This window comes from Diachasma alloeum, unplaced genomic scaffold (assembly GCF_001412515.2).
Source record: "Diachasma alloeum isolate Michigan unplaced genomic scaffold, Dall2.0 Dall_scaffold_00760, whole genome shotgun sequence".
Classification (NCBI taxonomy): Eukaryota; Metazoa; Arthropoda; class Insecta; order Hymenoptera; family Braconidae; genus Diachasma; species Diachasma alloeum.
The window spans coordinates 554,257-672,913 of record NW_021680890.1 but is presented as its reverse complement, the minus strand read 5'-3'; the positions used below and the strand labels follow the sequence as shown (position 1 = coordinate 672,913).

Below are 118,657 nucleotides of genomic sequence, written 5' to 3'. Positions count from 1 at the left end.
GGACGGCTCAGAATCGCGTTTTTTCACTCCCTACAGCCTCTATACAAGCTAAATTAAATTATTTTTTTATGCGATTTCCGTTTTTCGCGATTATCTCGGAAACTATTAGAGATAGAGCCTTAAAACCAACGCCATTCCATTCCTGAGAAAATTTTGGTTCCTTGTAGGGAGGTGGACGGCTCAGAATCGCGTTTTTCCTTCTCCTACAGGCTATAAAGTATGAATTACATTAATTTTTTTTTGGCCATTTCGTTTTTCGTGATTATCTCGTTAACTATTACAGATAGAGCCTTAAAACCAATTCCATTCTATTCAAAATCGAATTTTTCCGCCAAGTGAGGGTTGATTTTGCAGCTACTCGCGATTCTGATGCCAATGGAACCCTTGGAGGTGGGGAAAAGGTTGAAATTAATTTTTTTTTTTTCACCCGGAACCAAAGTGTCAGATTTTGGATTTTTGCCGGGGAAAGTCGACTTTTGCAAAAATTATGTCCAGAGTTCGCGTTCCGGGCAGTCCAAATTTATTTTTTTTACAAACAAAAAGTAGAAAAATACAGGTAGACAATTTAATATATTTTCATATTCTCCAATCGGGTATTTATTTAATTATAGAGTATTTTTTATAATTATTGTGGGCGGGATATAAGAAAAAAGGAACGCTTTTCATAGGCCCATAGAATTAATGGGACCGGCAAGGATTTGGAAGGTCTGAGTACAAATCGTGGTTACACCTAACGAGTGCTAAAATAAACATCACCAGAGATAGAGAGCTTTCGGGCGCACTTGGTAAAAGCCTTCCCAAGACTTATCCAGTTCTGAACGGAAAGACTTGAGTAGAACTTTTCAGTTCCAATTATTGGACTCGGGAATCGGCTGAGTTTTTCATGGAATCGTGGGCTTCCATCACCATATTTCTTAACATCGATCCTTTCAATTCTTCATACGCATGCAACATTTCATCTCTTTCCGTTGAAAACACGAGTGTTTCGTTTGACAAACAGACTAACAAAACTTTACCATAGAATTTACCTAAAACTCCCGAGGCTGTTGTGAAATTTATTCTCCTCGCGTTTTCAGCGGCTTTGCAATGCCTTTTTTTTTACATGTTGTCCCAAAGTTCACGCTTTATTTTTACCATTTATTTATACGCCTTTTATTTTCACACTCCCATTTCCCATCTTTTGTTGATACTAACGTTTTAGCTGTGGAGTGCCTCATGTTTTTCGCTTTTTCGCCTCAAGTTGTGTCATTACATTGTAACGTGGTTTATAGTTTTATGGTGCTATTCCCTCCGGCCAATTTTCGTTCGTCAAAACTTTTTTTTGTTTCCGCTTGATCATTCTTTTATTTATTTCTATGAAACGTTTATCGCAATAATAAAACTGAAACTCTTTCAGCCATGGTCTCATCCAATTTCTTCCACTGTCACTTCCTTCTCGATTTATTTCACATTGTTCTCAGAGTACTGTGAACAGGGTGAAGAGCTTAATTGCGAAAATATTCGCAAGCCAGTGGAAAATACAGAGGGGTGCATAATGAAACACTGCGGAGTAAGTGAAGAGTACCTACTCCAGCGTGGTCCATTAGAATGATTTTTTTAATTGGTGTAGAACCATTAAAAATAGCTTTTCACTTTTTCAAATACTTGAAATCCTTTTTGTCGAGATCGCTGAGATTAGGGTATTGCTGAATTCTGGATTCATGAGTAATTTAATTTACTGACGAATAGTACAAATCTATTGGCCGAAATTTGGATGAAATAATTTTCTTCCGAGTGCCACTCGAGCTTCAAAATTAATTAGGAATTTTCCTCAAGATTCCCCACATACAAACGAACTCGTTAAATTTTTCAGGAAAAATCACTCGTGATTTTTTAATTTGAGAAACTTGACTCCTTCTTTTCTTTGCAACGGCCCTATTAGAAAATACCCGACAGTTTTGAAGCTCTTGTGGTATTACACAAAAATTACTGTACCATCCTTAACGAGAAATCCTTAGCAGAAAGCACAAATTCACTGCCACATTTTCCATTTCCCAAATCCGGTGCATTAAAAACCGAATTCATTGAAATTCCCGGAACTTTGGAAATGTACCTCCCTGACAGCGTCACCTCCATTACGCACAGATAGAGCGGCTATGGTTGCTATTTTTCCGTATCTCCCCTGTACTCCATTAATATTCATCGACAGGACTATTCTATTTTGTAAGCTATGTTTATGGAAAAATGCGAGGTAGAGGTGTAAGATATTATAAAATTGATTTTGCAAAATATGTATAACGATGGTAATTGAGGAATGCTTTTTTTTCTGTAGATTTCCACGAGGCTGTGAACGATATGGATTTTGACCATGGTGAGTGTTGATGCCCAGCTCTTTTCAATTTTTTCCAACATTATGATAAACGGAGAGAAATGTCCTTTAATAAAAAATCCAGTGTAACGGTTTTTGAAGCCAATCTATTCGGCGTATTGTGTCATTAGGTTTTTTATAAATGATGATAATATACATTAACGATTTTACGATAATACTATATTATACTATATTTTATACTATACTATATTATAACGAATTAGGTATATATAATGGTATATGCAATAGAACACAATATCGTATACTCAATGTATGTTATTATGGTTATCAGTTTATTATTCCATTTTTCTTTATTATCTACATTATATTTTATAATACATATAGTACTCTATTATGTATTGTATATTACACATAGTTTATATAGTATAGTATAGAATATAATAAAACACTATTTACTACAATTGACATACATTGACCCTCATGGAGTAGGACATATGCGCGCGGAACGCGCAGACTAATCTAGTCCAATAAAAATTACGTATCTTTTCCGTAATTCCGGAGCGAAATGTGGTTGTTGGAAATTTTACAGAACTGTCACGGAATTTTTCCAGAGCGTTCTGTAATTTTTATCTGAATCTCCTGTGAAAAATTACGATATGATCGCTCAAATTTTCTGAGTCGATTCCGTGATCGGTTTTTACTGAACATTGCTGTCCGTGTGACTGTCCACGTCGCGCCACTAAATCGTTACTTACGATGCTGTCAACTGATGCATCTCAGCTCTGAAAAGTTGTCACTCGCCTTCGTCGATCTGAGATCAGTTTGACAGCCTCACCCTTTGAGGGAGAGCGTAACTCAATTATCGGAAAATTTGGAAATCAACCAAATTATGTAGATCCCCATCTAATCTAAGTTTTGTTGTTTCTGGATCAATGGCCTGATGTGCTCAATATCTGCGATACTACGGTGAGTTTTCCTGCCTCCATCCACACGTATTTCCAATTATTTTTCACTCGCAATAGTTTCAACTTACCATTCGAACGGAAAAAACTCTCATTACGTATGAAATGGATTCCTCCAAATGGAACGTGAAACGGTTGTTAATGTTCGAAATCCGATCTTTGATCATTACAAGCGAGAGAAATCTATATCATTGACTCAACATCAGGATTTAATTTTTCATGAGGGCCGCATCCATCTGCGCATTAATTGGCCCACCTTTGTTACAATTTCATTCGCAAACGGCTCCGGAATTCGTTTTTGTCAAATGCAAACTTGGGTCGCGTTGATGAGACTCCACATTGCTAAGAAAATTGTACAGCAGTGAGCGCGTGCTACTCATGTATCGAAATGACAAAGTTTGAGTGGCACTTAAACAACTCTAAAACTAGAATCAGCCCTTTACCTGGAAAAAGAGCTACTAAAACATTTTACGTCTTTCAACAAGCTGCCGGGCGGATAAATTACAGGGTTGAATTTCCAACTTGGACTGTCATCTTCCATAATCATTGGAGAAATCAATGATGAAAATTCTAGAGCCCAGGGATTTGAAGGACTTTTTATTTTTATTGCATTTGAACACGTTGAAGTCATACTGGATAGATTGTAGCCTTCGGTTCCTATACCCCCACCAGTATGTTGTGTGGAGCCCAAAGACTAGAATCTCGCTAGTACGCCTGCAAGTGTTTTGGAAAAGCAAACTTTGTCAGAGATACAGAAAACGCCAGTATCACTACAACACCAGTAGTGAACAACTAAGTTTCTCACCTACGCTTCGAATTGGTGCGATATATTCATCAATAAAGACCTAAAATGCTGTTGAAATTACAGTGTCTGCTTATCATTATCGTACCAGTGCTAGCAAATATCGGCAAACGTGCGGAATTCCATAGGTCTTATATCACTTCAGCAGCCATGGTATGATTCATTATCATGAGTATCGTTTGCTTCAGAATCAAAAATATTTGCAAACTTATCATTACAGAAAAGTATTATTCAATCATGCTATAAAGATTACGTTCGCTCGAATCCAATGGTCATTGTTGGTGATTTCGATGGACGCATCTTGATGTCACTGATTGAATCAATCCCCATCCCAATTGTAACAATTGACAGTCACTCTGAGTTCATCTTTGGCGATGCGAGTGATGGGCTATATGTTTTTCAACCCGATATTATAATAATGGCGATGGAAGATTCACCAAAGCAGCTGGGCAACGATCTCCAACTGCTGCAGGAGATGAATCAATGGAATCACATGGCTGCGCATTTCATTTTGGAAATTTCAGCGAGATTCTGTAAAGATGCTTTGGAGAGTTTACTGATAACTTGGAGAATGCATATTCCACAGTCGTCCTACGTTTGTTTGAATGCAGAGCAGGCAATTGTGCTGTATACACTCAATCCAATAACGAATTATGCACCCAAGCCCTGGCAAGCTATCACCAGCGCAGATAGATTCAATTCCAGTGACCGTTGGACACTCTACAGTCAATTACTCAATCCAAGTAAGAAGTGGCATATGAATGCATTAACGAGAGCATTGATTCCATACCTATGAGTAATCTTTTGATGTACGATACTCAATAACCTTTCAGACGACATCGCTTGTGACAGCCTGACCTTCGACCGAATGAAGCACTTGAACGGCTACGAAATAAAGGCCTTAACAGCACCGAAAAATAACGTATCATTCATTCCTGGTAAGAATTACAAACAGGCAGGCTATAAAATGCTGGAGTTTTTCGGTAAAACTGTCTTCGACACCATAATAACACGATTAAATGCAACTCTGGTGCTCCAAATTGATGACATCCATATTATACCTCAATATCTTGCCAATCAAAGTATGGACATTGACATTCGATTTACATTGTCCTTCTCCAAGACCAATGCAAGCTATCTCTATCCATACTTTCAGCCTGAAGTGATTGCTATCACAAGAATTAAAGATTATCTGTCAACGTTTGAGAAAATTGCACAGTTGTGGAGCAGATCTGTTCTAGTCTTGTCGTTTCTCACGATTTTAATAACATTTGGAGTGATGGCAGTGTATAAGCGGCAGGGATTTTCATTGGCATTATTGGAGATCATCCGACTTTTGTCATATGCTTCCATTCAGAATAACTTTCAGTCGACAGCTATGAGAATTTTCTTCAGCAAAATTCTTATATTCATCGTCATCACCAACGGAGTTTTCCAGGGACGATTGGCGGCTTTTTTGACGAAACCCGAGGAGGGGTACAGTCCCGAAAATTCTGAAGATTTGAAGAATTTAAATTATACTTTATATGGCATTCAACAGAATGTAAAATATCTACGTACAATGTTTCCGGACAATCGTGTGGTGCTTGTTACCCAGAAAGATTGCGTTGAGATGGCACTTGCGTCACTTTCTGCAGCTTGCGTTGGGACGAAAGCAAAGTATTTGAACAAGTATTGGATGAAACCAATTCATACCACGAGAGAGCCGTTGTTTGTAGATTATTGGAATCACCAGTGCCGTAAAGATTGGCCTCTGAAGCATCGGGTTGAAGCGGTCCTGACACAGATAATGGAGTCCGGATTATTGGCCCGCTGGGCATTCCATAGTATATCAACCGTACTGGATAAAAAACGTGCTGAGGACGTGGAACGTGCTGCTACCAAGTATCGTCCTGTTGAGCTGAAAGCATTGGATTTTTCATTTGCATTATTGGCTTTTGGATTAGTATTAGCAACCATCGTATTGATCATTGAATTCTTGATGAAGAGAGAATCAAATACTAAAATACGAGAAGAAATTAAATTTAGGAATTTTTTTATAGCACGTAGAACTACCATTTAATTGGATTGCATAGACTGCTGGAAATTTTTTGAAATTGCATGGAAGATATTATAGTAAATCTGATGGGAGTCACAGTGAACATGAATATTCAGAAACAAAATGACATGAATTTTCAATTTTTCTGAATTTTCACAGAATAATTGAACTGAAAAATCAAGTATTTTATTGTCTTCCAAATCATTTGAACAGAAAATCAAAGGAATATTTGATTATTCAATGACAAAATTTCCTGAAATTTCAGTGCAACTTGAAGACGAGAAAAATTTCCGGAATTTGGTACGGAAAATTCAGACGAAAATTTTGAACAGTGTAAAGTCACGGAAAAAAAACTTGATTTAAGTATATTTTATACTCAAAACAGGTATATTTTTTTCCGTGATGGAGTGAATTTTATGGAGTAATACAAATTAATTATCTGAGTACTTTTCTACGTAACTTGTGAAATTGATATGAAACAACATCGATCGTTCATCAACATATTAAGAGTCGTAGTAAAAGGTCACATCGGCCAAACATTATAAATTAATGAAATGACAATGGCTCAATTACGTGATTAAATTTTAAATCAATAATTGATAAAAGAATATAGCTGACGTAGAAATTTACACACTATATTAGTAGCACTGTGACAGTTAATACGGAATGAGCTCACTCAGTACACCGTTGTTGTTATTCAATCATCGAATCATGGTGATCGTTTGCTTGTTATTCTTTACAATTACAAGTGTAGCCATAGCCCATATTCAAAATAAATCTGTGTTCGGAAATTCTACAGATGTGAAAACCACGATGGTTTGAAATTTAATTGGAATCCACGTATGAAAAAATTCAATAGAAAACCAAGCGAAATCACGATTTCGCTAGGTTTTCTATTGATTTTTTTTTATGCGTGTCACAATGAATTGATTCATTATTACATAGATTACTTATTTTGCAGAGAAACATACTCGGATCATGTTACAGTAATTACACCGCGTCAAATCCCGTTTTTTTCCTTTTCCACGGAAATATTTCCGATTTAATCGATGAATATTTATTCGACACACGTCCAGTCTCAATTATCTTCGCGAATAACATGCTGGGTTTTGGCGATGATAGCGGAAAGAATGCATCATTCAATTTCAAACCAAAAATAATTATCTTGGAGGGAGATTCCCCGGAGCAATTGGAATCAGATCTTTCATCATTCAAGGAAACGCAGTGGTGGAATTACATGGCACATTATTTCATTCTCGGGATAAATCAGAACCAGTGCGAAAATATTGTTGCGATTCTCACGACAGCCTGGAAAATGAACATTATCAAGTCGATATACATCTGCTTGAACACGGAAAATATGCCCGAATTGTATACTCTGAATCCAATAACAAACTATGCACTTACGCCCTGGGAGAGGATAGAAATTCCATTAGTTAAGGGAGCCATCTATCGCCAATTATTTGATGCGAGTAAATATCCAATAGTTTTATTTTATTCATCCATATGTATACCCTCTCGGGTCTTTATATTTTGTTCCCATCCTCTTTTTATCTGCGTTACCATGGCCGACTTGAAATGCCACTTACTTTTCCGCCGACTGAAAATGGAACGACTGGAAATGTCCAGCATATATTGGACTATTAAAAAATTCAATGTTTTTCAATACCATTTTCAGATGTTTCCTGCCAGAATTTGCACTACGACAAAACAAAAGTCTTGAACGGATTCAAAATTACAGGTGTTATTGCTAAATTTTCCAATAAGAAGGCGAAAGATATGAATGTTGTGAATCAGATGGCGCTAAATTTTAAGAAAATATTGAACGTAAGCATTGCTTTGAAGCTAAAACCACCTGGCGATTTAGTGATACAGACCATTGCTGATGGTACCGCAGACATGGTCCTCAATTATGGATTTATGTATTGGAATCCTGAGAGGCAGTTTCTGTTTCCATATTTGTGGACTCAAGTAATGGCAGTTAGAAAATTTAATGGTTACTTATCAACATTGGAGAAAATTGATAATTTGTGGAGTGTCCCTATTCGAGTTTTGGCACTCTTGATTTTTTCCATCTTCTTCCTGGTAATGGTGTACGAAAATAGAGATATTTCGTCAGCAATGTTAGAACTGATACGGCTGCTGACTTACGTATCAATCAAGACAACGCGTGAAAAATTGTCATTCAGGATTTTCTTCTCAATGATGATGATGTTCATGGTGATAAGCAATGGCGTCTTTCAGGGAGCCATTTCTTCATTTTTGACGAAGCCTCAGCATGCCAAGGGAGTTGATACGGTTGACGAGTTGAGAGATTTGAATTATACACTTTATACGATACCAGGAACGGTCGAACGAGCCAAAGAAGAGTGTCCGGATAATGAAGTCATTGAAGTTCCGCTGGAAGTTTGTCCTGAATTGCTATTGAAGTCGTCGCGGGCTGTCTGCGTGACATTCCGAGAATTCTTCTATGAATTTTATGGCAATTCCTCACTGACACTCATGAAGCAACCATTGAAGTCGACATATTTCAACCACAAGTGCAGAGATGACTGGCCACTCCATCAACGTGTCAACGATTATTTTGTGCAGACCTTTGAAGCGGGGTTGATTAATTATTGGTTGACGGAGAAGATTCGTCTCACCATGCAGAAACATCGCGCAAATGAAATGGGACTTCTGTCGCCAAACTATAAACCAGTCCAGCTGAAAGCTCTAGATTTTGTATTTAAGTTATTAGCAATTGGACTGTGTCTTGCTACAGTCGTTTTTCTTCTAGAAGTTCTTGCAAAAGAGTGTAAAATTGATCTGTGGTTGTTGCGATAGTTGACTCATCAAATATTCAAATTTTCTCCATAATTTGGACGCACTTAAAAAAACCAAAATGAAGTTTATTCCAGTGTGAGAGGAGAAGCAATTTTTTTTGCTTCCGCATTGTGATCGTTCAAATTTAGGATTTGGATTTTTCGTGCACACAAATTTTTCCTCGATTGTTCGCTAATGATTCAATGAAATTGAATTTTTTTTCCTCAAATGTAGATACTATTGAGCCCTATCAATCGCCATTAATTAAAATTTAATTCATTTATTAATTTTTTTAATTTTTTTAGTTTGTCAAAAATTGTGTTTTTCACGATAACTGAAAAAATGTTCTGAATTGATTGAACGGTGGCTTAAAAAATTTGTTTAGATGTCCTTTTGACCGAGTTCAAAGATGAAGACGATGGCAATAATCGTTATTTTGATTTATTTGAAAATTTGCAAAAATTTTGTATTTTTCATGAATTTCTCTGAAAGTGAGCTGATGGTTTCTTCAAATGTGCTATTTCAAATTCATTCAATTATGTATAAATAACATTTTTCTATTAACATTTTATCGAAGGGCTGAGGGGAGAGATAGATCTGTAAAAAAGACAATTGGTTTGTGTGTAGAAGAAAGGGATAATAAGAATAATGATGATGATAACATTCAATCAATAATTAGTTTCAAATCTTATTCAATTTAATACAACGAAATAAGCAATGAATTATGCATGATAGAAGGAAATTATGTTCAAAGTAACCATTTGGAAGCGCATTGCGAATTTACTAGCAAAAATAGTTATACTATATTCAATACAAGAACAATTTCCCATTTGTTTTGTTAGAACATATGTAATACACCGGATTACTCTTGAGAGCTATTGAAGGCATGGAGCTTACAAACGAGTTTATTGGAAGATATCGATTTTCCACTCAACTTTAGATGTTCCATTCCAATCTGAAAGATTTTTATGGTATTCGAGAGGACGTTCCTGAATCCCGTAGAATGTGATAAAACATGGTTATACTCTTGACAAAATCAATATTTGCTTTACCGTTCCAATTTCAAAGTGACCAACGTGAAGATTCACGTTGTTTGAAGCCAAATTAGAGTACATAGGAAAATTACATACACTTTTTTACTGTTTTCCCCCCCAGTGCTTTGAGTCATTCAGACTGGAGTGACAGTTGGACGGCTGGAAAAGTTCGTCTGATGGAATTGAATTACAACTTTATGATACGTTTCCTCGTATGCTTGGAAAATTCACTCGTTTTTCTCTTTGTTTACGGAGTTGAAATGGTTTTCTCGAGTTTTGTAAATCTCTACCATTACTTTTTCGTTGTTTTTTCTTTGAAAAAAATCAGGTTGACGCTAGATTACTCAGCGGGATTTGAAGTTTCATGTCATATCTATATAACTGCCACAAAACTTACGCCACATGATAGAATATTATAAAGAATACGATTACTGGTACTCTGATAAATACAATTGCACCTACAGGAATAATATCAATATCCTGAGGATGTACAAGTTCGGCTCAAAACATGAAAGTTGAAGAGTTACCGTAAAAATTCGTGGAATATTTTCCCTCGAGTGTTTCAAGTTCGCATTAACATGAGCTGACAGACGCGTATTAAATTATGCTCCACTGAATAAGAGCTCTTAATATCGAACATGCTCCGGAATTCTCCTCTCCATGGGAATCCTTCACTTCCACAAACAATTACGAACGTGAATATGTAGAATAAACAGCACTAATGGAATGAGAAAATATAGAGATATTTGTTTTCCAATTTTATTTTTCTGTGCGGAGAAAATAAAATAGTAAAGATTAGTATGTCGGAATCCGCACAGTAAAAATTATCAAAGTTACTGTGGAAAAATTACCATGGAACATCCTAATGGTTACTATGGGGCATAGTAAGCTCCTCAATGGTAATAGGTACTACGTTCCAGAGTAGAGATCCCTATGTTACGTAAAATGTCCTATAACACATAATGAAATTATTCTAAATAATTAAATACCATTAAGGAATGAGACAGAAGTAGATCAATGTTAGCCACAGAAATATCATCGATTCAAGAACAAGAATTTTCTTGTTATAAGAACCATTGAAAAGAGAAATTATATTTTTGAATGAAATAATGGATTTATTCAGAGAGCTCCTAACAAAGCCCATTAAAACCTAAATTAAATTTCCAGTTGCATTTTCATTCATATCAAATGAATAGTTTTATTAATTTAAGCAAATGCTTTCCTCATACAAGTAAAGACTTTATTTGTTATAAATGGAATCATTGTTTGGATGGCGAAGGAAAAAAACTTTGTTGTGTAATAATTCTCCGTTTGGATCGAAAAATTGTTTATTTATTTCTAATTGATTATCTACTTCTAATGAATGCACTATTTATTCCATATAATTGAAGCTTTGTTATTTAAATAAATATTTAAATTTCGAGCAAAAATATTGTAGAATTTAATAGGAAAATTTCAAATAAAGAGTTCAATGTGTTTAATTTTTTTAAAGAGTTTAAGTCTTAAGCGTCTTGAGTTAATGAATGCATCAAGAGGCAATCGCGAATTTTAACCGTTTATTTTAGAAATACTTCCATGTGCATAGGACTATTTTCCATTCACATGGTAACCATTTCCATGGACATGGAGTCATTCCTATGTAACATAGTAATCTTTCCTATGGCCATGGTAATGTTTACTATTTAATTCTCTCCGTGTGGAACTCGAATTATTATTGTCAAATGAATGCTGGCTATAGATTCATTCAATATCATTAATTGAATTTGAAGCAGTTGTGAGTGAATTTAATAGATAAGAAGAAGAATCTGATTGGAGTTTGTGATCTCTCTCCGGGGAAATACGAGTCTGGAACTCTCGATGAATCAGTTGATTGTCTTCGTCGAGTGTATGACAAACATTGAGAAATCTATAATTGATTTGCGAATAGTCTGCGCCAGATTCGCTTCCAATTCTCACGGCATTCCCAATTTCACTTCATTCATTAAAAATATTCATTCTCATAAATACGTACATTTTGTTAATGACGAGGCCAATCGTTTAAGTTTAACTGAGGCGATTTATCCACTGACGAGTGGCAATTACGTTAATCTCAAAATTGCAAATGGAATGCGTCCAAGCTCCTCGAATCAGGTAATTGACTGATGAGTTTGCAAATCTACTCAGTGGGCAAAATAGTCGACTACCATTCTGGCGATGGATAGAATAATTATATGATCATTCTGATTTTCAACTAAATCGGCAATTGCAAACTTCAAATAATTCTGGTTCATCAGAAGAAAATCTCGGGTATTTGATTTTCCTCTTGATGAAAAAAACGAAAGAAAAAAACGAACAAAAAATGACCACGATGAATAAAAGGATCGTATTCCATCCTGAGAAATTTGGTATCCTTCAACCAACACACTCTTCACTTTTTCTATGCCGCAGTACGTGATGAGCGTAATATATAGACTAGCCAACCAGAACTTATAACACAGTGCGATCACGTATGGAAGCGGTGGTGTGGTCCGTTAACGTTTACGTAGAAATGTAATTACGTGGCGTTCAACGCAGGATTGTCGGCAATGGCTGAAATGTCATCTGTCCTGTCAAAACCCTTATCACTTGAGCCCTCAATAGAGTCTCAATAAAATGAAAATTGGAGGTACACTGTTTGCAAATTACTGCTGAAATTCAAGTAAAAAATCTTGAAATCTTTAACCCTCGATCACTCGCTCAATGAGCGCGGCGCCGCCGGTTTTCGTTTTTTTGTTTTAGCGTGTTTCTCGACGCTTAAAAATTCTGAAATAATTAGAGTTCCTAGTTCAATCCTTTTATTAACCGTTCGCGTTATCCGTTTTCGTCTCGGGACATTTGTTTAGCTAAAAAAGGCAAGAAACGTCGAACGAACAGAGAAGCGGCGCCGCGCCGCCCGATGCGGTGAGTCCCTGTCGACCTCTCGAGCAACAGTGTTGCTACATTCACTGCCACACTTGGAAGGCGCGCGTAGCGGTAAGCGCCACGGTGGCAACAGCGCGGCAACGCAGCGGCGCTGCGCTAACTGTGTGACGGATGAAGGCTGGCGGTCGAGCGCGAGTGATCGAGGCTTAACAATCACTCACACGAAATACCATGAACGATTTCAGTAGCGAAGCGGTCAACCGGGTTAAGTCGATTTTGACTATTTTCCAGTTTTTGACGAATATCTCGGAATCTAAAAGGGATAGAAAATTTTTTCTCATGACATTTTTTGTAGAGCCAATTAAGGGTTATAAAAAAGGTCGTGAGAAAAATTTTGCTATCTCTTTTAGATTCCGAGATATTCAAATTCACAACATTGAGAAGTCAAGTGCACCCATTGCTTAATTTCCTATTACAAATTTCCGGTCGACGTTTGGTGACAATAATCCGTCATCAAATATTTACCGTGGCGAAAATCCAATGTTAAATGATGAATTGAACGTCAGTCTCTTTAATGAAAATTTTTTGATAAACTACATCGTAATTTTATCTTTGAAACTTGGAAGATTCGCAAAAGTTCAGGATATCCGTGTGACGCCGTTTGGCCTAGTGATTTCTCTGGTCATAGGAACTTGAGAAAAAAAATGAGGTTGAAGGGAGTTATAAAGATGAAGAAGAGCCGAAATGGATTTATGGATAAAAGTTTGAGGGATAAAAATGTTGTAAAAATAAAAATCCAGACTAATACACGGAAAAGATGACAAAGTTCCGCTGACCGTTTGACTTTACTTCATTCAAAAGTTCTTCAACATTGTACAAAGTAACACGTACATTATTTACCAATGCGAATGTCAATTTAGAGCGAAATACACTGCATCATTTTGTTGCTATTAATGGCAAGATTGCATTAAACTAGGGGAAATGTTTCAATTTCGTACTGAGTTGGATTTGTCCCGATATATCGAGATAACAGTCTCCATTGGAGGTAGTTTCAAAGTTCACACGTTTCTCGATTTCTGTTGGGGTGAAAGGAGGAAGAGGAAATGGAGGAGGAGGTGCTCCTATATATCCATTCCTCGCTGGTCCTTCACCCAATCTATCTATACAGAGCTCCACCAGAAACAGGCTCAATCCTGGCAAATGCCGCATGACGGCTGGGTCAACCCTTGCCACTGGATTTCTTGCCACCTTGTAGCCACCTCCTTTTTCTGCTGCTCCTTGCCCCCTTTTCGGAAGGGAGAATTGCATTCAAAATCCAGACACGTTTCTAATATCACCGACCAGGGAGAGTCAACAATAGTACCAAAACATACCACTTTCTTCCGATTTTGAAGCAGTGGAAATGAAGAGTAAAAATAATTCAAGAGGTCTGGAATATTTGAAGAAAATTGACGCGGTCATACTCACAATTAATTTCTTCAATTTTTCTATCAATTAAATCTCTGATTCAACTCCATCAAACTGTGAAGAAAGTGTTTTCTATTCAATTTTTTAGCTATTTGACGTTTTAAATTTTTCCCGTATTTCCGAGTTGTTCGTCATGTATGAGAAGATTATCTTGCATATAGTTTTTACACTCTAAAAGCGAAATGTTCTTCCATGCACTCTCGTATAAAGCCGCTTTAAAGAAAGCATAGCCTTCCACAATTTTTATATTTTCAAATTCACAAATCCCAGATTTCTTGCAAATTAAGGTCGAGCATATCCTTTTCTTATTAATCCCTTCCACAACGTTATATGCAAACGCCAGAATGAAGTGTTCTTGAAAAATTAATTTCATCATCATAATTAAATTTGAATATGAAAAATTTCTTTTTTGATGAGGTTTTTTATAATAGAAATGAGAGGTATCAGAGAGCTGTGAAACAATAAATGTACTCGTTTGAACACAACAGAACGGCAACAAAGAGGATTTGGAGCATTTCGGGATATGAGAGAAACGGAAAAATAATGATCACAACAAAGAATATTTTTTTACTCTTTCCTCTGGATGTTGTTTTTTCCCTTTTCTCCATGGCTTTTGTCATATTTCTGTTGGTATTTCGTTGAAAGTATATTTTACCTTGACGTACTAAAGCATGAGTGGAAAACCAGGACTTTTTGTGGTACAACAGAAATTTTCTTTGAGACGCTGACTTGACACAAGCGCACGTAGAGTACAAAACCTTCTCTACCCGGCGATTTTTTTTTCCACCTATTTTGCTGACTTTCCTCTTATAGTTGTTGGCAGAGTTAATGGAGAAACCACCTGCACCACAGAGAGAATTCCCATAATTTTTTTTTCTATTAATTCAACAACAAAACGAGGAATGCAGTAGTTAAAAGGAATGTTGGAGCGATTTTTCGCGCCAAATTTATGCAAAATAACTACAATTTTTTCTTCCACCAATAAAATTGTAATCTCAATGCTGCCACATCTCTCACAGATACCCACTGAAATTTTTATATTTAACCCACGATCGTAATAATAACAATAACAATCAAAACTCGGAAAATCGATGGTAGCTATGAAAGTTTAGTACTCCATTAATTCTAATCCTCGCCTCCCACAGACCTTCGCTTATATCTGACCTCTCACATCTCTCTTTTCTCGCTCCAAAATCCATACAAACTTTTTCACAATGGTTGGGGGAGGTGCTCTCCGCTGGAAATATTGAACAGTACCGCAAATTATATGAATATGAGAGTGGGATTTTCATTTCAATAATGATGGAAAATCATTTATTATGAAAGCTGGCTAAATTCAATCCAATTCTATTCAATTTTCCTGTTCAGCAAACTTTTGACATTTTCAATTCCATCTACGTTAATGAATTTTTAATTAATTATAGATTCCATATGAATAATTCATAATTAATTAATTTCATACTCAAAGAAAAGAAAAATAATTTTTTAATCAAATAAAAAGTTTTATTTGAAATCTTTTACTTATTTCAAAAATATTTTTATTACAAACGAATAAACTTACTCACTTTTTTCAAGATAAAGGATCCACTTATATTAAACAAACAATTTATTTAGTTCAAAGAAAAAAATTTATTCGATTCAAATGAAGTTTTATTGATAGTCAAAAAATATTTACTTAATATACACAAAACCTTGAGTAAATTTTTTTATTTAATTTGAAAAAAAAATTTTATGTGAATCAAATAAATCAATTGTCTAGCTGGACTCGAATACTATCCTTCGGTTTCTCATTCCGTCCGAAAAGGTGAATGAGAAAAATTTCATTCTAAAGAAAATATATATATAAACAAAAGGACCATTTATCCAGCGGTTTTATAAAAAAAATAAAAAAATAGAATATTAAATTTATGAGACACCGAGTGTAGTATCTCTCGGGGAGCCGAGGGAGTTGCGGATTATGAGGCAAGGAATCGTAAAAAAAAATGAGAGGTGGATTTACTCGTTACAAATGAAGACATAGGCGACCGACCATATAAGCTTTCATACTACCCGTCATGGTTTTCACTCTTCCATGTCGCCCCTTGATGTTACATTTATCGGGCATGCGGGTATCATATAGTCGGCAACAATATGCCCATCAAATGTGGATCGATGTTACTCAATTTCGTTTGCAGCTGGATGTAAAAATATGCATGCGGTCAAAAATTCTTGGGTTAACCGCGAGAATTTTATGGGAATTCACTGAATATCGATTACTTCTTCTCGCTGTTAATTTCGTGCTCCTTTTTTTTTGTCAGATTCCGAAGAAAAAAAAAATCAATATATTTTACTGAAAAGAAGTATTATTATTTGAAATAATTGACTTTTCAGTTTTATAATTATTACATTTCATTATTATTATTATTATTATTATTATTATTATTATTATTACAGGTATATATGTATACTACTGTATATCGCCACCGTCCTTTTAACGGTAAATAATATTAAAAATTATCATGATATTTTACTGAAAAGAATTATTATTATTTCAAATAATAAATTTTTCAGTTTTTTTAGAACTGAAAAATTAATAACACCCGCCAAAAAACTACTATCCCTTGTTTCACATAAACAAACATTTTTCATTCCAGCGCACTCTCTGGATGTTTGGCACATAAAAATTATTTTTTGATAATTTTCAAAAAACTATTTTCTTGGCACAAGTAAGACTTGTTTGAGAACTTTGTCGTTTTCTCTCTCAGTGTACTGTGACAGACACAAATGTGTAGAGGGTCGAATTTTGTAACGATCAGGGATTTTTACAGTTCAGGAGCTTCAAGGGTCAGAGAACGTTCTGAGAGTGAATATTTCTTTTCATAATCCCCAATTATGCTTGCGCTATCCACCATCCAGGTTTCCTTCTTCAGCAAGACGAAATATACGGGTTTTCCCAGTACTGGGTGGGTCTGCGGAAAATATGTTGATAAATCAACTTTACGTTTCACATTTTAGGAGTTGAATGTGTTTAGGATCATCCACTTGAGAGAATTGCTAGGAATCCATTCGGAAGCTTTATTTTTTTTTATATTTTTCACCAAAAGATTATTCATGTCCAGTATTGCTAGATCATATAAAAGGGAAATAAATTCATTTGTAAATTTGCTCAGGTGTAAAGTACAAAATATTGTTGCCTTCTGTCTCATCCATTCGTTCCAATTAGCTCTGCGCACAAAGCACATGCCCATGTAACGTTTGTTACACAGTGCACCACTGACATCGTTAGTAGACACAGTATTTTGCGCCTACAAAACTTTCAGGCTGATACTCGGTCAAAATTTTCCTTTACCCACCATTTTTTCATCCTATTCTTTTTCGTTAACGATCGTGTACGGCATTTCTCTAATGTTCGCCTCATTTTTGCTCTATTCTTCCCGCTCAGATATTTATTTTCCTGCAATTTCTCTCTCATTGCTTCCACTCTGATAATCTTCATAATAACCAGATTCAATTAAATGGAGAAAAATGTGGAAGGGGAAATAACAAAAAAACAGAGCCTGCAACAATTAAATATTTCTTTCCATCTCATAATGAGAACTCCGTTCATTCCATTCAGTCGCAATTTGTGATGAATTGACATCGACTGAAGAGTCGTAATTCACGAAAGATAATTCAACAAATTTGCACATCATTCATTTGTGAAATGAAGAAGAATAAGGCCACTTTACCAAGAATGTTTAAGAAAATGGCGTCGAGTTGGAGAGAATGCGATGAAAAGTTTATTATCGGCAGAGAGATAAGTTTCAAAGAGAAATGAAGTTGAAATTCATCCTGGAATCATCACTCATTTTACATTCTTCAATTTGATCCTTCAGCGGGCCAATTCTCTACACCACCTGAGGAAAACCTTTCTCCTTTCCAGTTTCTTCCCTCATTCTCCTCGATATTCCAAGAGAAAACTTTTTCCTCAACAGAGAACTTTTCCATTTCGCCCTATCGAAACTATTTCGTCGGAAAGTCCTCGTTAACGGTGAACCTACTTTGAAAGAAGTACATACTGGCCAAGAATAAGCAAAAGATGATGAAAGAAGAATGATTGAATTTGAGGTTTAGTTATTGAGAAGTTGAGGTGATTAAACACTGACAAACTTTGCCAGTTTTTCTTAAAATTTCGCTTGAAAAGTCCGTTCCTATCGAATTCCGATGAGTTTTTTTACCACTAAAACTTGGAAAAGTGATATCAAACTCTTCAAATGAAATTGAAAGCCGGATTGGAAGGGGAAGCAGGCGGAGGGCTAAGTGTGCCCCATATTGTATACTGTGATTTTTTTTCTCATTATTAACGTCCCGAGCCGAAGGGAGGAAGTTATTGTAATGACCCCGAACATCAATTGTGGAAATTTCATGATTTCTCCACGTTTCATGACCCCTAGAAACTCGCCCGACACGTTTCAGGGACCGGTCTTTATGTGTGAATGTGTGTGTGTGTGCGTGACCAAAATTTTGTGCTACGATTTCTCTCGAACAAACGATGCGATTGAATTTTTTTTCACGCAATCGATGTGTTTTCATGTAACTTAGAACTGATTAGATTCTGAATAACATCGCCTCAGCAGTTCTTTAGATTTTGCAATAAAACTTGTGAAAAAAAGTCGAAAAATTACATTTTTTTTACAAATTTGATGATTCCTCTCAGAGATACGATGAGCTTGATTTCTTGTCATCATATTCAGACGAAAATTTTTAATAGTGTACATAGGGCATGTGTTGATTAAAAAAATTAAATGTTGAAAGGTTTGACCGAAATAAATAATTATATAGTGGCCGGGAATATCGCACCACCAATGAGTCTCAACATTCATTACCGCAGAACGTTCACTAATTGGAATACGCATGCACAAGGAAGCGAAGAAACCATGAAAAAGCCCATTGGCAATGTCATTTTTGTGATCAACCTGGTTCCATTGAATGCACACTCATCGTCTCATATCTTTCTACCAATTGCCAGTGCTGTGATAATTAATAATTATAACACATTCTACAATATTGCCACGGAGGATGCACAGCATAATTCCCGTGAATAGTAAACTAAGGCGCTAATTAATGCCTCAGAAGCGGTAATTAAGTACTCAGTGAACCAACTGTACCTGTGAATCTTTGTAACTCAGTTTGTGTCGAGCAGTCTATCAATTTACAGTAATAAAAAATTCTGTTTGAGTACGCCTTGCTGTTTAATGCATAACAAATTGCTCTTGTAAAATTTTCTTAATTACATTTTCAATTTAACTAAATGTTGATTTTCAACCCGACTTGAAGCAAGTTGCTGAATATTTTTAATTAAAACTTTTCCAAGTGAGGACGTCAGGTAATTCCTTCAGAATTTTCAGGTGAAAAATAATAAGAAAATGAAAATAAAAGCTTTGCAAAGATTTGCAAATAATATTCTCGAATTATTGCAATGTGCATTTGGATTAATTGGAAGCGTAAAATATTCGTGGCAGAGACTGACTCGACAAAATTAGTTTGTTGAGGTCAGCAACAGCGACACCCATTCAACTAATCTTATTACCCGTAACACAGTTCCTTGACTGCAATATCCTCATAACTGGGGGGGAGGGGGGAGCGTATGAAACGCATACAGCAATTTATGAATTGACTCAATAAATTAATTAAGCGTAAATGTAGCCAACAACGCCAAAACTGCTCGTGAACATGTCGAGAATGCTCGAGGCATAGCGGCACGGTTGTTATCCATGGAATCCAACGATTAATTGGAAAGGTATTAACCTGGGGAGACACGCCCGTGTTTGTATAGAGATTCTCCTCCAATCAGTTCTAGTCCTATTTGTTTCAGTTTATTTACATTTCAGAGCGGAAGGTGAAAAATAAATTTAAACATTGCAGGCGGCTGTATCTTTGATAAAGCTGTAACTGTACGTGGATGCGTCCATGGTCTTTTCTATTTTCTTGAATTTTTTTGAAATTTCAAGAAACTTCTCGAATTAAGATCCGATCAATTAGCCCCTCATGTATAGATATTCCAAATTTTTATTTTTTTCCTCATTGGAGTAGTTTTGAAGAAAATTGCGAGCTAATAAGAAACATTTGCTAGTTAGTACTTTTTTCAAAATAAATTTTTGAAAAATCACCCCTGCAAAAAAAGGCGTTATCTTCCCCATTTCATTATTTCCAAAAAATTTTATCACCAATCGCCTGGTTCAAAACCATCTTTAGAGGTCCTAGCACGCCATTTCTCGACCCGCTCTTTCGTTTGAGCTCAAAAAAACATTCATATCTTGTCTGACATCTTTGCTACAAACTCGGGTCTTCAACTCGGGCTTTCAATTGAAGGCCCCAGTTGAAGACCCAATTCTCTCCGTGTGATAAAAAAAAGGAGTGGAAAAATTCATCAGGTCCCTTGGACTTAGACAGTTTATTCCAATTTCTGGGTGGCCAATAATCCCTTAACTATTGTATATACAGATGCAATCAACAGTGTATTTTCAATGATTATGCAAAAACAACTGGTAAACAAGTGTTTACCCATTAGGGGATGAAAACGGAAAGCTGCGCTCCAGTTTGAAAATAACTCCCTCGTCGAAGAGGATTCATGATTAATTCATATCAAGGAAACTCGTAGGAATAGGAGCAGGAAAATACAGTGTAGAGAGGGGTTGCAGATTAATTGACGTCAGAAACTCAACTCAGTGACAAAGTTTTCTTCGAGGCCTGCATGCACAATATGGATGAAGTGTAAACTCCATTAATCACACCCTGAGGGCATTTGTAATTTTTCTCGACAGATAACTCATATACCCTCTATTCCCTTTGCTCATATTTTTCCGAGGATTTGACATTTCATTCCATTCATTTGGAAATATTTAACTATCATGGAAAAAAATATATTTGAATATACATCAACCGGTTTTTAGAATAAAATATACTTGAATCAAGTATATTTTATACTCGAATGGGGTGTTTCAATTCGAGGATGATTATTTCAGTAGCGAAGTAAACCGGCTCAAGTCGATTTTGACTATAGGCCAGTTTTTGACGAATATCTCGGAATCTAAAAGAGATGGAGACATTTTTGTCATGACCTTTTTTGTAGAGCCAATTGAGGGTTATAAAAAAAGTTATGAGCAAAATTTTACTATCTCTCTTAGATTCCGAGATATTAATCAAAAACTGGCCAAAAGTTAAAATCGACTTGACCCGCTTTACAGCTTCGCTCTCAAGTGTAATATAAAGGTCAGACACTGTCTCACTTCATCACTTCTTTTTATTTCTCTCCATGTAGAAGATTATAGTGATTGCTCGATTTCTGTCTTGTTGTTTATTCGCAGGGAGAGAAATATTCACAAAAATTACGTACCTTTTCCGTAATTCCGGGCGAAATGTGGTTGTAGGAATTTTTACGGAATTGTCCGTAATTTTTACCTCAAGTCACAGAATTTTTAAAACACCCGAGCGTTCCGTAATTTTTTCCTGAATCTCGTGTGAAAAATTGCGATACCGTCACTTAAATTTTCTGAGTCGATTCCGTAATCGGTGAGCGAACTGTGAGTTCCGTAATTTTTACTGAACATTTCTCTCCGTGCGGAGAAGAGTAATGCATGAAAAAAGTAACTCGGAAATTGGATAAGCGAATACAAAAACGGAAGCATGAGGAAATTAAACTTCCGGCCTTGTTTACTCTCGTTTAGTTTTCTGTATTCTTAATATCCTCAGAATTTTGTTTTCCCTCAGTTTTCTAAGGAGCATTCATTCATCAGCAGATGGAGATTGAGAGTCGTTGAACCACCTACCAACTCCAGCTAAATAAAAGGCGACAGTTTTTTTAAATCAACTTTTCTCGAAATACTTTTGTCTCTGGCTTTACCAAAAACAGTTAGCCACATACAATAGATAAACAAAGAATTGCTGGACATATTTTCACATCTTCGAAAAACTCATCATTAATTCAGTAGCGAAGTGGTAAAGCGGTTTAAGTCGACTTATCCCCCAGTTGAGTTTCCGGGTAATACTTCCGAATCTAAGGGAGATAGCAAAATTTTTACCATTACATTTGTTGTAGCTCTCAATCGGCTCTACAAAACAGGTTATAACAAAAATTTTGCTACCTCCCTTAGATTTCGCGATATTCATTGAAAACTGGTCAATAGTCAAAATTGACTTGTACCGTTTTACCACTTCGCTACTGAATTCTTATTGAGTATTTCCATTCTCGCATACCTCAATGATTAAAAATGTACATTACCATGGGCACATCATCGTCAATGTTTTTTTACGGCAATTTATATCTCAGGGAATCCGACAGATCAATTCGTCGCCTCCGATATAGCATTCTGTCAACCGAGAAAAATATTCAATTCTACGATGGCTTTGCTGCATTCTGGCAGCGTGTCAAATGCGAATAGACTATAATAAAAATGAAAAAAAAAGAAATAGGTTCCGAACCCGTAGAAATGAAATTTAATATAGCTACAGATTGTTTTAGTTTAAATGAATTTCTGACAATATAGAAAATGTATCAGACGGTCATTTACTCTTTTTTGATTATAATTCTCGAACGAATGTCGATACCGCATTCAATCGACGAGTCAATTTTCGAAAATTCAACGATAACTGCAGCAAAGTTGTCGAAAGCCTTCGGCTACTGCTCCTCTCATCCCTCTTATTCAGCGCAAGCAGAAACTCCCAGAAGATAAAACAATGCTAAAAACGTCTCCATAGCACTACTCCGAAAGAGTACTATCGTAAACATCGATCTGGCCTCGGCTTTCGTCGTTGTGTTGACTACGAACGGAAGGTGAAGACAATGGAATGGTGGAATGGATAGACAGTAATAATGTAGAATCGTGTTGGCGAGCAAGGAAAAAGGAAAGTGCGAGCTGTAAGACAAGAGTAGGAGTTGGTTTGTGATGTGTGAAAGTAGACGCCGAATGCAGATAGTGGAGAATTGAGATAAGATTGCAACAATTTTATGATACCATGGTAATAGATTTTTCCATATGGCAATCGCGAGTGCTTCAACTTTTTTTTCATTTAAGCATTTCTGAACAATTCAGTAGTGCAGTGGTAAAACGGTTTAAGTCGACTTATCTCTTAGTTGAATTTTTGAAAAATATCTCCGAATCTAAAGGAGATAACGAAATTTTCGTAATAACCTTTTTTCTAGAGCAAATTGAGTGCTACAAAAAAGGTCTTGACAAAAATTTAGCTATCTCCCTTAGATTCCGAGATATTCACTGAAAAATGACCAATATTCAAAATCGACTTGAACCGCTTTACCACTTCGCTACTGAATTACAGTTCAATTTGCAAGACAGTTTTTATCTAGTCTAATTAGGATTTCTCGTGCATGATGTGGTGGGAAAAACTGTTGGTCCATAAGCTTTTGAAACATGATTTGTCTGGAGTCATCGTACAGTGGACACTACCACAGGACGTAATCGCGAGAGTGTTTCAAATGTTCTATTTCACAACAGAGGAAATTGCAATGATGAAATCATCGCGATAATATCATAAACATCTGCTCATAAATTGTCCAAAATGATGGAAATTTTGTTTAAACCTTTTTGCCGCAGTGAAAATACACATTGGTCACTGGAGAGCTGTAGGGGTTGATAATCCCAACGGCGGCGGGCGAATGTTTTCAGAGCAAGCGGAAATTTTAGTGCAGTCGTGGCATTGAGCTCTCAGCTAATATATACATACGACAGCAGTAGCACATGGCAAGCTGAAAGCCAAAGTCAGACAAATTTACAGGCAATTGCGTGTATATTTTACTCAATATTGCCACACAAATGGCTTTTGACAGTCCATTTGATTGTGTTGTTTTAACTCCAGCGTTAGAGAGCTTTCCTCCATTTCAAATGTTTCATGAAGGACTGTTTCAATGACATTTACTAAGATGACTTTATGCACGGAGAAAATAAAATAGTACAGATTACTATGTCGAAATTCGCACATAGTAAGCGTTATCAGCAATTTGCATGTATTACTGTGGACATGGTAATGGTTACTATGGGGCATTGTAAGCTTTGCTATGAAAAAACGTTTTATGTTCTATTATGTGTTCGCTGATGAATCTTTCATTAAACCTCAGCATGATTATATTTTTGATGGTTCAAGAGATTGAAGGAAAAGAGTGTAATTTTTTTGGGAAAAAGTTCAACATATTCCCCTGATTTGAGGTTTCACAACAACGATGGGAGGAAAATTGGGGGATGAGGTATAAAACGAACGAAATGTAGCAATAATCCGTGAATTTATGAGGTTACCAGTCGTAAAACCGTCGGTGGTCGGTTAGTAACTACATGGCAGTCACTACATAAACCAGTAGCTGTACGTGTGGATATTCGGGCGGGAGTTCACCTTGGGGCCGATTTGCATGGGATTTGAATCACTGAAAACCCATGGGACATCCGTGTGTTAAAGGACACAAGCTGTATATATTTTTTTCATTTCGGTATTCGGCGTTGAAACCATTTAGGAATACAAAACATTCCAGGGAGAGATTGAAAAATCAATTTTTCAATTTATCATTTGTAGAGTGTTTTTTTTTCCTCCTCTTTCAATTTTATAAATGAAAAAATATATAACGATATCTTTTTCCTTTTATGTCACAGGTAAAATGAACTAGCAGCCCTGGAAAAAGTAAAACAGAGAAATTGGAAAGCAGAATGACTTTTTTACCGAGTCGAACGCCCCGCAAGGGCACTGTGCTGTGTTTTATCGCACTGCTCTTCCTGTTTGCGCTTTATCAGCTGGGAGTCATATGCGGGAGTGGAAAGGATCAAGGGACAACAATGATGGTCGCCAGAGAAGTGAGTTATCCTCCATGAAAATATTTTCTTTTATATTCTGTTCTATATCACTCACTTCTTTTCTTATTCCGTCCATTTATCTCCCGCGCTCAGTTTATTCATCTGTATAAAAGAGTGAAATACAAAAATATTTAATTCTACATTCATTAAGGATGTTTAGCCGAAACCCACATTATTCACCATTATTTTGATACTGTCTCATATGCCAAGTTCATATTTGAGCCACGCGTTAGTAATAATCTTAATCCTTCCATCGGGGCATCCGAGTGAGAAATTAATTTCTGAAAATCACTTCTTGTAACATTACGCTCAGGGAAGAAACGTGACCGTGTGAACTTTGATCGAGATGTTGCATGGGTTAGACACTCAAGATATTGAAAAAAAACCACAAGCCATTTACTTTAGACTATGGGGAATCTATCGCCGGCGAGAACAAGTAGGGGATCGGGCCATATAGGCGTGATATCTTCAATTGATCTTCGAATTCCTCTAAAAAAAAATTGACCGCCATTACGAGTTGAGCAACGCGACAACACCGCACAACAGCTGATCGAGATCGGTAAAGTCGGTGATGATAATTCAGTGCTGGAAGCATATGGACACGCATAACACACACAAACATTCATCTCACTGTTACAACCCCACTACTAGCCGAAGCGTGCGATGTTGCCCGATCAAAATTCGACTGTTACCACTGCAGTCACAAGCCCTCCATTATCTATGAACATTTTCTTTAATTATTGTTTTTGAGACCGGAAAAGTACGCCATAGCACTTCTAATTTGATGAGAAAAATAATTTGTAAAGTGAATGATTTATGTAGTAAATTTTATTTTAATTTCCAACTGAGTTGTCCACTTGCTAGGTTGAACATCCTTAAGTACTCAATGAAACAAAATTATACGTACCTTCATGGGATAACACCAGGAAACATGAATGAATATTTTTGGCAAAGAAATTTTAGGTCCGCAGTAATAGAAACGAATGTCTAGCTGTATTTCCCACTCTTGAAGGACTTGACACTTTAAAAAAGGGTCCTTTCATTGCCCATAAATGTCTGGATATCCGAAAATCCCGGAGAATTCCCAGACATACGATGTTTACCTGTTCCCCATTCGTAGAATCATTCCAAGAATGAGATACTTGCACTTTATTTCCCCCTCGAATAAAAAAATCAGGTACTTTATTCAGAATCGATTACAGGGGCAAGAATCGGAATATTTCCGTATATATCCTCTTTCCACCGTACAATCGTCAATGGAATCCCCTTTTTATACCTATACTCAACCGAGTCTGACCTAAAATCTTTTCTTACTACTAGCAAAATGTCGCCTGACTAAAGCCAGATTGATTTCACTCGATTTCATGGTTCTTTTCACTCCTCTGCTTAGGGCGATTCTCTTTACCCATTCCTAGTTCCTTCAACATCTACAAATTGGCGCAATAAAATTTCTTAAGGTTAACATTGAAGTAAAAATTATTCCGCTTTCACAGCCATCAAATTCAGATTTAACCGTATTACTACACACAGACGATATATTTGTTTGTCTACACTGAGAGAAAAACAAACACGTTGTCAAACAAGTCTTGTTTGGGCCAACAAAATCGTTAGGTGAAAATTGCCAAAAAAGAATTTGTTTGGTTCGAATTTGAAAGTCTCGAACATGAATAATTTTTCCGCTTTCGACAGCAACGAAATATTTGGCTCAAGAGGCGGATAATTCACACCAGACGGTGCCTTTTCATGATGAAAATATCTCAGTACAGAGAATGCAGTTTTTTTTTAACTACTAAATCTATTTTTGCGACCAAAATTTTTCATTCCGGCGCACTCTCTGCATGTTTGGCACAAAAAAATCCTTTTTTGATAATTTTCAAAAAACTATTTACTTGGCACAAGTAAGACTTGTTTGAGAACTTTGTCGTTTTTCTCTCAGTGTATATATTTATACTTCTCTCTCTTGTTGAGAAAGTCATTAAAACTACAAAATGCAATAAAAAAAAACTCATTGCCGTCAACTTTTGCAAAAGGTTTCAACACCCTTTTTCGCATCCATTTGAAGTCACGTTCTCTTTGCGGCCTTTTGGAGCCTCTGTCGTTCCGAAAAGCGTGAAAATTGTGGCGAAGGAGTGGAAAGGGGGAGGAAGGAAGAGAGAAGAAGGGTTGAAAGTTTCAGAGGAGACCGCGAGGCTGAACCTCTTGACGTCATAAAAGCGAGAAAACGACGGTGACAGTAAACTTAATTAGCGCCTTTTACGGCAAAAATTTTGCGCGTATGAACCTTTTTAAGATGAGAAAATAAAGTATGAAGATTAAATGGTAACCGAGAGGAAATGTTTGAAATTCTTATCCTCTGATGATCGGGCATTCATTAGCCTCACGGAGATTTTCTAATTGGGATTAATTTCCAGTGAAATTTCAAACTTTTCCCAATTTCGATCTAATGAGAGACCCACACCGGAGTCTTCATTATTCAACTAATCACTTTGATCACTAAAACACGTACCAAAAAGACTCGATAATCCAAATTGTCGCGTAATGAGGCGTTTTCTTTGTACCTTGGTGTCATGAAAATCGAACCTAGGTGAGGCACGTCTCGTTTTAGACGTCTCTCATTACTCCACCGCTCCTCGTTCCTTTTTTGCTCTTTTCTGTGGTCGAAAATAATACAATGGTGTGATCGATGAAACTTCTACCCCTATACTGAACAGTCAAAACTTCGGGGAATTGATGGTTGAATAAAAATGTCATTTGTTCATTTTCAATTCTCTGAATTCTCTTTTCCATTAATTAGGTGGCGTGAATTCAATACATTAAAAATTATGTAAATATGGTGAAACACAATTGGACAAATTACTTGGCCAGAATAAAAACAAACAGAGGGCAACGAGCGAATGACAGTGAGGGTTTATATGACTGTGAGCATGTCACTGAGTGATGTTTTAATGCTTTCTTCGTCATCAGTAAATTAACGGTATGTTTTCGAACGGAAGCATTATAATCGCTCGAATTTAAGTTTCGAATTTTTCGTGTTATATCGACCCATCGCGATCCAAAAAGTCCGAAAATGCAATTTTTAGACCGGGGCCGTAATAAATTTTTCTTCGATTGTTCGCTAATGCACCGACTGAATTGAATCTTTTTCCTCAAATGTCGGTATTATTGAGCCCTATCAATCGCCACTAATTAAAATTTAATTTATTTATCAATTTTTCAAATTTTTTAAATTTTCCAAAAATTGTTTTTTTCACAATAACTAAAAATGTTTTGAACTCATTGAATGATAGCTTAAAAAATTTGTGTCCACCACACACACACGGGGTGGTCAAACTTCGTATGTTTTCGTTTCAGACCATTCTACATAACTTCCAAGCAAAATTAGAGAATCTAAAAATAGAAGGCTTGAATACTTCCATTCGAAAACAAAATGATTTATTTTTCCGTAAAGAAAGAAATACCTCTAGGCAAGTGGGAAACCATGACCATGTCGATGCGTCAAAGGAAAATTCTCACTGATGACATCCCAACCCTTTTGGAGTCGCTTCACCACAACACTCTCTTGGCAATACTTTTCATCACCCTCTGTATGTTTTTTTATCACCTCTTTTGTTCTCAACGGACGATATATACTCATTAATATCCTACGGGTTAAAATGGCCCATAGAACGTGCCACTATCCCACTTTGAAACAAAGGATCAGAAAAGGAATAGAAATGAAATGAACAAAAAGTATACATCATACCGCAGAATGAATATAGTATACGTGTTGGTGAGCAAGATAGAGGGGCCTGGGGGGTAGATATAAAGGTAGGACTTAGGAAAAAAATGTGACAAGAGGTAAAAATGGAAAATAATGTGAAACATGAAAAATAGTTGGGAAAAAATTGCAGAATAATTTCAACTTTTTCATTATCTTGAAAACAATGAATAAATTTGTCAGCATTTCGCTGTGTGGAATAGCTCAAACATGTTCGAGGAGAATATTTCGTGCGACAAAAAAATGCTAAATGGTAATTACCTTATTTAAATTTCTATGATATATTAATGAAAAATGAAAAATGTTGCGGCTCAAGCTTGTATTTTACTTGATCTAAAGTTTCCATATGAATATCGAGTGACGGAAACTTGGATCGTGACTTATAAGCAACGATTTAATATCCCACGTCATGTAGCCAACATTTCTCTTCTCTCCAGACTCTCAAAACTCCGCTTCCCCTTATTTCGTTGCTCTTCATACCTTTCGTTATATTATTATGCCAGAATCGATTCTCCACTATTGAATGATTAACGAGGCGAACACCCGTGGTTATATCACGTGAGAGCATGTACAGAGTCTCGTGAACCAAATATGCAATGAATCATCTTCTCATTACACGGAGAAAATAAAATAGTGAAGATTACTATGTCGGAATCCACACATAGTAAACGTTAACAAAGTTTTCTAAGGATTACTATGGGGCATAGTAAGCTCCTTAAATGGTAATGTTAACATAGTAGAGCTCCCTGTTACGTAAAATGTCCTATAACACATAATGAAATTATTCTAAATAATTAAAAACATCAAGGCCAGAGTGCTATGAGTTTTAAAAGTCGTGGGTTATTGGAGTGAGACTTCATCCGCTGAAGATCGATTATATAGATCTGAAAACGAATAATTAGTGCAAAAAAAATTTTTTTTTTATTGTTCGTTTGCCCGAATTCCGAATCTAATCGAGTTTTCTGCAATGTTTTTGCAGTTTTCAATAATCTTTAAGTGTAAGCATTACTATGGAACATTGTAAACAGAGCCTTTTACTATGTTACCGTAGTAATCTCTCTTATGGCCGTGGTAATGTTTACTATTTAATTCTCTCCGTGTACACACGAGGAAAAATTAAATAACATCATTTTTTCGCTTGACAGCTTTGTAAACTTCAGTTAACAAATTGAATATATGAAAAGTGATATTTATTGACCACTTACTTCCGGTGAGCGTTTTGCAGATATATTTCCGAGAGAAGTGTGATGTATGGAGAGGACTTGAACGAAAATTGCGTTCCACATTTACTCGCTACACTAAGATTTGTCATGCGCCGTCACCCCTTTTCTCTTGTTTTTGTTCGTTGGAATTGCTTCAAAATCTGGATAGGACTAGTTTCATTCTCCCTCATTATCGATTATTTATTAACAATTGTGGGGGAAAGTTATTCACAAAAGAAATTCCACGAACATTCTCTTCATTTCATGAGCAATGGCGATAGCGCTGCGGTAGATCTGAAATACAAGAGTTTTCTTATTAAACATGATGATGAAAGGAAATGAGTTTTCCCAAGAAGTTTATTCTGGGTGGATTGAGCGGCACTAAGGTCGACAGAGTAAATCATACGAAAGACATAATAATGTTGAGTTTCGAAACAAGGAAGAAGTAGCAATAAGCCAGGATATTACTCGGAAGTTGTAAATTATACCCTAGAAATACAAAGTTGATAATCCCTGTTTTCTTAATCTGTAGTTTTATTCATTTCGTTGAATGCCTCCGTTTTCTCCTAAAAAGTATTTCTTCCAAAACGTTGGATTTGTCAATGATATGAGTTTTTCATCGCAGAAATATATCATTGGGGCTACTGACAAGAAGAACTATCCGTATGATAGGAATATGCCATTGATTTTCATTGGTGGTGTACCAAGGTCAGGAACTACCCTGATGCGAGCTATGTTGGACGCTCATCCCGAAGTCAGGTAATACCAGTTCATCTTATTTTTCCTTCATTTAAGGGGAGACTACTATGAGTTTTAAAAGTCGTGGGTTACTGGAGTGAGACTTTTCATACGTTCAAGATCGATTATGTAGAGCTCAAAACGAATAATTAGTGCAAAAAAAAATTTTTTTTATTGTTCGTTTACCCGAAAACGCTTAAAATGCTAAAAACAGTCCAGGGCCTTCAATTGTTGAGCTACAAAAGATTTTTTTTTTCCAAATTTTCGGAAAAATTTGTGGAACAACAATTACGAGCCAGTTTCTTGGAATTCGACTCCTACACAGCTGATTTCGGTTTTTTTCATATAAAAAAAATTACTATTTCTGTAAAAAAATACAAAAAAAGGAAATTTAGTCATGTAAGAGGCGAATTAAAAAAAAACTAGCTTGTAATTGTTATTCCACATATTTTTCCGAAAATTTTGAAAAAAAAAAATCCTTCGCAGCTCAAAAATTGGTGGCCCTGGACTGTTTCTGGCATTTTAAACGTTTTCGGGCAAACGAACAATAGAAAAAATTTTTGTTTGCACTAATTATTCGTTTTCAGATCTACATAATCGATCTTCAACGTATGAAAAGTCTCACTCCAATAACCCACGACTTTTAAAACTCATAGTAGTCTCCCCTTAATGAGAATTGATGAAATTCTTATCTTACAATTGATTAAATTCTCAATATCTACTTTTTCTTCGCCCAGATGCGGCCAAGAAACGAGAATAATACCTAGAATTCTTCAGATGCGCCAGCATTGGTTGAAATCAGAGCGAGAGAATATACGCCTCACGGAAGCAGGAATTTCCAAAGATGTGAGAAAATGAAAATACCAATCGTCGGTGAAAAATAAATAAATAAGTAAACATTTCTACGTTTTATTAGGTAATGGATAGTGCAGTGGCAGCATTTTGTTTGGAAGTTATTGCGAGACACGGCGAGCCAGCCCCCCGATTGTGCAATAAAGATCCCTTGACACTCAAAATGGGCTCTTATATGCTGGATTTATTTCCTAATGCGAAATTTCTTTTTATGGTGAGGGACGGCCGAGCTACCGTGCACTCGATAATATCCAGAAAGGTGATAATTTTTTTTTGTTTTTCACAGAGAAAAAAAGTGGATTAGCTTTAAAAAAAAATCGTTTAAAATTAATGATCAAAAGTGGGATTAATTTTAAGCCAAAATATACTCAATTGTCGAATAAATATTTTCTAAAATCTAGAGAATTTTCTCAATTTTCGAGGGGAGATTTTGCAAAGAGGGGGCTTCATATATGGGGGAATTTTATTGAACGGTGGTTTTATCAATGGGGAGAGGGTTTTACATACGGGGGTCTAGGTGTGGATTCCAAATTTTCAGATTCAAAATTTTAAAATTTTTAAAAAGACAATCGGTTGTATAGAAGAATGGGATGATAGGAATAGTGACGATGATAACATTCAACTAAGTTGAAAATCTGACAAAATTAGTTAAAAAGAAATCTCATTCAATTTAATAAAATGAAATGAACAATCAGTTGCACAAAATAACCAATTTATTAGCAAAAATAACTATACTATATGCAATACAAGAGCAATTTCCCACTTGTTCCAATTAGTATGACTTTTAATTAGTATTTTTGCAATATTGAATTGTAAAAATGTCTTCCACACACAGGTGACAATAACGGGCTTCGATTTGACATCCTACCGACAGTGTCTAACAAAATGGAATCATGCAATTGCCCAGATGCACTCACAATGCAAGGAAGTTGGCTCTGATAGATGCCTTATGGTACCATACGAGCAGCTAGTATTACATCCACGTGTCTGGCTCAAGAAAATTCTCAATTTCCTGGATTTGTCGTGGAGCGAGTCGGTCCTCCATCACGAGGAATACATAAATAAGCCTGGAGGTGTCCCGCTCAGCAAGTGAGTTGCCAATTTATTAATCAAATGGGGGGTTACGCCTCCTGCTCGCTCCACCAACTCCCATATGACCCACATATGACCCCCTTCATCCTTATTCTGCCCCTCGTGACCCTTAATTTGACCCTCATTATACCCCTGTCACCCTTAATCTGATCCTCGTGACCCCTGTTCTAAGCCTCACGACCCTTATTCTGGCCCTCACGACCCTTATTGTGATCCTCACGACCCTTGTTCTGACCCTTACGACTCTTATTCTAACCCTCGCGGTCTTTATTCTGACCCTCACGACCCTTACTCTGACCCTCACAACCCTTATTCCAACCCTCACGACCCTTATTCTAACCCTCGCGGCCTTTATTCTGACCCTCACAACCCTTATTCTAACCCTCACGACCCTTATTCCAACCCTCACGACCCTTATTCTGACCCTCACGACTCTTATTCTAACCCTCACCACCCTTATTCTGACCCTCACGACTCTTATTCTAACCCTCGCGGCCTTTATTCTGACCCTCACGACCCTTACTCTGACCCTCACAACCCTTATTCTAACCCTTAAAACCCTTATTCCAACCCTCACGACCCTTATTCTAACCCTCGCGGTCTTTATTCTGACCCTCACAACCCTTATTCTAACCCTCACGACCCTTATTCTGACCCTCACGACTCTTATTCTAACCCTCACGACCCTTATTCCAACCCTCATGAACCTTATTCTGACCCTCACTACCCTTAATCTGACTCCTGTGGTCTTTAATCACACCCTCGTGACCCCTATTCTGACCGTTGTTACCCTCATGACCCTTATTCTGCCACTCATGACCCTTATCTGCCCCCCGTAACCTCTATTTTTACAGTCATCATCCTCGCGACCCTTATTCTGCTCCTCATGACCCTCATTCTGACCTTCGGGACCCTTATTCTCACCCTCATGACCCTTAATTTGATCCTGGTGATTAGATTGATCCGTATGCGCCTTATTCCGACCCACATGAAGATTTTGACCTTCGTAACCCTTAATTGTGGAGTCTTAATTTCGATTTGGATTTTTATAATATAGAGAGATAGAGAGATTATCACTCTCTCTGAATTTAATCAAGTGATGAATGAATGTTTTGTTCCAGAGTCGAAAGATCTTCGGATCAAGTAATAAAACCAATAAATTTAGAAGCTCTGACCAAGTGGGTCGGCAATATTCCCGAGGACGTTGTTAGGGACATGGCGGAAATAGCGCCGATGCTGTCAGTATTGGGATATGATCCCTATGCAAACCCACCGGAATACGGAACACCTGACAGTGTAGTTAGTGATAATACAAGGAGGTGAATTGAATTCAATCGTTTCATCAATATTTCATTTGACACGAGGATTTCACTGTCGAAGACCACTTCGTTCTATTTTCGTACAAATTCATTTTTTTATTTCCGTTTTTTAGTTATCAAAATCAAAGCCATTGATGAGGAGTGAAATTTCGTATCTGAGTCGGTAATATTTTTTCTCGCTTTCTTATTATTGTGTTGACTCATTTTCCTTCTTATTTTTTAATGTCATTATTCTTCAATTTTATCATCTCAGAAGTTTGTATTACAAACCTATTTTACATCTTGTTACTGTACACATAAAGTATTCTCACGTATGATTAAATTCAGTAGAAAAACTTGGCGAATTTGCTAGAAATTTCTAGGAAATTCTCGTTAAAATACTATTTGTTTTTTGTGCTGATTCTGTGGGATATTTGATAGGAAAAAGTCAATAGTTTTCAATTTTTCTATATGAATATTCTCTTGGAATTTTTTCTGTAAGAATATTTGGGCATGAATTTTCCAAGTTTTTTTTACGCGGATCCTGTCATGCAAAACGAAATATAGTGGAAAAAACTTGGAAAATCCGTGTCCAATAATTTTAATTCCCTAGAATTTGAGTGGAATCTCCATCGAATTTGGAGAGAATTCCAATAGAATTTTCTAGCGAATTCGCTAAATTTTTTAATTATTTTTTTTCATACGTGCTCATTTGAAGAAATGATTAATTTTCCAGAGTATTAGCCGATGGCCACAAATGGACTGAAAAAGCCCGTGAATTAGCGTTACAATACAACCATCCACATGCTGCCATTGAGGATGAAACGCCAACTCCTGGTGATGCGTGACCCCAAATAAATCGCCCCCTAGGAATAAAAAAATTTAATCTCTAAATGAACTTAAAAATGGAAATAAAATTACCTCGAGGAGGAAACTTGTTCGAGTGGACATTTCAGAGATAATGACAATTTTTAACTTGCATAATTTTTCTATTGATGTTATGTCATATTTAATCGTTTACGAAATGATGATCTGATAAAAAATATTATTTTATTTATTATAAATTTAATAAATAGATGCCAAGGCCAGTTTGTGAGATGGAAAATGATCTGATTCATCAAAGGCGCACAAATTTACTTTCAATGTACTTAGTCACCAATTTTTTCGTTGTTTTATTTTGAAAATAACAAATCAAATTGTAGAAAAAAAAATGTTTGTTGCCATATTTTTAAGTGTGTACTTTTCTTCTTCTCATGAGCTTTTTTTTAGGCCTGAGAGGAAAAAAATACGAATTTTTTGTACAGATAATTGAGAATGATAATTCAGTAGAAATACATTTGATGGAATAATGTAAGCTAATGTGTAACAGAGTTTATCTTGAATATTATTTCCATTTTTGCTTGATGAGAGAATCATTCAGCCGAGTTTGATGTGACATTCAAGTGTTAAACGTGTATATCAATTGTATGAAAGTAAATAAATTATTTTAATATGAACATTGGTTGAATTTTTGCTTCCGATTGGAAGATCTTATGTGCATACGTAAACAAATTTTTCTTCGATTATTCGCTAATGAATTCATGAAATTGGATCTTTTTTTTCCTCAAATGTAGGTATTGTTGAGCCTTATCAAACGCCGTTAATTAAAATTAAATTCATTCATTAATTTATCAATTTTTTTAAATTATTCAAAAATTGTTTCTTTCACAAAAACTAAAAAAATGTTCTGAATTCATTGAATGATAGCTTAAAAAAATTGTTTGTCGATTATTGTTGAAAATTTCGAATTGTTCACGAATTTCCCTGAAAGTGAGTTTTCCAATGGTTTCTTCAAATGAATCCAATTATGCATAAATAATATTTTTCTATTAACATTTTATCGAAGGGCTGAGGGGAGAGATAAAACTGTAAAAAAGACAATTGGGTGTGTAGAAGAAAGGATAATAAGAATAATGCCGATGATAACATTCAATCAATAATTTGTTAAAAAGAAATTTTATTCAATTTAATAAAATGAAATGAACAATGAATTATACGTGATGAAAGGAAATGAAGTGCAAAATAATCATTCGGAAGTATATTGCTAATTTTTTATTTAGTAAAAGTAACTATACTATATTCAATACAAGAGCAATTGGCCACTTGTTTAGCAATAACCAATTGAAATTCAAATAAGAGCGGAGAAGTGTCCAATTCCACATATTCCCCATTTCCATTGGATCAAACACAAAGTCCAGTGTTTCGCAATTCACGTGGGTGCAGTGGAGTGATCCAGTGGCCGCTGGTCGGTTGAATTCACCAGTCCAGCTCCCCTAAACACGAGAAAACATGGTAGATGAAGCTGGTGACAGGTTTGTAACAAAAATCATTAATAGTAAACCCAATTACCCCAAAAAATCGGCTATTGAGAGGGCCATAAAACCGTGAAAACAAAAAACTGAAAGGAAAACCGTTGAGGATTCGCCAAAACATACAAAGATACCCGGCCTAACCTAAAATTTTTAAAAAATTAAATCTTCATCATGAAATAACTTTTTCACATCTCTCGGCTTCAACAACGTTCTCGGGTATTTAAAGGAGAATGACAATCTGTCCACAATTAATTGCCAAATCTTGAAATATTCAAATTTTCAATCCTTTTGGGTGTTTATCTGTACTCCTGGATATCACTCGAGCACCAGTGACGCTATCGATTTATCCTGAAAACGAATTTTGGGAATAAAAATACCCCCAGTTGATGAGAAAATTGTTGTCTCACGATTTCTTCTGAGTCACAGAAATTGTCGTGTTTCTCTAGTTAATCCGAAAATAGTTGCGAGACCGAGCGTCTCATTGTTGTCACTTTATTGGAATATATATTTTTTCCCCTCTGTATATCAACAGCTTATGTAACTGGTTTCACTTGAAATAATTAATGCAAAGCTCAGGAATGAGATTTTCGTCATTTTATAGTTCATTCGATGATAAATTTTTCACGTCATTTGTGAATTTATGAGAGGAAGAAATGTTGCTAATTTTATGATGTTTTCACATTCAAATTAACTCAGAGATGAATCAGCGACTGTGGCAATCATCAGAGAAGTCTACGACAGTGCGAATGCACATGAGGCTTTCGAATATGAATTGGAGAGAGCACTCGAGGCTGAATACAATCTGATTGTCATTGAGCCATCGAAACTTGGAGATGAGACCTCCAGGTGGATTACTGTGGGGAATTGCCTTCATAAGACAGCATCGCTGTCTGGAATAGCCGCTATCATCACTGGTACCACGCCAAAATCATCACTCTAGGGGAGGGTGTGGGGTAAAATGGACGCTCAAAAAATTTCCAATAATCGAATTTTAAATAATTGTTTCCCGTCAAAGGCCACAACCGAAAAATTATTCAAGAGTTGGGTAAAATGGACAGCCGAAAAAGTTGGTCCTATTCAACTTTTAATCAAGAAAATTTTCAACAGAGAATTTCCAACAGAATCGTGTCGGTATCTTTTAATGGAGAGAAATGAGATTTGGAAGAGATATTAACAAGTCAACTTCAACTCTATTAAATTTTGCATTGAAGTTTGAAATATAGAGTAGCTTTGAATTTCCTGTTTTACTATTGAAATAACTTTGAAATTATTTATTTTTTTCAATGAACAATTGCACGCCCAACACAACTGACCTTTTGTCCATTTGCCAAATTTGTAAGACGGCTACTTTTTTACTTACAAAGGAAATCACCATAAAACAATGGGATGAGTGGAGGATAAATGAGCAAAGAAAAATTTGGTTTACCACCCCCCCACGACAAAAGTAAAAAATGAGTTTTTTTTTCAATTTGAAAATCGCAGTCATGACTAGTGTTTCGGAAATTGAATAACATTGTTGATTGAAACATAAAAAATTGAGGAAGAAATCGAAGTGTCCATTTTACCCCGTTTTTGCTTTACCTTACAACTCCTAGGACGCAGTCTTACGACAACGTGTTCGTTTTTATAAACTGGTGTCCATATTGTCCCACCCTCCCCTATATTAGCCATCGAACTAATCTTCATATGTGAATGGAAACAATTCATTAACTATGGCACTTTTTTCTTTCATAAATGTAAATTATAAGTGGGTATTTTCAGGTGTTGTTTGGGGCGACAAACCATACATTTGCGGTACATTTGGAATAACAGCTGTGGTAACTTGTGGACTTTACACAGTATCATGGCAATTTGATCCATGCTGCCAATATCAAGTAGAAACTGACACGAGTAAATTACCTCATGTTGAACTTCTAGCTGTTCTGGGACCTTCATCCCCAACATTTCTCGTAAGAAAAGATGACAAAAGACGTAGAATACTCCATACAACAATTACCCTCACTGCATTCAGTATCTGTGCATGGAGGCTCTATCAAGCATTGAAATGAAACAACAAACTCCACGAAAAACTTAAGAGGGGATAAATAATACAAAATAGTTGTTAAACGACAAATGACTTTCCGCTCCCTTCCCACATACACATAGGATATTTTTCAGCATTTTCCTTCCTCATTAGTTGAAGGATTTTTTTGGGGCATGATTTTGTCGCTATGTCAAACGACTGTAAAACACTCTGGAGGAATTTGAGAATGAGGAGTTTTGGTTTATCAATTGTTCGTTTAGAAAGAAAATAAAAAACAAAATATTTTATTTTTACCGGTGAGAGAGCAATAAATATTAGAGTTCACTGTATTTTTTAATCTGTAAATAAAATAGGTAGAATACACAGTATAAAATGAAAATGAAACAAATTTGTTGCTACTGTTGGGACATTGGAGGATACGCGTCAACTTGACTCTCATACGATTCAGTTGCTATTATTTGTTAAAGTCAATTTTCCCCCAATTTTCATGTAAAACAAGTGTCACACAGTTTGCCAGAGACGTCCCATTTTGTCTCATGTTTCCTTGTGTTTGGGGACAGTGAAACCAGAACAATGATTTTTTATCGATTGATTTTTTCGTTTCAAAATAAAGAAAAAATGATGCAAAATTGCTTTTTTTCCTTTCTTGACTCAATTTTTTTTTTCTACAAAAGATATTTGAGTACTGCTTTTTGTTCAATTCCATATTTTATTTCAAGAAATGGTATGTGCCATTCCAGAATGTTATGAACAAATAAATGAGTAACTAAGCACAATCCCATTGACCAGAAAACAAAACTTGGTGTATAAAGAGAACATTTCAAGAATTGATAAAAATATGTAAGTAGTTGAAAATAAAATGCAATTTCGTCTAGTATATTAAAAATACTTTCGCCAATTTCTTTACAATTAATATTTGTATTTTACAAACTTCAACGAATATCTTCTATTGACAAAAACATACTCTTAAATTAAAGATCATGCAAGACAAAGTTGCGTTCAACGACAATCAACTTGTCAAAGTAAAGAAAAGAGAATAATCAAGTTTTTTTCACTCTCCTTTCGCCAATTTTTTCGCTCTCCTCTCCATGATGAAGAAATAAAGCGCTGGACTGACATAGCGAATGAATTGTGCTAATCTGGGGAGAAGTGGGGCCACTGTCACTTCGCTAGAGTCCCTCAGAAGAGCAGATAAAACTTGTTTAGCCACGTACTCAGGTGAATAGCCTTCCTGGATTGTCTTATCCATCACTGAAAAAACAAAAATCAACAATCGAATCGTAGTCGAGTGGAATTGCCATCTGTTAAAGACGATCATTGTATCGAAATTGACGAGATGATAATTACAGATAAAATGCTCACCTCCGTATTTATCACCCGAGCCGGTCAATGCATTCAATGACAAATCTGTTTTTATGTATCCGGGATTAATGACCATAATTTTAATATTACTCCCAGCTAATTCAGCCCTCGCTGAGTCACACCAAGCTCCGAGAGCGTGCTTGGAAGCTCCGTAGGCCGATCTATCCCAGACAATTGTTGTAATGAGGTTTTTTTAAAATCGTTTTTTAGTTAATTAAAAAATATATTTAAATAAAAAAATATATAAACGATATATTTGATAATCATGATATATAACGATATTAATGATATATTTAAACAAAAATATATTTAAAAATATATTTAATTTTTCATAAATTTCAAAAATTTTAAAAATTAATAAATGAATTGAATTTTAATTAATGGCGATTGATAGGGCTCAACAATACGGTCTAAAAATTGCATTTTCGGACTTTTTGGATCATAATGGGTCGATATAACACGAAAAATGCAAAAATTAAATTTGACCGATTACAATACTTCTGTTCGGAAGTAATAAAAAAACATTATATGCCTGACATACCTGTAGGGAATAGCAATCTTTCCCTGTACACTACTAATACAGACGATATGTCCAGATCGTCGTTTTATCATCGATGGTAGAATTGCTGTGAAAATGTAGTGATAAAATTAGACAATCTTTCTCCACTCGAGTGATAAAAATATACCTTTGGCCAATGCAATTTGTGCAAAGTAGTTGATCAACATGACTTTAATATCCACATCCATTTCCGTACTGGAAGCCTCTCCCCGATAAGATATACCAGCATTATTAATTAGCACATCAATTTTGCCATGAATCTGGATTAGTTTGTCAATTTCTTTTGGTAAATTATTGACCTCTGTCAAGTCCACTGAGAGAACTACCGGTGGGTGCGTTGGTACAGTCTACGAATTCAATTAAATTCAAAAATTTTAACAACTACTTTGCTGATCAACTTTCGTTTATTAATTTTTCAGTAGAATGGAAAATTATTGAGAAGCTGTGACGTGAGAAGATTTTGTCAATGGATTAATTGAATAAAAAATGAAACAGCAAAATCTAAAGTCCAGAGGAAGCCCCAGGGGGATACCCAGAAGGGGAAAAAGAAAAATGTGATGCTGAATTTCAATCAAATGAAAAAAGAAAAAAGTAATCGCCCTAATCTAATCAATTGAATTATAGATGAAATATTTCATACTATTTGAAAAGAGAACTGCGGATAAAATTAGTGAAAATTATGAATATTGTCGTCTCGATATAAAAAAATATATGAAAAATCTTCGGGGGTTTCGAATGAGGAGAGAACATAGACTCAGTGATGACGAGGTCTTATAAAAGAAAAAGTTGATAAAAAAAAAGTCGACAAAAAAAATTTTTTTTGCTTGCACTCTCCCGTAGCATTTAGAGAGAAAAAAGTTGAAAATATAATTTGACTTACATGATGAGTATGCATGAGAGTATTCTTGACCCTCTCCAACTCATTTTTTCGTCTTGCTACGAGAATAAGACGACATCCAGAGGAATAAAATACATGCGCCAGAGCCTCTCCAAGTCCAGAACTAGCTCCAGTGATCATGACAACCTTGAAAAGTCCCCAATGAATCTCAAAAAAAAATTTCGTGAAAAGCCAAATTACCTTTCCACGAAGTGTCGACAGCCTTCGTCTTCTCTTCAGGATGTCATAGATGTGGTAAAGTAGCCATGGGAACGTCACTGGTATCCCGAACAGCGTGAATAACCACCAAATCAACGACCAGCCTCTCATTGACTCGTGTGACTTCATTTTCTCCCTGAGACATCATTTCGATTTATCCATAAATTTCTTCTTTACAACCGATCACTTACCAATACTTACGGTCTATCTTGAATATTTTCTGATCTGATGCTTCAATGTTTCAACATTGAACTTTGACACTTCTCTAGCCACCACAGAGCTGAGTTTCAAGTCCACAACCGCTCGAAAATTCAACGAAAAATTGGGTTTACATTGACAATCGAGAGGAATTACTGAAAATCGTTGTCACTACAATTGATAATACATTTTAACCATCGGAAAGACTTCGAAAATGATTAAGAAAATTCGGATTTTCTTTTTCAAAACTGCACCAATTGTTTATCGAACGAAACGGCGATATTTTCTCATAATTTCCTCTAGTCGCAACTAAAGACTTTTGTCAATCCTCTGATAAAGGCCTCAATCCAAGCCTGACACGAATAATTTACAAACTTATTTTATTTTTAATTTGTAACACTACTAATTGTATCATTCGAAGCTACCGCGAACCGCCATTTTGATTCTCACCATTCCTCCGAAGTCGTCTGAGAGAGGAGAGAGAGCGAGACGGAAGCCCTTCGATTTTCACCCAACTTCACAGCAAACCCAACAACCCCCAAAGTGGAGAGGGGCAAAATAATTTTAGCAAAGTTAACCTCGTCAATTCTCATTGTCAGTGATGAAGGGAACCCCATCAACTCCCCAATAATGTCGAAAACTACAATTGAAGCCCAGCGAATAATCTCCGAGTGATCCAGGTCCTTCATAAAGAAAAAAAAACTCAATTATCACCTCTTCACTACTGGGAAAGTGCAGTAAGTAAAATAGCCAACCCTCATTTACCGAGCGAAAATAGCAAAAAATTCCTGCTAAAATGAGCTTTATTCACCAGCAGGTTCCAAAAATCCCCGATAATTCCCCCCAGACCGCCACCCAATCGACCGTAAAACAAGTGAAGAGAAAAAGCAGCAAAATTACATAATGGAAACATCGGACAATGAGCAGTACATAACGTACTCCCTGTCCTCAGTCCACGACCTTCAGCAAACAATAATTTCCCACGAGGAGGTGTGCGAGCCGACGGTATCAGTTCTCTCCGAGACACACGCGGAGATTCTCGGTGATAAAACCTCCTCCGAGGACGACGAGAACTCCATCGTCTACCCAATCTACATAAAACAAGAGGAAATCCCCCAGTACACATCTGGCGATGACGAGTCAATGGCAGTCGAGGCGCTCCGTCAATTGGGGGGAATGTACCCCACTTTCGACGAAAAGTCAAAAATACCAAATTCATCGATGAACGACCCCACTACACCCCCCTCTGACAAACCCCCGATGAGTAAAAGTTGTTCGACAAAGAGAGAGCCATTATCAGGAAGCAAGAATTTTGGCAAATACTCTTGTCAAACGTGTGGCGAGAAATTCGAGAGAAAACTAGACCTGAATAACCACATGGTTTGCCACCAGGTGGATCGTCCCCACGCCTGCAGAACCTGTGGCAACCTCTTCCGCTCGAAATCCAGCCTCCAAACTCACATAACCCAAGTCCACAATCAGGAGAAGTCCCACAAGTGTACAATATGCGGAGCAGATTTCCAGAGGCCATCGTCCCTCTCCAATCACATGAAAATCCACACGTACGTGGCAGGAAGGGCTTTGATTTCCCAATCAGACAACTTGTCGCAGTCTCCAACATGTTCAGGTCAAACAGTTGAGAATTACCAAGTGACCCAGGTGAATTGGCAGAGCTACACATTCCAGACTGACCAGAACGAACTGGACCAGGAGAAACTCGAGCTTCAGGAGTTCACGGTATTGCCAAATGGCGAGGTTGCCCAGTTCGAGTATCCTCAGACGTACAACCTCAACCTGGAGGGTCTGCCATTTGAGCAGCGAAAGGGCCAATTCGTGACAGTTGAGGTGGAGCAAAAGCCAGGGCAGTTCACCTGCACCCACTGTGGCATTGGCTTCACAAGAGCCACCGCCCTGGCGTCCCACGAGAAGATTCACAAAGCCTGGACGATGCCGATAGAGTGTGAATTCTGCGACAAGCAATTTCAGGACAGCAATCACTTGGCCTCACACCAGACAACGTGCGCCAAAAAATTGATGCTCAGCAATGGTGACAATGCCAATGGCAAGTGGTCCAAGCACGCCTGCTCTGAGTGCGGCAAAAAATTCACCACCAAGCAGAAGATGTTCCGCCATCAATGGATCCATCGGAAGAAGACACATTCCTGTGAAGTTTGTGGTGCCCAATTTGAGAAGCAAAATCAGCTGGACGAGCACAGATTATCAGCACACCCTGGGATCTCTCCGTTCACATGTCCAGAGTGTGGCAAGTGTTTTGTGTCGAGACAGGGCTTGTGGGAGCACACTAGAACACACGCCGAGGGGCCAGCGCATTTTCAATGTGACACATGTTCCAAGACATTCTCCTCGAGACAGGGCTATCTGATACACCACAGAACTCACACTGGGGAGCGGCCCTATGGCTGCAAATTCTGCTGGAAGGCTTTCAGGGACGGTGGCACACTGAGAAAACACGAGAGAATTCACACTGGGGAGAGACCACACGTGTGCCCTCTGTGCTCGAGGGCGTTCAATCAGAAGGTGGTGTTGAGAGAGCATGTGAGATGGGTTCATGCTGCTGGCAAGAACGAGACTGAAGTTGTTGGCCCACCCTTTCCCTGCCCTCTCTGTGGGGCCTTGAATCAGGACAGGGATGAGCTGTGTGCTCACATTGTCAAGCACTCGGATCAGATGATTGCGGAGGCCAAGGCCAAGAGTGTCATTGATCCGCTGAGTACAAAGAGCAGTAAGAAGAAGGGCAAAGGAAAGGGCAAGCCAAAGCTCGCCAAGATCCAGGACGGCGAGACGCTTCTGCTCGTGGCCACTGAGGAAGCTGGAGAGGATCTGCAAGGGGACCAGCAAGAGGAGGTCAAGGAAGTTGTGAAAGAGGAGGTCAGTCATGTGCTGAGGGTGCAGTTCGTTGATGATAAAGAGAGCACACTGCAGATCATTAGTAAGGAGAATGAAGCCCTGCCTGTTCTTGCTATTCCCAATGAAGGTGAGGAGTTTGGGGGAGAAATTGAGACCATTGAGGAGGGGGTTTATCAGGAGAGTGACGATGAGAGGGAGATGGAAATCATCTGCGGGATATGTGGGGACGAATTTGGGGATAAGAATAATCTTATGGAGCATGTTAAAATTCATATTTAAAGGGGGCTTGGCTGTTGTGATGTTACACGGTTTCACAGAAGTCGGATGTCGTCGACCGCAGAAACGAGACTGACCTCATTTTACATTTTACGTGAAAAACCACGTCCATTCCTTTTTTCTAAATTTTTCAAATTGTTCATTTTAGCAGTTTTTTAACATTTCATATTTTTTTTCTCGAAAACTAGACGTGCTAGAAAGATTTCTCAAACGAAATTTGAAATCAGCATTAAAATATCTATCAGACGGGGTCTGTTTTGTTTTCGAGGTCAAATACGTCCGAATTTTGTTAAACAGTGTTATCAACATGTGTTTTGTACACTTTTGTCAATGTGATAAATTTCTTGTTGGATCCAATGGATTTGTTGTTTGGAAGAAATGCGTTTGTTTTTTTCTAATTGCAAAATTATCTTAAAAAACGACATGATAGAGTCACTATAAATGAAGAGAACATTGTATTTGTAATTAACGTAATGAATAGTTCATGGTTCAACTATTCATTATGATGTATAAAATTGATCTAGGAGTAACCTGAAAATAACTTTCTATGTTGTGGGATGAAGAACAAAAAAAGTAATTTTTATTGATAAAAATATATACTTATATGGATTAAATGAAAAGTGATGATCATTTGATGAGGCCCCCACTGGTGTATCTTATTCTTATTGGTTAGGTTTGCCTTCGTGGTTTGTAAACAGAATAATAACAGTGCACACGTGTGTTCAGTGTTAAAAATCCACTCATAGATTTCATTTTCTCGGAGAATAAAGTTATTTATTGGATAAAGCGTGAGTTTATGTAATTTCTGGTAAGCTATTGAGAGAAAATCCGTGTTTTAAGGGTGAGTGGACGATAAATTCATCTTCGGTGAGCAATTCTAGGTTAAACAGGGAGATTAATTTTCCAATTGAAGACAAATCAACAGTTACAAGTATAAAAGACAATTTATTGAGAAATTTGATATTGTGTACAAGATTTGTTTTTACATTTGCCCACATTGCGAGATGGTAACTGGAATTTTGGGTTTATTATTTGGCCCAGTCGGCACATTTTCTACCTTTCTCATGACCAAGAGTCCATCGATAACACGCCCAAACACAACATGTTTGCCGTCCAAAAAATTGCATTTAGCACAAGTAATAAAGAATTGACATCCATTTGTGTCTTTTCCACTGTTGGCCATGGACAGCAGTCCCGGTGAGTCATGTTTTAGGGTAAAATTTTCATCAGGAAATGTACTCCCGCCGTATATGCTGAGTACTCCAGTGCCATCTCCATTGACAAAGTCACCACCTTGAATCATAAAATCCTTGATGACCCGGTGAAAGATAGCCCCTTTGAAACCCAATGGCACTCCATCCTTTCGGTACTCTCCGGTGCAAAATTGTCTGAAGTTCTCTGAAGTCTTGGGGCAGACATCTTCGAAAAGTTCGAATATCATTCGACCAATTTCGGTATTTCCCACGGAAACATCGAAAAACACCACCGGGTTATTCGGGTTTCGAAGTTGGGCCTGAATTTGATTCCACGTCGGCATCTCCTGCTCTTGTTATTTATTTGATTGTTTAGTTCGTTGGCAAGTCTCGCGGGTTAGCAATTGGTTGTTTACAGAAATTGTAAACATAACCTTGTTCCTGGATTCGGGCGACAGTAGCGCTGTCTTGGGAAGAATTAAAAATGTGTCTGGTAAAAATTTGAAGCATTGTAATCGCTCAAATTTAAGTTTTGAATTTTTCGTGTTATATCGACCCATTGTCATCCAAAAATTTCGGAAATGCAATTTTTAGTCCGTGTCCGTAAGTAAACAAGTTTTCTTCGATTGTTCAGTAATGAATCGATGGAATTGAATCTTCTTTCTCCTCGGATGTAGGTATTGTTGAGCCGTATCAATCGCCATTAATTAAAATTTAATTCATTTATAATTTTTTAAATTTTTTAAATTTTTCGAAAATTGTTTTCTTCGCGATAACTAAAAAGAAATGTTCTGAATTGATTGAATGATGGCATGAAAAAATTGTTTGGATGTTCTTTTGAGCGAATTCGAAGATGAAGGCGATAGCAATAATTGTTATTTTGATTTATTTGAAAATTTGCAAAAATTCTGTATTTTTTAAAAATCAGAATTCCCGGGATGTCTTTGGATGTCATGCTTCAAATGAATTCAATTTTATCTTAAAATGTGTGTTTTAATGCCATTAAGTTGAAGTTAAACGATGATTACGATAGCTATATTGGTTGATTTTACTTTTACGATGATCGTTGGAAATTTCGAATTTTTCATGTATTCCCCTGAAATTGAGCTTCAAATGTGATGTTTCAAATTCATTTAATTGTGTATAAATAACATTTTTCTATTAACATTTTATTGAAAGGGCTGAGCGGTGAGATAGAACTATAAAAAAGACAATTGGTTGTACAGTATAAGGGGATAATAAGAATAATGATCATGATAAAATTCATCCTAGTTGAAAATCTGACAAAATTAGTTGAAAAGAAATTTTATTCAATTTAATAAAATGACATAAATAATGAATTTTACATGATAGAAATGATGTGCATATTGCTAATTTATTAGCAAAAATAACTACACTATATTCAATACAAGGGCAATTTCCCACTTGTTTCAAATAAATGTCAAGGCTCATTGATTGCTGTATTATTTATTATTTATTCCAAATAGTTAATAACAGTAATGCTATCTACACTGGATTGATGAGATTGAACTCATTTTTAATAATTGAGTTCTTCAATCGGCTAATTGAGTGATTCAATTATTGATCGATGTTCTACCCAAAAAGGCAATTCTTCAATATAGCTCATTGGGGAACATTATTCATAATACAACTAAAATCTCCTCATTTATAAATACTACTACAACTGTTAATATTTTTATTCTTTCTATTATCATATCATCAATATATACTATGATGGCAGCTCAAGTTATGGTTATCAATGATAATATAAATTTATTTATTTATTTATTTATATTTTCCAAGTACAATTTTTCATTGTTGCCATTGAAAAAATCATAGGGATTCTCTCGAAATTGACTTTGTTCAAATATTCTCGAGAAAGTGGTATACAGATAATGACTCGATAATACGGTTACAAATTTCTATTATTAAACGAAATAAATGCTTTGGTATTTTACTTGTTATTCTGGGTCGCCGCATTGATGCCATTTGGCGCAATTCAAGCAAAACAATTTTTTTTATTATTGGGAGTACTGATGAGAATAATAATTTTCTATTCCGTAAATCACTGATTTGTGATGAATGTGATGAATTACGCTTTGCCTATTAACGAGTTCCTCAAATGATAAGTCCTGATGAGATTAAACACGGTAGGGTTGCCCTACACTGGCAATTTTTTTCTCAATTAATTTTTTTGTCGAGCGCGGCTAGCGAGAATGTGCGCAGCGCTCACCGTGCGACCACTCTCGTAGCGGAAATTTGACGAGTGGTGTTGCCGAGCCTCGTGATAGTCCTAAGCAGCGTGTGCGGAGTGAGGGGTCGCTGGCGGGTGATATGTTTATAGTGTCGTATGGCTCTGGCAACGCTGCGCTCGAGAATGTACGGACGGCGCAGCGCTGACCACGCGGCCAACGACATTCGACGAAGATGTGCGTCTACAGGAGAGTTAACAAGAAAAATTTGTTTGCTTGAATTGCGTCAAACAGTCGTTCCTCGACTGTTCTCCTTTGCCCCACTCACCCCTACGCGATTAACTTCCCTCAACCATGATGAATCTGCAATTACTCAATTATCTACAGATCGCCATGACTCGCGGCATATCAAATGAGCACCTCTTTGGTGCTCGATAATTCTTCGAGATCAGTGCGATAATTGAAAAGCCTATCTACAGCCCTGGCTCACGTTACCCCTAAATACTGCTCACTACTCGGTACCGTAAGCCTTATCGCGTTCTACCGACTGCTGCACCGTATAGCTTCATCCTCAACATTATCAATCTGCGAATTGCCATCCTCAACAACCATTATGGGTGTTGCACCATCATGCAGAGCAGATTTGGATTTGGTTCTTTTGTAAACATCTCTGGTGACACTTCTGGTGAAGCTGAACTTTCTGACGAGCTTCTTGTCGAGGGGCGCCGGACTCTTGGGGCTCTTGGCCATAAGTTCGCCGTCACCGCCGTCATTGTGAGTGAGCAACACCTCGGTCGCGTGCTCCTCGATTATCTCCAGGGCAAAGTCAATATCGTCCTCATTAGCGTTCTCCTTGGTAACGCAGAACCTAATTATGTACTTGCCCCTCATCCTCGAGGGAATCATGTGAAGCTTGCCCGAGGCATTGATATTAGCCAAGAGCTCTTGATTCAATTCATCACTCTCTCTCAGCCTGAAGCACACCAGTCCGACCTTCACTTCATTCATAACTTCAAATTTTTTTTTCTTCCTCATAATTCTCTCGAATCTGCACGCCAATCTTATGTGGTTTCTGATGTACTTCTGCAAGCCACTGATGCCGTAAGTCCGCATGACAAACCACAGTTTGAGGGCTCGGAATCTTCGGCTCAGTGGAATGCCCCAGTGACGATAGTCAATCGACTCGGATGCATTGGCATGCTGGAGATAAAGAGGATCAACAACAAGTGCTGACGTTAATTTCACTCTGTCACGTACCCACAGACAAGAGCAATCGAAATTGACGAGCAGCCATTTGTTTGGATTTGTATTGAATGAGTCAGCGTATTCTATTCCATTCATGAGATAACGAAGCTCAGGACAGATGAAAGAGTTGCCAGCGTAGGCACCGTCGACGTGGAGCCAGATCCGTTTCCGTCGAGCGATGGGGCCGATCTCCTCGAGATTGTCGAAGGAGCAGCAGCCGGTGGAGCCCAATGTCGTGGAGACGAAGAATGGCACAAGACCGTGACTGAGATCTTCATCAACGGCGGCCTCCAGTGCGGCTCCTCTCAGCGAGCACTTGTCGTCTGGCACCAGGACTCGTAGCTTCACCAGGCATATCATCGCTGCCTTTTCGACGCACGAATGCGCCTCCATCGAGCAGTAGGCTACCAATCTTGGGAGAAATGCCGAGTCCTCTGTCAACGGCTCTTTGGCCTTCAAAAGCTTTATTGCGTGGGCTCTGGCTGCCAGCATTGTCACCAAAATGCATTCCGATGCTGAGCCCTGAATCACTCCTCCCCCCTTTGAATTGTGGGGCTCCGACAGAAATATTGAAGGCAGATTGAGAGCTTTTGCGTACCAATCTAGAACGATTGTCTCCAGTTCTGTGCACGCTGGACTTGCTGCCCAAGAAAAGCCTATACAGCCAATGGCGTCTGACAGCATGTCCCCCAGGATCGAGGGGAATGAGTTTCCTGATGGGAAATATGCGTGAAAGCGCGGGTGCTGCCAGTGGGTTATCTGAAAATAGAGATATCGGGTTATTTGGAGCGTTCGTCGGTTAATTGATGCCGGAATGGGGAGAGAAAAATCAATTATCGACGTGAAGCCAATTATCAACTTTTCCTGAGTTATATTGGTTTCATTAATGGAACAAGTTTGATCACTCATGCTGAATTTTTCATCAATTTATATTTTTAATTAATAAATTAGTGGTAATTAAATCGAGAGGTGAAGCATCGGCGGTGCATTGTATGTAGGTTTTTTTATCAGAATATTCTGTAGAGGAAAGGTATAACGGGTTGAGGGGAGACTACTGTGAGGTTTAGAAGTCGCGGGCTATTGGAGTGAGATTTCAAAGGTTTGAAGATCAGTTGTATATGTCTAAAATCGAATAATTAGTGGAATAAAAATTAATTGTTTATTGTTCGTTTGCACCGCAGACGCTTAAAATGTTAAAAATTGTCCAGGGCCTCCAATTTTTGAGCTACAGAGGTTTTTTTTCAAAATTTGAGACAAAATGTGTACAATAACAATTAGGAATTCGTTTTTTTTTAATTCGACTTCTACTGACAACAACAAAATTTTTTTTTCTTATATAAAGAAACTTCTGACTTGAAAATTTTCAAGTGTAAAATATCTTGCGCTAAGATAATAAAAACTTTCGTCACGTAATTTTATACTTGTCTTAAAGACGAGGACAATTTCTCAAACCAAGTAAAATTGAATTAATGCGTTCAACACTTTTTTAGCCTCAATTCTAAAATATTTAAATGCAAAAACCACTTTAATTGATTTGAGAACTCGTTTTCTTGATATGAAGAAATTGTCCTCATCGTTCGGACAAGTATAAAATTTTTTTGGCGTAAGATTTTTCTTCTTAGTGTGAGATATTGCGCCATTCATGTATAGTGGACAAAAAAAATCCTTATATTTAAAATATTTTTTCGATTCTTTCAGACATATTTTTTGGGCTATTTTACATGAATGGGCTATTTTACGTTTTCAAAATTTTTGAAAAAAAAAATTTCGTTTTTAACATTTTAGTCGTCTGCTTCGCTGCTGAATTCACACTGATATTCCAATTAATCAATTTAATAGCGAAGTGGTAAATCGGGTTGAGTCGATTTTGACTATTGCCCAGTTTTTGACGAATATCTCGGAATCTAAAAGAGATAGAGAAATTTTCGTCACGACCTTTTTTGTAGAGCCAATTGAGGGCTATAAAAAAGCTGATGAAAAAAATTTTGCTGTCTCTTAGATTCCGAGATATTCATCAAAAATTGGCCAGAAGTCAAAATCGACTTGACCCGGTTTACGCTTCGCTACTGAATTTGATGACAAGTGTTCCCGCGAGATTATAAACAATTTAAAGATAACAGAGGCAGTTTCGTGCAATTGCTCCTTATCCTTACCCCCGGCATAATCTTGCTCTCTACGTCTCTCATGATGTCATCCCAGGATTCCGGCTTGCTCGGAGCTTCCTTAGGAAGTAGAGGTCTCAAATAGCCCGGATCCACATTGGCAGTGACTCTCTTTCCCTCCAGTGTTCTCAGATAATCACAAATATACTCGATCATCTCTTTCCCTCTAACTCGAAATTCCTCGACATTCATCCTTCACTTGTTGATCAATTCAATAAATTTTCCACACAAAAAACTGGGATGAATTTCTTCAAGACGATGTTTCTATTCATTGGCACTATACGGCGACTGTTTCCACTTGAGCCGAGCTGACTCGACTTTTATAAGCAACTACGTTCCCCACCTCTCCATTGAACAATAGTGTTATTTATTCCCCCAGTAAAAAATTGTTATTCTTTTGCAGAAAGAGATGAAAGAAATTCGTTCATCAACAGTTTATTATCGATAGTAATAAGTGATTTTGCGTTGGAGGAATTTTTGTTGGATAGATCTTTAGTGGACGAAGGTTTTAACTCGAATAAAAGTGACACGAGGGTGGTTGACTGTGATCATCGGCTATTGAAGGGGTGGTTAACGGGTATGGCAATTCTCCCCTCCCCTGGTCCATACGTTTATAAATAGAGTGGTTTACCTCTTCACCTACATTGAACAACCACAATAAAAAACATTGGAAAAACGTTCGTGTGTATATATAGTTAGTTCAATCAGGGTAATAATAAGAGATTTCTTTTTTTTTTTCACTTGGTGGCAGACACAGGGGAGAACAGTCTCGGTCCACTGCAGATGGAGTTTCAATGGTGTATATTCTTTTTTATCGATTTATATGTTCAATGGACATGAAGGGGTCTGTGTGAAAAACAGTTCAACTTTTTTATTTATGAAATGCACAGCTAAGAAGGAAAAAACATTGGTGGTTAATGCTGTGGAAGTATTCGCTAAACTCACCGATTCCAGCGGATAATGTCATTGAACTAAACTCGTTAACACTCCGTTGGCCGCGCAAAAGTTACGAACGCCGTGAGCGCCCCATCGCACCAGCATAAATCGACAGAATGGTAAATCTGAAAGATCTAGGAAAAATCGAAAAAAATCAAGAGTGATAGAGATCGTATACTTGAAGAAGTCCCGTGAAATTTTTTATGCTCGGTGTTGCCCTTAATTATGTATTCAAGCTCAAAGTTGCCATGTTTTTTGGAAAATTTGCCTTACACACGGTACACGCACGGACAGAAATATTCAGTAAAAATTACGGAACCATTCACGTAATCCGCAATGGGGGAACGTTTTCCGGCAATTTTTATAGGAATGGAAGAGAAGATTCATCACCGAATAAAGTACGAAATTGTCACGTAATTTTTACCGAAGAAGTCAAATCTTACAGAAACTTGCCGACTTATTATCCTAGCGGACCAAGTTAAGAGTTCAACTCTTGCATATTTCCACTACTTTAAAGAGTTCGTTCAGAATTGGGGTAATGTCGGATGATCCTATGGGGTTCTCTGAACTCTTAACTGTCTTCAAAGTTGAGAGATGAGTTTTGGCGGGTGCTGGACGGCGAGGAGGGGGAATTTTTGAGCCCAAAAAAACATTCATATCTTGTCTGACATCTCTGCTACGAACTAGACTCCCATCCCATTCATATCTTGTCTCTCATCTCGGCTAAACTGACTCTCTCAGTTTATAACAGAAATGTCAGACAAGATATGAATGTTTTTTTGGGCTCAAATAAAAGAGCGGGTTGAAAAATGGTGTGCGGATGTGATATTATGTCGACTTTTCTCTTAATGTAGACACTTTAAAATGAGAGGTCAAATTTTTTCAAATTTTTCTGAGGCTTTACTGCATTGCAATTTGAAAAATCGCAAAAAGTGCGACGCGGCGCTCATAGCGTGACCGACAGACTGGCGGGGATTCCCTCACGATGCGACCACTTAAGGGTTTAAGTATAAAATGGATGTCACACATGTCCCCAAAAGTGAAAGGGAAAATCATAGTTTTTGGAGCCATTTGATAATCTTTTTTAATACTTTCAACTTTGATGGGGAAACGAATTACTTTCATTTGTTAGTCAAGCAAAATACATTTTTTTCTATGTTCTTCCATTGGGTGATCTTGCGCGCGAGGGTGATACTGATGGTGATGGCTCGGGACTGCATCCGTTGCTACTCCCACGACGGCTTCCTGTGCCGGTTTTCAAGCGCACCATCGTATCCAAATGACGAAACCTTAAAAAATCCAGTAAGCTTCAAACAAGCTCTGATCAATATATTTAGTGAATGAATGCCAATTGTGGAGAGTGGAGTGAGCGAGAAGAGATGTGAACATAAAATTTGCCAAGGGAAATGGGGTGAACAGGCCAATTCCTGGACGGTTCAGGAAATTCGAATTTCGTGATATGATCTAAAATAGAAGAATCACCTAAATGGGGATATGATGGCTTCCATACCTTCAAGAATATTTTAATTATCAGAAAAAAATTATTTGAAGTGAAAATAACAAAACAAAGAATAATTAAATTAGGAAATAGTTGAATGCAGCCGAAATCCCTAATTTCTGGACGACTGGGCCATATTTTATTTATTTATTGAATGTCGATCGATAGAAAAAATAATCGATCACACGATTATGCACGGGTAATATTATTGAAAGGTGAAATAATCAGTACAATTTTCATGTTATTCACGGAATATTCAATGCAAGGAGAAATCGTCCAGAAAATGACCTGTTTACCCTATGATGATTGGAGGAGAAAAAAAAACAATGAAATACCTGAGGGATAATTCACTGGTGTCTGTAGACTCTTTGGACATGAGATAAGCCAATGGCCAAGAGATCCAGGAACGCCTGAAAAGAAAAACAAAAAAATTTTACTCGCGGTTATTCATGTCGTCGCTAGTCTCTGCGGCATTGTTAATTAATAGCAATCATAACATACGTTGGCGGGGGATTTGAGCCGATTCCTCCAATTGTCGCTTGGGTTTCCAATTTGGCGGGTTGATTGGGAGTTTTAGTGAATCCGGGCTGGATGGCGGGATCGGAAACCATGCGAACAAAGAATGATCTCCTTTGTTCGAGTGTTGCCTTTCGCTTCTTTTCCCGGATATCAGCCAGTTCGTCCATAACATCTTTAGACTCCAACATTTCGGAGAGAATATCCGTGATGACAGTCCATGCAATTTCTGATTAAAATCAAAGAGAGTATTTTGCAATAATTTGTGAAAACTAATTAAAAGGAGAAAAAACTTTATTTTTCCTTCTTTTTAATACTTACCGACATCTTCGACGTTAGCATTCGGCGCTGCAAGAGCAAATCTGATAGTGTACCGATGATTAACATTAGCAGGGACCATGTGAATTCTGCCAGAATCGTTTATTGCACTCAGTAGTTTCTGATTGAGTTTATCAGTGCCTTTAGCTCGAAAGCAAACCAATCCCAACTGTAACAGATGAGTCTTTCTCCTGTTTTGTGTTGACGCAAAATTCAAACTACTATAAATGTGGAAAAAATCGTCATAATTACCACAACTTGATTGCAAATTTCAAATCTCGAGTCCTTCTTGACTAAAGATTCAAAGTGTTTGGCTAGTTTACAGTGGTTTCTTATGTACGCCTGTAGACCGGAAATTCCGTAGCTCCTCATTACGAACCAAAGTTTTAAGGATCTAAATCTTCGACTCAGTGGAATACTCCAGTGTCTTGAAATGAAACGAATTATAAGGAAATGGAATTTCATATTTTTCTCCCTTGTTAATGCAGACATTACCTATAATCAATGGCAGTATCCGCATGAGTATGCTGTAGATACAAAGGATCAACTACGAGTGCACTTGTCAACTTGAATCGATCCCTGACCCACAAACAAGAGCAGTCGAAGTTGGTTAGGAGAAACTTGTTCGTATTCGTATTAAACGAATCTGCATATTCAATGCCTGACATGAGGTACTTCAACTCTGGACAAATGAATGAGTTTCCGGCGTAAGCCGCGTCAATGTGGAGCCAAATCTATTGGAGGAAGAGGAGGAGGAGCCAAAATTTTTCTTTATTTAAAAAAATACTGTTGTAAGGTCACGCGCGAAAAAATCCTATAGGATTTTCGATAGGATTTCATATGAGATTTTCAACAGAATTTGAAATGTCGAAAGCAGAGCAATTATTCATGTTTGAGACTTTCGAACCAAACAAATTCTTTTTTTGGCAATTTTCAACTAGCGATTTTGTTGGCCCAAACAAGTCTTGTTTGACAACGTGTTTGTTTTTCTCTCAGTGTAATGAGGGTCTATAGGGGTCATGTGGAGGTCATATTTTGTGAGGGTCATATGAAGGTCATTTGATCCTCATCTGACCCCTATATATGACCTCCATATGACCCTTATATGATCCCCATATGACTTTTGGCCCTCACTCTGACCCTTATGACCCTAAATTTCATAGGAAATCCTACAAGACATTCTGTAGGAAATCCAATAGGAGAAAACTGATTGGAAATCCTGGAAGAAATCCTATAAGAAATGTTTTTTTTCCATCACTTACCCCAGGATATTTCTTGCAAACAAGGCCAATCTCGTTGAGATTATCGAATGAGCAGCAGGCAGTTGTACCGAAAGTTGTGGAAACAAAGAAGGGCACCCTTCCCTCAGCAACATCCGCCTCAATGGCCTGTCTGAGTGTTTCGCCCCTGAGAACACTCTTTTCATCAGGCTCGAGGATCCTCAGTTTAACGAAACAAATCATGGCATCTTTTTCAACACAACTGTGCGACTCTCGGCTGCAATAGGCCATAAGCTTGCCCAGCAGGGCTGTTTCATCCAGATGTGCATTTGCCGGTGATTCCTTTAATCTGGCAATGGCCTGTGCTCTCGCTGCCAACATACAGACAAGAACACTCTCCGAGGCTGAGCCCTGTATAACGCCTCCACCTTTGCTACCATTGCTGAAGTACAGAAAGTCATTTGGAAGACCTATTGCCTTGCCTGGAGGCGGAGAGGAGAGGACAAATGATGGATTAATTGATTAATGGAATCAGTCTTTTATTGAGCTTATTCTTGTTTTTGCCTCCGAATGGAAGCATTGTAATCGTTCAAATTTGAATTTTGGCTTTTTCGTTGTATCGAATAATGAATCGATGGAATTGAATCTTTTTTCCCTCAAATGGAGGTACTGTTGAGCCCCATCCATCGCTGTTAATTGATATTTAATTCATTCATTAACTTTTAACATTTTTGAGTTAAAAAAAATGATTTTTTCACGATAACTAATAAAATGTTCTTAATTGATTGAATGATGGCTTAAAAAAATTGTTTGGAGGTCCTTTCGACCGAGTGTGAAGATGAAGGCGATTGCAATAATCGCTATTTTGAGTTATGTAAGAATTTGCAAAAATTCTGTATTTTTTGAAAATCAGAATTCCCGATTTTTTGAAAATTTCGAATTTTTCATGAATTTTCCTGAAGGTGAGATTTCTGATGGTTTTAAATGCGATGGTTCAAATTCATTCAAGTACGTATAAATCAAACTTTTCTGTTAACATTTTATCGAAGAGCTGAGGGGAGAGATAGAGCTGTAATAAAGACAATCGGTTGTATAGAAGAAAGAGATAAGAGTAATGATTCAATCAATAATGAGTTGAAAAGAAATCCTATTCAACTTAATAAAACGAAATAAGCAATGAATTAGCAATGATAGAAGGAAATGATGCGCAAAATAACCATTCGGAAGCGCATTACTAATTTATTAGCAAAAATAACTGTACTATATTCAATACAAGAGCAATTTCCCACTTGTTTTATTTACCGAACCAATCGCAGACTATTGTCTCCAACTCTGTGCACGCTGGGCTCGCCGCCTGGAATTGCGTAATTTGTCATTTCATCATAATGTCAAATGAAGAAAATGAGAGAGCCAATTTTTAATCGACAAACCCATGAGAATCCGATGCATCCAATAGCATCCGACAACATATCCCCCAAAATCGAAGGAAATGAATTGCCTGCCGGAAAGTATGCGTGGAAACGAGGATGTTGCCAGTGCGTTATCTAAAGAAATGAAACAAAAACAAGCAAATGATTGCAACAATGATAGGATGCGTCACATAATTCAGTAGCGAAGTGGTAAAGTCAAGTCAATTTTAACTATTGGCCAGTTTCCAAAGCCGATTGACACGCACGGAAAAATTTAATAGAAAAACCTATCGATTTCGTTAGAAAATTCTATTGAATTTCTATTAAACTTTCTGTTAGTTTTTGGCTGATTTTATTGACATGTTCAATAGAAAAAATTCAATAGAAAAAGCCAACAGAATTCGATTTTTCTATATAACTTATTCTTTTCATATATTTTCTATAGAATTTGCGCGACTCAAATTTTCCAAGTTTTTTTCATTCTATTTTTCTTTTTTTTCTCATCAAGGAAATCAAACGAAAAAACTTGGAAAATTTGAGTCGAATTCTATTGATTTTTTCTACTGAATATTTTCTATTGAACATTTCAATAGAATCGGCCAAAAACCAATCGAACAGTTCAATAGAAATTCAATAGAATTTTCTAATGAATTCGATAGGTTTTTCTATTAAATTTTTTCGTCCGTGGAGAGCTACAAAAAACGTAAATATAATGACGAAAATTTCGCTATCTCCCTTGGATTCAGAAATATTCCTCAAAAACTCAACTGCCAGATGACTCGACTTGAACCGTTTTACCACTTCGCTACTGAATTGATTCACTCACTCCAGGCATTATCTTGGATTCAACGTCACTCATTATGTTTTCCCATGATTCGCCCTCTTGGGGTGCTTCCGCGGGTAACATTGGCCTTAAGTAACCCGGCCCGACGTCCGGTGTCACTCTACGATTATGTATATTGCTCATAAAGTCACATATATACTCAACCATCTCCTTTCCACGGACACGAAACTCGTCAACGTCCATCTCTGCGAATTAATATTATCTCTTCAGACAACACTGAAAATTTCCGTGAATTTTCCAATTCGATTGATTGTGGTAATTTTTCTAATAATTTTCCAATTGCTCGCTTTTCTCGGTGGTTTTTCAATTATTGGACAGACGTTTTGTCTCTTGTGAAAAAGAAAAAAAATTTTTATTTTAATTAAATGGCTTTGCCACGCGGCGAAAACACCAATGCATTTAATGCGAGTTTAATGAAGCCCTACCTGTTGTTAAGTGATCCAGTGACGATTAAGGGGAGTTTTAGACGGACTGAAACTGGAGGAAAATTGATTTGAAAGATGATGTTAGCTTCAGGAAAGCCAGATGGTGACTCCGGGAATTGAATGGGGGTTGAATTGGTCTGTTAGTCTTCGGTGTTCTCCTTCGTCCCGATTCCCATGGCGCAGGCGTTCCCCAAGAAGAATTTCAAGACAATGCCGGGGGGTTCCTTGGGAGATGAACCGTCCGATTAATGCCTGATAATTTGCTCGTTATTATTTACGGGAGAAAATTATCCCATCCCCTTGAGTTATTTACCCCAATTTCATCAATTAAAAATCATCTCCGAACGCGCTGGTCTTGGAGAGATATTAGAAAATTGATGTTTCTTCTCAACATAAATGTCCCTCGAGTTGTAGAAAAAATTTCATGTGTGAGGCCACGAAATTCTATCAATTGAGGGAGTATGGAAATTTTTATTCAACGAAATACGATTTTTAATGGTTCACTCCAGCCAATGCCGCAACCCTGGATGTCCTCAAGGACACTCTGAGTAAATTGGATGTTTAACTCGATTTAAATGCCGCGAACCACGAGTGTTATTAAAGAAGTTGTCATCAGCACGCCTCCGCCCTCTCTTTCAGGAGTCTCCTTCTCCTCATCCACCTTTTTTCATTCAATTGGAATATTGAATCAACGCACCGATCTAATATGAATATTCAGTGTCAAATTACGTTGAATTTTCAGTGAAATCTAAAATTTCATAATTTTTCCCCCTAAATCGAATTTAGTGCCGCTGTCCTGAAAATTCAACAATATATTTACCGGAATTTTATGGTTTTCTATTCATTCTCAGGGAAAAATGGAACGGAAATTTATAGCTCTGTTTGATCTTTCCACGAAATTCTGAATTTTCAGTGACAAGATTTCCTGAAATTTCAGTGGAACTTGAACACGATAAAAATTTCCGGAATTTGGTACGGAAAATTCAGACGAAATTTGTTAACAGTGTGAGCATGTCACTGAATGATGTTTCAAGACTTTCTTCGCCGTCAATAACTTGATGGTATGCTTCTGACTGGTTTTTGCATAATAAATTTTTTTCACTCTCGGGTATGTCTCCCCCATTTTTTAAATTTTTCTCTTTCTCGCCCACGCGCCCTCCCTCCACCAAATTCTTTCCATCCCCCTGTATCGCGTTTGCTAAAGGTTTGAGGAAAACCTAAGTTAGGGAAAAACTCGACCAGATAAAGTCGTCACTTCTGAGACTTCTAAATCATTTTCCGAAATTACATTAAATTAAAGAAAACCCGAAAAATGGAAATATCTCGGAAACTTTGTACGAACGGTTAGACATATTTTGATTGATTGAGAAAAAAAACGTCGAGACGAATATTTTGAAAAAAAAAAATGAAATCGGTTGAGTAGTTTTTCAGATATTTGCGAAAAACTATTTGGAAACAAATGGCGATTTTTCAAAAACGGCCTGGTCGATCGGGTTTAAAATTTAACACAGAGTTAGTTCTCATTAATACCTATAATCGTAGAAAATTTCCGATTTTTTGAAATTATTTTAGTCCCTTAATTCTTCAATTTTCTCCAGCGAATAAAAACCAGTCCATCAGTGCGAGAGCACTGACGACCTGAAAGAAAAAATAAAAAAAATAAAATAAAGAGGAAGCCCAAAGTCCTTGAATGGTAACAGCCCGCTTGTGAATGACCAGACTTTTCAGTACTTCAGTGGGTGCGTTGGGGGTCACCCCAACCTTTAGGGATAAAAACCTTCATAATGCTGGAATGCGAGAGGAAGGAGGACTGGGGATGGCTCGAATGGGGTGAATTCGAACGTGGAGTAAACGCTTAATAATGCAATATGGCGTTCGAGGCTTCGCAATGCTATTCGTGCTATGCCGGTATACAACTACCATATACACCCACACCATGAAATTCACACATTTCGCCCATAAGCCGATCTACAAGACATTTCTTTTTATTTCTTATTTCATACTCACTGAAGTATCCTTAAATATTCTTTGAATAAAAATAATCGGTAGAAAATGGGATAAAATATTTTATTTTTATTTAAAAATCTCTCGATTGTCTAGATTTATCAAAAGGAACATATGCATCCTCTTTAATATATTTATTCAACAAATGTTGAGCTTGAAAAATGGTATATTTCATTACGCTTTTAATTTCGTTTGAAGCGGCCGAGGAATCAACGCTGGTAATTTCAATGATATAAAGACCACGAGAGATATCTCTGCGTACCGAGAATGGTTTTCCTCCAGAGAAAATTGAATTGAAAGGTGAACTCGTGACCCAGTGTTCCCATCTCCATTTTCCAATATCTTCGATTCGTCTCTCACACCGATAGACCGTCGCGGCGGCTGCTTTTTTACCCTCTTCCATTTCTCACGTCTGTTGTAGTTTTTCTTTCCTTTCGGAATTAATGAAAAATGTCTATTGGAGAATGTGGATTCTTCATTGTCATTATTACTTCGGTTATTAGGGCCGGGTGGGGCAATGTGAACACCAGATTTTAATAATGAGTTGAATTGGATCAAATCTACTGTTCCGACTTCACTTGAAGTTTATAAAAACGAACACATTATCGTCAGATTGAGTCGTAGGCGTTGTAAGGTAAAACAAGAACTGGGTAAAATGGACACTTCGATTTCTTTCTCAATTTTTTATGTTTCAATCAACAATGTTATTCAATTTCTGAAACAGTAGTCATGACTGCGATTTTCAAATTGAAAAAAAAAAACTCATTTTTGACTTTTGTCGTGGGCCCAATTTTTCTTTGCTCATTTATCCTCCCCTCCTCCTATTGTTTTATGGTGATTTCCTTTGTAAGTAGAAAAGTAGCCATCTTACAAACTTGGCAAATGGACAAAAGGTCAGTTGTGTTGGGCGTGCAATTGTCCATCGAAAAAAATTAATAATTTCGAAGTTATTTCAATAGTAAAACAGGAAATCCAAAGCTACGCTATACTTCAAACTGCAGTGCAAAATTTAATAGAGTTGAAGTTTATTTGCTAATGTCTCGTCCAACTCTAATTTCTCTCGATAAAAAGATACCAATACGATTCTGTTGGAAAATGTCTGGCGAAAATTTTCTTCATTAAAAGTTGAATAGGACCAAATCTTGAATAATTTTTCGGTTGTGGACTTTGACAAGAGCAATTTTTAAAAATTCAATTATTAAAAATTTTCTGATAATTGTTTGCGCGTCCGTTTTAGTCCATCTTATACGGATTTATCAGGTCTCCATACGCCCAATGAAGCAATTTGCTAAAATGTGAATTTTGAGAACAATTTTTTTTCGCAAATTTTTCGAGTGTCCATTTTACCCCAGATGTCCATATTGCCCCACCCTCCCCTATTACTTTTTTTTTAATTCCAGATGGGAAGATCTAAATCGAAGAAGTGTCGGAAAGTTGTCATTGCAGATGAAATAAAGGAAGAGACTGATGAAAACTTGATGAGAAATTTACCAGACAAACTACTACTGATGCGAGTGAAGAGTGGAACGAAAATTAGAAATGTTTTTAATCACGCAATCAAAGAATTTTCAAAGTATGAGGGTGTTTTATGGTCCGGTGCTGGGCAGGCAGTAGGAAAAGTCATCTCCTGTGCGGAGATGTTCAAAAGAGAATTTAAAGGGCTCCACCAAGTAACGAAACTTCATTACATCAAGTAAGTTTCAACGATAAAAATATTGATAATGGAATTTTAAAGCAATATTATCTTTCAATCCCCATTTTTTTTCCTTTCTAATGAATTTTAGATCGAAAAATAATTCTAAAGATGAAGGGAATGACAGACAAGTGCCAGAAATTCATATCTGCCTTACTAAAAATCAATTCAACTCCACGGAACTTGGGTAAGCCGAAATTCAGTGGCAATGGGAATAGCAGAAATCTCAATGTTGTGCCTATTGATCGATTAGATTGTTCCATTTATTCAGATACCAAGGGCCAGATGACAACATGTTCCAGAACTCATCCGAGAATGTGTCTGATCAGGGTCAAGGTAGTAGGAGCAAAATTTCTGGCATTGCTGCTGAGGAATTTGCTAAAATGGGTTTGAGAACGGGACAAAAGAGGCCAAGGGAAAATTTCAAGGATAAAACATCAACGAAAAAGTCGAAGCGAATTCCTTAAAATTAATTATTCGAATGTCAGTGATGAAAATGGCTATAAAAGTGTCTAGACATCTAGTCGATTTAGTCTCATTGATCAATTTTTCGTTTTTTCTTCCGCCCTTCGATTATACTTGATTGATAAAATTGTTCATCCCATCATCTGTCTGGCATCCAACATCTAGGTTTCATGTGATTTTATTAATATAGTAAGATTATCTTTTTATATCTTGTTTATTTACAATTCCTATTTACAGTTGAAATTATGATGGAATTATGTTCATTTTGTTGGCTGTCATTTCTCCAAGAAAAAATAAATTTTGGTGCACGTCAAAATGGCAGTGATGATTGAATTTGTCATTTTATTATGATGAATAGAATGGTCTTTCTAGTATTGTACAAAAAATTGTGAAAAAACGATTCTCTTTCTTCATTTCAGGTTCATTTTCATCATTTTTAGGATTTCTATCCACTAATTTTTGTCAATAAGAATTTCATTTGACATTTATGAAAATGAGATTTGAAATTATAAAATATCTTTTTCTCCTATCCAGATTGAATGAAAGGTGGTACACTTAGACTTTTCATATATTTCAATATCAGGGTAATTATCATATTTTTTGGGTAGTAAGGTTATTTGAAATTTCTCCATTTGTCTTAAAAAACTGTATCTGGCAATCGGCAACTTCTAAATTGTCAAAAGGTGGGGGACGGGAACGGGGGAGAGAATGCCTAGGTTTTTTTAGTCTAACACTTTTTCGTTCTCCAAGATTTCATAAATACTGTATAAATATTAGTGTATTACAACATTTATTCCTAATGGGCTAAATAATTATACTTGAAAAATTTTATTTCATTTTTCATGGAAATTTTATCATAATGGCAATAATTAATCGTCCAATCTTTAATCAAAAAGAATCATCTTGTATGAATCCCAATCATCTTAGCTCAAAATAAGAAATAATTCATTGTTTTTGCAATTACAGCATAGAAAAAATACAAAAGAGAAGCTAATCAATATTTTCTCACGTGTGGTGAATCTCTCAACTGAAAATTGTAAGAAATTGCGATTTTTCTAAGTTGAAAAACTCGTTGACAACAATGTTGTTCAAATCATTTTTTAATCTTCTGTGATCGTTAGTCTTTTTTTGTTTTTTCTCCACCAGATGAAGTAAATTTTTTGTGAAGAATTTATGTCGAAAAAGAAAAATTCCACCTTTCAAAGTAAATTTTTCATTGTAAAATTGAATGACTCTTTTGCTTTTCATCTGTTGATTTATGCTTCACTCTCTGTTGCACTGTCGTCTTTCGATATTGGTACTATCAAATTGTCTTTAGACATCAGTTTGTACTTTGTTACAAATGCTGTAAACCTGTAAAAATATAAACAATCATGAATCATTGTTTCAAGAGTTTTAAGACATGGACTTTATATGGGATACAATCACGGCTAAAAACTTTGTATAATCTTTAAATCTATAAACTGTTTTAACTACCATAGAGGAGAGTAGGGCAAAATGAAACATTGAAGCAAAAAAAAATTTTTTATTGACCATTTTTTTATCAACTTTTTTTATGATTGGGAGTACTGATGAGAGTAATAATTTTCCACTCAGTAGAATGGAGAATTATTGAGAAGATTTTATCGATGAATTATTTGAAAAGAAAATGAAACAGCAAAATTCAAAGTTCAGAGGAAGGCCCAGGGGGAGACCCAGAGGGGGAAAAGAAAAATGTGATGCTGAATTTCAATCGAATAAAAAAAGAAAAGTGTAATCGCCCTAATCTAATCAATTGAATTATAGATGAAATATTTCATATTACCTGAAAAGAGAACTATGGACAAAATTAGTGAAAATTATTAATATTGTCGTCTCGATATAAGAAATATATGAACAACCTTTGGAGGTTTCGAATGAGGAGAGAACATAGACTCAGCGCCCCGCATGTTCTTTTCTACCGAATACAAAATTATTATTCTCATCAGTACTCCCAATAATAAAAACAAAATTAATAAACAAGTTATTGAAAAAAATTTGGCTTTGCTTGAATTGCGTCAGTCATTCTTCGGTTTCATTTTGCCCCACTCTCCCCTACTTATAATCGATCTCGATAAAGTGAAAAAAAGTATATTTTACCTTCGACAAAGATACGTCTCATGCTCAAAGGGATCGAATATCGTCAAATGGTGAAAGTAAGCGTGTGAGAAAATTCGATAAACTCTACGACAGACTGAGCCAAGTTTAGCAACAGATGATTCCTTGATACTGACTCTACTTGGAAAATATTTATTACTGTTTAACAAACAGGCAGCACCATCCAGGGTATGCCGCGTGTAATCGATTGCTGGACACTCTTTGGGGGTTTTATGTGCAGCACACAAGAATATCCACTGCTCAGTGGCAGTCATTTGTGTGCAAGATAGTGGATCACAGTCCTCTTGAAGTCTAACAGCTAAACCATTCAATTCCATACAGAATTGTCTCAGGTGCTCGTATTTCCACACACCCTCGTCTTGTGCCTCTGGCATACTCAGGATTAAGTCTATGTTAGTTGGATCCCGTCGAATCATTTGTTGAATGTATTGTTGCACAGCCAGAGTACTGTCCATCTCTTCAAAGGGCTCATCTGGCCATCTACAGAAATCCTACAATATTTTTCATCAGTTTTGTGTTCTAGCTTCTCACTCGGGTCATATATTTTTTATGAAAGAGATAAATCGGGGAGGGTGGGGCAATATGGACATCGGTGGTAATTTTGTTTTTTCGAAATTCAAATTTTTGAAAATTGTTTCATTGGGCATTATGGACATCTGATAAATCCAATTCAATAATCGAATTTTTGAAAATTGCTTCTTGGCAAAGTCCACCACCAAAAAATTATTCAAGAGTTGGGTAAAATGGACAGCCGAAAAAATTGCTCCTATTCAACTTTTAATCAAGAAAATTTTCAACAGACATTTTCCAACAGAGTCGCAAGAATGTTCTAATGATCAAAAAAAATTATTTGCAGTGAAAATAACAAAACAAAGAATAATTAAATTAAGAAATAATTGAATGCAGCCGAAACCTCTAATTTCTGGACGACTGGGCCATATTTTTTTCGTTTATTAAATGTCGACCAATAGAAAAAATAATTGATCACTCGATTATACACGAGTAATATTATTGAAAGGTGAAGTGATCAGTACAATTTTCATGTTATTAATGAAATATTCAATGCAAGTTGAAATCGTCCAGGAAGTAACCCCCGTCCAGAAATTCGCCTGTTTACTCTACCGAACACTAAAAGTTCCTTGGACACCCTTAAAGTTCATTATTGCAATCTATACTTTGAAAGGGCAAAATCTCCTTGTATACTTTAGACTAGAATAGCTGATGAAGCAAGAATAGAGGATGAAAAATTTAAACAATAGTCCTCGAAAGCCCGGTAAAAATTGAAAGATGGAAATGAAGGAGAAAAGTGCGATAAATATAATTGATTTTCGTTGGTGCAAAATGCCAAGCCGTCAATGGCCGTCCCATGACGATGAAAATACCATGTCAAATGTGCGGGCTCTGAAAGCTTAACCTAAGTGCAATATAAAGAAAGGAAAATGTAACACGAAGCAAACCCAGCGTCTAAAATAATAAGAAATACCTTTGCCTTCGTTCCTGGTCTGTTTCTCCTCAAAATAACTGAACCATCCGCCATCTTCATTTTATCGGTAGTTTCTTCGTTAGTGTCCGTTGTTTCACTTGACGCACTTGGGCGACTAGCCGTGTCCAGCATTATTTCAACTTGCGCTTGGCGTTTACGATACTCTGCGCATGAATGCTGCGACCATACTGCCGCAAACCTTCACTCACCGTCTAGTTACTTTTCTAGGGACTAAAGAAAATCCCTGACACTGCTGACTACGTGAAACAAGCTGGAGAAATCTAACTACGGAATTTCCCAGATTTTTTTGAATTCGCTTTTTCGACAACACTCGGATCGAGCAATCATCACTTGAGAGGAAAAATCAATTGGGGGAGGGTGGGGCAATATGGACACCAGATTTAAATAATGAGTTGAATTGGATCAAATCTACTCTTCCGACTTCATTTGAAGTTTATACAAACGAACAAACGAATTGTCAGGAGACTGTTGTAGGAGTTGTAACGTAAAGCAAAACCGGGGTAAAATGGACACTTCGATTTCTTCCTCAATTTTTTATGTTTCAATCAACCGTGTTATTCAATTTCTGAAACACTAGTTATGACTGCGATTTTCAAATTGAAAAAAAAAACTCATTTGTGACTTTTGTCGTGGGGGGTGGTAAACCAAATTTTTCATTGCTCATTTATCCTCCCCTCCTCCCATTGTTTTGTAGTGATTTCCTTTGTAAGTAGAAAAGTAGCCATCTTACAAATTTTGCAAATGGACAAAAGGTCAGTTGTGTTGGGCGTGCAATTGTTCATTGAAAAAAATGAATAATTTCAAAGTTATTTCAATAATAAAACAGGAAATCCAAAGCTACTCTATATTTCAAACTTCAATGCAAAATTTAATAGAGTTGATGTGTATTTGTTAATATCTCTTCCAACTCTAATTTCTCTCTATAGAAAGATACCGACACGATTCTGTTGAAGAATGTCTGTTACAAGTTTTCTGGATTAAAAGTTCAATAGGACCAACTTTTTCGGGTGTCCATTTTACCCTATTATTGAATAATTTTTCGGCTGTGAACTTTGCCAAGAAGCAATTTTTCAAAATTCGATTATTGAAATTTTTTTGACCATCCATTTTAGGCCATCTCATACGGATGTATCATGTGTCTATAATGTCCAATGAAACAATTTTCAAATATTTGAATTTTGAAAAAAAAAATTTCTCTTCGTAAATTTTTTGAGGGTCCATTTTACCCCAGATGTCCATGTTGTCTCACCCTCCCTTAATTAAAATTTGTCATCATGTTTTATTGGTATGAATTGATTGATGAAAAAATTGAAGACTTGAAAAATGAAGAAGAATAATTACGAAAAATACAACTTTTACTCTTCATTTCCAACATGGTAAGGAGAAAAATCAATGTTGCACCCTTCGTTGAGCCATAAAAAACGGGGATAAAAGGAAATATATATATACACACACAACACCTTTGAACAGATTAAAATAACCGAACGATTCCATAACTTCCGACTGGCACCTGTGAGTTTAATAAAAATTTTCTCTTGGCTTTTACAGCCACGCCATAAATAGCATAATACTCAAAGGTGCTGGAATAGAATCCTGAGAGTTGTTTGATATCCCAATATTTTGATAAATATCCCCACAAATTACATTTTTTTTTCTACAAACAAATCAAACTGACATTGTGTTTTTTTGAAACTCTTTAATTACCAGTACGTTTACCATTCAAGGGGAGACCGCGGTGAAATTTAAAAGTCTTCGCTTGGCCTTAAGAGCCATTGGACGTCTTTGGTATACGAGGGGATATATTAAAAAGTAAAAAATTTCGGACCTCACCAGTTTTGCCCCGTATATCTTAAAAATGCTCCTTGCATCACAGTTTTCGTCCGATTTTACATTTTTTTAAAATGTTCCTTATTCTCTATTTTGTATTAGATCATGAGAAAAATATTTTTTAGTTCTGATTTTTTTTTCCCTTGCCAAATCCTAAAATTTTGTAACCGCACATATTTTTTTGTCATAAGATTCCAATTACGTATGATTATAACATGAAATAACAAAAAACAACGAATTTTCGGATTTGCCATAAGAGAAAAAAAATCAAAACCAAAATAGTATATTTCGATACGAGTGAGCCGGAATTTTCAGGAGTGTGAAGTGCTGCCAATCACACGATCTGAAAATTCCCTTCTCACATGTGTCGAACGATATTTTTTGACAGTGATGTTACGTTCAGCGAGTGGTCGAACTGTACCTTTTTAGTTTACTCGAAAAACGAAAAGTCAACCAAAACGCACTTTTCAGCACGAGGTGAACATAGCAGTGTCAAAAAAATCATTTTCTCGTGATCTAATACATATAAAATAAAACGGACACTTGGGTTTGTTCGTTGGAGTATAACGAATATTTAAAAAAAGTTAAAATCGGATGACAGCTGTGGTGCAAGGAGCATTTTTAAGCTAAAAACGTGAGAAATGACGCTTTTGGTGGATATACGAAGCAAAAGGGTTCGGCTCCGAAATTTTTCTTATTTTTTAATACTCAGTTAACAATTTACCCGTACAATTCCGTTTACCGGTTTACAATTTCCGGATATTTACGGGTCTTGCTGGGGACTTTTAGATGGCATCTGTAAAAATTGTTCCCTGGGTATACCAAAAGTCGTCCAATGCCTCTTAAAACCCAGCGAAGACTTTGAAATTTCACCGCGGTCTCCCCTTAACATGGTAAACGTAGTAAATCTTCAATCTTGAAATTCTATGAATCATTCCATGTTTCTCTTTATCTTTGCAGATGAAAAAAGAATAAAAAATGCGAGAAAATCACTGGAATGAAAAGTGGCTTTGACGCTGTTTGTATTATCGTTTAACGTTCGGTGCGCCTTAGACGGTATAAAATCGTCCTTCTTTGGTTGCTTGATGCCTGCAGAACGGGGTTGGCCACGTGCCACTGGGGTAAATATATACCGCAGTCAAAGTATACACGGCAAGTTAAAGGGTAAACGAGACGGGTGAAACAGAATTTATGATGTGACTCCGAGTGGAAAAACGAAAAGGATAGTTTTTTTTCATTTTCCGGGGGAAAAAGGCTTGAACGCACGCTGAAATATTTTTTTTTCAAACTCATTGAATGTGTTGTCATGTAAATTTCATGGGATTGTGTCTCTCAATACCAGCAGCATTAATTGGACTGGATGGATGCACCATACAATCGCTGTACTCTGCATGTTTTTTCACATACTATTATTTTACAACCCCTTCATTAACGAAAAAAACTTTGTGTGTTAAACGAGCAAACGATAATAACAAGAAAACAAAAGTCCATTTTCATTTGCATGCATAGACCTTTGTTGAAAAAAACTTTTTATTACTAGGAATGATTTTTCAAACAGTTCACAAAGCGAAAATCGTTGCCTAAAATTAGCAACAATAATGAGAATTTCCTTGGGAATTTTCTAGATTTCTCATGAAACATAATGATACCAATTGCCTTTCCTTCATTGATTAGAATTAGATGTTTCTATACAACTTATTCTATTGAGATATTTTCCATTGAATTTCCTTGGCTCAAATTTTGTAAATTTTTTTGTTTACCTTAATGAAAAAACAAAAAAATTGAACGAAAAAAAAATAATAATGAAAAAATTTCACCTATGTTGAAAAATCTTTGAAAAATTTCAAATTTCAAAAATTCATGTTCGAATTACTTCGAAACCGCTGATTCGTTTTGCTGGAATTTCACTCCAGTGTTATTCATACAAAATTGCATCAATTATGATGACAAGAAATCAATCTCATCGTTTCTCTGACAGGAATCACCAAATTTGTAAAAAAAAAAAAAGTAATTTTTCGACATTTTTTCACAAGTTATATTGCAAAATCTAATAAACCGCTGAGGCGATGTTGTTCAGAATCTAATCAGTTCTAAATTACATGAAAACACATTGATTGCGTGAAAAAAAAATTGAATAGCATCGTTTGTTCAAGAGAAATTGTAGCACAAAATTTTGGTCACACACACACACATCCAAACATATACAGACCGGTCTCTAAAAAGTGTCGGGTGATTTTCTAAGGGTCATGAAGTGTAGAGAAACCATGAAATTTTCACAATCGATTTTCGGCGTCATTACAATAACTTTATCCCTTCGGATCCCGAAGTTAATAATAACAATAACAATAACAATAATAATAATAATAATAATAATAATAATAATAATAATAATAATAATAATAATAAAAGGGGAATAAAGGAATAAAAAGAAAATGGATGCAGTCGGGCCTTTCATCTAGCCGTCGCCATACGTGCGTCTCATGAAACATTGATAAGACTCTTCTTCTCGACCATGGGAAGAACTTCCTGAAGAAATGTACACTTCCAACATTGTATATTTTCCTCCTACCAATAGCATACATCGTACCCTCTCTATCCACTTGAATTCATGCAAGAAACATTTTCCTCCACAATTCCAGTGAAATTAGTCCTCTTGTACTGCGTTAATATTACACCACCCAACGTTATATATTCAATAATTCACAATAATTCTTGGAATTTCAGGTAAATCCAATAAAACCTCATTGCCTCTACAAGTGAGTTTCCTCATTGAATTTTCTTTTATTTTATTCCTCTTAGTCTGTCTGTTCGGATCCCTTCTGTGTTTATCTTACTTCTTGTCCTTTTCCTGTGTTTTTTTGCCTCCTCGGCTCTTTTTATTTTTCCTGCAGGTGATGTTCCGTTAATTACAAGGGAAAGTAGTGAGTCACTCACTGCGTACATGGTGTGAGACCGTCTTTCTCAATAATTGTTTATTTATCAGTGGTTGTGTAATATTGAGTGAAAAAATGTTGGTCGTCAATTGGAGGGATATCAGTTTTGATACAGGGACTGAATATTGAATTGAGCAGAATGAAAATTACAGAACGACACGCATGAAAAAATTTAATAGAAAGACCTATCGAATTCGTTAGAAAATTCTATTGAATTTCTATTAAACTTTCTATTAGTTTTTGGCTGATTCTATTGACATGTTCAATAGAAAAAGGCAACAGAATTCGATTTTTCTATATAAGTTATTCTTTTCATATATTTTCTATAGAATTTGCTCGACTAAAATTTTCCAAGTTTTTTTCATTCTATTTTCCTTTTCTTCTCATCAAGAAAATCAAACGGAAAAACTTGGAAAATTTGAGCAGAGAAAATTCTATAGAAAATATCTCAATAGAATAAGTTATATAAAAAAATTGAATTCTATTGACTTTTCTACTGAATATTTTCTATTGAACATTTCAATTGAATCGGCCAAAAACTAATAGAACAGTTCAATAGAAATTCAATAGAATTTTCTAACGAATTCGATAGGTTTTTCTATTAAATTTTTTCGTCCGTGGAGTAATCACTGATGGGTGGTCTTGGCTCTAGCGAGAATGAAGAGTAAAACCAGATGAACATCTAACTAACCATAAATGGTTTGTGTCTCTCAAACAATATCGACATCACAATTAGCTATCCTCCATCATTCTCAAGGATCTCTTCATAATGTGTTGGAAACCACTCAATATGTTTCCTCTTCTCTAATCTGTCTATCTAATCTCATCTTCGGTGTAATAGAACTTGGTTGTCATCTTCTCAAGAGGTTCTTGACCCCTTCCATGAACTTCAACTTGACAGAATTAATGTGAAAGAGGTTGAGCGAAATACTTGGTAATTGCCACTTCAACTTGAATGAAGATACATTAATGTATTGTATAATTAATGAAAGTTGAATAATTCATTGAGTACTGCTGTTAGAATCATCAATTGACAATTGACTGCAAAAAATATGTAATTGCCGTAATCTGTGATTCTGTTATTGTAAACTAATGCAATTTTTTTAGTCAAGAAATATAACCTTCTTTCAACTCAACGACATCACCAATGATCCCGGAGGCCCGTGTGGAGCAGAAAGCCAAACCTTCGAACACATATTGTGGCACTGCTCCAGGTACGAACAACAAAGACACAAACTTTTAGAGAGACTGAATAAAACAACGTGTACTAGGCCCTTCAACACAAGAAAATTTGTAAATGCGACAGATTTTAAATACATAGAAGAAATATGCAAATACCTAAAAGACTGTAAAATCCAGGTTTAATCTAAGTAATGTGTAATAAGAAGACGTAATTGAATTAATATTGATTAATATATGAAAGTGTAAAGAACCTAATATAAGGGTTTCAACACTCTAAAACAATAAAAAAAAAAAAACTCAACGACATCTTACTACAATCTCAGAGCTTTTTCCGCGTAACAATATTCATCCTGATTCGCCGTGCGAAATGCTCACTTCAATTATAATTTACTTGGAACACCGTATGATCGTGTTGATTGAGATAACAACGTATTTAGTCATGAGAATAATTTTGATTTTTGAGTAAACCAACGAATTTCTGGAGTTGGCAAACTTTTGGCTAGAAAAACATCAAATAGTCTCATTATTGCGACGAATAAAAGGAATTTTATTTCTAGAGAAGTTGGATTTCTCCGAATCAAATGTAGGGAAGGATGGGGCAAAACGGCCCCCTTCAATCGTCAATATTTTCCGATTCAATAATCCGATTGGGATGAGTTAAAGCTCGTTTTGAAGAATGAAAAATTATCTTCAAAATGAAGTTGAAACTGGGAATTTTCACAATGTCATTCACAAGTTATTGACAATTGAAGGGGGGCCGTTTTGCCCCACCCTCCCTTATCTCAAGAAGAGATAAGAAATTAACGATCTTTTTAAATCCATAGTATCATAATGATTTAAGGGATTTAAGGGTAGCGCCACGACGGTTAATATATTTCTAAACTATATTAGTATACGCTAAATTCAAAATTCAGTAGACATGTTATTGTTGACCCTTCATTATTTAATAATTATTCAAAAGGTTGAGAAGCAGTTAATCCCTTTCCACGCACCTAACTATCCAGGTATTCACTAGCTTCAACTTCTTATATTGGAAAAAAATGTTCAATTGTTAATTAATTTTAGATGAAAAAACCTATAAGCGGACAGTGGCGGACATATGAATGCTCAGCTCAATCAATGTGCACACGTGCGTTCCTTATGACTGGAACTGTAAAGCTGAGGTACATAAGGGAGGGGTTCGCTAAAAGCCGAGTGAAGGAGGTAGTGGTAAAAGGATAGAAGAAATACAAGAAGAGTTGACTGTGGCACGAGTCAGGTGAAAGACGCAGGGGAACAGACCTCCACACACCATTTCAAATCTCAAACCAATTTTCTTTCTCAAATATTGAAGACAGAGAGGAATTCATATTAAACAGATGTCTCCGGGAAATCAATAAAACTGACATTTTATTTTTCGCGGATGAATTGAAGTGAAAATTGTGAAAAAAGAAAAAAACAACATTGAGAATGAGGATTCTACCATGCATAATCTTTCTACTTTTGTTTGGCGTTCTGGAGATTTCGGGAAGATATCAACAAACAAAACCAGGCATGTAATCTCTAACATTTATTTTACAATTCAAAGTTCACGGAAAAAATGGATACTGTGAGAAAACAAATTATTTGTACCCAATATCCATTTAGTTGAGAGAATTATTTATTTTTTCAATATCGTGTATTTCCAATCGAGGCATTCCCAGGCAATTCTCATTAGGATGTATCTGTAATTATGACAATTATATTACTCTAGAAGACGATCACGCTAGTTATGATCTTGAGTGAATTCCCTCAATAATTATGAATATGAAAAAATTGAGCGAGATTCTATAGAAAATGAGAAGTTTAGGAAAAATGAATAGTCAATGGAGGAGTTCATCCAAAGTTATGTGCAACAGTTGTCCTCTAGAGCAACATGGTTGTCATAATTGAAAGCTAATTAGATTCACCTGGGCATGACTCGATTCCCAGAATATTCAGAATGAATTTTTAGAAGAAATAATTTTTTTCTCAGTGTAGCCGAATAGAGTATATTTTATACTGGAATCAAGCATATGCATAAACCGCAATCAAGTGTAGAATATACTTGATGCAAGTATGTTTTATCCTCGAATGGGGGATGGATATTTCAGGCACTAACTGTTAGAATATAAGGGTTAAAATTGGAAGTTGAAAAAAGAGGGTCAAAACCAGAGGCTTTGATTGACAACTTTCTTTCTGCACTGAGAGAAAAACAAACACGTTGTCAAATAAATCTTGTTTGGGCCAACATAATCGCTAGTTGAAAATTGCCAGAATTTGTTTCGTATCAAAATATTAGACAAAACAATAATCGTCAATGGAAAATTCAATTTAGGAGATATTTGAGTGTAGGAGAGTCAAATAATCACATGTCCAAATGTTTTTTAATTGTAAAAGAGTTTGTACATTACTTAAAAAAACCCTTTGTACACCCCTAGATTCGCCTTCGTTTCAGCTTCATCAATAATTTGGCAAATAAAAAGTGACAGATATATAACAAACTGTAAGAAGAGTAATCAAAGCTTTCCACCCACTATAGTCGTGACATTTTTTCGCACCACTTTTTTCCCCCCATTAAACAATACATTTCTTGGCGCGAGTAATTAGCAATGAGGAGTCAGACGACCAGTCCGGAATAACAGAGAACGGTACAGACTTTAATATTTTTTTATCTTGTCCGGTTCCACTCTTTCGTGCAGAAAAAGCGGGTGTTAAATGCTTGACCACACAGTCGAAAATTACGCCAACAGACTCAATATTTGAAGAGCGGGGGAAAGAAAAAAAAACAATTTTTTCCCTCTTTTTGGTGGTAATTTGGTGGGAAGTGATTGAGAAGCGGTTTATTGTCAGAGATTTTATTCTCTCTGTTCTTCATTTGATAAAATTCTCTCCTATATAGGTCAGATAATTGATTCTAAAAAAAAATTATGAAATCATCAATTTCCAAGATGCATTCTACATGCCAATTAGAAGGGCGGTGAACGCAAGGCGAACGTCATAATGCTCATTTATTATTGCATAAGACTCAGAACCTGTTCCGGTCCATTCATCGGAGTCCGCCTGAAAAAGTAAAAAAATCATTCTGGCCCTGGCAAGGCCTCGCCGGTGTAACGTTTTTGTGTTTCTTTCTCTTCCTCTTGTAGCTTGATTTTTCCTCGGAACCACCCACGTTCCATCTCATGCAATTTCAATATGAAAGTTCAACGACAGTCTCAAGTACTCACGCGTTATTGATTATTCCTCCGACGCGGAAAATGCTTTTTCTGAGACTTTTTCTTGTCAATATATTCTTTGGATTGTTCTCGCCTCGCCTAATTTTCTCGAGATATTGATAATAAACAGCCACGAAAATTAGTCTTTCTGGCAATTATTTTCCCTCTCGTAATTTTAAATTCTATTAGTTTTTTTAACGTGTGATAAGCGATGGTTGCAACATTCATAGCCCGTCCTCGTCAATTCTATTCTTAAAACTTTGGAGAGAGTCTCAAAGGAGAAAAAGCCGTCTTTTTTGTATGCAAATTCGCGAGACAAAAAACTTGACTAATATTATTCATGGGTTTTACTGCCATTATTGGTCCATAATCGACTACGTATAAGCTCTCAGCTCCGTGACACTTAGCTGTTCTTCATTATTCCGCAAATTTTCTCCTTTTTCACGTGATTTATCATTCCATCTTTTCATAATTCTTATGAAAGATGAAAAACATGAACCGAAGGAGGAGTCGCTCGAAAATTCTTCTGTAATAATAGTAATTGTGCTGTTTTGATAGATTTTTGTATGGAAAAAATACTTAAATACTTTTGCCACGTGTGAAAAATTGAATAGACAATCTAGCGAATTCGCTGGAAAATTCGATTAAAATTCTATTGAAAAATTCTATTTGTTTTTGCGCTGATTCTATTGGATATTCGATACGAAAAACAGATAACGAATTTCTGTTGAAATTTTTGTATAGCGATTTTTTCTACAAGATTGCTTGGGCATCAATTTTCCAAGATTATTCCACTCGGATTCTGTAATGCAAAACAAAACAAAATCCAGCGGAAAAAACTTGGAAAATTTGCGCCCTATAATTCTAACAGAGAAAATCTCAAGGAAAAAATTCGAAAAACAATTAAAAATATATTGACTTTTTCCCATTAAATATGCAATAGAATCAGCGCAAAAAACAAGTAGAATTTTTCAGTAGAATTCCAATAGAATTTTCTAGCGAATTCGCTAGGTTTTCTATTGAATTTTTTAATGCCTGCTGTATTGCGCTGCTTCGAAAATGAATAAGTAGAAAAACAATAATTTTGCCATTCTATCTGGAATAATCGCATTATTTCCCAGAGGAAAGAGTGAGAGTGTAAAACAGAAAAATAAAAAAAATGCAAACAGTAGAAGATCCGAAGAACGGATGGTTAAAAAATGTTTATGGGCCTTTTCTCAAGTAATAATATAAATTTTCTTTTAAATATTTGCAGTCGTCATGAATTTCATAACCACATGAGACTAATTTAACGATGCAACAGGGGAGGTAGAAATTCTGTGATGCGTGGGATGTGCAAATCGTTGCGCCGATGAATTCCAACGTCGGAAGCAGAATCTATATACACTGGGCACAGTTAGTCTTCGGGGAGCGTTGATGACCGCAGTCGTAAATAAAACGTCATGAAAATAAAATGGCTTGAAACACACACACACACACAAGCGAAAAAAAAGGAAAATTACAAAAATGAGAGAAGAATGTTCTGTCATAGTCGTGTGATCCCCGTGACGTGACACAATAGCGACTGATGAAATTTATGGCCAGGGGTTACATTCATCATAATATCGTGCATTGACCTCTGACTAAAAAATATTATTGGGATAAAAGAGATGTGGCAAATCCCCGCTTAATCTCGATTGTTCCAGACATATATTTTGGGGAAAAAAATAAAAAAAATAAAGAATGACCATTCAAGTGGGTTAATCGTTTAATCCTCAATATCTCTTGGGAACTATCGATTTCACCAGTAGAATTCATTCTATTCAGGATCAATTGTGAAGCAAGAAATTTCCGATAAAAAAACATCTCACAGAGGCATTACCAGTAAACGTACATTTTCATAGATTGTAATTGACAATTTACAGGAGGATGAAACTAAAAGAGCCAAAAAGTTGGTTTTCACGGAGATTCATTTGAGAAAAATGAAGGTGGATCGGTGATAATGAGACTAACTTTGCGCCGTGAAACTTTAATTAGAATCAGAAACGAGAAATGAGAGAAGAAAAAAGCCTTATCACCATGCGCAATATAACGTATTGCACTCGCAGGTGTTCATTTACCAACTCTTTTATTTATTGAATTTGATTCGCCCGCTCTTTATTAATTTCATTTTATCAACACAAACGGACACATGCTTATAGTTTCGTGGTAATTGAAACATGCTCTCGATTCTTTGAATTCAAAATCCAAGGGGGCAATAATTGATTTAGTCTGAACACGCGATGGAATATTCGATGCAATGCCATGGATAAATTGACTTGATTTATGAGCTTGATTTTATAATATTTTCAAGTTTCAAGGAATACGATCTCTTTAACCGTGGGAAGTACCATTTAATGGGGTTGCGTTATTAATAAATCTTGGTACGATACTCATAATTCAAACCGAAATTACAATTCGTGGAAAATCAATGAAATTAGCAAAAAAGCCGTTTCTTCGAGAATTATTTTGGAAAGATCATCACGATCTAAAAAAACATCGAAAAAATCGGTGCATCTCGTTGAAAATCTAACAAAATTAAATAAAAGGAAGTCTTACTCAATTGAATAAAACGAAATAAACAATGAATTACACATGATAGACGGAAATTATGTGCAAAATAACCATTCGCAAGCATATTGCTAATTTATTATCAAAAATAACTATACTATACACAATACAAGAGCAATTTCCCACTCGTTTTTTTTCACAAGTCTGGAGAGTGTGTTCTTCTCATAAGGAGTAGAGAGGGTAGCAAATGGTCCCATTAGAATGCTGAGAAAATTACCAATGCTAATTACTGCTTAAAACCTCATTTCACTCAATTACTCGTCGACACACAGGAAATGCAGTGAAAGAAAAATAGAAATAATCACTGGACCTGTTCCGAAATATTCCATGCCAGTAGGTAACTCGTCGCAATGCCATTTATCTCGATTATTCATCGCGATCTTGAAGAAATAGAATTATTATCATTAAAACTTTTTTACTTCCACTTCCTCTGAAATTGCGAGTGGGGATTTATTGTTAAGAGTTTCCTCGGTTGCCCAATGACTCAGTGAGTTATAAGATAATTTTATTTTTAACAAACAACTTATTTTTTCCCTCAAATTCATCATAATTTCAATTACATAATTTCAATACACAATTGCTGGAAAGTTATTTCAAGACCATCCACTTCTCCGTCTTCTCTTTTTCGTCCACTCATTCCACCCTGTCTCGGCGAATTGTTGGGTATTATTAAATTAGCAACAAACTACTTGAACAGACTGAAACAATGGGGAAGGGATGGGGTTGGGAGCTAGTACTGGAGGGATGGAAGGATCCAGGGAATTATTCAGACGTAAGGGAGATTCAACCTTTACTCTTGTCTGGTGACTGTTGGAAACTTTGTGTCGATTTATCTCAACTGCTACTGACTATTATGGCTGAGATGTGTATCCATCTGTTTGCTTTACTCTCTTGGAATTAATTATTATTTCCGACGTTGGAGGTATTCTGTGTAATAGCATTTTCTCATGAATTTTAATGCCTCTCAATTCACCAAATTATGAGATGAAAGTTTTTGAGGAAAATCAACACTTGTAAAACAACGGAAGAGCAGATTGCCTATCGAATCTCATGTTTTATTCCCCCATTATCAATCATTATTTGGTCTTTCCTGTTTTTTGCTCACTTTTTTCTTTATTGTCCCTAGGTTTTTCGTCTACACTCAAGGAGAAGAGACAGCAATTAATCGTTAATTGTATTGCGTTAATTGTCGCTGCTTGACTCGACTCGACTCTCTCGTTTAATGTCCCCCACCTCTCTGACATCTCCCCAGACTCGTTTAGGAGTTGTGTTCGATCGTGAAAGAACACTCAGACCTTGCAGTTTTATTGTTGTTTCATTTTCTCGAGTTAAAGGAGGTGGGATTTTGTTTTAGAATAATTGGGTGGATTTGCAATTCCAAATACTAGAGGAGAGTTCATTGGAACCTGCAAATGATTTTGATTTTTTTAAAACTAAAGAGAGAAGAAAAACATGAAAATTCCCTTTTGCCATTGAAAATAGCTGGAAAGAGGTGAAAAAAAATGCCAGTGGGAAATATAATGAGGAGCTTTTGACGAGGATTTTCACATTAATCCAGTGAAATAATATTGAAATTTTTTTCAAGAGTCGAATGCGCGAGGTAAAACTCGTCATGTATTTCACTCAAAGCCCCCGATGTGTACGTTAATTTTTAAATGCTCATTGAATGTTAGTAAATAAATAAATAAATAAAAAATTAGGTTGTAGATACGATGGTAAACGCTACCAGGAGTCCTCATCCGTAAATACAAGTGAGCCCTGTCTCCACTGTTCTTGCTATCAAGGCTCCCTAAGATGTCGTTTACGTGTCTGTCCACGTATACCAAATCCACTGCCATCTGGCTGTACAACAAGAATTCCCCATGAGAATGCATGCTGCGCTGAGCTCATTTGCGATGATTACCGTAAGTATTTTAATTAAAGTCAATGAAACTCTATCGTGAACACTGGATTGCTTTTATGTTTCCAGATAAGAGAGAAATATCACGGATGAGAAATACTCAAGCCGACCTCAAAAATGGTGGTAAAAATTTTTATTACGAGTTTTTAATTTTCTACTGAAAGGAAATAGTTTTTCCAAACTTTGAGGATGTATAATACTACACCCTTTCGGCTAAAATTCACGTTTTTTTTTCATTTTTCTGGAAAATTATTGATCGGATTGACGCGAAATAATATATCGGTTTTGCGTTTTATCATTATTGACGGACTCACGAAGTTTCATGTCAGCTCTATTTTTCTTTTCTTCTCATTAAGAAAATCAAACGAAAAAACTTGGAAAATTTGAGCCGAGGAAATTCTATAGAAAATATCTCAATAGAATAAGTTATATAGAAAAATTGAATTCTATTGACTTTTTCTACTGAATATTTTCTATTTAACATTTCAATGGAATCGGCCAAAAACTAATAGAACAGTTCAACAGAAATTCAATAGAATTTTCCAACGAATTCGATAGGTTTTTCTATTAAATTTTCTTCTCTGTCGCTAAAAATACTCCCATAAAGTCCAACTGTCAATCATCGCCTCCCTAACTGCTGCTGTCATTCCTGAGGAGCGAGTTTCGAGAGATTTTCGAATGAAAAAAAAAGGGATATTAATGAATACGCTACGTAATTTTGACACAAGTTGGCGTGTGCAGGGCCAACATTCACGCTTATACTCAGCTGCTATGCTAGACACTAGTAGAGTAGTTAATTTTCTACCAACTAATGGTCCGTGTCGCCACCCACCTCCCCAAAAACCGCTGGCTGGCTCTCCTGTTCCCTTGGGTCGTTGTAATTAGGATACGGCACCCATCACACTGAACTCTATCTATCTTTCACCTTTCCCAACCACACTTCTAACTCCCTCTGTTCCTTCATACCCCCATTGCCCCGACTGCCTCTTTATCAAACGACAAACTCGGGGAAAATTACTCTACGTGACACCGAAACCTTCATGACAGATACTTGCCACCGTGCTTTTCGCTTCCGAATCGAAACTTTGTAATTGGTCAATTTTTCGATTCTGTCATTTTGCGTGGAAATGACTTAGAATGTCATAAAACGTCGAGATACACGGAGAGAAATATTCAATAAAAATAACGTATCTTTTTCGCAATTCCGAAACGAAATGTGGTTGTAGGAAATTTTACGGGACTGTCACAGAATTTTTCCGGAGCGTTCCCAAATTTTTATTTTCATTTAAAAAAAATTTTTTTATTCCGTAATCGGTGAGTTGTGAGTTCCGTAATTTTTACTGAATATTTCTCTCCGTGTATGATGCTGTTAGAGAATGTCTGTGTGTACGTCCAAACTAGAAAATTGTGACCTCTTCATTCCGAATATTCAAATAAATAATTAAGGTAAATTATATAATGTTCAACTCATCTGATTTCACGAAATAAAATATTAATTGTCTACATAAACCCAAAAATTATTACAAATTGATGTAAAAAACGGTTTTAGCTGAAAATGACATATCGTTGTTCTATCATTGATTTGGATCGAGTAGATATGCCTATCGAGTAGATATGCCTATCCCACTGGATAAAACCGACATTTCAGTAGTGAAGCGGTAAACCGAGTTAAGTCGATTTTGACTATTAGCCAGTTTTTGCTGAATATCTCGGAATCTAAGAGAGATAGCAAAATTTTTCTCATGACTTTTTTTATAACGCTCTATTGGCTCTACAAAAAAGGTCATGACAAAAATCTTTCTATCTCTTTTAGATTCCGAGATATTCGTCAAAAACTAGCCAATAGTAAAAAACGACTTAACCCGGTTTACCGCTTCGCTACTGATTTAATTCTCTATTTTAGAACGTCAAACGTTTCGAGGATCAGATTTTTTCAAGAAAAACATTTTTTTTCAATCAAAAAATAAAATTTCTGCGGATCCATTCGGAAGCTCACTACCACTGGAATCGGTAGACATAAAAAATTAAAAAGACAGATAACGCATGAAGCATCGGTCACATGCCTTCTGACACAAAGACTTGGCCCCCGCTTGTTTTTAATACTAACGTTTTATACAAAAATAAAACAAGGCAATAGTACATTCATTAGACTTTTTCCAATTAATTAACGATACAATGAGAATTTTCCACCTGTACGGTATACACAATATTAATTGATGGATACGTATGTTGATTAAGGATGCATTTGGGATGGAGTTCATTATGCGCCTGGCTCGGCTATGATGGGCTCACGTAGGTGTGAATATTGTTACTGCATATCTGGTGAGCGTAGATGCGTCAGACCAAAGTGTCTATTGCCATTACGGGGATGCACGCCACTTTACGCCCCCTACTCCTGTTGTCCAGTTGCATATAATTGTACTCGTAAGTGTTTAAATCAATTCCCCCCTGGAAATCATTTAAATTGTCCATTTGTTTGTTTGTTTTTTTTTCAATTTTTCACCCCAGATTCACTGCAACATTCGATTTCACTATCGGCAAATGGTTGTAAAATTGGTAATCGTTGTTATGAAGAGGGAGAAATGGTACGTGACATTGAATGGAAGACAATGTGTGAAAATTGCTTTTGCGCTATGGGCGGTATTCGGTGTGTTCCACTTGCATGCGCACCACCTCTGCAGGGATGCACACCCATAGTACGTGAAGGACAATGCTGTCCATCGACCTACAATTGCAGTGAGTTGTTTCGTTACATCCGTTCACTGTAATTATTATATTCAATATAGTATATTTTCAAGGCCATTGTCGCAGAAATTCCCTCGTTTCCTGCTTTTTGTTTTCCCCGTTGAAAGACAGATCAATTTGTTTTTATCTCGTCAGGTGGAAGCATTGCCGTAAAATCAAGGCAAAATTTCGCTTCGTACGCATTTATTAGCAAAGATTACGCCAAATTTCGTAAAGAGACCAATTTTCTACTACCGAGTGAGCCCCGATACTCAACTATTGAGGGCAGATCACACCGTGAAAATGACGATTTACGTACAACTCAAGAACCCCTCGAGGATGACTCAACGATATCTGTCCTCGAGGTAACATCGTCCACAGTCACTTATGAGACTGAGACGATGGATAACGAGATTCCCACTGAGAGCATGGATTATCCCAAGTCAACCGCGTCAGCAGAGAGCATCACCCAATCTTGGACAAGCAGTGATGAAGCTATCGAGACATCTAGTACCATTGAAATCTCAACTGGCTCTAGTAACACGACTATTGATTATCGATTGACGACTGTCATTGATTACACTGCGATGAACGAGGATGCGTCTGATGCGGCTGTGAGAGCTGAAAGTTTATCCTCAGAATTCGTTGTAAAAGATGACAATGACACTCTTGAAGTGAAAACAAAATCAAGAGAAAAGATGGAGAACATTGAGGGAAATGTAACTACCGAATATCCGGAGATACTTTTTCAAACAACTTTTGGCCAAGTTAGGGAGAAAGTTAGAGGAGATGTCAAAGGAACTGTAGTGATGCCTGGAGATATTCTCGTTATGAATGTCACGCTGAAGACTAATGTCTCGGTGGAAATGGTACAGAAAATTACAGGAAATCCGGTGAGGCCTTTGCCACCTGATATCGAGAGAATCGTCAACATTACAGATAGAAAGAAGGGGCAGGATTACGAGGAGTATGATTACAGTGAACCTACACTGCCCCCTTCTTTACCGAATGTCAGGTGAGCTTTCGATCAATGGCCATTTTTATTCATAAGGGACGAATCGGTAGTATTCAATGAGTCACGTGTGAAAAAAATCTGTAGGATTTTTCAGATGGGATTTCCTATAGAATTTCTTGTAGGATTTCCTCGGAGATTTAGGGTCGTAAGGGTCAGAATCAGGGTCAAAGGATAATATAAAGGTTTAATAAAAATTACTCCTCCTTTCCCACACTGAGAGAAAAACAAACATGTTGTCGCTAGTTGAAAATTGCCAAAAAAGAATTTGTTTGGTTCGAATTTGAAAGTCTCAAACATGAATAATTGTTCTGCTTTCGAAAGCAACGAAATATTTGGCTCAAGAGGCGGATAACAAAGATTTTTCGGGAGCAAAATACGTATGGGAGTATCGAATAACGAAGGAGTAGTGCTAGAAATGACGTTTCTTGCGTGTACAGAGAATGCAATTTTTTTTTAACTACTAAATCTATTTTTGCGATAAAAATTTTTCATTCCGACGCACTCTCTGCATGTTTAGCACAAAAAAATCCTTTTTTGATAATTTTCAAATAACTATTTTCTTGGCACAAGTAAGACTAGTTTGAGAACTTTGTCGTTTTTATTTCAGTGCAGGCTATTTCGCGATTCTCCGATCGTTTTCGCTTCAGCGTTTCCCCTTTTCGGGACGTTCGATACACGGAGAGAAATATTCAATCAAAATTACGTATCTTTTGCGTAATTCCGAAGCGAAATGTGGTTGTAGAAAATTTTACGGAACTGTGACAGAATTTTTTCAGAGCGTTCCGTATTTTTTATTTGAATCTCCTGTGAAAAATTACGATACCGTCACTTAAATTTTCTGAGTCGATTCCGTTATCGGTGAGCGAATTGTGAGTTCCGTAATTTTTACTGAACATTTTTCGACGTGTAACAGTCTTATCCATGGTGAAAATGAAAACGAAAAACAATAAATTTACCCGAAAGAATTACGTTCACTCTGGAATGGCATAATTTTAGTCATTTAGATTTTCATCTCTAGCAAGCATTACCCAATACGGCCTCTCCTATATCTCTTACATTAACGCTCAAACTCGGTGTAGTTTTCGGTGGAAGCAAAGTGGCAAAATCCGATGTATCTCAAGCGGGAAATATTGTATAATCGTTCGAAAAGGGCGTGAGAGAGTATATGGTATATGCAGAGCCTCGTAAATTTCCTAGCACTGCGACCTTAATTCGTATTAATCCACGCGCGGTTTACCACCCCCCCGGCAGCTGTTGGCAGTGTGGTATGGGAAAAGAGTGAGGGTAGAATGTGCAGTGAAGAAGCAATGCACTGAGTAATTCCCACGTTGAACTTTCGCTAATTATTCGAAATTGATAATTTTGAATTGAAAAAAAAAAGAAAGAAACTCTTCAGTTGATGGGATAAATGATATCAGCGATGGCCATCAATCTTACGATACTTCAATATCGAAAGAATTTCCGACTAAACAAATAGTAAAATACTCGATAATCTAAATTAATCTAGTTTTCTATCAAGTAAATAATTCTAAATTTCTTACAAGGGATTTCCGATTATCCAAATAATCGTCAATCGTCCCAACTAAACTACTGATCAATAAATAATTCTGAATTTGAATATTTAAATTGACGATTACTTCAATAACTATAATTTATGGATATGGCTATCCCTGAATGATATCAATGAAATTTAAAAATCCCAAACATCTGAAAAGAAAAAGAAGCAAAAACTTGAAAGACGCTAATTCACTTGCAGAAGTGGAAATTCAATTTACCTTCTTTCTGTCTCTGTCAGAATCATTCCATTTGTCGCAGCAGACGCTCTTGTGAAAGATAAAGAATCAACATCACCAGTAACAGCTTATCCCTTGGGCTCAGTAGGCGTTCCACCAGAGCTAAGACCAAGTGACGTGTCCGTCGTTGGTAGTCCTGGCAATTTCTACGACATAGTTACCCAGGAGAATCGTTTCAGTCCACCAGTAGAAACCGAAGGTCTGTCGTATCCGTGCGATGTTGTTTTTCCTTCCTTCTTATGTCTTGGAAATGTAATAAGTTATTTTTATGAAATTGTCATGTTCAGGGGGATTTGTGCCAAGAGAGCCATCGTATTTTGAGAGTCCATATCACTCGACAGATTTGAATCTTGAAATTGGCACTGGGGTCACAGTTTTTCCGGCTGACATTACGAATCCTCATCGAAAAAATGATGGTGGGTATGCAGTAAAATTGACGTTCCCCGCCGACGTCAATGCTTTTATTATTACTCAATGACATTGGGTTTTTCAGAAATTACGACAGAGTGCCTTTTAGAGGGACGCCCGTATCATCATGGCGAATTATTACCCAGCAGTGGCCATTGTATCATTTGCATCTGTTACTATGGAGAAGTTTCCTGCTCTGATGAAAAATGTTCACCAGTCAAATTCGGGTGTCAGAGAATTCCGGACGATATCAAATGCTGCGGCAAAATTGTTTGTGGTAAGATATTTTTGATGGAGAATAAAAATTCGCCGCGGTTTGCTGTTCTTTACAATGATTTTGAATAGTGACAAAATTCACCAATTCAACAATTTCATAATAAATGAAGGCGTTAATATGCATACTGGATACACTTATACATATTTTGATGCTGATTTTAACTTGCGATCATTTGATTTCCGAAGAGAAATCATGGAATTTCGACTTTTTCAGGATTTTTTTCACTCGTTTTGGCTCAACCAATTGAAATGAAATCGAATCCACGAAACAAATCACATTTTCATTAACTCATAGTTTTTTCTGGGAAAAAATACGCCCAAATTCATTTTTTTATAAATTGCTTAAATTGTTCATTTTAGCCATTTTTCATCATTGCAACATTTTTTCCTCGAAAACTAGACGTGCTAGAAAGATTTCTCAAGTGAAATTTGAAATCCGCATTACAATATCTATAAAATGGATACGGTTTCGTTTTCGATGTCGAATACGTCCGAATTTTGTTGAACCGTGATATTCATCGTTGAATTATACAATGTTTTTTTTCGGTTTGTCTGATGTCTCTTCAGGCCCGAATGCAGAAGAATCTCCTACAGTGGTATTGGACAGAGATGATCTAAAATCCCCTCTGAATATAGAGCCAACTTCCTTCGATCCCTTCCGGGATGTGATTCGCACCGAACCAGCCCCAGATTTGCCTTCCCTCATCGAAGATATGATTCCCTATCTCGAGCACAGAATAACCACTCCTGCCACCACTCCCCTCTCTTTTGAGCCCCAAATGTCTCTGGTGAAGCCAAACTTTAAGGACAAAGTTGTGAATAAATTTGAGGATGTAGTCATCACAACTGAAGATCCAAAAAATTCAATACAAACATTGCTCCCTGCTACTGATGAAAAAACTATAAAAGTTGTCAACAATTCTTGGACGAATTATAACGAAGAAGCTGTATTTTCATTCGATTCTATGCTAGATTTGCTGTTCTCTGATAGCACTGTACCTCCAAAACTCAGTAATACGACAATCTCTACGAGCGCTGACATTTCAATAGCCGAAAATAATTCATCCTCATGGAAAAAAAATCAAGTATCGACAGAGAAAATATTTGTCGCTGAGGAGGAAATATTTTTAAATGACACCACTGGCCTTTCAAAAGAATTTTCAGATGATGGATTAAAAATGGCGATGATATCGGAAAGCATAACATTGAAAAGTTCAACAGGCTTGGATGAGAGTACAACTGGAGAGGATAAAGATGAGAAGGAAAATGTGCCTATCGGTGGGTTATTGAAACTCGCTGGATGCAATATCTATGGGCGCATGTATAGAGTTGGTAGGATAATTGTGGAGCTCTCGACGCCGTGCCTCGAGTGCCGTTGCACTGATCTTGGGGTGCAGTGTAAACAGCTCGAGTGTTGAGATGAATTAATGACAAGTTATAATTGAATTATGAGGCGGACATGAGTGAATAATCAATAGTGACTTTATTTATTATCATGATGACACAATCATTCTAATCGCATATATAGACTGATTTTTAACCAATTAATTTTAAGACAATTATTACGATAATGGTGAATTTTTTATGAGGTAGCAATTGTTTTTTTTTTATCGGGTTTGGAGGCCCTGATGTGCTTTTACATTGGAAGATTCTCAGTAATCTAGAATGGCAAAATTCTAACATCATCCCTGATCCTGGTAAATTCAGTATATAAATATATTTATATATCTATATAAATAACAATATATGACAATAGCAGTATATATAGTTTTAGCGACGCAAAGTTTGCCATCATAGCCATTTGACATTTGAAGGGATATAATTGTGTATAATAACAGATCTTTGTTATAATAGTAGAATAATATCTCGGAAAGTGATAAGAACCGGGGCGAGGAAGGGAGTCAATATAATTTGACGATGACATAAAGCAGGTACATTGTATATCCGAGAACTCAACTCGGAACCCATTGCTCACAGTTATGACTGCTTTTATACCAATGTGGCCAACTATTGTCGAGGATTTATGATTACTTGAATATATAGAAATGGTTTTTTTTTATTACTGCTGCTAAAGGAGTCCTCAATTCACGGTTAAGTTAGATTTAGACAAGATTACAGTTTCATTTTGTAATAACGATCTCAGTAAAAACAAATTGTTTTTAAGATCATGAAAATAAACACGTTTGGGGTATAAGAAATCTTACAGAATTTTTTCCTACCTGACCAGCTGGTCAATTCAAAACATACGATTGGCTGACCCTCCCCCCCTGCTCCTTCCCCCACCATCACAGGGGAAGATATATAAGGACAACCCCCAGACATCGGAACTCATAATCGGAGCTCATAGCCCTGAAGATGCAGACTGCAATATTTGCGAGTCGTCGACGTAATGCTGAAACCAAACGCGGCATCCATCTGGAAGCCAATGATGGCTTCAATACACGTCTCCAAGTATCCCACGTTGGGTCGATTCAACGAAGCCCTTAAGGACGAACAGGCTGCAATGGAACTCAGATGGACGCAGACCAATGGTGGCCAGCTCCCTCCAAAAAAACGAAAGGCTTACAGAGATCATGATGCGAGAATCAAGAGAATCGTTAATCGCAAAAATGCATTGGACGATATTGAAAACTATCTGCGTGGAATCACTCAATGCATCTCAATATAAAATGGAAAAAAGCCTTTGAAAAAAATCATGGAAAATCCGTTTAAAAAAACAACTATTGATCTCTTGCAATTGTTAATATAAAAACAAATTGAATCTTTGTATGATATTAATCATTAATCTATTAGTTCAGTGATTAAGTTGAATTGCATCACGTTGTCTGTTGAAAAGGAGAGTAAAAAAAAATGAAAATCAAAAAATTTCCGCTAATTCCCCAAAATACAGTAATTTCACAAAAACTAGTTGATATGTTGTAGTTGATAATTTCAGTTGAAATTTCGTAGTTGAAATGTCGCCTAGTTGAAAAGACGTACCACCTAAAAAACCGCTTGACTATGAAACTTGTCTGCTGACATCTGGAAATTATTCCGTGGATACACTAACTAGCAACGCAAACATCCAAATAAAATATCAGTCGTGTATATTTTTTTATCCCCCATGGTGTGCAACCTAAACAATAAATATTTGCAACGAGGGTACTCTCGCTATATCCCCTTGGATTCCCAGTTTTATCGTTCTCCAGGGTAAACTATGGGGGTCTAAGTTTTTTCACTTTATTTTATCTTTCTGCATTTTTGTTTTCCCTTTCAGAGAGGAGGAGATGTATGGGGACACTGTGTGGTAGAAATCTCTCTCTTGACGCGTTCACTCACCCTCCTCCTCCCCTCTTATCCTTTGCCACTGCCATTTACTGTTTTTTTCTCATTCTCCTCGACTTCTGGAACTTGTCGATATTATTAACTTGACTCCGTCAGAGTAGTTATCCGCATTTTTATAAAATACAACCCTCATATTTCACAGGGGCTTTGTATTGAAAATAACAAAGGAAAAATATGTCTAGCGCTGACAGCTTTCTTTGCACAAAAATTATGATCGACATGATGAGAATTTCATCATTTTAACAGTTGTTATGAATCTGATCTATGAAATACTCGTAGCAGCGAGTTTCTCGTTGGGAAAGCTCTGTTTGACTTCTCTCTGGAAAAATTGTGCGCCCTATAAAAGCCCGGAGTAACCGCAATAACAGTGATGGAATTCAGATAAAAACGGAAAATTGCGACTCACTTTTTTTTATTTTTTTGTAGAGGAATCGATATATTATTACCAAGGAATGGAATGGACCTGGAATTATACATGGAATAAATAAATGATTCAAGACAATTTTCATAGGGAAAACATGACCGTTTTTTTTTCTCTGCACAAATCATTTTTGCTTGTATATAGACAAAATTTTCCATGTGAATGATTAATGCTACATAAAATGATTAATGAATAATATTTTCATAATATATTTTCAAATTGCGCCTAATTGATTGTTTTTGATACACACTATTACATTCTCTTCTTTTGCATCTTATCAGTAATTGTTGAATTGTTAATCACAGTGTCGTAATCAATATTTACATCACTTATCATCCATGATTCAAGTACATCTATTTTCTCAACTTCTGAGAAGACTAAAATAATCACAGCCAGTTTACTTTTTCTTTGATTTTTCTTCTCGTCTTGTCTTTCTTTTCAATTATTGATAAACAATTTGGTACCTTATGGTATGTTAGATGATTTAATAAATTCATTAATCCACTCTACTTATTTAACTTACATTACATTTTTTTGTTGTTTTTTTAATCATCCTCATTCTTTAGTTTTGTTAATAAATTTTGGCAGGACTTACCATTGACCCAGTACATTTTGACGTACACATAGTTTTCAAAACATTGAAAGATGATCAACATTTTACATATATAGTCAGTGATGCTCATTTTTTAATTAACCATAAGTAGCCAACTGAAATAGTCAAATAAGTATTTTTTTTTTTAATTTCATTTAAGGGGAGACTACTATGAGTTTTAAAAGTCGCAGGCGATTGGAGTGGGATTTCTCATACATTGAAGATTAATTAGATATGTATAAAAACGAATAATTTGTGCAAAAAAATCAATTATTTATTGTTAGTTTGCTCCGAAGACTTTTTGCACTAATTATTCATTTTTGGATATATATAATCGATCTTTGATGTATGAAAAATCGCATTCCAATGGCCCGCGAATTTTAAAACTCAGTAGTCTCCCCTTGAAGTATTCGTGAAGTAAATGCATAAATTGTTGAAAGAGAAGTTGATTTTCAACGAAAAAATATAAATTTTTTATACTCAGAATAATTCTACCATTCAACGTTACTGTCCACTTTCATTATGTACAGAGGTATTTGCATATCATGAATTCTTCTCGCACGTCCGACGTGAAATACCATTTCCTACTAAAATTCTAATTTACTGATGAAGAACAAAGGAACTCTATGAGAGCATTTTTTCCATGACAAAGGCGTGTAAAATAGAATAAATGTCATTTTTATGAATTTAATGAATACATGGCACCTTCATATGAATTAAGTGGCTCATTGAATGCATCGAATGATTCCACGAAAAAACTGAATATGACATACGAATGCAAAATAAAAAATCTCTCTCTCTATATCAACATTCTCACTCAATTATTCCAAATTATGTTCTCTATCACATAGTGCACAACAACCACTGCCATTTTAGATGATTATTATATTCTGTAATTGATATAAGTAGTTAATTTTCAAAGCGTCTTCGAGTTTCATTAAACTTCCAAGTGATACGAAGATTTAAATTGAACACTGTTGAAAAATTACTTTTGAAATTTCAAGTGAAAAAGCTTGAAATTTTTAATAACGACAAAGTCACGTGAAATTTATGTATATTTCTTCATTGACGGGACAGTTAATTTAATACAGAACTGAGAAACTTTGAAAATTTAGAAAATTCCGGTAACAACTTTTCTGAATTTTCAATCTATTGAAAATTGAATTGTACGTGATGTTCAATTTTCACAATGAGTTTGGAAATTGAAGCGTTCATTGAAAAATCAATGATTACTTACCATGAAGAACCAAATTTTCTTGAATTTTCAAGATGAATGAGAGATTTAGTGAACGCTTTCATTTGAAATTGAATTCAACCTTACAACATCGAAAATTTAGAAGATGCAGTGACTGAAATTTCAATAAATTTCTAACAGTAAACCAGCACATCCGCACGGAGAGAAATATTCAGTAAAAATTACGAAACTCACAATTCGCGCACCGATGTGACGGTATCGTAATTTTTCGCAGTAGATTCAGGTAAAAATTACGGAACGCTCTGGAGAACTTCCGTGACAGTTCCGTAAAATTTCCTACACCCACATTTCGCTCCGGAATTATGGAAAAGATACCTAATTTTAATAGAGTATTTCTCTCCGTGAGGATTTCGTCCCTAGACCCCAACGCTAACATTTGATTTCCCTTGTCATTCTGATTTTTCCATAATAAAAGATGAAATGTCATTGTTCAACGGAACAAAATGAGTTGTCAGGCAATTTTCGAAATTCAAATTTCTTTCGTCTCCATTGGGTAAAATTATTCTCGAGCGCTTATTCGTCCATTAGGGTTGTCGTTTCACTTGAAAATTTACCCAATTAATCCTCAACAATCGTTTACTTCTCATAAACTACTCGAAAATTTTCTCAGCACTTTCCCGTATTTTAACCATGAGAAATGATTTTTTACACAGCCTTATGAGCTTTTGAATTCGTTGTCAGGAGGGTTTATGCAATTGTGGCAGTGCGATGAGATACACATTACCCAATATTGCGCCAATGATTAATAGCATCACACTAACAGCACTTAAAAATCTAACAAAACGTACAAATCTACGACCACGCGAATCCTTTTTGCTTTGTTTCGGGAATACGGCTAATCCAAGTAGTGGCCCTGCCAGTGCACCCGCGACATGCGCTGCCCAACCAACTCGGCCACATCCGAGCAATGCTGGTACGGGTAACGATGCAACATCCGCACCAGCAAGAAGTAGAACAGTTACCAGACGCCAACTGGCATATCGTAGCTCACCGTGACACTGCAAGAACCAACCGTCCAAAGAAAAAGGAAAAAACAACAAAATCAATGGAAAACTTTTTGGGTAAAATTCTCATGACTGATGCCGAGGCTAATGGAAATAATAAAAGTGAGAATGACCAGGAAAATGCTGCAATTTTGACCCCATTAAGCTCCATTTATCTTCAGAATGTATGTGTCGCATGGATTACGAAAAGAGTGAGAAGAAAGCAGGAGAGAAAAACATTTTCACATTTTCTACAATGATTTATCAGTGGGAAATGGAGATGAAAAATGACGGTAATTTTTGACATGCGTCAAGTCAGCCGGAAAATCTGACCGGTCAACTTACCCAATTGTCAGTGATTTTTTCTCGTTGTCATTTACGCTGAAAAATCGTTCATCTAAGTGTAATCTGACCATCATTTTTATGCTCAGTCATTTTTTTTTCATTTTATTCATAAATTTTTTTAGAAATTTAAAGAAAAATACGAATAACGGCGAAACGGAAATCGAAAATTTAGTGAATATCGCGAAAAATCAGAAAAGTTTCGCAGCACTTTTATTATCTATTATTATCACAGAATCTATTAAGCTCAATTATAGAAACAATTATAGACAGTCGTATAAAATTTTTTCACATGAAAAGTTTAATTTCGTCACATGAAGTCACATGAACGGTCAACGATATTCGTCGCGCTCTATCTAGATGTAAAATGACCGTCAAGCTTTTCTTTTGGCATTTTTGTGACGAGAAATTGGCCTTCGGTCAGTGACGTGTGATTTACGTGTAAAATGACGGTAAATTGACCGGTCAGCTCTGTCCGTTACATCACTGGTAGGAGACCGTCTGAAGGGAGGTAAAAATGTTCAACTGAGATCAATAGAAAATTCTATTGAAATCCCATTGTTTTTTTGCGCTGATTCTATTGGACATTCGATAACAAAAAGTCAATAGATTTCGAATTTCTGTTTGAATTTTTCTCTTGAGAATTCTTCTCAAGAGATCTCTAGTGAATTCGCTGCGTTTTCTTCGGTTTTTTGTTTTTAGTTTTTTTTTACTCGGATCCTGCAAAACAAAATAAAACAAAATCCAGCGGAAAACCTAGGAAAATTTGGGTCCAATAATTCTAACAGAAAAAACCTCAGGGAAAAAAGGCGAACAGAAATTCGAAATCTGTTGGCTTTTTCTTATCAAATGTCGAATAGAATCAGTACAAAAAACCAATAGAATGTATCGATAGCATTCCAATAGAATGTTCCAGCGGTTTTCTACTGAATTTTTTCGCAAGCGTGGCCATAGACTCAACTTGTAACTGAATTGAAATTGAAATTACAATGTAAAATGGGAAATATATCTGCAAATAAGCAAATTGATGTTGTCCACGATAAATTCAACCCACTCCTACAAGTAATTAGACACATAAAAACAAGACTTTGACTATTTACCAGATAAAGGTGTGCCAGATGACTGGTAAGTAGAGCGTAAACGCCTGCAGATGCTCCGACAAGATAGAGACTTGGCTGGAGTAAAGATGCTCCTAGGGCACCGCAAATACCACCGCCAAGATAAATCGTTGCAACTGCCAATTTTCCTTGTTCCACCTATTGGAGAAGATTTCCAAAATACATGAATAATTTTGCTCAACAAATTAACACAGCAACTTTGAGTAAATGTTTATTTTACCTCCAGTGGAGTCGCTAATACCATTTGAATTACAACATTCAAAGTCAAGTGAAGTGCATTCGAGTGTAATAACATATAAGATACGAATCTCCATCCTTGAACACGCTGCCTAGGATCGTAGACCAACCATCTGCGAAGTACAGCTTCATCACTCAGGCAGTGAACACTGATCTGCAACAAGATCAATAAAAGTGGGAAAAACCTTTGGAAAACTTAAACAAAGGTGAATAATTTTTCATCCACTTTATGCAATCCTGTCTTCATTCTCCCTGAGATTAAAATCCCTTGTTCCACATTATTCTCTCTCCTTTTTTTTTTATTTTACATTCTTTCCATGCAATGTCGAAAGTCCGATGGAGATTAATTAACGGAATATTCCTTGGCTTATTATTAAGAGGGAAAACTCGTGACAAGGAGTCAAAAGAGGTGGCAGGGGAAACTATGCGGACGGATAATTAAATTAATTAAAGCAACAAATACCCTGAGTGAGCATCGCTCGGGATGGTTACAAACCCCTTCTCTCTGCATTTACCTCTTTTCATTCTTCTCTACCTGAATAGCCAATTTGGAAGGGAAAATTGTCGGTAGACTAACATACTCTTGAGATGTTTGTGTTTCAACAGAAAGTAGGTAAGACGTTAATGACTCGAGAAAAATAAAGTTTATGGATGAAAGAAAAGATTAAACTTTAAAGTCTGCGTGTTTTCCCATCTGTTACTCCTCTCTCTTGATTCTTCTTTTTTTATTCTCTCCTCCCATTAAAATACTGAACAATTGAAAAAAAAAATTATTCCACCATATAAATAGAGATGTAAATAATTAAGGGCAAATAACAATTCATATTTAATGCAGAAATCTGAGTATTTGAACAACGGCAAATCTCCAAGAGACGCCAGATGTTTGACTGTAACTATTATCTCAAGATTTCAGAATGTACCGAGTAGCGCTCTCCTTAGAATCTCTAAAATAAATATCACCCTCGAGTGGCAACATCCGAGCCATTTTGGATTAACACTGTGTATATTTGTGCAAACCCTTGGACAGAAAATTTTACCAGTTGTATGTGAATTACGGGTTGAGGATAACGATGAAAATTCATTAGTACCTGACATACAACCACTGCTATCTCGTTAATGAGGATTGAAGAGTCTATGGCGGTTAATGGCGCTATTAACCCCCCCTCCCCCCGCCGGCATGTACACAATACCGTTATTATAAATACAATTACGCCGGTTGAAGCGTTAATATGAGTGGACATTTTGTCCCGTATCACTTATCGTATTGATTATAACGATGGCATTGGAAATTCAACACGTATCCAGAAGGGAAGTACACTGAGAGAAAAACAAACGCCGTCAAACAAGTCTCGTTTGGGCCAGCAAAATCGCTAGTTGAAAATTGCCAAAAAAGAATTTGTTTGGTTCAAATTTGAAAGTCTTAAACATGAATAATTGTTCAGCTATCTGCTAAAATCGAGTTTTTTAGCCGGATGAACGTTGATTCTAACTATTTAAGCGGCAGGCTATTCAGAACTCTCAAAAGTATGTGGAAAAAGTGAAAACTGAGAAACCGTTTTTTTTGGCCCCAGCCAAAGGGTCAGATTTTCGGGTTTTCCGGGGCAAGTGGATTTTCGCCAAAATCGAATTTTTTAGCCGGGTGAACGTTGATTCCAACTATTTAAGCGACGGGCTATTCAGAACTATCAAAAGTATGTGGAAAAAGTCAGAAATGAAAAAAATTTTTTTTCACCGGAGGCCAAGGTGTCGGATCTTGGATTTTTCCGGGGGGAAAGTCGGTCCAAGGGTCACAAGGGTCAAAGTGTCAGATCTTGGATTTTTCGCCAAAATCGAATTTTTTAGCCGGGTGAACGTTGATTCCAACTATTTAAGCGACGGGCTATTCAGAACTCTCAAAAGTATGTGGAAAAAGTGAAAACTGCAAAAAAAAAATTTTTCACCGGGGGCCGAAGCCTCAGATCTTGGATTTTTTCAGGGGGAAAGTCGGTCAAAGGGTCACAAGGGTCACGAGGGCCAAAGTGTCAGATCTTGGATTTTTCCAGGGGGAAAGTCGACTTTCGCCAAAATCGATTTTTTTTCGATTTTTCTCTTAGCGTAGCTTTCTACATATTGAAAAAATGAACAAATGCCGAAGGGGCCGATGCTGAATATAATATCTAATGAGTCATTTTTTTCCTTCTCAGTCAACATCTCATAATTCAACCAGTGAATTCTGTGTTAGCCGGAAATGTGCCAAAATGCATTGAGTTTTTTTTCGCTCGAGAGGCCAAATAAAAGCACTACCGAGTTAGAAAGTGCCAGTAACGTCCGGTGTAACGTCCATTTCCTACTCGGAAAAGCGAAAAGTGGAGAGAACAAAAAAATGACACTGAGTGTTCGCATCACTTCAGTAGTTTCCAATATCCTGCTCAACTCAAACATTGTTCGACACTCCATCCAACAAAAGTAATTTGCAAACATGAGATGAGTTAGAAACCCTCACCTAATCGTCGTTCACTCCCGATGACAGAAAACATTGGAGATTCATTCTTTTTCCTTTGAAAAAACAGTATTTTAAGTGTGTCGTCAATGAAATACTCCAGATTTGACTTGTACAGACAAAACAGAGACGGTAAATTGAAAATTTGATTCCTAATAATGTTTTCCTGGGAATCCGATTGAGTTATTATATTATAATAGTGTTTTGTGGTATTTCCGATCATTCATTACCACATGCATTCGTTTCCGCGCAGAAATGGTTATAGACTGAGCTTTCTGTCTTTAATACTACCATCTCTAAATATACCCTAAATATCCTGCGTTTGGTCTCATTTTTTACCCGCTCCCGACCTGGATTTTGCTCTCCACAGTTTCCATCCGCATTGAATGAACCAAGCCCTCTTACAAATTGAGACTACATTTAACTTTGCGGACTGCGAGTTTACACATTTTGCCACGCTCTTAACGAGTGAATTGCCTATTCCCTCGTTTTTTTTTTCAGACGACAAAAAAAATCTTTATGAAAAGCGTAGTTCAGCATCTACACTGAGAGAAAAACAAACACGTTTTCAAATAAGTCTTGTTTGGGCCAACAAAATCGCTAGTTGAAAATTGCCGAAAAAGAATTTGTTTGGTTCGAATTGGAAAGTCTCAAACATGAATGACTGTTCTGCTTTCGACAGCAACGAAATATTTGGCTCAAGAGGCGGATAATTCACACCAGACGGTGCCCTTTCAAGATGAAAATATCTCATATAGAAGAAAATTTATCAACAAATATTTTATCCCTAAGTTACAAGATTGCTATCATATCATTATTATTGTTTCATTGAAGGGTTCATTTGTTGTCTGTGATTATTAGACAGTCGAAACGAAAAACTACTATCCCTTGTTTCGCATAGAACAGAGATTTTTCGGGAGCAAAATACGTATGGGAGTATCGAATAACGAGGCAGTAGTGCTAGAAATGACATTTCTTGCGTCTACAGAGAATGCAATTTTTTTTCAACTACTAAATTTATTCTTGCGACAAAAATTTTTCATTCCATCGCACTCTCTGCATGTTTGGCACAAAAAATCCTTTCTTGATAATTTTCAAAAAATTATTCTCTTGGCACAAGTAAGACTTGTTTGAGAATTTTGTCGTTTTTCTCTCAGTGTAGTTACTTTAAAAGTAGTGCATAGACACGCTTTGGTCATGCTCTGATGGTTCTTATTTATATCCAATATATTGTGAAATTTGCACAATTGCTCTGGATATTGTATGAACGTGTAAAGTACTGGTTTTTATCTGTCAACAATTACCTCAATGATACTGATACATATCATAAGATATGGCGGTCGTATCCGAAATTCTGGCTTTCTCGGTAGCAGTGAGTGTCTGGGTGTCGGCTTTGGTGTAATCTCCTCCTCCCTGATCTTCCTGAATACCGGTTTTGCTGTGATTGGTGAGTCGGCTGAATATGGGGATTCACGATCCGTGTATCTCGGATCAATTTGATCAGAGGAGATGGTCGAGAGTGTGGGTGATGTCACCAACAGAGCAGCTTCGGCGTCCATTTTGACACCTGGAAAAAGAAGAAAAAAAGCACGTCCTGAATACGAATTTTAGCACGACCAAAATGCTCATTTCCAAGTACATAGAACTTGAATAAACAATATTCAAGCAACAATATTCAAGGGTATTGTAGAATGATTAGAAAATGCCTGGAGGGTATAGGGTACAAATTTACAATGAAATACGGTGGCTTTAGTCCACTATAGCTCTGAGCTATAAATTCATGGCTGATTTCTATAGTCTTTTGAAAAGAGAAATCAGACAAAGCGCTTTTCGCGGCTGGAGTAGAACAAAGGTATAGAAATACTCTCTTTGCATGCTTCTCTCCCCCTCTAAAAGCCCCAAGTCACTTGGCGTTGACCGGAGAGGAGTAAAACTTAGTCGACATATCCTCCTCAGGCTTTTGCCTTTCAAACCCATCCACCGCTTGCCGCCTAGTCACTTCCACAAGTAAAGTGCCAGGAATCCATTTGAGCACTTGAACTAGATAACAACTCTCGTACTATTGATCGCTGAATTGATCTTGAAAGATGTCCAATTTATCGAAAACAAATACAAAAGGCAGAATGTTCCAGCGGCTTGTGGTGAATGTATTTTTCAGTTTTCCCAGACGGAGAGACAAGTTGAATAAAAATTACCTCGAAAATCGTGACAAATTTTACTATGCACTGAGAGAAAAACAAACACGTCAAACAAGTCTTGTTTGGGCCAACAAAATTGGGAGTTGAAGATTGCCAAAAAGGAATTTGTTTGGTTCGAATTTGAAAAAAAATGCAAATTATTCTGTGTAGGTAAAAAACCAAAACCAAATCATCATGAATTGAGGCTCAATTGTGAATTATTTATCTCCAACTTTTTTCACCGTGCATGAAATTTGGCCCATTAACATGCATAAACGTTTTGGTTATTTAGACAACATCAAAGGTATTAAAAAAAATAATAAAATCAAAAATAAATGTGCAGCATCATAATTAACAAAAGAATGACCTCTTTGTTGATTTTATTAACGTCCGAGTGGATAATAAAAATAAACCTCCGTAGAAAGCATAAAGAGATAAAAAAAACTGAAGTAGAGAAAAAAGATGAAGTTGTGTGGTAAAAGAGACTTCGTTATTCCAGGCTCGTAGGCGCTTTGTAGCTATATCAGGGATACTCTGAGGAGTGAAAACGAAGGGGGAGACAACCACGGTCCATGTCCCTGTAATGTGCACTCTTTTTTCCTCGGTAATATAACACGATGAATACTATGCTTCAAAGACACCGATGTTTTAAAAAATGAGCGAAAGTAAATGATTGAGTTGTTTTTGCCAATTATTCCAATTATTGCTGGGAGGAAATGAAAAAAAAACCGAAAAAAAGAAAAAGGAAAAAAATTGGACAGAAAATTCAATGGCTCATGTAAATCGCCATCGATTGAATGGATTTTACGTATGTACGAATATTGAAATGGAATATTCAGGCATATCAATGAACCTCTGGTCGTTTCAGCCATTGAGAGATTTTTTTTCTTATATTTAGGTTTTTTTTCATTCATTTTTTTGAATAATTTTACATTGATCCGCATTGTAATATCCAACCACGTAGGGAATAAGGTCCCGGATATTTTCACTTATTTCAAGATTTTTAAGGATAACCAAGTACTTTGGCTATTTTTTCTCAAGAGAAATGCTCTTCTACTTTCGTAGTCGAACATTTTGCAATGATTATATTATTTAAACTTTGCAGGTCTGAATGTGAAACTCGATATTGAGTCGTTAGAAAACATTTTAAAAATCTGAAAAAAAATCAGACAGTTAAAATAATAATTCTTTGCAAAATGCTGAATATTCATGATTTGTTTCAAATTTTTCTCACGCAATTGCATTGACAGATTTGATGATTGAAAATGCTTGAATCTATAGATCTGTACTAAACTGTAAAAGATACCTCGAAATCCCTAAGGGATTCTTGAATCTTATTTTCTTCTCTTCAAATAGTTCACAGAGAGATCGAATCAATCTACTTTGAAAAAAAAGAATTTCTCGTTTATAAAACTAAGTATAATGAAAGCGGGTAGAGGTCAAAGGTACTTGATGAAATAATAGTTAATAATGTGAAGATTATCCTTGAGTGCAAGTTCACGAAATCATCATGGAAACTTTGTGAAGCACCCGTATGTTATACAACTTCCAAGTTCTCCTCAGCACCTAACAGAACTTGGAGGATAAGAATTCACTGGCGTGAGTAATCCAGCGAGTGTACAGGGTAGTGCGTGTACCATTGAAGAATAACTTTGTTCTGTAATTAGTACAGGTCTGGTGAAACCATGAACTAAGTTTGAGAAATAATTTATAAATGGAATTTTTTCAGCCATTTGTGGTGGTAAGGATTATTGAAATTTATCAAACATCACCAGTTTGAATTGATCGTTAGTTGGGGGATGCACCAGTCTTTCACCGAAAATCTTCTATTTCACACTGAGAGAAGAATAAACACGTCAAACAAGTCTTGTTTGGGCCAACAAAATCCCTAGTTGAAAATATCCAAAAAGGAATTTGTTTAGTTCGAATTTGAAAGTCTCAAACATGAATAATTGTTCTGCTTTCGACAGCAACGAAATATTTGGCTCAAGAGGCGGTTAATTCACACCAGACGGTGCCTTTTCATGATGAAAATATCTCAGAGGAAAATTTATCAACAAATATTTTATCCCTAAGTTACAAGATTGCTATCATATCATTATTATTGTTTCATTTAAGGGTTCATTTGTTGTCTGCGATTATTAGACAGTCGAAACGAAAAACTATTATCCCTTGTTTCGCATAGAACAGAGATTTTTCGGGAGCAAAATACGTATGGGAGTATCGAATAACGAGGCAGTAGTGCTAGAAATGACATTTCTTGCGTGCGCAGAGAATGCAATTTTTTTTGATCTACTAAATTTATTTTTGGGACAAAAATTTTTCATTCCGGCGCACTCTCTGCATGTTTGACACAAAAAAATCCTTTTTTGGTAATTTTCAAAAAACTATTTTCTTGGGACAAGTAAGCCTTGTTTGAGAACTTTGTCGTTTTTCTCTCAGTCCATGAAGATGAGAAAATGAAATATTTTGATTCGTTGCGACTGTAATTCTTGTCGATGTTCATGAGGATTACGGTCCCATCACAAAATCATTTTTGTCATTTTTTTTTCTTTTACAGAAAAAGGTAAGAAAAAAGATGAGACATCAAACTGACATTTACGGGGTGAACGTGGCAGAGTCGAAGGCGCTGACGTCAAGGAAATCGCAGCGGACACGCTTAGAGGAATAAAAATAGGGGAAAAAATGAAGTAAATAAAAATTTTCTTTTTTCCGAGCTCATGAAAATCTACGGCCACCGTCCGGGAACCCTGGGAATCCTTTATCTTTTTTTTCCACCCCTCAACTCTGTGTGTGTGTGTCTCCGTCTCTCTTTCTCTCCTTTCCTTCTCCCATGAATATAAAGCAAAAATAAATAAGATAGAAAATCATAAATAAGAGTAATTTCTCCTCTAATATTTTTTCTATGATTTTTTTTACATTTTCTTTTTGTTTCCTTCCAACGCGCAACGCTGCAATTCTCTCCCCTTATTAGTTGGAGGAGAAACAAAGCTTTATTTTATACAACTTTTTAATTTTAATTATTGAACGAAGTGAATTATGAAAAAGTAAAATAACGATCAATCTCTCTATAAAACAAAGATTGAGAAAAATCATCTAACGGCAACTTTAAAATTTGAGGGACATTTTAAAAACAAACTATCCTCATTCCTCATTTTTTCAAGAATCTCATATGTTGAACAAATCTGGAAAAAAAACTATTAGTTTTATTGCAAAAGAAAATACCTAGTGACAATTTTTCTCCGGGAGAATACTGAGACTCTCGATTTTTCTTGTAAAAATGTGACGATTATTTTCCACACAAGCTCCTTCGGGGAACACTCTCATGTAGAAAACATGAGAGAACAGGCAAGGGGGAAATCCGGGAATCTTATAGTGATGAAAGAGTAGAAAAAGTATTTTTTTTTCGTTCTAGTGTCACAGCAGTCCGAGTCGAAATTAGTGTTGAGATTTTTCACTCGACATAGCGTCAATACTTGAAAATCTGTCTGACATTTTTATCAATTATGTTCCATTGTATTATTTTCTACCCAAATAAATGAACAATATTCTTGAAACGTCAATGAGAATCACCTTGATGTGAAATTTTGGAATACTCTTTAATTGAAGAATCGGACTGAAAATATTCCAACTGGTAAAGACGAATTGTGCTTTTGAAGATTCTCTTTAAAAATTAACTGATGCAAAAAATACATGTGGTTGAGTGAAGAGAGAGGTTTTCACGTTGCCTTTGACCTCACGAAAAAAAATCCATATTTTTTTCTTCTAGTGAGATAAGCGTCAGAGGGAATGTACCACATGTGCGAAAAAATTATTCCTAAAAAAGAGTCTCTTTCATCGTGAAAAATGCCTCTATTAGTAAAAAGAAAAGATGGACACGAATGAAATTAAATTGAAAAAAATAATGAGGCGTTCAACTTGGAAGAGTTTTTCCCCGAAAGTAAGTCTTTTAAATAAAATTGGAATATTCATTATCGAATATACCGTAAACCAATGGATCGACACACGCCTACTGTTTGCTGATCTTTGATAAAAGGGGAAAAGAGTAAATTCGACATTTTTCTCTACCACAATTTTAGTTGATAAAGGAGAATCGACGTTGTGTCCCCTAACCCCTTTTTTCTATTTTCTTTTTTCCCTCCAACCGAGCTTTCCAATGGTAATCAGTGTTTGTCAAGCCGTCGACGTTAATGACACCAGTTAGATAAGTTATCCCATGCTTGTCCTTTTTTTTATATTAAACTGCGCGAGTCAAAAGGCTTTTATTTGAGGGATTGTGAAATGAACAGTTGAAAATTTTCATTCAGCTTGAGGACATATATAGCCCGTCAATATTTATCATTCCAAAAAAATGTTCTAGAAATGTTATTAATGGAATATTCTGCTATTAATGGTATCATTCCAAAAAAATGTTCCAGAAATGTTATTAATGGAATATTCTGTTATTCCCCTTTTCAAATTTATTGAAGACTAGCAAACATTCGCTTCTCGCGCGTCACTAAATTCATTTATATTATTTTATTTTATTTTATTTCAATTTCCTTCATATGACCCCTATATGATCCTCATGCTGACCCTCGTCACCCTCATCATGAGAAAATTTGTTTTTCCTCATTTGCGCCGGTGGAATCAATCGTTTTTCCGATATCGAAAATTTACGATACCGTCACTTAAATTTTCTGAGTCGATTCCGTAATCGGTGAGCGAATTGTGAGTTCCGTAATTTTTGCTGAACATTTCTCTCCGTGTGGAAATGGAACGAAAAAAAAAAAATGTAATAATAGATATTACCAATAATCAATTTCTATAATATAATTCTAATTGTGTCGGAAATTGTGAGAAAAAACATTGACGAGAGTATGGAAATTGGAGAATTGTTTACCCAGCGTTAAATGATGGAAAATAATACAACAATATAGCATGCTGATAGAATTGTCAACATTAGCATACGCCGAGATAGCATAGGCAGGTATACAACAGCGGCGGGAAGGCAAGGGGAGGCCGTGGGTGGTGCCTGGCAACGAATTCACGTGAATTTGATTACGGTCCAAAATGATCGGATGCAAATTTCGTCAAATTCATGGTGTAGGTGGCATCAGGAGACCTTCCGCGTACAGACCAAAGTTGAGAAATTCAAATTCGCCTCAATGAACTTCCAAATTCAAACCTGATCTCTCTCACACAGGTGATAAATGATTGCGCTTTGAATGTAAACAAAATATTGAATATACAGGAAAATAGAAAAAATCCATGAGCCAGGGAGAGAATTAAAATGGCAGCTTTGCAGTTGTAGTACGAGCATGTTAAAAAGTGCTCTGCCCATTTTTTCTCATTTCCACAATAATCCCCTTTGACCTAACCCCCCCTTTTTTTCTATTAACGCTCACATCCTTTTATCTGACAATTTACTGCCTCTCGTTTTTATTTCAACTCAGCGACAAGAAAAAAAAAGTTTTATTACCATTTTAATCCATTACTTTTTTATGAGTAATTTTTTCCGATGAAATCCTCCATTTTTTTAGATTCGTGAATTGTTCGTTAATGATCCATTGGCATTGGCGAGATAAATTATTGGAACTGTCCATTGATGTTCACAAAGTCAGAAATTTATGATTCTGAAGTGAGTGATTTTTAAGTTATTGTTCATGAGATTAACAGAATTCAAATTGTACTTTTAGGGGTTTTCAAATTTTCACATGAAAAATACTGTATTTAAATGAATGGAGATACGCGGTAGAGTCTTGGCCAAGAAAAGTGTTGACTCCGACTTCGTGTACCTATACACGAAGCAACTGCCCCCTCCACTACCTCCGAATCATCTCTATTAGATAAAATACAAACGTGACGAGCTACACGAAAAATACTCTCAGTTACAGTATATAAATCGGCCACGAGCGTCTCATTGATGTAACTATTTTTTTGTTCGACGCACTATTTTAAAAAATACGCGCATAGCAACGGATTCATGTGCACATTCTCGCATTTCACATTATCTCCCATAATTTTTTTGTTACGGAGTTGGTAGCAGTGCAATACAACCGCACGTACCAAGGAGCGAGCCCGGGAGTTTATAAATTGAATTTGGCGAATGAATGATAAATTCCACAGATATTTTTCAATTGAGTTCCGTGCATAAATGAATTCCCGAAGAAGCAAATGAAGTCGGAAAATGTTGAATAAATAATTAAAAGTCGGTGGAAATTTGTCGGTGAATATTTGAACGTTGGTCCTCCCTCTACTAATTTTTTATTTCATAAAGAATTTCTCGAAAATCCTTATTCGATTTGAAACTACTTTCCTCCTAGAAATCTGATTGTGCACTATGTTCGTTCATTTGACATTGCTGACTTGGCTTTCTTTTTCATTTCTCTGTATTTTTCAAAACATCACCTCATACTTCTCTTTGCTCGGAGAACTCCAACAATTACAAAACAAGAGTGTATATTGGCTTGATTAATTTTACGAGTTTAACCATTTGTTTTCGGATAAAAAATGTTCTCCCCTCCTCCAGAAGAAATAGCCTCTCCACAGTATAGCTTCGCTGTTATATTGCTGGCTTGGGGATCGAAAGTTGTGATTTAAAAAAAAATGTGCACAGAAATTAAGGGGGAGGGGGGGGGGAACCTGAAACGATCCATCTTCTCCGGAAACTTTATTGAAACGCTCCGCCTTCTTCTTGGTGGAATTGTTAGCGATAAAGCGAAAAAGAGGGAGAGGAAGTGACCATATAGTGGGAGAGAATAAAAGAAACGAAGGATGGAAAGTATGTCGGCAGATTCGTATAGTATAGTGTAGGAGTGGACACCAGGGAGTTTTCCACGATGAAAACTCTGGGGGTGAAAGACAAGGTGAAGATGTTAGAATGTTTGAGGTGGAGACGCAGAGGGGGATGACCTGCCTCACGGGCCACTGGGACACTTCATCTTTTGTTTGTCCTGCACCGGTGAAATGTCGCGGAGGTTCTAACAAATAAAAGATATAATATATTACATGGTACGTATATTTTATATTGAAGTAAAGTAAAAAAAGAGTTGGTATGAAATAAGAGGAAAAATAAAAGGGAGAAGGAGAGTTTGACCGTATACCGGATATGACAGCGGCAGCTGGGTCACACTCCAGGTGGCGCTGGATAAAAAAAACAGTAGGAAGATGAACGCCAAGAGAAAAGAGTGGTCGCACATTAATTCTATTTTCTTGATTTTTTTTCCATTCATCCACTGGAGTTTTTATGTAGAGCTTGAGGACGAAAAAAACGACTGATGGCTATTTTATTCATGCAATTATCGCCTAAATAAGCGAATATTTGATTGATTTCATGTAGTTGTTGCTGTTGTGTTTGCGTTCCGCCTTCCAATTTTATTTTTCAACGATTTTTCATAAAGGCTTAATAAAACGAGTGTGTGGGTCCATTCCACTTTTCAGTCTGTGAAAATTGTTGTGCCTCTTTTCATTGGTAGAATCTGGATATATTCCCCCAGCTGAGTAACGTTTGAGGAACTTTTATTAAAAACTCTCCGTGAAAGTACACGAAATTTTTTCCCGAACGCTTGTAATCTCTTGCAGGGATTCCTCCAGAGCGATATGAGAGAAAAAGAAAAACGAACAGTGAGGAGAGAGCTGAAACAAGGAAAGAGAAATAAATCGAAAAGAATTGGCGGATCGTTCCAAGAGTCGCGCACTTTCCGAGTAGTTTCCTACTTCACCTTTCAACAATTTTTATTTATTTATATTTTCCCCCTTTCATTTTGATCGGCTTACAATTTCACCCTGTGTGCAATTTAATTCGAGCGTAAAAACTCTTTTGCAGGCAAGATTGGAATGTACGTTTCTTTCAAAGAACGATTGAGTGTGCCGAGAGAAAATTTCATTGATCATGGGAATTTTTTGTGGGAATTCGGTAAAAGACAGATGGATTTTGTAACGTATAACACTCGGAATTAATACACTGCGAAAACTAATGTCTGAACTATCTAAATCACCCGATCGAGGATGTCCGAATTATTACGAATCGTCGGAAGGACGTCCTGCGACAAGGACAGCGATATATCAGCTGATACGAGTCGCGGTAAGGTATTCGGTTGCTAAGCCAAGCTCGAACACAATACATTCAATTAATCTGAAATAAATATATAAGCAGCTTCGCTACATTTTTTCCCAAATAATAATGTATTTAGTTCACTACCGGTCCGAGCTGAGAGAAATAAATATGATTGATAATTTTTTTTTCTCTCGATTGGAGGAATATGCCATGGAAATAGTATGATAGAATTTAAAGAGATTTATAATTACATGCCAGTGGGAGATTCTGCAGGAAATCGTTCTTGCACAGCAAAACGCATATATATTGGAGATGTTATTTACGAGCATATTCCCACCCTCTCGACTTCTCTCAATTCTTGTGCAGACCTCTATTCGCGAGGTCTGCAAGCTCACGTGAATGAAATACCGTTGTTACAAACAGCGAAACGGAAAATACGCCGGGTTGAAAGATCAGATCAGGGGCTTCTCAAGCATATTTAGTGTTCATGAAAATAATAGCGCTGAAAATTTTATCATTACAACATAAAAGTGATATTTAATATACAGCAATTAAATTACATTAGAATTCTTCATGTTTAACTATCGCTCTAAAATTGGTGAACGATTATATTCTCTCCATTTTACACTTGGAATTGAGTATTCGGCACTTCGTAGCCTCCATGTAAATAACTGTCCCGGATTTCTGATGAATCTGTGAAAAAAAATCATTTGGAAAGACAAATCATGAATAATTTCAATGATTCAGATTTCAATTCAAATTTACTGTCTCCAGGCCGGACCTATTCAAAGTTTCCATCCATTCATCCACTCACACGTTCCAGTGAGTGCAACGCGAAGTGAGATATCTAATAATTAAAGTACGACAATGACTGGTATTCGGTGAGATCCAGCAGCGGATGGGATATAGAGTTGAATGAAATCAATTTTTCTCCTCTCTGCTTACATTTAAATTTCTATCCCCAATTAACTTGAATTTGTCGGGAACAGTGCATTGATCTGCCAATTATTGATTGGTTCAATCCCAATAAAAATTGAAAATCAATTCCTGCCCTGAATCATTACTTCACTACAACGCTGTAAACTTTACATTCACAATAAATAGGGCGCGCTGCGACTTCAATTTAAAAACCATTATCATGAAAAATAGCGTTTTAATGGAATCTCTGAAATTTAAAATCCTACCAGGAATTTTGTCTGCACTGAAATTTCCTGAGCTTTCCTTCAATCTTTAACTGATCAGTAGGGTGTGATAAAATGGAGAAAAATTCGGGCGGCGGGACTTGCAGGGGATACGTGAATCTAGAATGTTCCGATTTCCAGAAATATGTGATGCGGTGTAATGAAAAAGTTTTTCGCGTAAATTCCTTTGAAGATAAGCAGGGAAAAACATTTTTTCCAAACTTTTAGATGAAAATTTCAAAGTTGGTAGAATATGTTCCCAATGGGATTATCTGAGGAACACCCCAAGAAAATTAGGATACCAAGTTCGAGGTACGTAAAGCCGGAGAATTTTTCGATTATCTATTAATCTATATAGGATATGTGAAAAAAAATATCGTGGTGTAGTTTGAAGTTTAATCAGTATCGGAAGGAAGAAGATGAGAAGATAGTTGAGAGGTATGTGACGCGTATGCTTTACTACGCGTATTAAAATATTATTTTAGTATCTTTACGTCAGTTTCGAAGACTGAGTATTGCCAAAAATGCTTAAAAGGCATTATCACGGTGACACAGGAGCCCGACTTCCTTTTGGAAGTCGTTTGACTGTGTAGGAGCATTGTCAGTGACAATGCTAATATAATATTGGTGGCGAAAATCGTGAGAACACTTATCTTAGCATTTTGGGGGCTGAAGCCTCTCTGTCGAGTCCAATATTTCGATACAACTAGTATCGCGTATACCCGAACCCATTTCAAATTATTATTAGGGGAGGGTGGGGCAAAACGGCCCCCCTTCAATTGTCAATAACTTGTGAATGACATTGTGAAAATTTCCAGTTTCGACTTCATTTTGAAGATAATTTTTCATTCTTCAAAACGAGCTCTAACTCATCCCAATCGGATTATTGAATCGGAAAATATTGACGATTGAAGGGGGGCCGTTTTGCCCCATCCTCCCCTATTATATTCAACTATCATTCAGCTATTATATCCATTATTTTAACCTCACATCGGTATCACCATTTAAAGTAGCTCTACTCGTCATGTACGCATATTGCTCAAAGACTTGTATCATCAAGGTTTTACTTCTGAAAAGTGTGAAAAATTCCATCTATTTCATTATGTGGAAATTCTCCACTGAATAATATTAATTTTTAGGTAGGTCACTTCATAGATCAAGGCGCGTATTTTTTCGACGTAAAAGGCACTTGCGAATTCACGATCGGGAGAATAAAGCCATTCTAGCTCAGCGCATTCCCCGAGAACGACACAAAAGGTGGTGGTTTCCATCTTCTTTTTGTTCTCTTCCTCTCCCCTCCTTCCACCAATTTTCACTAGCAGCGTTTTTTTTTGTCATGACGCACCGCGGCAGATTGAACGATCGGCCAGTGAAAAGTGCGCTTCATTTAAATGCCTCTCCCCCTCTTCCTATTTTTGATCCATTTTTTTCCGTAGGAAATGGAAAAGACCAAAAAAACGGCCGTTCATGCTTGTGAAGAGACGTTTTATTCCATGTGGAAAAAAAACTCAATAATTAAATGAATACCGCCAACTTGCATATTAAGGTGTATCCGACGACAATCAGGCCCAAAAGTTAGTCCCTATGGATTTCCGGAAAAATTCGAAATAATTTATTGCATTCTCATAAGTTCAAAAAATTCCACAAAACATTGTTTTGTGAATATCTCCCGATCGTGAATTCGCAAAAAAATCCACAAAGAATACAAACATTAGAAACAAAAAATAATATTTGAAATGGCAGGGAATAACAGTTTTTGTGCAATCGGAAGAAATCTCTGGTGTCTGATACGATTCTAGAAAGAGTAACGTAGATTTGAAGGATATAAAGGAGTGGATGGCAGACAAGCGAGGAGAGGAGATGAGAATGGTGGATGGAAAAGTTGAAATGGAAAGGGTGCAGACATATCGAGTGTGCAGTGATTGGTGCTGGACCCTGGTAGATAAGGAATAAGGAATCCTTGGAGGTACGCCAGGTCTACCGATTTCCTGTCGACAGAGACTCTCTATTACATTGGATAAAGACACCCGTGCGCGTCTTTCCCTCACTATTCTTATACGTGTGTGTGGCTTCAATCGACAGTTTTGTGCTACAGGCAACGATTTAAAAGTGTAACACACGTTTTTGGATAAAGTGGAAACTTCAATGGTTGGAAACCTATGTATCTTTTTCTCCCTTGCCGCACTCTTTTCCTTTTACCACTCTGGCCGAATGCCAACACATGCTTTATTCATTTGCGTTGCTTTATTTTTAGCTAATTCTAATGAAAAGGGTGTGGAAGAATTATAAGATAAAGTGCTTGCGAGATTTTAATGTCAACGTTAAATGCTTTCATAAATACCGTACGACAATATATTTATAAAATTCAGGTATATTTTTTTCCGTGTTGGGTAATATATATTTTTTAATTCATCCATATGTATACCCTCTCGGGTCTTTACATTTTGTTCCGATCCCCTTTTATCTGCGTTACCATGGCCGACTTACTTTTCCCCAACTGCACCCATTCGGACAAGGACTGCCAGGGAAACCATGGAAAACCGCAGTGATGCAGCCGGCCGGTATTGCAGGGATTCTACTGTGGCCATCGGTCACACTGACTCGATGGGCACAGAGGTACTATTATATGCACGGTAGCTCGTTGCTATATCTTCGTAAATATTGAACGAATTAAATTGATAACAGCATCAATGGAAAGGGGATTGGTGATTTATATAGTGTAATTAAGGACACTTTTCGTCTAAGTAGCCGGATTTTTTATTAGTTGATGGAAAATCAGTTGAGGGTAGTGGAAGGGGAAGTTGTGTCGTGTATAGGTACTTGGTAGCTCTCGTCGTTTTTGTGAAGTTATCAGGCACGACTTGGCCGATACGCTACCGCGTACCTCGATTCATGTTATCCAATATACAAATAACTTGAGAGAAGAAAGTGAAAAATTTCAAAGAGCAGATAATTGTTATAATTCTATAAGTTATTATTAATAATTCTATAAGTTATTTATATATATCATATATAAGTAAAACAATATAAATCTATAAGTTTTCACCATACACATTTATTTTTATCAACAAATCATATATTTTGTAGGAAAATTGGGGAAATTTATTTCTGACGAGTGGATATACATATACTCCGAGAGTCGACTAACATGAGTGGCCAGCAAAAAGATTTTCTTGGTAGAGGAAAAGCTTGCTACAGAGCTCGGTTATACTGAGGACGGATTTATAAAGGTGAAGGGGACGTCAAAAGGTCGTCAATCTGTCAAACGAGCGCCACTAGGGCTCTCATGATATTTTGGAGGGAGAGATTTGGGGCTGATGAAGTTGAATATGTGGTGGTTTAAGGGTGAATGAGTTCAGATTGAAATTTTTGTGCAGAAGAGGTCAATCAATGAATAGTAAAAACAGTAATTATTTTCACATTTCTATGGTAAATAAAGTTGTTGGTGTCATGTTTAGAATATATTTCAAAATGAATTTTATTAAAAATTTCATTTTCTTAATAAATTTGACTTATTCCTTGCCAACCGAATGCTGAAAAGCCCAAAATCGCAAACGCAGCGCAATTGCATTGTCTTTTCGGCCACTAAATTCATTCATTTAAGATACTTCTTTAGTCTCATCTTGGGTGCCAAAGTGGCATCTCAATTTCATTGAGCTCCTTGGTTAATTAAGATCCAAGTAAAATTTACACAGGACATATTCTTGCTACCCTAGACTTATATTTCAAATTGGATTTCGTGGCTTAACGATCGATAAACTGCGAACCGTTTATTACGTTTTAAGCGCCAAGTTCAAGGAAGGACAAGGAAGAATCTTGCCAGATTCTGTGCAAGGGCACATTTTCACATAACCATTCAAGAAATCAATTCATTTTGTGCATTATAAAACGGAAATTCTGGACAAAAATTATAGTAAATATAAACAATATAAACTTTAAGTGCAAGAAACGTGAAAACATAGAACATATCTTCAGAAGTCAACATTTTCTAGATAACTGTTTTGGATTAATTCAATTATTGGTTCGTGCGCAAATTTGCCAGACGATCTATCTAATTTGCCTTTTCTTTTCATTTTCATGAGAGCCATCAATTCACAATAAAAATCATTAAATTAATTTTTCTATTTTTCATTCTTTTTTTGCGTCGATCGAGTTCTCTCTCTCCTTCATTTTTTTTTCTTTTGTATAACTACAAATCTTTTCTAAACAGTAAACTGGAAAAAAATGGGCATTATTCAAATCGTGATCTTTTCATTTCAAATCCCGACTTCATTATTATTTTCTAAGTTTTGTTATTGAACATTGAGAAGTTGAATGATAACTGCAGATGCACCTAGTGCTTCAAAGGGTCAGGATCCTCTAAATAAAAATATTATTTTATACCGATAACAATAAAATGAATAACTCATTTAATTTAATTCAATTTGTTATTTAAAATGTTCCTGTTATCCCATTGATTAATAATAACTCAGGCTCTCCATCCTTATCTATACTTTATAAACTTATCTCTCGAAATCATTATATTTCTTCTTATCTCTCTATTCTCAAAAGCTCTCGTTACTCTTTTATTTTTTACTCGTCATAATACTCTTATGCTCCCATAATACTTAATAGGTAATGCTGCATCTTCACCATCAGGATCAGCGTTATGCATCACGTTCACTTATACTACTTGCGGCCTGGCTCATAGAATGTACTGACAGCCCATGCATACCAATGACTCACGCTATTTTCACTCGGATGAGCTATCTTCATCGAGAATAACCTTCATATTTGATACGATCAACATCGATAAAAGGTTTCATAAAAGCCATGAGCAGCATCAATTACCACTTTTAATACATTATTATCTTAACTCTCTGACTCGCAATCTTATCCCCGAATAGTGCCGTAGCACTAAGTGCACATTTGAATATAAGTCCCAAATATAAAAATTCTTAAAATGAATTCATTGGTAAATAAGATAAAACAAATTCTCCGACGGAAAAGAAGCAATTTGAAATAACACATCTCATTGCCGTCAATCTCCAAATCATCAGTAGAACCTCGATTGAAGGTTTTTTGTTCCTTACGTAAAGTGACTATTTTTCGGAGCGGATCCGCTCTATCCAAAAATAATTTTGGTTTACAAATGGTTTATGGTTCATAAATGGTTCACAAATGGTTCATAAATAATGAATTTTCAATAAAAAAATGATAGAATGAAAAATTGGAAAAAATTTTTAAAAATGAAATTTGAAAAAAAAATTTCAGGCCTTTTGAATGGGAAATTACAATGATGAATTAAATTTCAAATTTTGGAATTTACCAAACTATACCAATAATTGGCGAAAACACCCGTATAATATATAACGAATGCGCAGAGAATTCTTTCCATATTTTTCGAGTGGATTTTGCATTGAAATGAGACTCACATTCTGATTGTGATGAGAATGAATGTGGTATGTTTATTCATTGTTTCATTTCCACTGTAATCCATATATTTGCATAACTCTGCTTGCCAATTGGCATAAACCCCCGCTCAGATTTAATTAATTTACGTCGTTAATTAAACTTCATATTTACCCAATGTGTACAATCCAAAAGGAAAATTTTTCACCTGATACTAGCGTTTGGATATTTTGAGTAAATAAAAATAATACGATTGCGATGAATTATGGATAAGTCAGATGTCTCAATTTTTACACACTACAGGGAGAAAAGAGTTGGAGAAAAATGACGAAACAAGTCAAGTAATCATGGAGCAACCTCGATTTCCGGTACTTTTTCACCTTAAATAGTAGAAAAAGTGCGAGATTAATAATTTTACTCAGTTGGACCGGCAAAATTTATTAAACGTGCGGATGATTAGTACCGTACTGTAGAGTTTACTCTGCATACTATCAAAAATTATCCCAGTGAACGTGAATAATTGCTCCAATTTTTCGTATAATTTTTCTGTAATAATTTTTACCGAACCCTTTCGGTAAAAATTCACTTCCGTCCGTCCCCACCCCCCATGACCTTCAGATGGGTACAAAATAAAAAATTCCCTGCCGGTTTGGGAAATTTTATTAAACAAGAGGATAATTTTTGCATCCATAGATGTATTTTTTACCGAGAAAATCGTAAGATATCCACTAAAAACCAATATTTTTTTACTGAATTACATTTCGCTTCACGATTACCATTCGCATTGTAAAATTTGTCACTATTTTCGAGGTAATTTTTATCTGCATGGAGAGAAATGTTCATTTGCTCGACTCAAATTTTCTGTTTTTTTCTTCCCATCAAGAAAATCAAACGAAAAAACTTAGAAAATTTGAGCCGAGAAAATTCTATAGAAAATATCTCAATAGGATAAGTTATATAGAAAAATTTAATTCTATTGACTTTTTCTACTAAAAATTTTCTATTGAACATTTCAATCGGCCAAAAACTAATAGAACAGTTCAAAAGAAATTCAATAGAATTTTCTAACGAATTCGATAGGTTTTTCTATTAAATTTTTTCGTCCGTGGATTCAGATAAATTTAGGCAACGCTCTGGAAAAATTCTGTGACAGTTCCATAAAATTTCCTACAACCACATTTCGCTCCGGAATTACGGAAAAGATAAGTCATTTTTATTGAATATTTCTCTCCGTGCAACTTTTCTCACCGTGTAGAAATAAATTTTTTAATAAACCATTAATCAAGTTTGCCGAGATTATTTTTAATATTCCTGATGTGGGATTTGCAAGTACATTGCTTAATACAGCAAGGGAAATTTCCGTTGATACATACGATTTACATACAGAGTGGATACCCGATCGTTGGGTGTATTTTATAACGTTTAACGGCATTCACCCCAAAAACCTGACGCGATTGAGCTTCAGCCACCACGAGATTTTGGTTACTGGCAAATTGCTCCAGTCATAAATTTCCCAGAGATAACAATGATTAAAAAAAATATCTATATATGTATGAATACTATCACGCGCAATTGATGGCGTCAAATTTGAGGGTGATCTTTCGTGAAAAATGGGCTTTTATTGTAACACCCCCAGGGCCCTGGTCCGTACATGTACCAGTAACTGGATATTCCATTGGAGTTATTTGAACACATTGAATTACGCAATCTATTGTCTGATAACACTCCATCCAGCCATTGAAAAAAAAATTAATGTAATGATAAAATAAGTGATAGCAGTCGTAAATTGACAATCAAAGAGTTCACATCGTATAAAGTAAAGAGTGTAAATATCTGGTGGAGTGGTAAAGTCATTGTAGATATTGACGTGGATACGTCTATCGTTTCAATATGGGGGGTCATTTTGGGAAACGGTCCTTATGTGCAGCGCCATCTGTCGGAGGTGTAGAAAATTCTAGGTATTTCGAGGTAATTCGAGAAATAAGGAAAGACCATGGACGTATCTACGTACAATTACAGCTGTATCCAAGATACAGCCGCCTGCCATTTTTTCTCTTGAGCTTTTTTTTATAAAATATTCCCTAGAATCAGCGCAAAAAAACAAATAGAATTTTCATAGAATCCCAATAGAATTTCTAGAGAATTCCAATGGAATTTTCTCGCGAATTCGGTAAGTTGTTCTATTAAATTTGTTCATACGTGATATCAGGAAAAAAAGTCGCTTAAACCTGAGCTGTGAAGAAGAATAGAGTTGTCTGAAATATTGTTATCGGAGTTATTTTCATTGCCATTTGAAGCAGCATTATCGATAAAATAGTCAACTAGAATGGGTTTTAATCTTCTGGGGGTTATTTCCAGTTGGCCCCATCCTTCCAGCTCTCATCGTGATCAACGTTTCAACCCACCCCCTTGGGATAATAAGGACCTTTAACCATTACAGTAAATTTCAACGGACGACTGACTCTCGGGAATTCCAATTGACTGGCAAAGTTTCTCAATGCCAAAAAACCAGCGATTCATCCCTTTTTGTTATCAAGTCGATTGCCTCAGCAAATGAATTGTTGCTCTTTTATTTATTATCAATTTTTTGTCAGTGATAAAATTTCAAATTGGTGGAAAATTTTTTAACAAGATTCTCATGGTAATTTATAATGGCAATAGTTGGGGGGGAAAGGTGTTGGTGTTGGACGATGCCGTGGTGAATTTTCATTTCCCTCAATTTTGCGCTCAGTAGAGAGAAGGATATACAGAAGCATTCCTTTGAGAACGTAGCACAGCACAAAATGAGAAACATGAGGATCCAGAGTGAATGAGAATACTACTCCTGTTTTTGTCGTTTGAGAGTGCAGGCAAGTGAAAGTGGAGTTTCGAGATATAAAATGAAAGAGACAACGTGTGCATAGAAAATGTACACGAAATTGTATTTTCCCTATTGGGAATTTTCGGACAATACTTCGGGGAGAGGCATGATAATATAACAATACAATAGTATCGCCTTGTTCCAGGTGGCTTCACCTAGTAACTCAATCGAAAATGAATTTACGCAAAAAGATCATCCCAACACTGCGAAATCTAATGTCTAAATTTCAGACGTTTTGAAGATTCAGACGTTTTTTACCATCTGACATCTTAAATTCAGATAGCTGTCAGACACCTGATTTTTGTAGTCAATGAATCATCAAATATCTAATGCCGAGTGGTTTAAAAAAAAAATTCTACTGGATTGTTGGTCGCTCGCTCCCATTGCGGGTGGGTTGGAGTGGGTGTGACCGGTTACGAGTCGAACCAATAACTTCCCGACCAACTGCCTTTCCTTCATTCATTAGAATTAGATTTTTCTATACAACTTATTCTATTGAGATATTTTCCATTGGATTTCTTCAGCTGAAAAACTTACAATAACTTCCTACTTCGGGTTGGGAAGTTAATAAGACAAATGAAAAATATTCCTAACATAATACTCTCCACATTGGCTGAACATCCTTAACTTGTTTGAAGAGAGGAGGAAAAATGAAAAGAGCATGTGTGTTATTTATTTATAATCTATTTTGAGTAATAGATCGAAAATTAAATCTGTAATATAAAAAATTGGCGCATCATTGTTCTTGATTATTTTCACAGAAGAAAAGTGATGAATCAAATTCCCCCCCCCCCCCTCTGTCTCTCTTCTCCTCTCTTTATTACAGAAGAATAGCCATTTCTTGGACGCGCAGTCAGGCGAGGTGGATGTCCGGTACTCCGACAACTCAAGGGAACAACAATACTGAAGAACATAACAATCAACCATGAAGATAAGAAAGCGGTAAAATGCAGGGAAAGAATAAGAAGGATCGTTACATGGGAGAAACGACGGACTGAAACTGAGGTTCGGTACAAACGAAACAAGAAATTTTAGCGTCTGGCCTCAGTCAATTTATTTTTTCATCGAGTAATCAGCACAAGAAGAGAAGCAAGTTCCGTTTGCTATCCTTTATTTACCATGGAAGAAACGTAAAAACCGTACCATCCAAACTATCGTGACCCACGAGAAGCTGTTACCGGTCTCTTAATGGGTGCATTTCTCAACAGCAATTCATTTCCAACAGAGAATATTGTTGAAGTGTTTTCCTTCAAACTATTCTTAACAAACATTCATGGAAATTGAAAATCACATGAAACATGAGGCGTGTCCCTCCCCTCGCGATTGTTTACACTTTGCAGACAATTATGAAATTAATGAAGAGTGATGCAAAAAAAAATTTATTCAGTTATCGTTAATTATTGTTAAAATTTATTGGTGCAAAAATCTATACATTTTTTCAAGGTTTCCATGGATATTGACGATCTAAAAAAAAATCAATCATATCCTAACTGTAAAAAAAATGAGAGAAAATTTGCTGAGAGAGAAAGTTTAAAAATTGAAACAGAAGAGGCAGCGAGAAAGGAACACATACCCAAGGGCTGCTTTTCTTTACCCACTACAGTGTGCACACGGAGTGAAGTTTATTGCGGTGTAGTGCCTTAACGCCGAGGTCCTCGCACTTCCCCGTACCGGCCTTCCTCCACTCTCAGAGGGAAAGGTAGAGAGGGGCGAGAGGGATCGTTGCTTAGCCTTCCATCTACCTTATTTTCCTTCAATGTATTTACGCCTGCGTCTCCAGGGCTTTCCCTACTACACACTCGCACATGCAACAACTCTTTTTGTTTTTCATTTTCTACAGTCCCCCCCCCCCCCCCCCCCC

The 118,657-nt window shown here is 36.4% G+C and overlaps 13 protein-coding genes across 20 annotated transcripts in view; 7 read left to right on the top strand and 6 right to left on the bottom strand.

Annotated features, from left to right (window-relative positions):
- Positions 1-4,340: 4,340 nt before the first annotated feature.
- On the top strand, positions 4,341-6,134 carry LOC114841544. The gene is made up of 2 exons (XM_029126560.1): positions 4,341-4,815; positions 4,906-6,134. Exons 1-2 carry the CDS (start codon positions 4,341-4,343, stop codon positions 6,132-6,134), a joined length of 1,704 nt encoding a protein of 567 aa, XP_028982393.1.
- Positions 6,135-7,209: 1,075 nt separating this feature from the next.
- LOC114841545 lies at positions 7,210-8,936 on the top strand. Its single transcript, XM_029126561.1, has 2 exons — positions 7,210-7,582; positions 7,789-8,936. Exons 1-2 carry the CDS (start codon positions 7,210-7,212, stop codon positions 8,934-8,936), a joined length of 1,521 nt encoding a protein of 506 aa, XP_028982394.1.
- Positions 8,937-23,207: 14,271 nt separating this feature from the next.
- Positions 23,208-35,542, top strand: LOC107044553 (protein-tyrosine sulfotransferase). The gene is made up of 8 exons (XM_015266471.1): positions 23,208-23,272; positions 24,910-25,107; positions 30,692-30,825; positions 31,542-31,650; positions 31,721-31,915; positions 32,492-32,745; positions 33,870-34,067; positions 34,783-35,542. Exons 2-8 carry the CDS (start codon positions 24,964-24,966, stop codon positions 34,892-34,894), a joined length of 1,146 nt encoding a protein of 381 aa, XP_015121957.1. The 5' UTR covers positions 23,208-23,272; positions 24,910-24,963; the 3' UTR covers positions 34,895-35,542.
- A 747-nt stretch (positions 35,543-36,289) lies between these two features.
- On the top strand, positions 36,290-39,297 carry LOC107044587 (transmembrane protein 11 homolog, mitochondrial). Its single transcript, XM_015266525.1, has 3 exons — positions 36,290-36,397; positions 37,094-37,311; positions 38,159-39,297. The coding sequence occupies exons 1-3, from the start codon at positions 36,375-36,377 to the stop codon at positions 38,443-38,445; spliced, it is 528 nt and encodes a 175-aa protein (XP_015122011.1). The 5' UTR covers positions 36,290-36,374; the 3' UTR covers positions 38,446-39,297.
- LOC107044583 (dehydrogenase/reductase SDR family protein 7-like) lies at positions 38,689-42,089 on the bottom strand. 2 transcript variants are annotated; one of them, XM_015266517.1, is made up of 7 exons: positions 41,629-42,089; positions 41,420-41,573; positions 41,222-41,365; positions 40,469-40,688; positions 40,324-40,408; positions 39,783-39,943; positions 38,689-39,671 (listed from the first exon to the last, which is right to left on the bottom strand). In XM_015266517.1, exons 2-7 carry the CDS (start codon positions 41,564-41,566, stop codon positions 39,472-39,474), a joined length of 957 nt encoding a protein of 318 aa, XP_015122003.1. In that variant the 5' UTR covers positions 41,567-41,573; positions 41,629-42,089; the 3' UTR covers positions 38,689-39,471. The 2 variants fall into 2 exon arrangements, with proteins under 2 accessions (XP_015122003.1, XP_015122002.1); XM_015266516.1 differs by having other exon boundaries at positions 41,639-42,089.
- Positions 42,090-42,169: 80 nt separating this feature from the next.
- Positions 42,170-45,158, top strand: LOC107044579 (zinc finger protein 879-like). 2 transcript variants are annotated; one of them, XM_015266512.2, is made up of 2 exons: positions 42,170-42,372; positions 42,453-45,158. In XM_015266512.2, the coding sequence occupies exon 2, from the start codon at positions 42,539-42,541 to the stop codon at positions 44,780-44,782; it is 2,244 nt and encodes a 747-aa protein (XP_015121998.1). In that variant the 5' UTR covers positions 42,170-42,372; positions 42,453-42,538; the 3' UTR covers positions 44,783-45,158. The 2 variants fall into 2 exon arrangements, with proteins under 2 accessions (XP_015121998.1, XP_015121997.1); XM_015266511.2 differs by having other exon boundaries at positions 42,450-45,158.
- A 102-nt stretch (positions 45,159-45,260) lies between these two features.
- On the top strand, positions 45,261-62,976 carry LOC107044585 (ribonuclease P protein subunit p25-like protein). 5 transcript variants are annotated; one of them, XM_015266522.2, is made up of 4 exons: positions 45,261-45,567; positions 62,142-62,434; positions 62,526-62,621; positions 62,688-62,976. In XM_015266522.2, the coding sequence occupies exons 2-4, from the start codon at positions 62,142-62,144 to the stop codon at positions 62,899-62,901; spliced, it is 603 nt and encodes a 200-aa protein (XP_015122008.1). In that variant the 5' UTR covers positions 45,261-45,567; the 3' UTR covers positions 62,902-62,976. The 5 variants fall into 5 exon arrangements, with proteins under 5 accessions (XP_015122008.1, XP_015122009.1, XP_015122005.1 ...); XM_015266523.2 differs by having other exon boundaries at positions 45,261-45,587; positions 62,706-62,976; XM_015266519.2 differs by having other exon boundaries at positions 45,261-45,587.
- Positions 45,736-46,429, bottom strand: LOC107044586 (peptidyl-prolyl cis-trans isomerase H). The gene has a single exon (XM_015266524.1). It carries the CDS (start codon positions 46,314-46,316, stop codon positions 45,762-45,764), a length of 555 nt encoding a protein of 184 aa, XP_015122010.1. The 5' UTR covers positions 46,317-46,429; the 3' UTR covers positions 45,736-45,761.
- LOC107044582 (tyrosine decarboxylase) lies at positions 48,698-52,060 on the bottom strand. Its single transcript, XM_015266515.1, has 2 exons — positions 51,563-52,060; positions 48,698-50,168 (listed from the first exon to the last, which is right to left on the bottom strand). Exons 1-2 carry the CDS (start codon positions 51,761-51,763, stop codon positions 48,705-48,707), a joined length of 1,665 nt encoding a protein of 554 aa, XP_015122001.1. The 5' UTR covers positions 51,764-52,060; the 3' UTR covers positions 48,698-48,704.
- On the bottom strand, positions 53,621-58,495 carry LOC107044580 (aromatic-L-amino-acid decarboxylase). Of its 2 annotated transcripts, none has more exons than XM_015266513.1 (10): positions 58,295-58,495; positions 57,490-57,603; positions 57,362-57,413; positions 56,102-56,541; positions 55,335-55,573; positions 55,092-55,266; positions 54,843-55,008; positions 54,507-54,750; positions 54,341-54,415; positions 53,621-53,814 (listed from the first exon to the last, which is right to left on the bottom strand). In XM_015266513.1, the coding sequence occupies exons 1-10, from the start codon at positions 58,493-58,495 to the stop codon at positions 53,661-53,663; spliced, it is 1,860 nt and encodes a 619-aa protein (XP_015121999.1). In that variant the 3' UTR covers positions 53,621-53,660. The 2 variants fall into 2 exon arrangements, with proteins under 2 accessions (XP_015121999.1, XP_015122000.1); XM_015266514.1 differs by having other exon boundaries at positions 53,621-53,796.
- Positions 62,977-63,094: 118 nt separating the features above from the next.
- On the bottom strand, positions 63,095-66,692 carry LOC107044584 (MOB kinase activator-like 4). Its single transcript, XM_015266518.1, has 3 exons — positions 66,519-66,692; positions 65,018-65,526; positions 63,095-64,252 (listed from the first exon to the last, which is right to left on the bottom strand). The coding sequence occupies exons 1-3, from the start codon at positions 66,648-66,650 to the stop codon at positions 64,156-64,158; spliced, it is 738 nt and encodes a 245-aa protein (XP_015122004.1). The 5' UTR covers positions 66,651-66,692; the 3' UTR covers positions 63,095-64,155.
- A 15,736-nt stretch (positions 66,693-82,428) lies between these two features.
- Positions 82,429-88,189, top strand: LOC107044543. The gene is made up of 7 exons (XM_015266459.2): positions 82,429-82,606; positions 82,691-82,918; positions 83,063-83,921; positions 85,717-85,913; positions 86,002-86,138; positions 86,222-86,396; positions 86,966-88,189. The coding sequence occupies exons 1-7, from the start codon at positions 82,462-82,464 to the stop codon at positions 87,814-87,816; spliced, it is 2,592 nt and encodes an 863-aa protein (XP_015121945.2). The 5' UTR covers positions 82,429-82,461; the 3' UTR covers positions 87,817-88,189.
- Positions 88,190-92,279: 4,090 nt separating this feature from the next.
- LOC107044572 (protein rhomboid) overlaps positions 92,280-118,657 on the bottom strand; it is a 29,482-nt gene continuing 3,104 nt past the window's right edge. The window contains exons 2-5 of the mRNA XM_015266500.1: positions 98,454-98,716; positions 94,654-94,824; positions 94,416-94,571; positions 92,280-92,988 (exon numbers count right to left, since the gene is read on the bottom strand). Coding sequence (XP_015121986.1) covers positions 92,668-92,988; positions 94,416-94,571; positions 94,654-94,824; positions 98,454-98,708 — 903 coding nt within the window. The 5' untranslated portion in view covers positions 98,709-98,716 and the 3' untranslated portion in view covers positions 92,280-92,667. The remainder of the gene's footprint in view (positions 92,989-94,415; positions 94,572-94,653; positions 94,825-98,453; positions 98,717-118,657) is intronic.

Bases quoted from the DNA above. Each gene is read 5' to 3' on its own strand.
- LOC114841544 (XM_029126560.1), top strand. From the start codon at position 4,341: ATGGTCATTGTTGGTGATTTCGATGGACGCATCTTGATGTCACTGATT. The intron at 4,816-4,905 runs GTAAGAAGTGGC...ATAACCTTTCAG, and splicing joins CAGTCAATTACTCAATCCAA to ACGACATCGCTTGTGACAGC.
- LOC114841545 (XM_029126561.1), top strand. From the start codon at position 7,210: ATGCTGGGTTTTGGCGATGATAGCGGAAAGAATGCATCATTCAATTTC. The intron at 7,583-7,788 runs GTAAATATCCAA...TACCATTTTCAG, and splicing joins TCGCCAATTATTTGATGCGA to ATGTTTCCTGCCAGAATTTG.
- LOC107044553 (XM_015266471.1), top strand. From the start codon at position 24,964: ATGACTTTTTTACCGAGTCGAACGCCCCGCAAGGGCACTGTGCTGTGT. The intron at 30,826-31,541 runs GTAATACCAGTT...TTCTTCGCCCAG, and splicing joins GACGCTCATCCCGAAGTCAG to ATGCGGCCAAGAAACGAGAA. The intron at 34,068-34,782 runs GTGAATTGAATT...TTAATTTTCCAG, and splicing joins GTTAGTGATAATACAAGGAG to AGTATTAGCCGATGGCCACA.
- LOC107044587 (XM_015266525.1), top strand. From the start codon at position 36,375: ATGGTAGATGAAGCTGGTGACAG. The intron at 36,398-37,093 runs GTTTGTAACAAA...AAATTAACTCAG, and splicing joins GTAGATGAAGCTGGTGACAG to AGATGAATCAGCGACTGTGG. The intron at 37,312-38,158 runs GTACCACGCCAA...GGGTATTTTCAG, and splicing joins AATAGCCGCTATCATCACTG to GTGTTGTTTGGGGCGACAAA.
- LOC107044583 (XM_015266517.1), bottom strand. From the start codon at position 41,566: ATGAAGTCACACGAGTCAATGAGAGGCTGGTCGTTGATTTGGTGGTTA. The intron at 40,689-41,221 runs GTAAGTCAAATT...TTGAATTCGTAG, and splicing joins CTCTCATGCATACTCATCAT to ACTGTACCAACGCACCCACC. The intron at 40,409-40,468 runs GTATATTTTTAT...ACATTTTCACAG, and splicing joins ACAAATTGCATTGGCCAAAG to CAATTCTACCATCGATGATA.
- LOC107044579 (XM_015266512.2), top strand. From the start codon at position 42,539: ATGGAAACATCGGACAATGAGCAGTACATAACGTACTCCCTGTCCTCA.
- LOC107044586 (XM_015266524.1), bottom strand. From the start codon at position 46,316: ATGCCGACGTGGAATCAAATTCAGGCCCAACTTCGAAACCCGAATAAC.
- LOC107044582 (XM_015266515.1), bottom strand. From the start codon at position 51,763: ATGAATGTCGAGGAATTTCGAGTTAGAGGGAAAGAGATGATCGAGTAT. The intron at 50,169-51,562 runs GTAAGGATAAGG...CTCTATTTTCAG, and splicing joins AGAGCAAGATTATGCCGGGG to ATAACCCACTGGCAGCACCC.
- LOC107044580 (XM_015266513.1), bottom strand. From the start codon at position 58,495: ATGGACGTTGACGAGTTTCGTGTCCGTGGAAAGGAGATGGTTGAGTAT. The intron at 55,574-56,101 runs GTAAGTGATGGA...TTCCTCCAATAG, and splicing joins TTTGCAAGAAATATCCTGGG to ATTTGGCTCCACATTGACGC. The intron at 54,416-54,506 runs GTATGTTATGAT...TTTTCTTTTCAG, and splicing joins GGCTCAAATCCCCCGCCAAC to GCGTTCCTGGATCTCTTGGC.
- LOC107044585 (XM_015266522.2), top strand. From the start codon at position 62,142: ATGGGAAGATCTAAATCGAAGAAGTGTCGGAAAGTTGTCATTGCAGAT. The intron at 62,435-62,525 runs GTAAGTTTCAAC...AATGAATTTTAG, and splicing joins ACGAAACTTCATTACATCAA to ATCGAAAAATAATTCTAAAG. The intron at 62,622-62,687 runs GTAAGCCGAAAT...TTGATCGATTAG, and splicing joins TTCAACTCCACGGAACTTGG to ATTGTTCCATTTATTCAGAT.
- LOC107044584 (XM_015266518.1), bottom strand. From the start codon at position 66,650: ATGCTGGACACGGCTAGTCGCCCAAGTGCGTCAAGTGAAACAACGGAC. The intron at 65,527-66,518 runs GTATTTCTTATT...AAAATATTGTAG, and splicing joins GACCAGGAACGAAGGCAAAG to GATTTCTGTAGATGGCCAGA. The intron at 64,253-65,017 runs GTAAAATATACT...ATATTTTTACAG, and splicing joins GAGACGTATCTTTGTCGAAG to GTTTACAGCATTTGTAACAA.
- LOC107044543 (XM_015266459.2), top strand. From the start codon at position 82,462: ATGATGGGCTCACGTAGGTGTGAATATTGTTACTGCATATCTGGTGAG. The intron at 85,914-86,001 runs GTCTGTCGTATC...TGTCATGTTCAG, and splicing joins TCCACCAGTAGAAACCGAAG to GGGGATTTGTGCCAAGAGAG. The intron at 86,139-86,221 runs GCAGTAAAATTG...ATTACGACAGAG, and splicing joins GAAAAAATGATGGTGGGTAT to TGCCTTTTAGAGGGACGCCC.